Source organism: Malus sylvestris, chromosome 2 (assembly GCF_916048215.2).
Source record: "Malus sylvestris chromosome 2, drMalSylv7.2, whole genome shotgun sequence".
In the NCBI taxonomy this organism is placed as follows: Eukaryota; Viridiplantae; Streptophyta; class Magnoliopsida; order Rosales; family Rosaceae; genus Malus; species Malus sylvestris.
The window spans coordinates 19,890,493-20,034,671 of record NC_062261.1 but is presented as its reverse complement, the minus strand read 5'-3'; the positions used below and the strand labels follow the sequence as shown (position 1 = coordinate 20,034,671).

At 39.9% G+C, this 144,179-nt stretch overlaps 4 protein-coding genes, 1 long non-coding RNA gene and 2 pseudogenes across 9 annotated transcripts; 6 read left to right on the top strand and 1 right to left on the bottom strand.

Moving 5' to 3' along the window:
• The first annotated feature begins 11,974 nt into the window (after window positions 1-11,974).
• On the top strand, window positions 11,975-18,060 carry LOC126599824 (methionine aminopeptidase 1A-like). Its single transcript, XM_050266280.1, has 16 exons — window positions 11,975-12,183; window positions 12,636-12,686; window positions 12,922-13,086; window positions 13,343-13,418; window positions 13,530-13,577; window positions 13,729-13,773; window positions 14,945-15,044; window positions 15,165-15,216; window positions 15,309-15,350; window positions 15,827-15,888; window positions 15,974-16,072; window positions 16,565-16,638; window positions 16,725-16,794; window positions 16,881-16,946; window positions 17,030-17,118; window positions 17,623-18,060. Exons 1-16 carry the CDS (start codon window positions 12,110-12,112, stop codon window positions 17,698-17,700), a joined length of 1,191 nt encoding a protein of 396 aa, XP_050122237.1. The 5' UTR covers window positions 11,975-12,109; the 3' UTR covers window positions 17,701-18,060.
• A 29,726-nt stretch (window positions 18,061-47,786) lies between these two features.
• LOC126599811 (protein GRAVITROPIC IN THE LIGHT 1-like) lies at window positions 47,787-51,172 on the bottom strand. Of its 2 annotated transcripts, none has more exons than XM_050266269.1 (3): window positions 50,941-51,172; window positions 50,769-50,830; window positions 47,787-49,301 (listed from the first exon to the last, which is right to left on the bottom strand). In XM_050266269.1, the coding sequence occupies exon 3, from the start codon at window positions 49,229-49,231 to the stop codon at window positions 47,963-47,965; it is 1,269 nt and encodes a 422-aa protein (XP_050122226.1). In that variant the 5' UTR covers window positions 49,232-49,301; window positions 50,769-50,830; window positions 50,941-51,172; the 3' UTR covers window positions 47,787-47,962. The 2 variants fall into 2 exon arrangements, with proteins under 2 accessions (XP_050122226.1, XP_050122220.1); XM_050266263.1 differs by having other exon boundaries at window positions 47,787-49,294.
• Window positions 51,173-68,264: 17,092 nt separating this feature from the next.
• Window positions 68,265-68,894, top strand: LOC126599854 (uncharacterized). The gene is made up of 2 exons (XR_007615256.1): window positions 68,265-68,357; window positions 68,644-68,894. It is a non-coding gene; the product is annotated as an uncharacterized LOC126599854 (long non-coding RNA).
• A 15,228-nt stretch (window positions 68,895-84,122) lies between these two features.
• Window positions 84,123-95,493, top strand: LOC126602054 (arginase 1, mitochondrial-like; annotated as a pseudogene).
• On the top strand, window positions 94,725-98,505 carry LOC126599796 (uncharacterized). 2 transcript variants are annotated; one of them, XM_050266253.1, is made up of 2 exons: window positions 94,725-97,385; window positions 97,487-97,845. In XM_050266253.1, exons 1-2 carry the CDS (start codon window positions 96,563-96,565, stop codon window positions 97,561-97,563), a joined length of 900 nt encoding a protein of 299 aa, XP_050122210.1. In that variant the 5' UTR covers window positions 94,725-96,562; the 3' UTR covers window positions 97,564-97,845. The 2 variants fall into 2 exon arrangements, with proteins under 2 accessions (XP_050122210.1, XP_050122202.1); XM_050266245.1 differs by having other exon boundaries at window positions 94,726-95,369; window positions 96,553-98,505.
• Window positions 98,506-126,804: 28,299 nt separating this feature from the next.
• On the top strand, window positions 126,805-131,772 carry LOC126599778 (probable tRNA N6-adenosine threonylcarbamoyltransferase, mitochondrial). Of its 3 annotated transcripts, none has more exons than XM_050266236.1 (14): window positions 126,805-127,175; window positions 127,273-127,317; window positions 127,848-127,922; window positions 128,187-128,283; window positions 128,389-128,415; window positions 128,554-128,644; window positions 128,803-128,852; window positions 129,648-129,838; window positions 129,950-130,035; window positions 130,177-130,252; window positions 130,370-130,453; window positions 130,581-130,695; window positions 131,011-131,103; window positions 131,201-131,772. In XM_050266236.1, the coding sequence occupies exons 1-14, from the start codon at window positions 126,891-126,893 to the stop codon at window positions 131,242-131,244; spliced, it is 1,359 nt and encodes a 452-aa protein (XP_050122193.1). In that variant the 5' UTR covers window positions 126,805-126,890; the 3' UTR covers window positions 131,245-131,772. The 3 variants fall into 3 exon arrangements, with proteins under 3 accessions (XP_050122193.1, XP_050122178.1, XP_050122186.1); XM_050266221.1 differs by having other exon boundaries at window positions 126,809-127,175; window positions 131,011-131,099; XM_050266229.1 differs by lacking the exon at window positions 128,389-128,415 and having other exon boundaries at window positions 126,810-127,175; window positions 131,011-131,099.
• Window positions 131,773-142,429: 10,657 nt separating this feature from the next.
• LOC126599847 (DNA repair protein RAD51 homolog 3-like) overlaps window positions 142,430-144,179 on the top strand; it is a 15,405-nt pseudogene continuing 13,655 nt past the window's right edge.

The window sequence follows — 144,179 nt, the reverse complement described above, 5'->3', positions numbered from 1 at the left end:
ACAGAACCGGCACACTGCACACTGAGAGCCAGAGAATCCTTAACAGCCAACTTATCAGATCGTTTGGAAAATAGTCTATTATCTTTAGGAGTGACAAGGTTCTGGGCCACCACCGCAGCAGTTATGTCATTCTTCATCATCGAATCTCCAACGGTAAGAGGACCAGTAGGGGATATGAAGGATGGGCGCCATATGTTGTCTGGAGAAGGCATGGCAGCCTCTTCACCAAGGTTCAAGTCAAAACGACGGTCGGAAGGGCCAGACATTTTCAAAGGTGTTGAAAAAAGAAGAGGTCGGACAAGTCAAGATATTAGAAGTTCAAGAAGGGAGTTTCTACAAGCGCAAATTCAAGTATGCTTTAAAATGAACTGCCTACCTCTATAAAAATCAACACTCGACGGGATTTCAGATATCGAAGAGGCGAGCTCAGAATTCAAAGAGGCCAATTCAAAAATCGAAGAGGCGCTAGCTTTCTCAAAAGTTGGGCTTGCTCAGAAACCATGGGCCATCATTTGTTCCAAATTTGTCTGCACTCGTCACATGCAACCTCTACACTCGACGGAGCTCAGAACTTGAAGAGGCAAGCTCAAAAATCGAAGAGCCATCTGCTTTTCTAGACGTGTCAGCATCTTTCACATGCACGCTCAGCTTTGCGGAAATCACGGGCAATTTGTCGAAGCGCCGATTCCAGATATCGAAGAGGCATCTACTTTATCCAGACGTGTCAGCATCTGTCACATGCACGCCCAGCTTTGCGGAAATCATGGGCAATCTGTCGAAGATTTCTGGTGAAGTAGAAAACACGTGAAGTTTACTGTTCAATCATCCAACGGTTACCGACAAGAGTGAAAGAATAGTACCGATTATTATTTCCTATAAATGTCGACCGTCACCCTCCATAGCAAGGCATACATAACCTTTCGTCATCTCCGAGAATGCCTTCCCAACGAAGCCTCTTGAGTCACTTAATGTTCCTTATTCCTTAGGGTACCTCTGCAAACAACTCATCCAAAGCAAAAGTATTTCATATCATGAAGGTTGAAAGCAAGAGTATCTCATATCATGTTTTCTCCCTTTGCTTCTCCTTGTCGTTGTTTTCATCTGCGGGACAAGGAGAAAGAGAGCAATCAGCCAGCACTTGGTATCAATCTTCCGATTTGGAACCGACTGCCTGGAACCCTTTCCTGATTGCTTACCTAGCCCTGCTCTCGAGTACTCATCTTCAACATCTTATGTTTCTTCTTCGTCTACCACATCTGCCTAGGGAACAGATAAGGGAAGTGAAAATGATACCTTGAAGCATGTGGAGACAAGGTACTAATTCATCCTCAGCTAGGGACAAGGAGAAAGAAAGCAAGAGATGGGCACTTGGAAAGATTGAAGAAAGAAACAGACCATCACCTCTACCTCGTGCCTGCCTACCGTGCATAAGAAACAAACAGAGAAGAATGCAGACTGCACAATCAAATCAACCCAGCAGAAAGAGTCTGATTTGAAACCAAGGAACTCTCGCTCAGAATTCCGAACCAGTTTGAGATTAAAGCTGTGGAAAAACAACAAGATCACCTATCTCCAAAACCATATTTGCGTTCTTAAAGTCTACTCTGTCTGGTTTTTACTTTGTTATACTTGTCATGTTTATTCGTTGTTTGTTTGGTTGCTTGTTTTTGTGTGAGTTTATGCTTGAATCATTGAGGACAATGTTTGATCTAAGTGTGGGGGGGGTAACCATTGTTTTGCATGAAATTCGTAAGAGTTTATCACCCATTACTTCTAGTGTTGTTCCTTGTTGTTTTAAGTGTTTTTAAGCTGTTTTGGAGTGTTTTAGTGTGTTTTGACATAAAAATCCGAAAATCTCATAAAAATTTGAAAAATTGTTTTGAAAAAAAAAACCCAAAAAGAGTTGTTTTTGTATGTTTATTTGTGTCTTAGGGTATCTTCCAACATAATGATGAGGATTTGGTTTTTAATTGCATGACTGTTAAAGAGAGTTATAAACATGGATGAAAATTTGATTTACTCTTTGGTGTATGCTTGATTGTGGTTATAATTTATGAATTCACATGCAATCATAAAGGAAAAATCAGTTTTGTAACATGCTTGAAAAAAGGAACTCAAATGTACACTACAACCTTGTTAGACTTGAGCCTAAACGTTTATTTGGAGAGTTAATAATCTGTGCATCATTGTTTTCTAAAGTCGTTGCATGATCTCATTGTTCTTTGCTTGGTTGATACTTAGAAGGCGTTTCATTAGTTAGTTCCAAATGCTAGAACTCATGCCTATTTCATTCAAAGCATGTTATTGATTTGCATAATACATATTCAAGATGAAGTTGTGTAGTGACCACCACAGCCAAATTGTCGTGCCCTATTTCATTATGTGTTTAAGTTTAACCTCGTTGAGCCTTGTGTAGCCTATGTTCTTTGTTAACCCACATTATCCTCACCTAGCCTAGATTAGGACCATCCATACCCTTGTTCTTGAAGCATAGTAAAACATAATTTAGAATGAATTCCTTTTGTTGAACTTTTGCAGAAAAACAAGTATGGGAGAAGTGATTCTTGTGTGTGTGTATGTGTGCCAAAGTCCTTAATAAGGCACGGGTAGAAAAGAAAAAGGAAAAAAAAACATTTGTGGAAAATAGAATGAAAAGAAGAAAAGTTGTGAAAAAGAGCCTTAAGTGTTGCTTGAATCTTCCCGTTGTGTTTAAAAGTTAATTTCTGCATTATTAAGTGAATTCCAAGCGTCTATTTCATTACTTTGCTTGCTATTGCTTTCAAAACGTTTATTATCCCTATCCTTTCTTTGTTAGCCATTACCCCCAAGCCCCGTTACAACCCTTGACTTCTATCTTGAGTGTTATGTGTTTCAATTTGTGGAGTTTGAATTTGGTATGAGCATATGGTGTCACTGGTTCTCGCATCTAAGTAGTAGCATTCCATTCATGAGATCATATCTAAACATGCTTATTAATACCAGAAAATGCTTTCTTGTTATACATATATGTGAGTACTAGTTTTCATGTTTAAATCAATCTTCTCACTTGTACCTAGTGTAGGGTGTGTAGTCAGAAAATCTGAGTGAAAATTGAGTGCATATCTTGTAAGGAATTGAGCAAATTCTCTAAGGTATGTTACTACATTCAAAACATCATTTTAATTGGTTAAATGTGAACTAGTAAGTGGTGATTGTGATTAAGTATGTGCTCAAGTGTTAAGTTGACTAAAATCTATGGGAATGATGATTTTTAACTTGTCATGTGCGTTGGAAATCCCTGAGGCAAACGTTGGAAGGTTTAGGTTGTGTTTTGTTTTCTTTATTTTGCTTGAGGACTAGCAAAAGCTAAGTGTTGGGGTATTTGATAAGCTCATATTTATATATATTTTACATAAAATTCACTTGTCTTTTCTTAGTTAGTTCCTTACATTTTTGAGCTATTTACTATGTTTTTGTGTTTTGTGTGATTTATCAAGCAAGGAAAAGAAAAGTAGTACAAGTGAGATATTAAGTAACAAATTCGTCAAAACTGCATGTGCATATTAGCTGACTTTGGAAGCATGTTACGAACAGCTCAGAATGAATGAGAGAATGAGCCTCATATTCTTGGAAAGCTACGAATGTCTATTTTCTGGAGCAATTTACGGATTGTTAATATCCTTTTTCTAGAAGAAGTTATGGGCATTGTAACACTGAAAGGTTCAGAAAATGGCTAAGCAGATTTGGCTAATAAAATGAGAAAGTAAAGGCACTTGTTTTGTGTTTTGCTTTGTCATCAACACTCAACAGCAAATGGGGTTATGATTGCACTCATTTAGCTTTGGAGCAAGTGGAAATGCACAGCTAGAAAGAGAAGGCACGGCACATGCAAAAGAGAAACATGGACAGCTACACACATGCAAACTGCACAGGTTGAAGGGCATACACACACTCTACATGGACAGTTTGGAAAAATAAAGCAGGAAACATAGAATGAAGGCACATGGGCAGCAGGAAATGTAGAATGAAGAAGTGGAAACAATGATAACATGACAACAATGACACATGCAAAGAGGCCTTGAGCACCATGCTTCCCACTTGTGCAGCAACAACCCTTCATCATTACTTCACATTTCTGCCACAAGAACATGGAACAAATGCATGCAAAGGGAAAGAAAGACACACGGCATGGGCAGAAAGTGTAGTGATTTGTGGCTGAAATGATGAGTGCATGTGTGTGCAAATGTAGAAGGAAACATGGACAACACACACCCATGCAAACTGCACATGCAAAAGAAATTGAGTGGTCCTCATACTAGCCTATAAATGCATCCACCATTCCCATTCCTAAAAAAAGGATCTTTATCCATAATTTTGACATTCCACAAACACTTTCATTTCCTTTGCCGTGACCTCCATCATTCATCTAGCCATTCCCCATTCACCATACATTCAACCACATTCACTATACATTCATCCAACATATCTCAAAATACAAAGCATACATTGTCATCTTCCCTTGGCCGAGACATTCACCAATCCTAAATACATTCCTAACCTTTCCAAATATCCATACACATCCTAGACACTTGTGCTGCAACAAGGTGGTGAAAAGAAAGGTCCTTGGCGTTTCAAGCTTGGAACTTTGGAGCGTTTTAGGTGTACTTTGTTCTTGCTTTCAATGTCTACTTTGTTATTTTTTTATTTTGTTGCAATTATGAGTAGCTAAACCCCCCTTAGCTAGGGGGAATTCAAAGCCATGAACATATTTGCAATATGAATTGATTACCTTCAGTTGTGATTTCATAAGTTGTGAATTCAATTTTTTTAACTGCTTGTTTGATAACTTATTCGTGTATGTTTATTAAGAGTGCACACTTAGTTTGCATGCATGAATATGATGCTAAAGTATAAGGGAGTTTCACCTAATAGTTACAAACTTATATTCACAAGTAGTGGAGGTAGCTTATAAACGATCGTGTTAAATGAATTCTTGGCAGGAGTTTCGTGCTCATCATAGTAACGAATGCCTCGTCAACACTTATAGTTTTCATAATGCTTAATGATCTTTGATTGTATCTTTATTATGCTGTTCACAAAAAGGACTTTTGAAGAATGCTGGAGTTGTTGTATGCGTTTTCCCATCCAATTCAATAACTTAAGGAGAACTTAAAGGTTAATTTAAGCGGACTTAATTAACCTGGGGTGTTGAGTTGCATGATTTATCGAAAAAACAACTGAAAATTGGTTTATGTGCAAGTGTGTCATGTGTGGAGAAGAACCCTCTAGCTAACCCATCATCCATAGTTTACCCAAATTCGTCCAAAATCTGTTTTAGTTTACAATATGTTTGTTTTGTTTTCAAATTCATCAAAATCAAATCCCCCTTTACTTTAAAGTGTTTTATTAGTCAAAATATGTTTTGATTTGTGTTTTTAAGTGTCTTGAGTCAAGTTAGAACCTAATTTCATCCAAAACCATCACTAGAGTCAGTTTAGAGTCTAATTCATTGTTTTAAGCTGTTTTGAGTCTTTTAAACTAGTTTGAGTCTTTTTAGTTTGTATTGCATCTTTTGAGTCTAGTTTGGTGTTTTAAACTTCATTTTATGTTTTTAAGTCAGTTTAGAGGTTATTAGCAAGCCCTCCTAATCCCCGGTCCAGAACAATCCCTATTTACATTCTTTACTACAATTGATACAAGAGGGTTTAATTTGTGTGTTAAGTTAATTTTCGCATCAGTGTTTCACTACTTTTCAAAGTCTTTGTTGTTTATGGTGGAGGGGGTGTAGCTACCCTTGCCACCTACTCTGCTGATCTTCTACGAACATTTCTAGATGCGATCTAACTTTTTGGAGCCTTCTCTGCGGACAGTAATGAAGGCTTTTCTTAAGACTAGGTTTCTAGGCTGGAACTGCCAGATCTTTGCCCTTTTGTTGTAACTAGAGAGAAGCTGTTGCTGGTAGGCTGCAATGCGGGTGATGACCTTCTTGCATTCTTTCTCTGCCAGATCTTAGTTTGTGGCTATCTCCTTTCTGTTTTGCTTGATGCTTGGCAATAAAGTGCTGATACTCGGCATGATGACATTGGAAGGAATGATTACTTCTAAACCAAATGCCAAGAAGAAAGAAGTCTCATCGGTTTCTCGTCGTTTGGTTGTGCGATACACCTATAGAATCTGGGAAGTTTATCTGGCCATTTTCCCTTCTTGTTTGACAAGGACTTCTTTTATTGGATGTTTCGGCTTGCCCATTGCCTTGGGGATACCTTGGCATGGACATGTGTTACTTGATGCCATATTTTTGGAAGAACTTCGCTAAATCCTTGTCTACGAATTGTGAGCCGTTATCAGTGACGATGGACTCAGGGATGCCAAACCGACAGATGATGTTCCTTCATATGAAGCGCTCTATGTCTGTTTGAGTTATGGTTGGCATGGGCTATGTTTCTACCCACTTGGTGAAGTAGTCAGTTGCCAAGTTTGTTATGCCTTTGCCCCTAGTGGCGAACGACATTGACCCTACCAGGTTGATTGTCTACTACATGAACGGCCAAAGACTCGTTTACAGGTGTAGTTTGTTGGCAGATAGTGCTAGTACTGGCTTATAACATTGGTAGCTATCGCACTTTTGTACTAACTCATTTGCATCTTGATACATAGTAGGTCAGTAGTAGTGTCACATCCCTACCTGGGCCTCTACCACATCCCAAGCTCGACTCCGCTGTAGCACGATATTGTCCACTTTGGGCCCCAGCCACACCCTCAAGGTTTTGTTTCTAGGAACTCACACGAGAACTTCCCAGTGGGCCACCCATCATGGGATTACTTTCACGCAAACTCACTTAACTTCAAAGTTCCTACGGAACCCGAAACCAGTGAGCTCCTAAAAGGCCTCGTGCTAGGTAGAGATTGGAATATACATATAAGGCTTAGAAGATCCACTCCCATAAGAGATGTAGGATGTTACAATCCACCCTTCTTAGGGGCTCGACGTCTTCATCGACACACATTCGGCCAAGGATTAGCTCTGAGACCAAATTGTTACATCCCGGCCTAGAACCCCACCATATCCCAGGCTCGACTCCCCCGTAGCATGATATTGTGGCTTTGGACCTCGACCACACCTTCACGATTTTGTTTTTGGGAACTCACACGAGAATTTCCCAGTGGGTCACCCATCATGGGATTGCTCTTACGCGAACTAGCTAACTTCGGAGTTCCTACGGAACCTGAAGCCAGTGAGCTCCCAAAAGGCCTCGTGCTAGGTAGAGATGAGAATATACATATAAGGCTTAAAGGATTCACTCCCCTAAGCGATGTGGGATGTTACAAGTAGCATGTATTAAGAGTCTTATGTGCTAAAGATCAGCTTCCAAAGTGATTTCCATAAACGCACTCGTGGAGAACTTAGAACCTTCAGGTCGTCAGAAGGTGCTAGGCAGCGAAAATGTGGTTTGGTGTAAGATATTTGAACAATAATGTTGTTCCACATATAGTCGCGTGCTATCTTCATCTAGAGTTTTCTGGACTCCAATCTATCTACGGGGAGTGTTCCATTGACTAAGTAGTCTATGATAGGATCTTGCCATTTCAGAGTTGTACTAACCTATGACATCTCGGCTGTTGGCTTTGTCTCTATGCTTGGTTTTTCCAGATACTCCACCATATTAGATCGTTTGAGTTAAAGGTCAATGGCGAAGCGTATGCCACCTAGTGCATCCGCATGGGCGTTGTTTACCCGAAGAACTTAAGTAAGGGTGTAAGTCTAAAATACCTCAAGCTACTTTCACACATTCTCTAGATACTACGCCATCCTCGGTATTCCCCGGTAGTCTGGCTGGTGATTAGTTGAGAATAAGAATAAATTGCGAGCTTTTCATAGCCAAGTCTTTCGCCATTCAAATGCCTGCTAGTTGGGCTTCATACTCTACTTTGTTGTTGGATGCCTTGAAGCCTAAAGTGATCGCTTGCCTGAGCATCAAATCGTTTGGGGTGATGACGACCACGCCTGCTCCTAAGCCCTTGTAGTTGGATGCGCCATCAACATGCAAATTTCCGCTATTTCTTCCTTTAACGAAAATGCACATGCAAAATAGTAACACCTTTGATTATGGCCAAAAGCCTCATGCACCACAATGAATGGGGGGCTTTGACTGAAGAATCTCCGATGCCAAAGTTAGAATTCTGAAAAGAATGTATTTAGGAGTTTGTGGGTAGCAAATGGTTTAGCATTTTAGTGGGATAAAAGGGGTATTTATAGTAGAGTGGCCAACCCTAAAGGTGAGTAATGGTTGGCCCTTTATGGTGTATTTGGGTTATAATTGCAAGATATTATGTGAAATAATATCTTGCAATTAACATGACAATTATTTCTAATTTAAATAGGAAGTTTGGGAGTTACCTTTTGGATAGAATCAATAAGGGATTGATAAGGAGTGATGAGAGGAATATAAAATAAGTTCCATATTGATCACCTTTGACTCTTCCTTGATTGTGCCGTTATTGTTCGTTGCATGCGCGTGGAAATCCCGGTATGCCTCGAGAATATTCTCGTCTTTTTCACCTAATAGTCCACATGTCGCCTCCATGATTTTTTGAATTATTTTTTGCTCCACACCAGCCTCCGATGGGCCATTCTGGCCTAGAATATAAGGATATATATAGTCGGAGGCTTGGAGCCACACACCAAATATTGACAATAATTAATACAGATGGCTTTAATATTATGGCCAAAATTTAATAAAGGGCTACATATGAGATTAGTAGTTGTGTAATCTTATTACAAAACTACTTTCGCGGTTTACTTTAGGAAAATTTTAAGGTGGCCACATTCTATAGATGGTGAAACTTACTTGTATTATAGACCTTACCTTTCTCAAAAAATAATTTAAACGTAGTCTACGAAATATAATTTCTCTAACATTGCCGTTTATTTTATATGAATTTTTAAAAGTGCCATAGAAATTAGGGGTGGACAAAAAATCGTTTTAACTACTCAAAGCCAACCAAATTAGACCAATATGAACAAGTTAGGTTTAGTTTGTTTTTAAGTGTAAGCAAAATCACAATGCAATTAATTAATTTGGTTTGCGTTCACCTATTTGGAAATCGCTTGTTTATTAATTATTACCATTGACAATTATGTTTCATTTCACATATTAATTCCAACTCTTACTATAAATGGGGAGACTTTGGTTTAGATTATGGATGTTTTATTTGACAAATGTAACTGTATAATTTATTATTAGATTTTTCTTGTGAGAAATTAGGTTTCTAAATCATCTAGTTTTGACGAGTAGTTTCACTCACTTAATTTTTTACGACTCAATATAATATCAATACATAAAATATAGCATTTTTTTTAGTACAACAATGTAACAGCCCTTCCCTAATCTTACGATTTTATTAATTTTAAATGTTTGAATTGACCAAAATGCCCCTAGAGAAGAGATTGTTAACTTTCATTGACCGTCATTTCGTAACGCATATGAGCTATTATTTTATCATCTCGAAGTACTCGACGGTACGAACGCGTATGCATAAGTAGAATCGAATTTGCAGTTACAATGAGGATTTTACGGAGCTACAGAACTTGAGAGTGTCATATGAAATTTGAATTTTGAGTATTTTATTATTTTAATATTTTATGGCCAGATATTTTAAATTTTTTATAATTTTTCTAGCTCGTGGGACCCACACCAACACAAACTCTCCTTTCATCTCTTGCCATGTGTCACTCATCCCTAAAATATTTGGATCTCTCTCTCCTCCCTCTTGTCTCTTCTGGCTTTCTCTTCCACCTCTAACTCTCTCTTCTCTCTCTGCAACCACCGGTGCCGAGGCACATTGTCGCCAACTCGCAGCTCTGATGACAGCATTGAGTTCTACTCTTTCCCATGAACCTATGCCATCATATGACCTTCCCCATCTCAAACCCAAGCCACGACCATGGAATCTTGACAATGGTTAGACCACTGTTCATCGTCGTCCCCGATGGGTTCGTGGTGAACTCTATCTGTTCAAGGTAAGCCTCGAAACTGACGTGGGTGGTCCTAAATCACAATTTCGTGTTGTTTTGTAAACGTTAGACACAACGATTCTCCTTAGGAAATTATTTTCTAGTTTTCGGCGAGGGACTCAAGTTGCAGGCTTTTTCCGTCCACTGCTAAGAACCAAAATGATATAACTCGATTCCCTATCCTCCTAGCTCCATTTTGGTATTTAAATGGTGAGTTTTTGTTGAGTTTTGAAGCTAATCGGAGCCCTGGAATTTTTCCGACCAAAATTTTCAAAATCCAACCTTCTTCTTCATTGGGTTCGGCAAGTGCAAGCCTAATCAGGTTCGATCCGACCCAATACAAAAAAAAAAAAAAAAAAAAAAAAAGAAAAAGAGAAAGGCCCAAACTCGAATCCGGATTCGAACCTGGGATCCGGCCCGGCCCATTTCCGAAATAGATCTGGAATATTCTCTGAAATATACTTGGAATATTTCTAAAATATTCTTAGAATATTCCCTGAACTATTCTCTAGAATATTCTTTGTGTAGACTTTTTCAAAATTTTCTCGAAGACCATTCTAGACAAATTTCGATGTCTCGAGTCCCTTTTTTACATCCATTTAGTGAAATTCTGAAATTTGAATGTAGTAGACAACCGGGGCAGTTCGTTTGACTTATTACAAAATTTGTCATGGACCTTCTTAGCGTATTTTGATGCCCTAATTTCAAATCCGTGCTCTGTTTTCCCAAATTTAATCGTTTTAATTGAACTTTACTAGTGGTTCTCAATATTATGCTTATGTGTGATTACTATTAGAGACTCCGGTTTTCCTAGCTCAAATGGATGTGACAGCGCATAATTAAATTAATGTTTATAAGAAATGTCGTATTGTTGAGATTTATGAAATTATTATAAATCCTACAGGATGCATAGGTATATGTACTATTACGGGATGCTTTAATTATATTTATGACCATGAATATAATGATTAGAACTATTGAGTTTCTGTGGCATGACCATATTCACGTCATCTGCTCATCATGTGCTACACACGCCTGGGCCAAGGTAAGGCTTCACGTGTATGTTCACATCGCACCGCACCCTCACTTTGGATCCGTTGTAGGTGCCAATCATGTCCTAATTGCTACAGGCAATTAGGACTCGTATGTGATGCGCATAACGTCAATATTCACATGATTGTAGTACTAGAGCGTAAATCATTATTAAACTCAGGTATGTTCATGTCAGAATACCTCTGCATGAACTTGTGTGTCAACATATATCGATGAGTACTCGATATGATATGTTTGTTTATGCGATATTATTGATTACCAGACGTTAAATGCTTATTTACAAAATATGTGACGTATTGAATTCTTGAGATATTGCAACTACAGTAAGCATTTTCATACTATATGTAGTGTATATACTTTGGAAACTATACTTGTTTTACGGCGAGGGGTTATTATGTTTTCGAAAAAGTTTTTACAAAACTTTATCTTTAGGCTCACTCACCTTTGTTTTTCGCCCTTCCAAGTTTTAGTGGCAGAGCTTTTGTGTTGACGAGGATTCTTGACAAATCTTGATATTGGAGATTATCTTCGATGGTATAATTTTCATCCTACTTTTACTGTACTTTACTTATGCTCTGACATCATGTGTGAAATGGGTTCATTTCTGCTCACATGCGCACTCTTGTATTTATGCATTTTTAGGTTTAAATTTACTCATATTTTCCACATCACTACACTTTATGACTTCGGCACCCTCCTGGTGTCGGCCAGCACAACTCGACTCGAAATCCAAGTAAATATATCAGGTCAGAGTGTGTCAAATAATATATTTTACACTAAAAGAAGGAAAGTTCGACGAAACCCTACAAAAAAAAAAAAAAAAAAAACTCTTTGCATTTCAAAAATTTTAAATATGGGTACACGATGTTTTTTCCGAGGGCTAATGACAGCAAAATAACTTATTAGAAAAAAGTATAAATACAGAAATTCCCCTCTCAAGTATAACCCTAGCCCTTGCTGACCGTCTTCATCTCTCTGTGACCATTCTGATACCGAATAACCGAGCAATTGACCTCTCCGGTAATCTTTCGCGAGGTCATTGCTGTAACCATCGAATGCGATATGGCAGGTGGTTCAGGTGTCGCCGAACCAGCTAGTTTGTCCTGTGCCAGTTGCGGCAAGCCTGCCCATCTTCAGTATGGAAAAATTTCGCTTCCAACTTTTCAATTTCAGCTACTTCCTCCTGTATTCTGTTAGTTTATGTAAAAAAGTGAATTTTTTAGTATTCTTGTTTTTCTGGTGGGTCAAAGACTGATAACAAATTTTGGGTTCTTAGGAGAGCGATAGCGTTAGGGGGCAAGATAGTTGTTAGGGAGAAGGGGAATCAGTGGGAATCGAACCCTCACCAGGTGCATAGGCATAATTGCTTTCTGCCACTACAGTAACAAGTTTTGTATGGAAAATGTGAATATGTTGTTTTAAAAAATTTGGAAAGTTCGAGGGAGTGGAGAGTTTCCATTTCTATTGATAAAGCTAAAATCTTTGTGGTTCTAATTGTGTAATTGCTTTGATTATTAAACAAAAAAATTGGTACTTTTTGTGGGTGATTTATTACGTTCTTGAGTTAAACTTTATTTTTTGTATGCAGGTGTCCAAAATGTGTGCAATTAAAGCTCCCTCGTGAAGCTGCTGCTTTCTGGTTTGTAACAACCTCATTCTTTTGTATAAATGGTAATCCAATTTAGATACAATTTTAGTGGAAATTTTGGTTGTATGTTGTGATAGTCAGTGGTCGAGCATTTCAAGTGTTTAACCTCATTAAGGAGTTTGGAGACATGGACACTGAAATTTTACGCATTAGATTGGATATGTCAATAGAAGCTTGAAACTGATTTATCAGTTCATATTTGAGGAAATTTTGCATCTCTTAACAGCACTCAGGAGTGTTTTAAGGCTTCTTGGAACTTTCATAAACCCGTGCATCTAAAAGCCAAGTCGTCCGAATCTGGGACAGATACTCCAGATAATGAAGGCTGGCTATATTGCTTGAAGAAAGGACAAACTCGAACAGCTAAGCTTCCCTATTTTGATTGGACTGGGTATGGTTTTATTATTTTTGTTTGCCCCTTCATTAATGTTAATTGTTGTCAGATTCATAGGCTTTATGGTTCTGATGCTTGCCATTGTTTGTTTTATGATTGGAAAATTTTGTATCATGTTAATTACTGATGACATTGGATGAAACAAAGTTTTGTGTCAGTTTACTCAGTTTTAAGTTTTAACTCATTTCAGAGTCTTGTACACATGTATTTGGATTTCTTTGTTGAAGCTGTTGTTCATTCCTGTCTTGTGCAGGGCACTGAGGCCGTATCCTATATCTAGTAAGCGTATCGTACCTGCTCACATTGATCTACCTGACTGGGCAGCTGATGTAAGTTGATCTACTTGTACTTTAAATAGCCAATTTGAGTAGATATGGTGCTACATATTGTTGTAATTTCTGTCTGTTATAGTGTTGACCTCTTATAAAAAAATATTGTAGGGGATTCCAAAAGTTGAGCCCAATAGTGATCTGCAGCATGTTGTCGAGGTAAGCATTTACTTGAAACCCTTGTAAGTCATACATAAGGAGTAGATCTATGTGTTACTGAGTCACGTCCCTCCTTTTAAAATTGTACTTTCCTTTATATTCTATTGATTTTCTGATTTGGTAAATTGTGAATGATATATTCGTTTTGAAGATCAAGACAGTGGATCAAATTGAGAGAATGCGAGAAACTTGTCGGGTAAGTTCCAATTGCTTCTTTCTTTTTGTCCCCTTAATTTTGTGCTAATGAAGCATTTTAGCTTTTCTTGCTACCATTTTCATATTCCACACTAATGACCGGAGCAATCTAGCGAAGATCACAAACTTAATATTTAAGATGATATTCTTTGGTGTATGTTTTTCGCAAACGATATAGTGTTGATAGATGAAACGCAGGAAGGGGTAAACGCGAAGCTTAACCTTTGGAGAGAAGTGTTGGAATCTAAAGGTCTTCGCCTAAGCCGATCAAAGACAGAATATATGGAGTGCAAGTTCAGTGCAAACGGATGCCAAAATGAGTTAGGGGTGAGGATCGGAGATTAGGAAATACCAAAGAGCGACCGTTTTCGCTACCTAGGATCTATCTTGCAAAAGAACGGAGAATTTGATGGAGATCTCACCTATAGAATACAAGCTGGATGGATGAAGTGGAAGAGTGCATCCGGCGTGTTGTGTGACCGTCGTAGGCTATTGAAGCTCAAGGGAAAATTTTATAGGACAGCAATAAGGCCGGCGATGCTGTATGGCACAGAATGTTGGGCGGTGAAGCATTAACATGTAGGTGTAGTGGAGATGAGGATGCTTCGTTGGATGTGTGGGCATACGAGAAAGGATAAGATTAGGAATGAGGATATCCGAGGTAAAGTAGGAATAGCCAAAATTGAAGGAAAGAGGAGAGAATCGGTTACGGTGGTTTGGACATGTGCAAAGAAGGCCTACTGACGCTCCGGTTCGAAGATGTGACTACGGGACAGAGGTTCAGGGCCGAAGGGGTAGAGGAAGACCTAGGAAAACTTTGGAAGAGACCCTAAGAAAAGACTTAGAGTACTTGGATCTAATGGAGGACATGACACAAAACTGAGCGCAATGGCGTTCTAGGATTCATATAGCCGACCCCACTTAGTGGGAAAAGGCTTTGTTGTTGTTGTTGTTGTTGTTGCTACCATTTTCATATGTAATATCTGTTGTATGTTTTGAGCACTGCAAAAAATTAACATGATGCTATTTATCTGAATGTGAGACAATGTTATCATACAGTGTTGAATATTTTCAAGAAGGATTTTCTCTGTTTAGTTTTAATTAATCTTGCTATTACGTGTAACTTTTAATTTACCGATAGTCTGATGTTCTCGTCATACTTGTTTTGTTAGATTGCGAGGGAGGTTTTGGATGCAGCTGCTTCTGTAATACGGCCTGGTATCACAACGGATGAAATTGATCAGGTGGTCCATGAGGCTACTATAGCTGCTGGTACAAAAGGGGATTTTTATTTTATTTAGCATTTCAGTTACCATGTCAGTGTATGCATGTTTACATTGTTCAGAAAGGAAATTGTGGGTATAATGATGTTTTACTTTTAACGCAATGCAGGTGGATATCCATCTCCCCTAAATTATAATTTTTTCCCCAAGTCTTGCTGCACGTAGGTACTTTTTGAGTATATTTTTTTGTAAAGTTTCTTCAGACTGTGGTACTGACCTTGCAATCGTGTCTTGTTCTCTTTCTTCATTGCAGGTCAGTCAATGAAGTAATTTGCCATGGGATTCCTGATGCCAGGTTTGCGTTTGAGATTTTTGTTTTTATTTGGAGGATAGGATGGAAATGGAATATGGATGTACTGTTACTATTTGTATACATGTAACATGTCTAGCTTTTTCTTAAAAACATTTTATTGGTAAGCTGCCAATGTAATTTTAAATGTTTTTTTTATTGTTGTATATTGTAGTTTTGTTTCTGGCCAGTTCAGTTTTGGGTTCTGAAATATTGTTATTATGGAACAACACTTGGGTCACTTGATGGACTGTCATAAGTTTGTATTGCTTTGTATTGGGGGTACATAACCTTAGAAAATGCTTAATGTATTTGGTTAACCGCTAACACTTTTAGCCAGCACTTTTTCTTTCTTTTTAATTTTGTCTTTTATTTGGTTCCGAACTTGAACTTCATGTCTACTTCAGAATAGTTAAAAGCCCTCAGTTTCTAGCATTGTGACCTCTTTTATATTGCATCTGAATATGAAACTTTTGCTATAGGAAATTAGAGGATGGTGATATCGTCAATGTTGATGTGACTGTGTATTACAAAGGCGTCCATGGTAATTTGTATTCTAGACATCTAAACATGTAGTTCAATTTAGACAACGAACGTTCTATTCTTGAACTGCCAAACTCATAATGCAGGTGATCTAAATGAAACGTACTTTGTGGGAAATGTTGATGAAGAGTCTCAACGGCTAGTCAAATCTACTTACGAGTGCTTGGAGAAAGCAATTTCCATTGGTATGTGCACACTATATCAATTTTAAGACACATAAATTGCCCAAGAACTTAGAACTGACTTTAAGAACACAATCTCATCAGATCTTTAATGCATCCATCACTAATTCTTGCTTTAACAATCGTGCAACTCAATTATATCACTAAAAGTCATTACACCTTTTATCAGCTATCTAATATTCATGTATATGCTATAATAATCGTTTTATCTGATATTGCTTTTTAATACTTTCGGTGCCATGGAAGTTGTATCTTTTAAGTAATCATTGTTGAAATGTATTTGTGGTTGTGTTTGCTCAATTGTATCAGTAAATTGTGTGAAGATATTTTTAGTTATATGTGGAATGTTGTCACCTGACCTGATGGTAACTGAGATGTTGAAAAGACAACCTATGTAACCCCTATTTTGATAGTGCACACTAGTAATTTTAATTGTTGGGGACTAAAAGCATAAAAGGAAAATTGGTTTTCTGATTGTTTGTTGTTCAAGTGCAGTAAAACCTGGAATGCGATTTCGTGAAGTTGGTGAAGTCATTAATCGCCATGCAACTATGTCGGGGTTCTCTGTGGTAATTTGGAACTTGGGTTTTGACCTGTGATGCATTTTCAACTTTAACAAATCATGGAATTTATTCATTTTGTGTTGTACCAACAGGTGAAATCATATTGTGGTCATGGTATTGGAGAGCTTTTTCATTGTGCGCCAAATATTCCCCATTACGGAAGTATGTTCAATAAATAAGCTTCTTTATATACGAATCCCACATTTTCTTGCTTTGTCCTTTAACATACATTACCTTAACCTGAGCAGGAAATAAGGCAGTTGGTGTAATGAAAGCTGGACAGACCTTTTCAATTGAACCCATGATAAATGCAGGTAATGTTTTAAGTTTGTGAGCATGCAGGTGATGTTTCTTTATTGGCTTGCTACATCTTAATAAATAAATAAAAAATAAACAGGGGTATGGCGTGATCGTATGTGGCCCGATGCATGGACAGCTGTTACATCAGATGGAAAGCGCAGTGCACAGTTTGAGCACACACTTCTGGTAACTATGCAGTTTATATTCTACATGTATCACGTTCTCAACTTCTGAAACTGTGACTGCTTTTAATTATAGAAGGGCTTTTTCTTTATAGGTCCTTATGTGGTTTTAATACTAATGTTCCTCATGAAATCATTAGTGAGATTTGTTCTAATAAATCAGCTCGTGTGAAAAGAAAACGAATGTGTCAGCTACTCAATATAATAATGATGGATGTAGTATTATAACTTCGATTATTGAAGGTACAAGCATAGAAAAAGGTGTAATAGATATCTTTAGAGCGGGAGATCTACAGGTTGTCCTAGATATCAAATCCGCCCATCACTGAAATACAATGCCATCCATCTATTGACAAATACACCATTGTTATAGTTGGCGGTGTGATGTTAGTCTGAGTTTAAATCCTTGTTATTTGTATCTGTATGCTGAATGCCTCTATTTATATGATGACATATATATGATCTCATATCTCTAATCTCCTTGGTATTTCTTCTTTCACATGCATAGGTGACAGAGACTGGAGTTGAAGTTCTTACAGCTCGGTTGCCTTCATCACCCAAAGTGTTCCCTTGGTTAAATGTTTAATGACTGCGTACGTCTTGGTTTATTGAAAGGGGAGAACAGACACAAGGATGCCATTCATGGTAATCATACATTATAAACAGGAGAAGATTAAACATTTGATAATGTTAATTTCCATTGCCTCTTCTGCCGGGTCACGATAACATGTTTGTAATTGGTTAATGTAGTTATTAAAGATTGAGTTTTGGTTAAAGAGCGAGAGTTTGTTTTGGACGTTTTAGAAGAGTTGTATGAATCATTCATAAACTATGGTCATTGTAATAGAATCGGATCATGTAAGTCATGATGCCCAACAGCTACTGTGCTTTGATAGAGTTTTGAAAACCATGAACATTTAAATTTGATTAGAGTTTTTGCATGAAATTTGGGAAATATTTTTGCTCACCACCCTCAAGTGGTTGCCAATTTCAAACATGGTGCAATCAAAATGCGACGCAAATCGTGGCAAAGACCGCAACGAAAAGATTTTCTTTTCGTTGAGCCTTGCAAGGCAGAGCTCAACAAAAAAGAAAATATTGCTAGAATTAAGGGTTTCTATTCTAAAATGACTTCCTAAGTATGCATGAAACCTAATCGGAGTAGTAATAGCAATAGGAGTGGGATTTCTTGTTTGACAAGTTTCCAATTCCTCGCACAAGTTTTTCCCCGTTTATGAAGTCTACTTGCTATTCTCACGTAATATGGTTGGTTGGGACAAAGATGGGATAAAGTAAATGGGTTGAGTAAAATATTTGGCCTTGACTTTGTTTAACTTCATTTTAATGAAAGTAATCAGAAAAGCTATGAGAGGTTATTCTGATTTTAAGAAAAATGACGGTTTGAAATTTGTACGTGAAAATGCATTAATCACAAATGTATTAGTAGCTTGTAAACGTTAAATTTCTAATATCCTTGCCATTGTAAGCGTATAAATGCTTGTTAAAAGTATTAACTATCGTGCACTTTCCTTTTGTTGAGGCCCAAAAATGTCACATGCAAGTCTAATCCTCAAGGCCAATTGTTATACAAGCCTCAAGCCAAGTCCAAATACATGCAAAGGTGCATAATCGAGAAGAAGGTATGTTCATAATCATGCCATGCTACAATAATCAAGCCACACTTGTACAATCATGCATATTCATCACACCAAACTTTATCATGCTACTCACTATTCATGCTAAGATAAGCTCAAGTCACATGTTTGAGGCTTGTCAAGTGAATTATGGTGTGGATGGTTACGGAAGTTCATTGGGCCTACGTGAAGTCAAGATTGTGGAAGATTTTGGGTTACTTGGGAGCCCAAAAGTCCAAGCCCATAACCTTTGTATTCCATGTGGGTAAGTTCGAGATATCCCAAGACTTGTTACAAATCCGTACTAAGAGAGACAAGAGGACGTTCTCAAAGCCCAAGTCCACCTCGACCTAAAAGTCCCTAAACATAAATTGGTGACTCTGCTGGGGACATGTCGCCATCTTGATTCAATGGCTCCAAGAACCAAAAAGAACACTACCATGAAGGGTAATGCCTCAAACGTAGACAAGGTTGTTTCATGGCTCGAAAAGTCTTAACACGAAGGCCAACACCAAGGAAGCCAGGAAAACTTGGACGAATATGACATGCTAGATATCATCGCAGCCATTCATGCCTTGGGTGAAGCCCAAAAAGAAATTGCTGCATTTGTGAAGGAGTTGAAAAACTTAATCTCGAAGCCAAGAGAGAAAGCCAGTGACAAGGACTGCACGCCCAGTAAAAAGGCTTCCTAGGAAGAGTCAGCTATTACTGCTGGCAAAGGTCATGAGAAGGCGCCATCCTATGTCACTCAGGAAGACGTCATAGCCATGTTCGAAAAAGAGCTGAACATGAGTTCGGAGGACTGGAAATATGTTCCTAAGCCACCATATCCAACCAGTGTTCTCCACATGCCATATCCTAAGGGATACGAGACTCTCAACCTTGTTCTCTTTGACGGCAGGAAGAGTAGCCCCCTAAGGAACATATAAACCGTTTCATTGACGGTTTGGGTCTTCATGCCGGTGACTGCAACCTCTGTCTCAGGGAGTTCTTGAAAAGTCTAACTAACCGTGCCTATACTTAGTACACCACCCTTACACTAGGTTCCATCCGGACCTAGGAAGAGCTAGCAGGCAAGTTTTGTTAAAAATACTTCTAGCATGAGGAAAGAGTCACAACAACTCAACTCAACTACACACAAAAAAAGCATGGGGAAAATTTGGTGATTTTGTCAAACGTTTCCGAGACTTCGCCCTTGATTGCTATAATGAGAAGGATGAGAAAGCTCTTGTGGAAATCTATATCAGCAACATTGTCATTGACTACAGGGTATACTTAGAGAACATTGGTATCGGCCAGTTCTCGAGGCTCCTGGAAGTAGTAAAGAGGACCAGTTTTTCAGTTAAGCCTTCCATGATGAGATCTAAGAAAACTGACAAGAAGAAAGCTCATCATGCCTTAGTCGTGGATGACAGATCTGACTACAACCCACAGAAAAGGAAGGAAATGGAGAGTGATAGGGAAACCTATCCTCCGCTAGAGTACATCGATGAGGAATTCCAAGCCATCCTCGATATCATGCTCACAAATGGGGCCATCAAGCTACCTCGGCCATACAAAACCCATTCCAGGGAAGATTGAAAAAATCCTAGGTATTGTCGCTACCATCAGTATGTGGGACATCCCTCTATTGTATGCCAAACTTTGTGAAAAGTTCTCCATGCAGAAATTCGCAAGGGGACACTAGAGCTATCGTGCCAGATGTAAACCATAGACACTGGCCTTCTACAGAAAAAGCCAAGGGAAAGAAACAGCAGCTGCCATCACATACTCCGAAGATGACGATGCCTACCACCCGTGGATCAATGATCCCAAGCCCCCGAAAGCCATTTGGGAATCTTCCGGGGAACATGGAGAAGGCTTACTAGTGCAAATACTCCAAGTCGAAGAGCTATGATACATTATGGCCTCAAGTTGAGGGATGGGGAGATGAAGATACAAATCTCATAGATTTTGCCCCAAGCCTAAGTGATGAAGCCTTCACTATTGATATGCCACAAGAATACAATGAGGGAACCTCGGAAGAGCAACTGTTTAACCAGGAAATGATGGCTGTGACTTTGTACAACCTTTCCGACATGGAAGCCAACACAGTTGAGAGTTACCTTTACCCAAGGTAAGAGCCCACTGCAGCGCAGGTCCTCTAGGAAAACCAGAAGTTCAAATTTCTCTTCGACCAGCTCGAATATGGCCCGGAAGCAAGGACTGCTGTTGCTGAAGCTCTCATGTATGTTTTTTAGGACTATGGCCCTCAATGCTACGCTGCCCAGCCGTAAAGGGCTTTCCTTGAGAATAATAACGCCATTATCTTCACTGACGAAGATGTAGAAGTGGCTTTTCTTGATAACCAAATGCCATTGTACATGGAAGGGCAGATTAAATTACGTTTTCATTTAGCGAGCTTTGGTTGACTCTGGTTCCTCCGTCAACATTCTACCCTTAGCAGTACTCAGTGCAGCAGGTATCCCAACGTTAAAGGTGGTAAAATCTCAAATATTTATCAATGGATTTGAGAGCAGCAGTGAGGAAACTATGGGATATATTGAGATAGACTTGAAGATTGGCCCTATCAAGTCATTTACTAAGTTTTATGTGATGGACATTAATGTGGCTTACCACACTCTGCTCGTAAAACCAAGGATAAACAAGCACAGACTCGTGGCCTCCACCTACCACCATTATGTCAAGGGAAGGAGTGGTCTGAGACCTATTCGCATCCTAGGAAACCAGATGCCATTCAACCTAGACAAAGTTCATTATACCAATGTCGAGTTTTATAATGATTTCTCAAGTGCCAGAAGTAGGATATCACAAGCCTCAAGGATACCTTTACCCCCTGGGAAGAAGTCCGAGATCTCAATGACCAAGAATTCCTAGCCACTGTGGGAAAAGGAAAACTCATACAGCTAGAGGCTAATGTACTTGCCTACACTCCACCTCAATGCTCCAGGGTCATTCTTCCCGACGGCCGCATCGCCTACAGCTCATGACAGGTTGGGAGGCCTGACCACATTGTGTGGAAAACGCCGAGTATGGAGACACTGCATGATAAGCAAGTGAAGTTCCCAAGGTAACTGAAGACATGCCTACACCTGTTGCCGAAGACTGATCCCTACAGAAAATCATGTCTGTGCCAAAATGCATGCAAGATGGATCCACTGCAATGGTGAAAAAGCTTGAACAGGTAAGCCTAAGTGATGATTCGTCTGTGCAAAAGTTGATTTCTATTACTGTTTACTTAACTGTTGAGGAAAGGAAATAGCTTCTTAAAGGATTTGAAGGGCCTATTTCCCGGGAGTTATGAAGAGATGTTAGGCTTTAATCCGAAATTGGTGTGCCACATGCTAAATACACAACATAAGATCAAGCTTTTAGTGTAGCAAAAAAGGAATTTCCATCGTCTAAAATCAAAGTCGAAGTGGAAAAGCTATTGGTGGTCGGATTTATCAAGCCCATCAAGCACCTTCTTTGGCTAGCCAACATCGTCCCAGTAAGGAAGAAGTTACATAAGCAACTACTTAGCCTAGGCTACTGGCCAACCATGGGGGAAGACACGCATAACATGGTCAAGCGATGCCATGCATGTCAAGTTCATGAAAACTTAATCCACAAGCCTCTAACACTACTGTACAACATACACACCCCATAGCCATTCCATACTTGGGGACTCGATTTGATAAGAACCATCAACCTAGCTTTTGAAAGTCATATATGGATCCTAGTAACCACTTAGTACTTCACATTGTGGGTGGAAGCAATACCTCTTATGAAAGAAACAGGAGCAGCAGTATTTAATTTCATAGGGAATGCATCATTTGTCAATTTGGGATACCTTACAAGATAGTGAATGGCAATGGCACACCTTTTGTGAACAAACAAGTAAGTGCCACACTTGATGCTTACGAGATCAATCATCGTCACTCCATGCCATACTATCCTCAAGGAAACGGTCAAGCTGAAGCCAAAAACAAAACACTGGTAAGGATACTAAGCAAGATGGTACATAACTACGCTGGGGGCTGGAGCACGCATCTCCCAGATATCCTATGGGCTTATCACATATCTCCAAGGATCGTTACGAGCTTTTCTCCCTACTCTTTGGTGTATGGGTCTGAAGCTATTTCCCCTGTGGAAATGATGATGCATATGGCAAGAGTTTCAACATTCAATGATGTGGAATGGGATGTTGCAACATGTGTAGACTGGGGGTGGAAAGACCTTGAGTTACTGAAGGAAAAAAGAGCAGAACCAACTAGGAAAACAATCCTATACCACCAACAAGTTACCAAAGCTTATAACTGCACAGTCAAGTAGCATAACTTCAAGGAAGGAGATCTTTGTCCTTAGGACAGCTGCGCACATAAGGAGGTGAATCTCTGAACCTTCAAAGTTCGCCCCCCACTGGGAATGATCTTCTGTGGTCAAGGAAGCCTATCGAAGCGATTACTACTACTTGGCTTCAGTCAAGGAAAGTATGCTAATGGAACTTGTCAATGCCAAGTGGCTAAAGCTATGCAATGATTGATGTACCCCAAATTTTAATGAAATGAAGGAGCATTTTGTCAAAATCTTTGGTACATTCATTTATTTACATTGGCAAGAGTAACTAGAAGAATTTCTTCTAAACAAGCTGGAATAATAACCATGCCAAGGCTATAAGGCCCACGCCAAGCAAGCTGCCCTAAGGGGAAAATCATGCTAAAGCTAATACTCATGCAATATGCCAAGCCTATCAATGCCCTACAAGCTGCTTAACAGTTCAATGCTCATGTAACATGCCATGCCAACACGCTATGCAAAACCATTGAGTTAAGCAAATAAAGCTTTTTCAAATCTATACTTATGCAACATGCCAAGCCTTCAATTATGAATATGCATAACTAATTCCTTTCGCTAGGGCGAAACCTTGAGCCTTAGTATGAATATGTAATTTTTATTTAATTGCTTATGATTGATTGTATGCACACTTTGAATTATTGATCATTGTTTTAAACTACATAATTATCTTGATGATTGGGTACCATCAGGATTTTTAGACAAGTAATTGGATGCAATTCGGTCGGAATATCACCGGAGAATTGAGTATTGCTTCTTGTGATTGATAATTGTAATTTCATCTAAGGCGAATATCACACTCTTAGGGGTTGCATGGTTCTTCAAAAGGTTTTCATAAAACTTAATGAGTCTTGCATGTTCATATTTGATCTGAATATCACAGATGGATTGCATGTTAGATATACGTTCTTGCTTGAATATCACGAGGAGAATATATGTTAGGAAAACCTAACCTTCAAAGAGGCATGTGTAAATCGTAAGTAATTGGTAGAAATTCATATGATTGCTAGGTGATAGTGGAACCCTAGTGCCTTTATAAATTGGTATTTAAAACTCTTTTCTTCGCTTTTTTTTTCTGTTCAAAATTCGTTTTTAATATTACCGATTCTCAAACTCTCTTTTCTCAAGTTTTGATTCTAAGTATTTAATTAGGAATTGTTTCTACATAAATTATCCAAATAGTCCTTGAGGAAAATGACCTTGCATGAGCATTTATACTACAATAACCTTGTATTCTTGCAAGTATTTCATGTGATTTTGACCCTATTTGCATAGACGTTAAAAATCCTATCAAGAAATTGGCGCCGTTGCCGGGGTTGGGAGATGTCATTAGTTCTTGAGAGATGTCAATAAACAAATTTAGTGCTGAATTGGGAAAAGTGTACTTTATGGTGAAACAGGGAATTGTTTTGGGTCATTTAATTTCTAGCAAAGGCATTGAAGTTGACAAAGCTAAAATTGATATGATTGTAAATTTACCACCCTCTACATCAGTAAAAGATGTTATATCGTTTTTGGGACATGCAGGGTTTTATCATCAGTTCATCAAGGATTTCTCCAAGCTCAACCGACCTTTGTGCAATTATTGGCTAAAGACGCACCATTTAATTTCGATGAGGCTTGCTTCGAAGCGTTCAACAAGTTGAAATCACTCCTAACTTTGGCACCCATCATTGCTGCACTAGATTGGGGTTTACCATTTGAATTAATGTGTGATGCTTCAGATTATGTTGTTGGGGCAGTTTTAGGACAGCGGAAAGAAAAGCTTCCCCATGTCATTTATTATGCAAGTCGTACACTCAATTAACTATGCTACCACAGAGAAATATTGTTGGTAGTTGTATTTGCCTTAGACAAGTTTCGATCTTATTTGGAATTTCTTGATAGGATTTTTAACGTCTATGCAAATAGGGTCAAAATCACATGAAATACTTGCAAGAATACAAGGATATTGTAGTATAGATGCTCATACAAGGTCGTTTTCCTCAAGGACTATTTGGATAATTTTTGTAGAAACAATTCCTAATTAAATACTTATAATTAAAACCTGAGAAAAGAGAGTTTCAGAGTGGGTAATATTAAAAATGAACTTTAAACAAAAACTAAAATAATCGAAGTAAAGAGTTTTAAATACCAATTTATAAAGGCACTAGGGTTTCACCATCACCTAGCAATTCCATGTATTTTTACCAATTACTTATAATTTACACATGCCATTTCGAAGGTTAGGTTTTCCTAATATATATTCTCCTCGTGATATTCAAGAAGGAATGTATATCTAACATGCAATCTGTGATATTCAGATCAAATATGAACATGCAAGACTCATTAAGTTTTATGAAAACCTTTTGAAGAACCATGCAACCCTTAAGAACGTGATGTTCACCTTAGATGAAATTACAATTATCAATCACAAGAAGGAATACTCAATTCTCCGGTGATATTCCGACTGAATTGCATCCAATTACTTGTCTAAAAATCCTAATGGTGGCCAATCATCAAGATAATTAGATAGTTTAAAACAGTGATCAATAATTCAAAGTGTGCATGCAATCAATCATAAGCAATTAAATAAAAATTACATATTCATGCTAAGGCTCAAGGTTTGGCCCTAGCAAGAAGAATTAGTTATGCATATTCATAATTGAAATCATAGAAAATATCCTTAAAAATAAAAGGAATGAAAGCACGTTAAAGTATAAAATCTCCAAGAACCCTAGCCAAGTTCTTTGTGTCTGAAGTTGAATAATAATAAGTGTAGTGAAAAATTGTAGACGGGCCAAAAGCAATATATTTGCTCAGCCCTCACAAACCCTAAGACATAGGTTTCTTATTCCAACTAGGAAACTAAGAAAAATAATAAAATATCTTAGAAAATAAAACCCTAATTAAACTAGGAGAATCTGCCAATTACTTATCCAGCCACGTTTTAGCCTTAGATCTCCTCCAAATCCGGCCCAAGATAGCTTGTTTTAAAGATAAGGACGTTCCGAACACATCTCCAGAAGGCCGTGAAACTATCCGAGGTCATCTTGGGCTCTAAAAACGCAATTTAAGCCCAGAAACGTCATTTTCCAGCACCTCGCATCGCTCCTTTATTTTATCGCCAGAAAATAACCGCCGGATGGAAAAATCCCAAATTTTGACACGATCAAGCTAATTGACTCACGAACGTACTCCAACTGGAATTACTCCAAAATTCGTCCATTTGGTCACGTTTTGCTCCAGAAGAAGTCGAGAATCCTATATTGAAAATACAATTCAAAGTATCAAAATTCTTTCAAAATATGAACAAAAATATACCAAGAATAGGGTTAAATATATAATATAAAATTCACTTATCAAAATACCCCCAAACTTAGCTTTTGCTTGTCCTCAAGCAAAATAAAAACTAGAAAATAAAAATAAAAACTAATGAACTAGACACTTAACTAAAACTTAGCTAAAACAATCTTCTCACTTTCAAGTTGCAATCCATAGAAAATGTTAAAAATCAGAACGTCTTTTCAAAAGTTCCAACCAATCCCACCACAGAGTCTAAGCCATTTAGAATCAATTAGAAAAGAATTCACAAACTTCCTTTGGTGTAAAGTGAACCAACATAGTTAAAGATTCACACACTAACTTCACATATATATATATATATATTTTTTTTCTCTTTTTTTTTATTTTTTATGAAGTAACAGTAGTGGTCATGCAATGTCGGCTCCCTTAAGCCTTCTATCCAACCCATGTAGTGAGCTTTAGGTCAATGACTCCCAAACCACTAGGGCTTTCGGGCATTAGGTGTGGAACACCCCTAAGGACTTATTAACCCGAGCTGGAAAGGCTACGAAATCAACTAACCACCCTGCCTCATGCCAAAACTCTACCATTTGATACGAGAATCACTGTTGATTAGGCAGGATTGGCCCGGTTACTAGGCAAAACCTCGGGTGAGACAATTATTACTTTATAACACATACTAACTTTACTTTATTTAGAACAAAAATAAAAATACACTTGGAAAGAAAGCAAGTGTTTCAATCTCAGTCCCCACAAACCATGTTGGTGTGATGTGCAATTGTCAAAGTATAATTCGTGAATTAGTGTCTAAGTAATGCTAAATAGAAAAGACTCTACTGTGGGATTAATCTTTGTCATGTCCATTTGTTCTAACGTTTAAAATAATCTATGGATATTAACTTAAAAAGAATGAAAATTCTTAGCTGACACAAAACTGACAAAATAATAAAAAACAAACTAAAATGTTATATTTTCCCATCCCCAAACTTATTTCACAAATTGTCCTCAAGGTGTGGAAACTAAAAGAAAACTAAAACAACAATCAATTCATATTGCAAGTATGTTCATGGCTTTGAATTTCCCCTTAGCTAAGGGAGGTTTAGTTACTCATAATTGCAACAAAATCAGAAAATAACAAAGTAGATATTGATAGCAAGAACGAAGTACACCTAAAACGCTCCAAAGTTTCAAGCTTGCAACGCCAAGGACCTTCGTTTTCACCACCTTGTTGCAGCACAAGTATCTAAGGATGTGTATGGATTTATGGAAAGGTTATGAATGTATTTAGGTTGGATGGATGCCACGGCAAAGTTGAAGGGAATGTATGGATTTGTGTTCGATTTTTGGTTGGATGAGTGCCATGGCAAGGGAATGGATTTGTATGTGTTTGTGGGATGTGGGAATATATTGATGAATGTAAGGTGCTCACGGCTAGGGAATTGGAATTCTAGTTATGGTGAAGGGTGGATGTATTTATAGGCTAGGGAGAGGATGTAGTGGGTGGTGGTAATGAGTGGATGTAGTGGTAGGTGAATGTGTTGGGTGGTTGAAATGAGTGGATGTAGTGGTAGGTGAATGTGTTGGGTGGTTGTAATGAGTGGATGTGTTGGGTGAAATGAGTGGATGTAGTGGTAGGTATGTGTTGGGTGAAATGAGTGGATGTAGTGGTAGGTGAATGTGTTGGGTGGTTGTAATGAGTGGATGTGTTGGGTGAAATGAGTGGATGTAGTGGTAGGTATGTGTTGGGTGAAATGAGTGGATGTAGTGGTAGGTGAATGTGTTGGGTGGTTGTAATGAGTGGATATGTTGGGTGAAATGAGTGGATGTATTGGTAGGTGAATGTGTTGGGTGGTTGTAATGAGTGGACGTGTTGGGTGAAATGAGTGTGCTAAAATGGTTATTTATAGGGGGAGGATGATACACAAACTTCAAATTTCGTCCATTCCTTTTGCTCCAAGCATATGCTATCCATTACATGCCCAAAAATGCTCCAAAATGCACTTCTTTGCCACATTAACCCTTTGGACCTTCAAACACACGAAAATAGCTTAAAATACTAAAATAACTACTAACTAACAACATAAATGCCAAGAAACATGCTAACTAAGTCGCATAAATATGCTCCTATAAAGCACGAGGCTTTTTGGGAGCTTACTGGCTTCAGGTTCCATCAGAACTCTGAAGTTAAGCGAGTTTGGGCGAAAGCGGTCCTAGGATGGATGACCCACTAGGAAGTTGCTTGTGAGTTCCCAGAAACAAAATTGTGAGCGCGTGGCCCAAAGCGGACAATATCGTGCTATGGCGGAGTCGATCTGTGATGTGACAGAATGGTATCAGAGCCACTCTGCCATGTGGTGCGAGTGTGCCGACGAGGATGTTGGCCCCCTAAGGGGGGTAGATTGTAACATCCCACATCGACCAACAGAGAGGGGGTGATGTGCCTTATATGTATATGCCCACCTCCATATAGCACAAGGCCTTTTGGGAGCTCACTAGCTTCGGGTTCCATCGGAACTCCGAAGTTAAGCGAGTGCGGCCAAGAGGGGTCCTAGGATGGGTGACCCACTAGGAAGTTGCTCATGAGTTCCCAGAAACAAAACTGTGAGGGCATGGCCCAAAGCGGACAATATCGTGATATGGCGGAGCCGGTCTATGGTGTGACAGAATGGTATCAGAGCCACTATGCCGTGTGGTACAAGTGTTCCGACGAGGACGTCGGTCCCCTAAAGGGGGTAGATTGTAACATCCTACATCGTCCAACGGAGAGGGGGTGATGTGCCTTATATGTACATCTCCACCTCCATATAGCACGAGGCCTTTTGGGAGCTCACTGGCTTCAGGTTCCATCGGAACTCCAAGTTAAGTGAGTTCGGGCAAGAGCGGTCCTAGGATGTGTGACCCACTGGGAAGTTGCTTGTGAGTTCCCACAAACAAAACCACCGTAAGGGCGTGGCCCAAAGTAGACAATATCGTGCTACGACGGAGCCGATCTAGGATGTGACATGGTTAATCTCAGTTTACTACCTTAATATTTCATGGTTTTCAACATTTGGTACATGAAGTTTTTTTAATCCTAGAGTCATACCTCTAGGCCCAATAAAATAAACATTTGACACATCCATTGAAAAAGAAGAGGATTTAGCACTTGTATTCAATTTGTCACATCAGCCGTCAAGTAATATTTTGACATATCATATTTAACATCTCATTTGGAGATACTCTAAAAGACTCACCATGTTCTAAATGGACTTAACAAATTTCTAAATAATTAAAAGTACACTGCCATTATTATTCCAATTCCAATGCATGTGAGCAATTTCCAAGGTCGTATGCTTGCTCCCGCATCATTCCCCCAAATCCTCAAGTTCTCATTGTTTTCTTCTTCAACAAACCCCTCATATCCCAATTTTTGTTTGGTAATGGACGAAAACAATGAAAAGCCTAAGGTTGGTCTTATGGTTATGCCTAGTTTTTGGATTGGTGGAAGTATGATTCACTGTCGGGTTTATCTCTCTGGCATGAAGGTTGCTAAATGACGGACCAGTTCACGGTGACAATCAGTGTTCATATGGGTATGCAGTGTGCTTTCATACATGTCTGTTGTTTTCATCATATACTGTCGTTGTTTGTGTTTTTATTTTGTATAATTGTAAGATGAAATGAGCTATTAAACACTATTTCGAACTCTCTCTCTCTCTCTCTCACACACATTTTTTCTATCTGACTCATAAACAAGATTACAAAGTTGATCAACTTGCGACATTTTTCTAGTATGCACCGGAATCCGTGATTGTTAGATCTTTAGAGGGAAATGAAATCCTTTATTTTTTCCATTTTGCACACCCAAGAAGAATTTTTGAACTATTTTTTAAAATATTAATTTTTGAGAGGTTATGTTTAGCCCTTCATATGACTGGAGATACGTTAATCTTTGTCGTGTCTAACATGCATCTAGATAGAAAATAGGACCCGCATTTTGGGAGCAACAACCTCATTCACTGATTCATGGGAAAAGTGAAAGCATGTTCTACAGAAGTGTCAATTTTAAGGTTACTAATTTGCAGTAATTATTTTGTTGGATAAATCTCAGTTTACTACCCTCAAGTTTCGTGGTTTTCAACATTTAGTACATAAAGTTTTTTTCGTCCCAGCGTAGTACCTAAAATGTTAATTTTCGGACAGTCTCATACATCCGTTAGTCTGGCTGTTAAGTCTCCCGTTAACCGATGACATGGTGCCCATGTGGACAATGACTGGGCGCCACGTGTCATTAAGGGTCCACGTGGAAATTCAAAATTCAAAAAATTCAAAATTCAAAAACTTAGAAAATTAATAAATTAAAAAAAAATAGAAAAAGGTGGGGATAATTGCTTCCCCTCGCCCCATCCCTTTTTCTCTCTTCTGCAATTATTTCTTCTATGGATCTAGGTGCGACGGAGGTGCAACTTTGGTGGTTTTAGCAAGTTGCAGCGGGTGGTCAGCAAGCACGAGCTTGCCACGGTCGAGCAACAACAGGTACAGGTCCTGGTGGATCAGGGTTGGCTGGGTGGTTCAGGCAGAAAATAAATGGTTAGGATCTGGGCTAGTCAGTCTTACATGCCTTCGGCTTTGCCTAGCTCTGTCGCGGCTCAGATTAAAAAACAAGAGATGAAAACCCAATGAGTGGGATTTGGCTGTGGAGTGAAGAGAAGAGCGGGATTTCTCTAGCCTTCACCTTCATCCCCAAATTTCTGCAATTTTTTTTAAAGGCAAGAATAGGGAAAACACTGGAAATTCGAATTGGAAAAAATTTAATGGGCAAACTCCATGGACAAAGAATTCGAATTCTTGGGAGCAAATCGGATCGATAGGCTTATCATTGGGCATGCTCTATTTTCCCTTTCAATTCCTTCGTCGATGGCTGAATGGATATCCGCCCATCCATAGCCAATGGCAGCGAAAGGAAGGGCGACGGTTACGAGGTCCGCAAACCTCTGGTGAGGGTTACAAGGTCACGAGGGCAAGGCTTGCTAGGGATCTGAGATTTAAGGGAGAGCTATGAAGATGTCGCCAAGGTTATGGAACCCTCCTGGTTCAAAGAATCGGTTCCTAATTGTAAAGACAAAGCCAAGATCTGAAGTCGTCGTTTCATCCCAATCTGGTCGGGGTACTCGATCACAGACAGCCCACTCGTTGCCGCCACTAGATCTGAGTAATCGATCACTATCGTGGCCATATTTAACATGTCATGGAATCTTTCAAAAGGTCTTCAGATCTGGATCACTGTAATCGACGGCTATGGTAGCGAGAGAGGTTATGGGTTTGATGAAAGAGATGACTATGGCAGCAAGAGAGTCGAAGGATGAGATGAAGACGAGGAAAGTGGAGGATTTGGGTTCTGGGTGTGTGAAAAATGACGGCTTGGGAAGTTTAGGAGTGGGTTGTCAGATGAAATGTGGGGGTGGCTGGAGAAAGTGTAAGTGATAAAGACTTTGAGAAGATGGAGGTTATAATATATATATATATATATATTGTTTATTCGGTCTCCTCCTTACTCGAGAAAGGGCTAGGAAAAAAATATTATTTAAGTATTTAATTGTTTTATAGGTCTATGTGGGGCCCACAATGCCACATTTTGCATTGCCATTGCCTGATCAAGTGCCACATCATGTTTTAACAGAGTCCTTAACAGAAAGACTAACAGAAGTATGAGATTGTCCCAAAATTAAGACTTGAGGTATGACTCTAGGATGAAAAAAAACTTCATGTACAAAATGTTGAAAACCACGAAATATTAAGGTAGTAAACTAAGATTAACCCTTTTAGTTTTTATTCTATTGGTTGGTAATGGGACCCATACATTGAAAATTAAATTAAATATATTTGACTCATTTTTTGTTTGCTATTAAAAAAGGCAGCTAGAAAGCAAGGAGCCAAAGGACTCACATGCCACATCACATATGGCATATCCATTGGAGAACACCTGAATATCTTTTAATCCTGTTTGGCATATTTGACATCTACTTTGGAGATAGTCTTAGGAAGTTGTAATTCATTTATGCTTCCTTTAAATTATGATGTAATACAATTATTTGGAAGACTGGAATGAATTAAAAATATATTTGCCTTGTGCAGTTGAAGTGAGTGTTTCCTCATTCCAAAAACAAGTGTGAGACTTGGTTGTGTCAAGTCAATGCATGATTAGCAACGTGAGTGATTCCATTGCCCCTGGTTGAGTGATTCACATGTATCTATCCACCGTTCTTTCTATTTCTCTCGGTCCTTTGGTTCTCTATTGCATCAAAAAATATGTGAGGAAAAGGGAGAGTGAATCTGTGATTTTCGCGAGAAAATATTTGTTGCGCGAGATGTTGGCAACTAATTTCCCCTACCCATGTTTTTTCTCAGTCATTGCACGACGAACATATGGCATCATTGTGTAAATGCATCATGTGTGACGAAACTCTTGGTTGCATAAGGTTTTTAAATTTTTTTTTTTGTCAAGAGGTTTTTGCGCGACAATACTCTTATTTTGTCACACAATAGTTAATTGCACAACGAAATTACATGGGTCGCGTAAACTTTCATCGTGCAAATAGTTTTTTCTACTAGTGTATGTAAATTTGGCTGAAATGTGATTTTCTTAAATGATTAACTGTTTCTTTACTGAGTGAATTAAGTGTTACTTCTTTGTCCATACTACTAACTTCATGTTTACTGATGCTACTTACAATAATATTTCTATTTTCAAATAAACCTAATTGATACAAATTATTTATTTTTCTAGGTTCTCCCAAATTCTCTTCTCATAAATTCTTGTGGTTCTTCCTTATTGGGATAAATATCTTCTGCTATCACTATTTCTTTTCCTTTTCTCCTCAAGGGTTCCATTTTCTATTATCAATCTTCTAATATGATTATTTGTGCTCAAAGTTAAATTTCTAATTTTTGTAATAAAGATAATGACAGTGATGAAGATGTGTTATGTAAAACTTGATTAATTTATACTATTTTTTTTTCCAACTTGATCTAATTTTTTCGATAAATTTAAAACTAATTGGATGATTAAATTATTTTGTCTAATTGAAATATTACTACTAGCTACCTATGATGAGAATTCTATTAAGCCAACTGGTTCTTTATCTAACTTACTAATTTGTTTCAAAACTTGAATATATTTTCTTTAGTTCGGGAATCGGTCATTAAAATAATAATCTCGCTCTTTTATTATGTAATTTATCAACTTGCTTAGTAAACTCTTTTTGTACTAATTGAACTTTTCGAAGTTCTAAATTTAATTATTTAACTATTTCTAATGATTTAAGTTCTACTTGCTTAGGCTTACTATCTATAATATCAATGAGTTCTTTTATCTCTCTTTTGCTAGGAAACCTCTGAGTAATTGGGTTATTATCTTCTAACTGGAATGTTATATAATCTAAATTCTGCCTAATAATCTTTATGAAATTTTTCTGAAAATAGTCTAACAACTAGTTTAATAAATAATTATACTTATTGTTTTCTAATTTTATATTTTGTGCTTGGCTCGTGATAAGATCTACAATACTATTTGCTTGAGGATTTTCTTCACTATGTAAAATGTTTTGGTCTAGAGTGATTTTTCTCTTTTTGTTCACTAATTTCTATTAAGGTAATCAGTAACATCTTGTCCCAAAATTTTAAGTTTTATAAATTTTAAAGTAGTGATTTTACGAAAATGCTCTTAAAGGCGAGGATGTTTGACTTTCGATGACCGTTCGAAGTCACAATTAATGTTTCCAAATAGATCTTGAAGCTACCAACATGGGGGAAAACCATTTGTGAGTTCGGATTATAATGGTGTAGTTACAGACATTTGAAGTTGATTATTTAAAGTTAGTTAAATAATTTGAGCTTCCATTTTGTGGGAAGGAAGCCAATCAGCTTTTAGGAAGGGAATAAAGGACCAATCAATTTCAACGGAACTAAGGACCAATTAGACAGGGGGAGGAAAAGAAAAAAAAAACAAAAAGGGAGGAAAGCCTTCAGCCTTCCCCCGACCCGTGCAACCCACACACCTAACCTAACCAATTCTGGCGAATTTGGCCATTTCTTCCATTGAATCATCACCATACCACACATGCAACCTCCTACACAACCTTCCCTCTACCATTTTCACCCAAATTCGTGGGTTTTTAACTTCAAAATCACCAAGAACAATGCTGGAGCACTGGAGGTGTTCGAAGTCGATTTCACCATTTTGGTGAGTTTCACTACCCATCATCACCCTCAATCAATGATGCGACAATTACTTAACACACAAATTAAACCCTCTTGTATCAATTGTAGTAAAGGATGTAAGTAGGGATCGTTCTGGACCGGGGATTAGGAGGGCTTGCTAATAACCTCTAAACTGACTTAAAAACATAAAATTAAGTTTAAAACACCAAACTAGACTCAAAAGATGCAATAAAAACTAAAAAGACTCAAAACAGCTTAAAACAATGAATTAGACTCTAAACTGACTCTAGGGATGGTTTTGGACAAAATTAGGTTCTAACTTGACTCAAGACACTTAAAAACACAAATCAAAATAGATTTTGACTAATAAAACACTTTAAAGTAAAGGGGGATTTGATTTTGACTAATTTGAAAACAAAACAAACAGATTGTAAACTAAAACAGATTTTGGACGAATTTGGGTAAACTATGGATGATAGGCTAGCTAGAGGGTTCTTCTCCACACATGACACACTTGCACATAAACCAATTTTAAGTTGTTCTTTCGATAAATCATGAAACTCAACACCCCAGGTTAATTAAGTCCACTTAAATTAACCTTCAAGTTCTCCTTAAGTTATTGAATTGGATGGGAAAGCGCATACAACAATTCAAGCATTCTTCAAAAGTCCTTTTTGTGAACAGCACAATAAAGATACAATCAAAGATCATTAAGCATTATGAAAACTATAAGTATTGACGAGGCATTCGTTACTATGATGAGCATGCAACTCCTGCCAAGAATTCATTTAACGCGATCATTTATAAGCGACTTCCACTACTTGTGAATATAAGTTTGTAACTATTAGGTAAAACTCCCTTATACTCTAGCATCATATTCATGCATGCAAACTAAGTATGCACTCTTAATAAACATACACGAATAAGTTATTAATCAAGTAGTTAAACAAATTGAATTCACAACTTATGAAATCACAACTGAAAGTAATCAATTCATATTGCAAGTATGTTCATGGCTTTGGATTCCCCCTAGCTATAGGGGGTTTAGTTCCTCATACTCACAAAGCAAAGATAAACAAATTTAGACATTGAAAACAAAAGAATGAAAACACCTAAAAACGCTCCAACAATCTAACTTGAATGGCAAGGACGTCGAAGGGTCCTCCTTCTTCTCTTTGTTGCGGCACAAGGTGTGGTTTGATGGATGCATATGGATATATGGAAGGGAATGGCTGAATGTGTTTAGGTTGGAAGGAGGTCACGTCAAGGAAAAGGAAATGAAGGTGCATGGAATTGTGTTTTTGTTGTGGGAATGTGTAGAATGGTTAAGAAGAAAAGACTCTACCTTACGACAGAATGTGTCTTCCTCCCTTCTCCCTAAACTGTCCCCGTGAATGTGTCTTTGGATGGATATCCCCCCTTTTTGTTATGGTGAAGGGTGGATGTATTTATAGGCTAAGGAGAGGACCACCATCTAATTAAGGTGGTAGTGGTGTATGTTGTCGTAATGAGTGGATGTAATGGGTTTAGTGGGTGAATGTTGTGATAATGAGTGGATGTAATGAGTGTAGTGGGTGAGTGTTTGGTAATGAGTGGATGTAATGGGTGTAGTGGATGGATGTTTGGTAATGAGTGGATGTAATGGGTGTAGTGGATGGATGTTTGGTAATGAGTGGATGTAATGGGTATAGTGGATGAGTGTTTGGTAATGAGTGGATGTAATAGGTGTAGTGGATGGATGTTCGGTAATGAGTGGATGTAATGGGTGTAGTGGATGGATGTTTGTAGTTGTAGGTCAACACACTTGCACACACACATGCTGATTTCTAGTCTTCTAATCTTCAAAAACGTCCGTCCTCATGTCTCCATGCTTGCACTATCCAATCTTGGCCCAAAAATGCTCCAAAAGGCTCCAAATAGCACTTTGTTGCCAACTTTGTTATTTGAACCTACAAACACACGAAAATAGCTTAAACTACTAAAATAACTAGAATTAAACTAAGTAAATGCCAAGAAACAAGCTAACTAAGTTGCATAAATATGCTCCTATCAAATTCCCCCACACTTAGCTTTTGCTAGTCCTCGAGCAAAACAAAAGAAACAAAATGAAACAAAACAAACAAAACACAACCTAACCTTCCAACATTTGCCTTAGGGATTTCCAATGCACATGGCATGTTAAAAATCATCATTCCCACAGATTTTTGTTATCTTCACACTTGAGCACAAACTTAATCACAGTCACTACTTACTAGCTCACAATTAACCAATTAAAACAATGTTTTGAATGTAGTAACATGCCTTAGAGAATTTGCTCAATTCCTTACAAGATACTCTCTATTTTCACACACATTTTCTGATTACACACCCTACACTAGAGACTGGGACTCACATATGTTATAACAAAGGAAGCAATTTTATGGAGTTATTAAGCATGTTTAGATATGATCTCATGAATGGTATGCTACTACTTAGATGCGAGAACCAGTGACACCATATGTTCATACCAATTTCGAACTCCACAAATTGAAACGCACAACACTCAAGATTGAAGTTAAGGGTTGTAACAGGGCTTGGGGGTAATGGCTAACAAAGAAAGGATAGGAATAACAAATGTTCTTAAAGCGATAGCAAGCAAAGCAATGAAATAGACACTTGGAATTCACTTTAGAATGCAGAATCAACTTTTACATACAAAGGGAAGATTCATGCAACACTTAGGGCCGAATTCAATGTTTTGGACCCTTTTTTAACAAACAACACTTTAGAGCTCTTTTTCATACTTTTTCTTTTCTTTTCTCTACCCGTGCCTTATTAAGGACTTTGGTACACACACACACACACACACACACACACAAGAATCACTTCCCCCACACTTGCTTTCTGCATTCATTGGTAAAAAAGGAGTTCATTTTAGGTTATGCTTTACTATGCTTCAAGAACAAGGGTATGGATGATCCTAAAACTAGGCTAGGTAAGGATAGTGTGGGTTAACAAAGAACATAGGCTTAACAAGGCTCAACGGGGTTAAACTTAAACACATAATGAAATAGGGGCACGGCAATTTGGCTTTGGTGGTCACTACACAACTTCATCTTGAACATGTGTTATGCAAATCAATAGCATGCTTTGAATGAAATAGGCATGACTTCTAGCATTTGGAACTAAATGATGAAACGCCTTCTAAGTAGCAACCAAGCAAAAAATAATGAGATCATGCAACGACTTTAGAAAACAATGATGCACAGATTATTAACTCTCCAAATAAACGCTTAGGCTCAAGTCTCACAAGGTTGTAGCATTCATTCGAGTTCCTTCCTTCAAGCATGTTACAAAAACTGATTTTTTTCTTTATGATTGCATGTGAATTCATAAATTATAATCACAACAAAGCATACACCAAAGAGTAAATCAAATTTTTATCCATCTTTATAACTCTCTTTAACAGTCATGTAATTAAAACCACATCCTCATCATTGTGTTGGAAGGTACCCTAAGACACAAATAAACACACAAAAACAACTCTTTTTGGGTTTTTCAAATTTTTATGAGATTTTTGGATTTTTATGTCAAAACACACTAAAACACTCCAAAACAGCTTAAAAACACTTAAAAACAGCAAGGAACAACACTAGAAGTAATGGGTGATAAACTCTTACGAATTTCATGCAAAACAACTTGGTTACCCCCCACACTTAAATCAAACATTGTCCTCAATGTTTCAAGCATAAACTCACACAAAAACAAGCAAACAATTAAACAAACAACGAATAAACATGACAAGTATGGCAAAGTAAAAACCAGACAGAGTAGAGTTTAAGAACGCAAATCTGGTTTTGGAGATAGATGATCTTGTTATCTTTCCACAGCTTTGATCTTGAACTGGTTCGAAATTCTGAGCGAAAGTTCCTTGGTTTCAAATCAGACTCCTTCTGCTGGGTTGATTTGATTGTGCAGGTCTGCATTCTCCTCTGCTTGTTTCTTCTGCACGGCAGGCAGGCAAGAGGTAGAGGTGATGGTCTGTTTCTTTCTTCAATCTTTCCAAGTGCCCACCTCTTGCTTTCTGTCTTTCTCCTTGTCCCTAGCTGAGGATGAATTAGCACATTGTCTCCACATGCTTCGAGGTATCATTTTCACTTCCCTTATATGTTCCCCAGGCAGATGTGGTAGACGAAGAGGAAGTATAAGATGTTGAAGATGAGTACTCGAGAGCAGGGCTAGGTAAGCAATCAGGAAAGGGTTCCAGGCAGTCGATTCCAAATCGGAAGATTGATACCAAGTGATGGCTGATTGCTCTCTTTCTCCTTGTCCCGCAGATGAAAACTACGATAAGGAGAAGGACAGGGACAAAGCATGATACGAGATACTCTTGCTTTCAACCTTCATGATATGAAATACTTTTACTTTGGATGAGTTGTTTGCAGAGGTACCCCAAGGAATAAGGAACACTGAGTGACTCGAGAGGCTTCGTTGGGAAGGCATTCTCGGAGATGACGGAAGGTGATGTATGTCTGCCTTGCTATAGAGGGTGAAGGTCGACATTTATAGGAAATAATAACCGGTACTATTCTTTCACTCTTGTCGGCAACCGTTGGATGATTGAACAGTAAACTTCACGTGCTTTCTACTTCACCAGAAATCTTCGACAGATTGCCCGTAATTTTCGCAAGGCTAAGTGTGTATGTGACAGATGCTGACACGTTTGGATAAAGCTGATGCCTCTTTGATATCTGGAATCGGCGCTTCAACAAACTGCTCGTGATTTTTGCAAAGCTGAGTGTGTATGTGACAGATGCTGACACGTCTGGAAAAAGCAGATGCCTCTCTAATTTCTGAGCTTGCCTATTCAAGTTCTGAGCTCGCCTCTTCGAGTTCTGAGCTCCGTCGAGTGCAGAGGTTGCATGTGACAAGTGCGAAAAATCTGGAAAAGAAGATTGGCCCATGGTTTCTGAGCAAGCCCAGCTTTTGAGAAAGCTAGCGCCTCTTCGATTTTTGAATTGGCCTTTTCGATTTCTGAGCTCGCCTCTTCGAGCTCTGAAATCTCGTCGAGTGCTGATTTTTATAGAGGTATGTTGTACGTTTCAAAGAACACTTGAATTTCAGCTTGTAGAAACTCCCTTCTTGCACTTCTACGATCTTGACTTGTCCGACCTCTTCTTTCTTCAACACCTTTGAAAATGTCTGGCCCTTCCGACCGTCATTTTGACTTAAACCTTGGTGAAGAGGCATCCATGCCTTCTCCAGACAACATATGGCGCCCATCCTTCATATCCCCTACTGGTCATCTTACCGTTGGGGATTAGGTGATGAAGAATGATATGACCGCTGCAGTGGTGGCCCGAAACCTTGTCACTCCCAAAGATAACAAACTACTTTCCAAACAATCTGATGAGTTGGCTGTTAAAGATTCTCTGGCTCTCAGTGTGCAGTGTGCAGGTTCTGTGTCCAATATGGCCCAACGCCTATTTGCTTGAACCCGTCAAGTTGAATTATTGGCGGCTGAAGTGATGAGTGTCAAATAGGAGATTAGAGGGCTCAAGCATGAGAATAAACAGTTGCATAGGCTCGCACATAACTATGCTACAAACATGAAGAGGAAGATTGACCAGATGCAGGAATCTGATGGTCAGATTTTACTTGATCATCAGAGGTTTGTGGGTTTGTTCCAACAGCATTTGCCTTCGTCTTCTGAGGCTGTACCGTGTAATGAAGCTCCAAATGATCAACCTCCGATGCTTCCTCCTTCTGGGGCTCCGTCAACTGCTAAGGCTCTGCCGACTACTGAGACTTCTCCTAAGCAGCCTTTGTGAAGGCTCTTTCTTGTATTTTTCTGCTTAATGTTCCTTTTTTTTATGAAAATGAATGTAAAATACCTTGCATATCTGTCAATGTTTCAAAAATAAACCCACACCAAAAACAATTAAACAAGCAACAAATAAAAATGACAATCATGGGAAAATAAAACTGCAGAAAAGGGAAGGTTTTTAGGAACGCAAAACAAATCGTGGAGCAATTCAAAAATCTTCCTTATTTGAATACATGGGTTGCCTCCCAAGAAGCGCTTGCTTTAACGTCTTCCAGCCGAACGAAACTTCCTTCTAAACTTGGATAGGGCTATAGCATGGAATTGATCCTTGAATGGAAGGTGATATTTGACGTGATCCAGCAATGGTTTAAATTCTAGTGTAGGTGCCTGAATCATCAAAATCAGCAAGTTAGTATATAATAAAATCGAAGTTAGAGAAGATGGCTTAGTTGCTTGCTCCAGCACAAACTCAATTACGAACACCACATCAGGGATATGGGACTTGGCCAGATTTGGTGTTTTGAGAGTTATGACTTTTCCCATGTCATAAAATCCAACTTCTTTGGGAATTTTCGTCTCAAGTGTATCTTCTTTGATGAATTCTAGACATTCCCCATCCACTTCTTGCTCTTGATTCTTTGGAAAGGTTTCGAATATGCCTTTCTCACCCTCTTCTTCCTTGGATTGCATGATCCTGTAAGGAATAAGGACATTTGGTGAAACGGGGTCAGGACAAATTGAATTTAGGCTTACCTTGGTTGTAGTGGATGGCATAGAAGGCATATGGGGCTGCAGCAAGGGTGGTTCTTCCCTTGCCGTGGCCTTGTTATTCTCCTCTTCTTCGAACAGCAGCTGTTCATCCATGTTTTGGCTTGGTTTGGATGTCTTGGGTTCACCTCTAACCTCCATAGCACTTCCCAAAGTGATAGCATCATGGATTTCAAAATCTTCCTTCAAATTCAATAGTTGAGTTGGAGAGTTCACTTTGCTCTTGAATTTGTGCCATGAACTTCATAATCTGCCCAATTTGCTTCTCCAATTCACATGTCTTCTTGGCTTGATTTTGCATCTCTTTGTTTCGATTTTCTACTTCATGGTTCAAAGAGATGAGTAACTTATTAAACATATCATTATCCAAAGATGTACCTGAATTGAATTGGGCAGATTGTTGTGGTGGCTGTGATGGTTCATATGGCCAGTGATAGAACTCATCCGATGGTGGCAAATATTCTTCTTGTTGTGAGCCCTGCGTCAACGAGGTTAGTACATCAAGAATTTCATCATAACTCGTAGGCATACTTGAATTTGATTGGAATTGTTGTGGAGGAGGTTGTGGTGGCTGCATAGGTCTTGAATAGAACTCCTCTTCTTGGTACCAATATCCACCTTGTTGGAATTGTTGAGGTTCTCCCCACATGTAATCTGAATAATCTCTCCAATCCGAATTGCAAGCGTTGGAAAACATGTTGTCCCATGATTGGCTATGGCCTTGATAACCCCAAGCATCTTCATTCGCAGCGAATTAAGAACATTGATGAGTTAGATATCCTTACCCATAGGACACACCATATGTAAGGACACTTTGCATTGTGGTCCTTTCGGGATATTGTGACAATTGAGAAGTAAGTTTAGCCAATTGAGCTTGAATGGTAGCAAAATCCATGTCTTACTTCTCTAGTACCTGAAATCAAGGAAACAAAACTAAATCAAATATCAATAGTAAAACAAAAAAAAAAAAAAAAAAAAAAAAAAAAAAACAAACAGAAACAAAGTCAGTAACTAAAAACAATGCTAATCCCAGGCAACAGCGCCAAAAATTTGATGCGACAATTACTTAACACACAAATTAAACCCTCTTGTATCAATTGTAGTAAAGGATGTAAGGAGGGATTGTTCTGGACCAGGGATTATGAGGGCTTGCTAATAACCTCTAAACTGACTTTAAAACATAAAATTAAGTTTAAAACACCAAACTAGACTCAAAAGATGCAATACAAACTAAAAAGACTCAAAACTAGTTTAAAAGACTCAAAACAGCTTAAAACAATGAATTAGACTCTAAACTGACTCTAGGGATGGTTTTGGACAAAATTAGGTTCTAACTTGACTCAAGACACTTAAAAACACAAATCAAAACAGATTTTGACTAATAAAACACTTTAAAGTAAAGGGGGATTTGATTTTGACGAATTTGAAAACAAAACAAACAGATTGTAAACTAAAACAGATTTTGGACGAATTTGGGTAAACTATGGATGATGGGCTAGCTAGAGGGTTCTTCTCCACACATGACATACTTGCACATAAACCAATTTTCAGTTGTTCCTTCGATAAATCATGAAACTCAACACCCCAGGTTAATTAAGTCCGCTTAAATTAACCTTCAAGTTCTCCTTAAGTTATTGAATTGGATGGGAAAGCGCATACAACAATTCAAGCATTCTTCAAAAGTCCTTTTCGTGAACAGCACAATAAAGATACAATCAAAGATCATTAAGCATTATGAAAACTATAAGTATTGACGAGGCATTCGTTACTATGATGAGCATGAAACTCCTGCCAAGAATTCATTTAACGCGATCGTTTATAAGCGACCTCCACTACTTGTGAATATAAGTTTGTAACTATTAGGTGAAACTCCCTTATACTCTAGCATCATATTCATGCATGCAAACTAAGTATGCACTCTTAATAAACATACACGAATAAGTTATTAATCAAGTAGTTAAACAAATTGAATTCACAACTTATGAAATCACAACTGAAGGTAATCAATTCATATTGCAAGTATGTTCATGGCTTTGGATTCCCCCTAGCTATAGGGGGTTTAGTTCCTCATACTCACAAAGCAAAGATAAACAAATTTAGACATTGAAAACAAAAGAATGAAAACACCTAAAAACGCTCCAACAATCTAACTTGAATGGCAAGGACGTCGAAGGGTCCTCCTTCTTCTCTTTGTTGCGGCACAAGGTGTGGTTTGATGGATGCATATGGATATATGGAAGGGAATGGCTGAATGTGTTTAGGTTGGAAGGAGGTCACGTCAAGGAAAAGGAAATGAAGGTGCATGGAATTGTGTTTTTGTTGTGGGAATGTGTAGAATGGTTAAGAAGAAAATACTCTACCTTGCGACAGAATGTGTCTTCCTCCCTTCTCCCTAAACTGTCCCCGTGAATGTGTCTTTGGATGGATCTCCCCCCTTTTTGTTATGGTGAAGGGTGGATGTATTTATAGGCTAAGGAGAGGACCACCATCTAATTAAGGTGGTAGTGGTGTATGTTATGGTAATGAGTGAATGTAATGGGTGTAGTGGGTGAATGTTATGGTAATGAGTGGATGTAATGGGTGTAGTGGGTGAGTGTTTGGTAATGAGTGGATGTAATAGGTGTAGTGGTAGGTGTAGTGGATGGATGTTTGGTAATGAGTGGATGTAATGGGTGTAGTGGGTGAATGTTTGGTAATGAGTGGATGTAATGGGTGTAGTGGATGGATGTTTGTAGTTGTAGGTCAACACACTTGCACACACACACATGCTGATTTCTAGCCTTCTAATCTTCAAAAATGTCCATCCTCATGTCTCCATGCTTGCACTATCCAATCTTGGCCCAAAAATGCTCCAAATAGCACTTTGTTGCCAACTTTGTTATTTGAACCTACAAACACACAAAAATAGCTTAAAGTACTAAAATAACTAGAATTAAACTAAGTAAATGCCAAGAAACAAGCTAACTAAGTTGCATAAATATGCTCCTATCAATCAATTCCCTTTGGACCCAGGAACATGACACAACCAATGGTAGAGACATTGGAACACCGAGGTAGGAGAATTGAAGTTCACCCATTTTAAGGTTCCGGCGGGTTTGAGTGAAATTGAAGCCTTTCCCGACCAAATTGGACTTGGCCACAGGTATGAAACTTGCTATACTCTTGGAGATCTTCATTTTTGTAAAATTTGAGAATTTTTGGAGATAGTTGAATTTTCCGGCGAATCGGGAAAGCCGACCGCTGTGTGCGGCGGCACGTGGCGGTGGCGCGTAATCCGAGTCATCCCCTGACCTTCCTAAGCTATGTTTGACACCCCAATTCCATAGGTGAAGTCCGATTGATGAAATCTCATCGTTTGAACATAGTTTTGATAAAGACCGCTACTTGAACATTATGTGAATTGACGATCCGACCATTGGATCGTCACCAAACTTTAATAAAATATAGTATGTAATATTTGAGGATATTAGAAACTTACGGATTGGGAATCTAGTGTACGGATCTTCCCGAATTAGATTTGTAAGTTCATAAAATAAAACATTGACCGCCACTTGAATTGGCAATTGGTTGAGATCCAACCGTTAGATCCTAATGAAGCTTTAGTATGATGTTTTAGAAGCACAATGTGTATCTTTGGAAGTTACGGAACGGAAATCCGAGATGAGGATCTTTCGGATTGAGTTACGTAGGGTTGTGGACCCTACCATTGATCTTTGACAGACGGTTGACTTTTGGTCAATGGGCCTCAAATCATTCTAGAACGTCCTTGGGATGTGTTTTATGTAAGTTACGTGTTCTATTGATAAGAGTTCTGAGACGTGACTGAATAATTGTTCTAGGTGAGAATCGTTCGTGATGTCTCGATATTGTTGCTAGGGAGTCGTAGAGCGGACCTTAGGTGAGTGGGTCTTTTCCTTTTATCGTATGTATATAATTGATAGTTCCACAAACGCTTCTAAATTGATTTATGCACTTTATGCCATGTCATATATATATATATATAAGGTGAACGCGGGACGTACAGGTAAGTTCAGGTGAGTTTATGGTGTTATTTGAAATGATTGAGTTATGGCATGACTATATTAGTGTTTTAGGCAACTTCGACACTGTCATACAGGTTGCATTAGGCAACTCTGACACTGTCGTACAGGTTGCAATAATAGGCAACTCCAACACTGTCGTATAGGTTGCAATAGGCAACTTCGACACTGTCGTACAGGTTGTCTATGAGTCGTACATGTTGCATTAGGCAACTCCAACTCTTGTGTTATCATAGATTGATTTATGAGTCATACAGGTTGCATTAAGCAACTCCGACTCTTGTGTTATCATAGATTGATTTATGAGTCGTACAGGTTGCGTTAGGCAACTCCGACTCGTGGGTTATCATAGATTGATGAGCACCTGATTTTATTATGTTGTTGCTGATATGTAGTGATTTTGGATTATTCTTGGATTTAATGTTGATTTACATTTGACTTCATACTTATATGTAATATGATTTCCTAGAAACTATATAGGTATTACAGTGGGGGGGGATATATCATTTAGAAGGTCTTTATTAAGGCTTTATATCCTGGCCCACTCACTCTTGTTTTTATCCCTCCAGGTTCTAGTAGCAGAGTTTTCGTATCGACGAGGATTCATGGCAAGTCTTGTTATTGGAGATTACCTTCGACGGTATAATTTTCAATCCACTATACTGTATTTTACTAATGCTCTGACGTCACGTGTGAAATGGGTTCATTCCCGCTCACAACGCATTCTCATGTTTAGGAACTTTTAGGTTTAAATTTATTCACATATTCCACATCACCACACTTTATGGCTTCATCACCTTTCAAGTGTCGGCCAGCACAACTCGATTTAGAGTCCTAGTGGACAATCCGGGTCGGGATGTGTCATAATCTATCATGACCTACAGTCTACCTTTCTCTAGAGTTATTACTGGTTGATTTCTTAAAAACTCTCTTTCTTCTCTCAAAGTCTCTAAAGTATGATTAGTTGCTCTTTTTACTGCTAATACGTTATAATGCACTTCTTTACTTAACTAGTAAAAGTATATCCAAGATAAAACTTTTGCTTCTTCATAGTCTTGTTAATTCTCATATAAATATATGTTAAATATTTTTTTTATGCTAGTTATAGTTAGATGTCTATGACAATAGATTCCTGATGGTTGTGGTTGATAATGTCTACAAAGACAATAATAGACAGTATTCATGCAAAATTAAATGAGTGTGTGATATCAATTATGTTGATGACTTCCATCCTCGAGGTACTTTACTATTATAATTATACTATTAAAGTGCTAAACTTGACTCTGATACCATATTCGAGGCACAAGCAGGTTAAATAATTGGATGACCATTATAACAACTAGACATAAAACCTAGCACATGGAACTCAATATATTTCAGCATAGTGACCACTCACAATGCAAGTATAAGGCCACAAAGGCTAAACTCAGAGCTGCTAAGAACTAAGAGATACCCTGATTAATGTCCAGTTATTTGTATGGTAAACATTCAACTATACAGAGTGCTTGAACAAAGTATGATAGTTAGTTTAGCAAGCTAATAATATAATTACAATAGTATTTTCCTGTTTTAGACTAAAAGTCGAATTAAACAAACACACTAAAAGAAAGAAAAAATTACTTAAGACTAGAGAATTGTTTGAATATGTACACTTGCTCTTTTATTGATATACAAAATATTACAAAAGAAAGTGTTTACAAGAAATGTTTACAAGAGGGCTGGAAAGCTTTGGGAGTTTGGTTGCTCTATATAGGCATGAGTTCTTCTGAGTTGTGTTCCATGTGTATACAACGAAGGAAAGCCCCTCTTATATATATGAATGAGGGTGCTACTTCACAAAAAAAAAAAAAAAAAAAACCTTTTCAGATAGATATACAATTATTTACAACAATGTTGTAAAAATTGGCCTAGGCGGTTTGGTTTTTTTTTTTTTTTTTTTTTTTTTTTTTGTTGTTAATTGTGTGCTTTTTTCATTTTTTTATCATCCATACAAGTATATGTTTTTTTTATAAATGTAAATAGACACTCATTTACAAGATATACAATAAATTTACATAAATCTTCCTAGGCGCTTGCCTAGGCACTAAGCCCCTACCCGCCGCCCGACTAGCGTCTAGCGTTTTTTAGAACCTTAATTTACAAAATATCTTTCTTCACTTTATTGTTGTTCCTGTTTCTGAAAACATGGATTGTTTCTGGACTTTTCTCCCAACAGAATGTGAAATTTCCACCGCTTTTTCATGGACCATACTTGCATCTTGTCTTTTGGAACTTGTTTCCGAGACCACTTTCTTTAGGGAACATAATCCTTGCATTATGGCTAAGACATTATAGAATAATAATGTAATAAGGAAGCTTTCACATCTCCTCGTTCAAATGACCACATCAATCACGTGGGTGGGCTTTTAAGTGGTTTTTCGGACAATTAATGAACAAAAAGACCAACCTTTATGTTGGTTGCAATCTTGGAATATATTAAATGCTCTTGCGTTGAGGGGAAATTTGTATTATAAAAGTCCTTGCTTTATAAACACAACATAATAATTACTGCAAATTAGTAACCTTAAAATTGACACTTGTGTAAAACTTGCTTTCACTTCTCCGATGCATCAATGAACAAGGTTATATTGTGAGAGAGAGAGTTTGAAATAGTGTTTAATAGCTCACGTCATCTTACAATTATACAAAATAGAAAACACAAACAACGATGAAAGCAACAGACATGTATGAAAGCACACCGCATACCAATATGAACACTGATTGTCACCGTGAACTGGCCCGTCATTCAGCAACCTTCATGCCAGAGAGATAAACCCGACTTTGAATCACACTACCTCCAATCCAAAAACCAGGCATAACCATCAGACCAACCTTAGGCTTTTCATCGTTTTCATCCATTATCAAATTCTTCACCACACTGTCCATATAAACCTCTGAGAACTCACTCCCCCTCTTGACCTGAAAGACTTCAGCCCGAGCATCATAAGAATGAGCCAGCCTATGCAAAAGCCATATTGACTTGGCTAGTTTTAGGAAAGCCTGGTAAAATGGAGTTCTTGGATGCCCTCCACCCATAACATAATTTTGCTGATCTAAATTCCCAAAAAACGAAGTCTCCATTTTCGGGTGAACCACTACCAGGTACTTGCTCCTGCAGAATCTCCCAAAAATAGAATCTGGATTTTGGCCAAGCACGTCCAATGGATCCATGTCCCGTAATGTAACATATTGGTGGAAGAAACCCTCCTTAGTCACTGTAAGATTGTCTACTTGAAGGGAAAAACTTTCCTGCTGAAAGCCGCTAAACATTCTTTGGCATATATGCGACTCAAAGGCATACTTCTTGTGAGGTCTCTTAGCATAAATAACACTGGGTTCAATTGAATTGGCTGCAGCATCGAGGTCCCACCCAGCCGCTTTCATCATGTTAATCAACGGTTTAGAAAAGTCATGAATAGCTTTATATGCAGCTTCAACAACCGATATGAAGAGATCGGGAGTTAGATCTGCAGGCAAAAAACCATTCTCATCAGTAGAACCTTCTGATTCTTTTGTAGACATGCCTCTGAGCTTTAGATTCTTTTCTAACTTTGCTTGCTTCTGTTTTGCCTCTTCAATATGCTGCTGGAGCTGAAGGATTTCAGAATCTTTATTTTGAATTTCAGACTGGAATTTCTTAACCATAACCCCATATGTTTTCAAAAGAATTTGTTGTTCTTGAATCTCTGCAGCTAGGCGAGAGTCCTGTGGAGAAACACAAACTGGGCTGGGATTGTTCTCCCTGTAGAAATGCTTAAGTTCAGAGAGGTTTTTTAGCTCAGAAATTACAAGTCTATCGGCAGCTTGAATTTTTTCAGGGTCATAGGGAGTATGAGCAGCTTGGAGCTGAATGTATGCTGATTTCAGAGAAGAGATGTTCGTGAAAACCTTAGATATCAAGGCTTCCACAGCTTCTGGATTCTGATTCATGGCCTCTTCCATGGGTTGTGGGTGAACCTTCTGGCTATTGCTCTCGCGAAGTTGAGTATCTCTTGCTCCAGTGGGTAGCATAGCTACTTCCAACAGGAGTGGTTAAGTTGACTTTCTTCAGAATAAGCACCAACACTACAGTACCTGCAAACTTTGGCTAAGTGTTAATGGGTGGTGATAAAATAATGTAGTACCCAAAATGGTGACAGCAATGATGTGTGCTTCAATCCAGCATACATAAAGATTAAAAAAATTAAGTACATAGACATTCAGGGCCGTTGATAACCATTTGTTTTTTATGTTTTTATTTTTAGTTTTCAATTTTTGTGCTTGACACATGGAGAAAGTAAACACGGGAAGAAGAAGAGAAAGTAAACACGGGAAGAAGAAGGGTGGTGAGAGGTAGGGAAATAAACAAAGAAGAATGAATGAAATCAAAATCTTGAAAGTTAACATCTATCATGTTCGGATCTGTTCTAGATTACAGTTTTATATTCCAGAATTTGGACACTTTTACGAGGCATTGACACGGATAAGGTAGTACAGAAAACAAATTCTTCCCAGAAAGAACATCAAATAGACATAGCACCTTAGCTGAAGTACTAATGGTCCCTAGAAAGCAGTTCTTGTATGACTCCATGAAAGTATTTCTACTCAATTATTGTTTTGTTTTGTTTTCAGAAACTGACGGGACAGTGTCGTGGGGAGTTCCCTCGAGTCAAAACATGAGATTTTCTGTGACCATATGCACTCGGTTTAACTTTTCTTGCTCATGTTCTAACTTTTGAAGGAATTAGCACACCTATAACTTTAGATATAGGAACTAGATAAACATGCTAATATCTCCACACTCTAAACACTAAAGGTCTCAATTCAAGATTGTGCTCATATGTGAACACAGGGAATCTGCTCAATTTATCTTGGAAAATGCATGGAAATTGTTGTCCAAGAAACTTTACTCAAAATACTAGCTTCATGAACATGTAACACATGTGCAAGTACAATATAAGCACAAAAGATTCAAAATTGCAGCTACGACTCTTCTACAAAGGTCAATTGACGGCTTGAAGAATGCTAACTAATATAAGGTAAGGAGTGTGATCTTTTTAATGCAGGAATCTAGTTGAGGCTATTTTTTCCACACGGGAACTAGTTAAGGCTCACACCTCAATAGTCTTAATCTTTATGTAAATAAATCTATATGCACTATCTGCACTTTCAGATGCTCACCCATATTGTCCGTTACACTTAAGATTATGATCAACAAACAAACAGCCTATGATACAATTAATGTGAATCTACAGTATTATTCTGTAAATCAACAAAATACAAATTATATGATCAACCAAAATGAAAACCTAGAACTAGAAGGCTAGAACATTAGGGGCAAATTACAAGCAGCACTCCTCGAAAAGTCGGATTATTTACATGGTTCACACCAAAAAGCATTGTGCAACTCTCAGTGACTATGGGTATTAACAACAATCAAAGAACAAAATTGGAAATTGGCTGGATAAGTATTAAAAATTGCAAAATATAGAGAACCCAAAACATAAATTAAAAAAAAAAGAATAATAATAAATAAATAAAAAAGAGAAATGGGGCATGAGCTGCTTACCTATCAGGACCACATCTCTGCCAGAGACTGCATCTATCAAACATAATCCCACCCCCTTCAACCTAAAACAGAACACAAATCCCAAATTAACAACACTAATCCCTCTAATAACCCTAAATTCCTGTTTTTTTACTCAGATTTTCAGCTTATCGCCATAACGAGATTTACTTACCTGATTCAAGAATCCTCCTTCTGACCTCGACGGAGATCGGAAGCCTGAGGCCTCTCAAAGCCCTAACTCTAATTTTCCGATTGCTGCGATTCGAATCGTTGTCTCTCTCACTGGAAGTTGCTGTGCTGGTAGCTAGTGTATGGGATCAGGGGGTCTGCAAGCCCTAATTGAAAACTTCGGGATCGTGCCACCAAACTGTCTTGCCGTTTCGGTGTCTATAAAACGCAATTTTGTCACTGTATGATACAAAGTGTTGGGTTTTGTTATCTTTTGGGTAACAAAATTAACATGGGACCAACTCCAATAGTTAGGTTAAAAGCTAAATTTTTTAACCCGGAAAATTTAACTTTTAGTTCAGAAACAGTTTTTTTCTCCAACCGTTCTGGACTAAAATTTTAGCTCGGAATTATTAAAGAATGAACTTAGCTACTTTTTTTTTCTTAAATTAAATTTAAAAATATATATATATGTAGACTATCGTAAATTAATTTTATGAACATTTTAATCTAAAAATATTTAAATTCCGATAAATATTGAAAATCACTAAATTTTCCACAAAGCAAGCCTTCAACTTTCACCAATCTTTCAACCCTGGGCTAACATCTTCCTCACATGTCCAATTACGACCTCTAATATGTTCTCTTACCATGTTGAACAATTTGGAAATGGAAAGAAATGATAGAAAGATAAATTGGAAGAATTGTAGGAGAAAATTGAGTTTTGTGTGAATGTTTGAACAAATACATAGGTATTTATAGAGTTTTTTGGTGAATTTTGAGTTAAATAATTTTTTTTAATTATTTTAGCCGTTGGATTTAAATTTGGGCCGTTAGATCTTTTTTTTTTTTTTTACTTTTAGATTTGATTATATTCAATCTCAGCAGTTGGATTCAATGTATTTAAAAATAACATATTCTAAAATAATAAATTTGAATATGGACTGTTGGATGTCAATGAAATTTGATCCAACGGTCCTTAAACCCCAGCCATTGGATGTCAATTATAGCAGTTAGGATGATGATGCTGGCGACAAGCAACTAACTGCGGGGCCCACCCCTGTAGGGAAAGCATTGCAGGCCCAGTGCGTGGGGCGCGTACACATGTGGGCAGGCCGAGAGTAGCCCAAGTTCCAGCGAGTCCACTCGCATGGGGGAATTTGGAGGGGTATTTGGCCCAGCTTTGGCATTTGGCTTTTAGCCCAAAGATTTGGCTTAGGTTGGAGTGGGTTTATGGGGGGAATAGGTGGAAATTTGGCATTTAGCCCATTCTTGGAGATGGTTTGAGCCAGGTAAAACTCCAACCATACAACCCATTTTTCTTTAATATTATTGCACCCAAGAGAAAATTCCATTGTAATTAAAATAGTAAATTCAATTGAAAACCGTTTTACTAGATGTTTTGTTCTTTAATAATATTTTCTTTTTCATCCAAAAAAAAAAGAGAAAACTCAACTGTAATACAGAAGGGTAAATTACATTTTGCACACTCAAGTTTAAGTGCAATTGTAACATCATACAACATCTTTAATACATTTCAATCTTATACATTTGTTATCATTTCATTGCAATTTCATACATCCGTTAATTAATGCGTTAATTTGACCGTTAAGTGGTGATGTGGACGACGTAGGACCCTTATTTATGCTGACGTAGAAGTCATAATATGCCACAAGCTAAAAACAAAAATAAAATTCCTTTAGTATAAAATAAAATAAAAATAAAATTTAAACCATTGTATTAGGGCACCGTGGGCCCCACCCCCAACCAATCGTTCTTCCTCACCCTTCTTGCTCACTATGTTCAGAGTCGAGATTATTTTGCGACAGTATAAAATAATGGTGATGGTGGTGCCGCGAGGAGATTAGGTGAGAAAACTATCTGTCGATGTAAATTTTCATCGTCTCTAGTTTTGACTAAAACACACCTGCAAAACAATCAACACCTTTAATCAAGGACCTAAGCCTCACGCGCCCACGAGGTGAGGGGGGGTTAGGCCAATGGGTCTCCGATGCCTAAGTTAGTTTCTTTGAAAAAAGAGTTAAGTGTTTAGGGCTTTTAAGGGTAGCAAAAGTTTACCGAAATTTGGTAGAATTGAGGATATATATATATATATATATATATATATATAGGGGAGTGGCCAACCATGGTGTTAGAGTTTTACCGTACATTTGGTGGCATCCTATTGGCCAAGGTTTTACGGAGAAATATTCTCAAGATATTAAATAGGACATAATATATTGAGATAATGGAGTAAATATCCCTAATTGACTTAAATAGGGATTACTTACTTGAATAGAGTCAATCTTCAATTGGGAATATATTAAAGATAAAATTTGGGTAATTAATCCTTATCTTTAATGCTTTGACTTTTCCTTGCTAAAGGCAGGTGAACTGTGGGCAGTCGTATTCAGTTGTAAGGACCTTCAGGAGTTTGAGCTACACGTGGGAGTGTATGAGGAGCATGCCCATTTAATGAGGGCAATCTTGTCTTTCTTGAGCAAAAGTCTACGTGTTGACTCTAGAATTTTTGGGATTATTTTAGGATCCACAAATGCCCACACAGTTGTTGGATTGCACGTAGGAAATGGCAGTAGGTCTAGAAATCCCAAGCTGCATGGGCTTGTAGAGTTATTTCCAGATTTGAACTAGATCCCCTTTCTTGATTTGGAGATAGACTTCTTTTAGAAAAAGGAAACCAGTTGCCCCCAATACCTATTTAATTCTGCCTTAAGCAGGGGATTAAATAAATTTGGAGAATAATCATCATTCCAACAAGGAAGAGAGAAGCCAAAGGAAATTTGTTCCCTCTCCCCTAGCTTTCTTCTTCTCTTGCCCTTGCAAAGAGTCTCTCTCATTGTTGTTCTTTTTCTCCATGTCGCACCAATGTAAGAAAAATTTGAATTTTCTTCTTCTTAATTTTTTGGGAGCCTTGGGGCTTGAAAAATTGGCTCGGCAAGGCCGAGGTGGCGTGAAGGATGTGGCAAAGGTGCCATGGGGCTACTATATACGCAAGGGGTGCAACGATGTAGCTCGAATAGTGTGGGCCAGGGGCTCGGCTCGATTGGGCCAAGGTGACGTGTGGCAGGAGCCACAATTTGGAGCACAGAGGCGTGGAGCTAGGCAAGCCATGAGGCTCTAGCCCATCTAGGTTAGAGCTTGGCACGGCCAAGCATGGAAGAGCAGGCTCAGGCTTGCTATGGAGGTCGGAAGGGAGAGAGAGACCGGCATGGGTCGGGTCTTTCGTGCTGGTAGGTTGCGTTGAGAGGCCTTAGGCCTTATTGGGCTCGCTGGGCGTGAGAGAGAGGTGGCAAGGGTCCGAGCCATAGGGCCTAGCGTGTAGCTAGGCTTCTATGGTTTGGGCCTACGATGGAGAAATTTTGAGATGTTTTCCTCCAATTGCAAAAGTGACGAATATCCTCCAACTTTGTATCGTCAAGGTGGTTCTTCTGGCAAGGTGGGCTACTTCAAGGCTACACATGTCAAGATCAATTCCGATAAGCTGTTTTGAGATTTTCTTGAGACGTACAAGCATGCAATTCTATCAGGGGTTCGCGTCAAGCAGGTGAAGGATGATAGCGGCCATAAACCATGATGCGAATGCGACGCTACTAGGAAGAAGGCTGTCAAATTCCATCCGTATTACTTTGTGTTGGGATTTACTTTTCCTATGCCGTATCTTTTCCAGGAAATGATCTGCTCCATGAAATGCTTGCTTACTTAGTGTTCCCAGAATGCAGTTCATGCGATGGTGAGGTTTTCAAACTTGAGCAGGTTCTTTGATCTTGGCTTTACTATAAATGAGTTTTGGTACTTCTTCGAAATTAGCCACAAGGAAGGCATGAGGCAGCTAAGGTCTTGTCATAGGATGTTTGATGTTTCCTGCAACGGTGATCATGAGTGGGCGAGAGATACCATGGAGGTAAGTGGAAAGTGGGAGTTTGACTCCTCTCCTGAGCTACGTGTTTCGACTGTCTTTATTAATGGTAAGTGACCTGCTTCATTCCTGGCCTGTTTTGAATTTTTGTTGAGCTGCTCCATGACTTCAATTTATTAATCGTTCTTCTTACTTTATGTAGATTCAGAATTAGCTCAACTCCAAGAACTTTGACGGATATGAAGAAAGTGAATATCGCCTTGGGCGTTCTTACTGAGTACCTTGAGTGGCGCTGATGCTCAGTCCTCTTCATCGGGAGAGAGGCAGGCTGCCTCTGAAGGAATAGATAAAACGGATCAAAGAGGAGGTGTTTGCTCATCGGATCGCTGTTGTAGAGCCTACTGCCAATGAAGGTGGAAAAAAAAAAATTTCTCACCTGCCAATGAGCCTTCGACTGAGAAAAAGCCAAGGACTTCCTTTGCTGCTCGCGGGGGCTCAAAAAAGTTTATCATTGATTTGACTTCTCCAAGGGGATGAAAATGATTGTTGAATCTGAGCTTGTGAAACCTGTTACTCCAAAGGTGGCCATGACCATTGCTGAGAAAATTGTCCAACTGAAAAGTTTGGTGGTGCCCTTGGTGTCTAGGTTTGTGTCGAAGCACCTATCGAGAGCTAAGTCTGGTTCGGCTTCTAAGAGGTTCACCGTTATAAAGAGTGGGAAGGTGGATTATGCTTCTAAGGTGGTGCCTAGGCCTATTCCTTCTTCTGCTGCGACTGATTCGTCTGTTGAGAAAGGGAAGTCTACTTACACGGGTAGTAGTGAGAGATCCATCGAGTCTGGAGTTAGGAGTTTCCCTAGGTTTAAGCGTTGTGTTCTGCCTACTAAAAGAGGTCATTCTTGCTTGCTACAATGCATAAGACTTTGATCTTGGCAGATGAGTCTATATGTGTTGTTCAGGATGCTGTCAAGTGTGCTAAGAATGCCAAAGTGGTGTTGACGGTTTAGCTTCGCTCAGTTTGAAAAGATCAAAAAGCTCAAATCTGAACTCACTGTTTTTGAATGGGTCTGAGGTCTATGCCCTCACCTCTATGTAGTTGGAGATCGTTCATCAGTAAGTCATCGATTTAAAGGCTAAGCTTAGTGTACTCAGGCAATGTTGGAAGCTGCAGAGAAGAAAGTCAGTCATGTTGCACTAGTGGTCAAGGACCTTAAGTGTGTCAATTCGGAGCTACGATTTGCTTGTTTTTCCAAGGACGAAGAGCTTGTCTTCATGCATGCTAAAGTGTTTCTTCTTAAGGATGTTACCAGTAAGCTTGAGTCCAAGAAAATGAACCTAAAGAAGGAATTGGTAAAGTTGCAGGATGCTCACACTGAGCTTGTTAAAAAGAATGTGCAGTTAAAGAATGAGAAGGTCTGTCATGAACTGGCGCTTGCTTCTTGTCAGATCGATTTCTACAAGCTTGGCTATGTAAACCATCTTCAGGATAGACCGTCAAATTATAAGTTTTCCGAGAAGGATTTCGAGACTTTCTCCATTTCTCCAGTTGATCTGCTTGACTTCTCGTTTGAGACTGCCTTTGGTGGAGTAATTAAGGATTAGGCAGTCCAAGCAAGGGCAATTAAGGATGAGTTGATGGAAGCATTGGCTGCTGAGAGTGGTGTGGCTGCTAAAGGCGTGGCAGTCAAGAAACCAGTGGCTGCGCAAGCTACCGATAAGTAGTCTTTTTGTTTAGACTTAGGAATTTTCTTCTTTTCCTTTTTGTTATGCCTTATTTGAACTTTGTTGGCCTTCGAGCCAGTTTATCAATTTGTTAGAAATTTAATAAACAATTTTCCTTGCTTTGCTTCATCCTTGCTATTTCACCATGTTTTTTTTTTTTTGCAAAACATTACTGTTAGACGGGCGAGCTACTTCGAGGAAGCAGTCGATCCCACATAATCATTTAGGTTTTAGTTCCAGCTTCAGGGCTTCGGAAGCGTTGCCTGCTTGAGGCGACTTGCAAAACTTTACCGTAAGACGAGCGGTTGGGTTGACTACTTCGATGAAGCAATCGATCCCACATCATCACTTTAGGTTTTAGTCTTGGCTTTGATGCTCAATGAGCTTTACCTGCACGAGAAAAAAAATGCAAAATTTTAACTTACAAAGCTAGAGGCCAACTCGTAGCCTCTATAAGAAGCAGGGGAATCCATGTAGTTGCTATATCCATGAATCTCAGCTTTAGCGGCTTCACGAGCCTTGGGCTTCCAGGGGCATGTTACAAAATTTCTAACTTATAAAGCTAACGGTCGGACACATACTTCTTGTAGAAAGCAGAGGAGTTCGCGTAGCTACTATAGTCATGAATCTCGGGTTTAACAGCTTCACGAGCCTTGGCCTTCTAGGGGCATGTTGTGAAATTTCTAACTTGTAGAGTAGGGAACCAAACATGTGCTTCTTGTAGAAATCAAAGGAGTCCGCGTAGTTGCTATAGTTGTGAATCTTGGGTTTAGTAGCTTCGCAAGCCTTGGCCCTACCAAGGCATCTTGTGAAATTTCAAAGTTATAGAGTCTTCGGGCCGAACAAGTGCTTCTCGTAGAAAGTAGAGAAGTCTATGTAGTTGTTATAGTCGTGAATCTCGACTTTAATGGCTTCACGATCCTTGGCCCTCCCAAGGCATGTTGCCAAATTTCGAACTTATAGAGTCTATGGCCAGACATATGTTTTTCGTAGAAAGCAGAGGATTCCGCGTAGATACTATAGTTGTACATTTTAGCTTTAGCTCTTGCAAAACTTGAATCGTAGACTGTGGGCTAGAAGCGTTACTTTTCAATAAGCAGACGGGTTCACTTTGTCATAGTACGTGTAAGTCTCGGCTTACAGATTGCCCAGGGTTACCAGTCTTTGGGTCGTCAACCGGGCGTCTTACTTACAAAAGCAGACGAGTTACGTAACCACTTTAGGCGTTGACCCTGGCTCTCGGAGGTGTTTTAGGCTTAAGTTGTATGTGAAATTACGACTCAGTGGCCATATCCTTTCAAGTTGCTAGTCCTTTGATCTTCTAAGCTACACGTAACTCGATACGGATCGCTTGGGCAACAATTGTAATTGATTTTGTAGGTTGCTTAACTAGTATTGCAACACTTTAGAGACGAGTTACATTCATGAAGCTTACACGTTGAGGACGGACCATCTAGTCACCTGAATTCTTTCATGGGCAAGGATCCTACATTTAGCGTTTCTTTCGGTTAGAGACACTTGCTTCGGCGGAATTAAATCCTTCAGTCGGCAAAGGTTTTTAGGAAAATGTCTATTATGGCCAATTCTAGGAGTTATCGAGCGCAGGTAGTCGATGCATTCAAAGGGACTGAGCAGTCGAACAACCCATCCACGTCTGGATATCCCGAATCAGTTTACTCTCTTCTGATGGGAGAACACACGCCATGTTTGCAAGGGCAATGATGTCTTCTTCTTTAGAAGATGTGGTCAGTTGGTTGTTTATGCATTCAACCCAGGTTTGTGAATAATGTAGTATCCCACATCGGCGGGGTAAGGGTTGGTTCCTAGACTTATTTGTACATGCCCCACTCTTTCTAGCATGACACGTTTTGGGTAATGAGGTTCTCTTGCCCAGGAACAAATCCGTGAGGGCATGGCCTAAAGCGGACAATATCGTGCTAAGGTGGAGTCTGGATGTGACAATTTGGTATCAAAACCACTCCCCAGGCAGAAATGTGCTGACGAAGGCGTCGGGCCCCTAAAGGGGGTGGATTGTAAGATTCTACATCCCCCGGGGGAGGGGAGGTGATGTGCCTTATATGTACATGCCCACCTCCCTATAGTGAGATACGTTTTGGGTGGAAGCCCAAGAACAAATCTATGAGGGCGTTGCCCAAAGCTGACAATATCTTACTATGTGGATTGGGATGTGACATGGGTCGCCCAGGGGAGGGGAGGTGATGTGCCTTATATGTACATGCCCACCTCCATATAGTGAGACACATTTTAGGTCGAAGCCCAAGAAAAAATCTGTGAGTGCGTGGCCCAAGATGGACAATATCTTACTATGCGAACTAGGGTGTGACATGGATCGTCTTGGGGAGGGGAGGTGATGTGCCTTATATGTACATGCCCACCTCCCTATAGTGAGACGCATTTTGAGTGGAAGCCCAAGAACAAATCCATGAGGGTGTGGTCCAAAGCAGACAATATCTTACTATATGGACTGGGATGTGACAATTTGGTATTAGAGCCAAACTCACCGTCCGTTCGGATGTGCCAACAAGGACGTCGGTCTTCCTAAGGGCGGTGGATTGTAGCATCTCACATCGACGGGGTGAAGGTTGGTCCCTGGCCTTATTTGTACATGGCCATCTCTTTCTAGCATGACGCGTTTTGGGTAGTGGGGTTCTCTTGCCTAGGAACAAATTCGTGAGGACGTGGCCTAAAGCGGACAATATCATACTACAACGAAGTTGGAATGTGACAAATAATTCCTTTAATCTTCATTGAAAATAGAGAAATGTATTAACTTTGCTTGTAGGCAGAAATAGCATAACAACTAATAATCCTTAGCATGCGAGGTTTTGTTCGTCGAGCTACTTGAGTCTTCGAACTTTATTTGTCTTGAGTAGGGTCTAAGGAATGGTGGGAGGTCACATATAAGACTTTTCAAGTTGTAGGCATTCCACTGTTTTTCGATTTCTTTGTCGCTCATAGTGGTGAGAGTATAGTTGCCATTCCCACCTACTCGACTGATTTAGTATGGACTTTCCCAGATAGGAGCCATCTTTTTAAAGCCTTCTCGACGGGTGGTTATGAAGGCTTTTCTAATGACTAAGTCTTTTAGCTGTAACTGCCAAATCTTCACCCTCTTGTTGTAGCTAGAGATGAGCTGCTGCCTATAGGCAGCAATGCGGGTGATAACCTTTTCGTGTTCTTCCTCTGCCAAGTCTAAGTTTGTGGCCATCTCATTCTCGTTATACTAGAAATTCGGCAGTATAGTGCTTAATGATAACCTCATAGCCAAACGACAAGAAGAATAGAGTTGCATCGGTTACTCGTCTCTTGGTGGTGCGATATGCCCACAGAACACCGTGGAGCTCGTCTAGCCACTTGCCTTTCTTTTCTAAGAGGTAATTCTTAAGGAAGTCGAGAATGGTTTTGTTGGATGGCTTGGCCTGCCCATTGCCCTGCAGATATGGGGGCGTGGATATGTGTTGTTTGAAGCCATATTTTTCAAAGAACTTCGCCAACTCTTTACCCTGGAACTGTGGACCATTATCTATGATGATGAAGTGAAGGATGTCGAAGTGGCAAATGATGTTCTTTCATATAAAGTGTTCTATGTCCATCTGGGTAATTATAGTCACGAGTTCAGCTTCAACCTATTTCATGAAATAGTCGGTTGCTACGATCATCATGAATCTACCTCTAGTGGCAAGCAGCATCGGTCCCACCAGGTCAATCGCCCACTGCATGAATAGCCAATGGCTAATATGCGGGTGGAGTTCACTGGCAAGCGGTGCAAGCACAGGCTGGCAACTGTTGCACCTTTGTACATACTTCTTATGCATCTTGATGCATGGTTGGCCAGTAGTAGCATACGTTAAGAGCTTTTTACACCAGGGAGAGACCTCCAGAGTGGTTTCCACAGATGTCTTCGTGGAGTGAGGTAAAAACCTTCAGGTCGCCCGGAGGCGATAGGCAATAAAGATGTGGTCCTAAGAAGGATTTATGAACGAGCATGCCATTCCACATGTAATGGCGCACTGCCTTCTTTTGGAGCTTCCTGGACTTCAGTCTATCTGTGAGGTCTGTGATGAGCGTTCCATTGACTATGTAGTCAATGATGGGATCTTGCCAACTCAGAGTTGTGTTGATTTACACCTCCTCGACAACTAGTTTTGCATCTATGCTCAGCTTCTCTAAGTACTTGACTGGGATGAAGCATTTGAGCTGATGGTCTAAGGCAAAGCCTAGGCCTGCTAGTGTGTCTGCGTGGGCATTTTCTGCTCGTGGAACCTGAGTGAGTGTGTACGCCTGGAACGTCGCTACTACATACTTAGATGCTTTACTACATACTCCCCCGAGGTTTAGTTGGTGATCACCTAGGAATCGGAATAGATCACGAGCTTCTTCACTGCTAGGTCTTTTGCCAATCAGAGACTTACTAATAGGGTTTCATAGTCCATTTCATTTTTTGATGCTTTGAAGCTTAGGTGATTGCCTACTCAAGCATCGAACCGTTCGGGGTAGTTAAACTAGGTCTACTCTCGATCCTTGGTAGTTGGATGATCCATCAACGTGTAAATGCCAGAAATCTTCTATAGGTGGGGTTGGTGCGGCTACGGTGTGCTCGGCTACCTTTAAGGCATTTTTAGGCTTAGTTGCTACATCATTCAGGCTTGGGGTGAATTTTGCTACAAAATCCACCAATGTATGAGCCTTTATCGTCATGCAGGTTTGGTATGATAAGCCATGCTGGCAACGTTCCAACACCCATTTCATCACTCGTTCAGAAGTATCTGGACTAAGCAAAATTGATCGCGGTGGGTACTTGGTTATGACGATGAACGGATGTCATTGAAAGTAAGGTCTAAGCTTCCGAGCTATAACAACTAGCATCAAAATTTGCTTTTCAATATTCGTGTATCTAGTTTCAGCATTGAGAAGAGCTTTGGATATGTAGAATACAAGTAGTTAAGCCCCTAGCTCTTCTCATATGAAGGAAGAGCTTATTGCTACCTTTGATGCCGCCAGATAGATGTATAGGTTCTCCGCTGGTTTTGGCTTGGATAGTAGTGGAGGTGACGTCAAGTACTACTTCAGGTCCTGAAATGCTTTTTCGCACTCGTCCTCCTATTTATCTCTCTACACCCTCTTGATCGCCTTGAAGAAGGGCTTACATTTGTCAATGGATCGCGAGAGAAAATATTTGAGTGTAGCTGCTTGTCTGGTCAAACTTTGGATCTGACGTGGGAGACTTCATATCCAGGATTACTCTGATTTACCTTGGATGAGCTTCGATTCCTCCCTAGGTTACAAGGTACCCTAAGAATCGGCCTAATGAGACTTCAAATGTGCACTTAGCTGGGTTAAGCTTCATTTTGTACTTTCGGAAGATGTCAAAAGTCTCTGCCAAGTTGCCAATATGGTTGGACCACTACTTGCGTTTCACCATGATATCGTCGACGTAGACCTTTATGGTTACTTTGATCTGCTTCTTAAACATCGTGTTAATAAGTCGTTGGTAGGTAACTCCCGCATTCTTAAGGCCAAAGAGCATGACCTTGAAGCAGTATGTGCCTCGCTTGATCACAAGTGTAGTTTTCTCCTTATCAGGCTTGTGCATGGTAATCTGATTATAGCCTAAGTATGCGTCCAAGAAGCTAAGCAGCTAGTTTTCGGATGTTGAGTCAACGAGCAGGTCGATTTGAAGAACCAGATAGTTATTTTTAGGGCACACTTTGTTAATGTCGGTGTAATCCATGTATACTCTCTATTTTTCCTTCTCTTTTTCATCACCAGCACGATGTTAGAAAGCCATGATGAGTGCGCTACTTCCTTAATAAAACCAGCCTCCAGTAGCTTATCGATCTCCGCCTCAATAATCGTTACTCGCTAAGGTGTGAAATGTCGCCTTTTTGGATCATAAGTTTAGCAGTGGGGTCGACATTCAGCTTGTGGCAAGCTATCGCTGGATCAATGTTGGGCATGTTAGAGGGTGACCATGTGAAAACCATGAATTCCTCTTTCTTCGTCGGGCTCAAACGTGAGCCAATCCTAGCCGTCTTTTATGGCTGATGAGGGTCAATAATGATGTGCTCTGCGTCTTTTTGGAGTTTCCATCTTGATTTATTTGCCAGGGCATTGTTAACCTTAACGTCATCTTCTTGACCCGTCTGCAATGATTCTTATTTGGTGGAGGTAGAATCATCTTTCTGCACTTCAGTTGCTACTGCTAGGGCGAAAGACTTCTTCTTCGAATCCTTGAGAACTTGTACAGTCCATCACGGTGACATGGCCTGGTCTCCTTTGATCTCTCTGACTGCTCCTCCTAGGATGCAAAATTGAATTTTTTGATACTTGGTCGAGGTCACAGTTCCATTCTTCACTAGCTAATGTCAGCCTATAATCTCGTTATAAGGGGATGGGTCACTGACAATCATGAAGATTTGGGATGAGGCAATTAAAAGGCTGGTTATGTCGAGCATGATTGTGCAAATGGCAGTTGAGTTAAGTTTGTTGAATCCGGTCAAGGCCTCTACTTTGTGTTTTATTGTGCTTTCTAGGCCCATCTTCTAGATGATTGATAGTTATAGAATATTGACTGAGCTGCCGTTGTGCACCATAATTCTGTCAACGATTGCGTGGGCTAGTTGAACAGAAATCACCAATACATCGTCATGGGGAAAGTTTACTCCCTCAGCTTCCTGTTCAGTGAAGCAAACGATCGGTCCAGGTATAGCATCTATGGCTTGAACTTGAAAGGCTGATATCGCCTGCTGGATATTCCACTTCTTGGAACTGTTAGTGGCCCCTAGACGCTCAAATTCAGCAAAGATGTTGTTGATTCGGATCATATTGGTTGAGGGTTCGACATCGACGTCGTATTCTCGCCTTAGCTGAGTAGCTAGCCTATCGACATACTGGTCGCACTTACTTTCCTTCATGAGCCCCTCAAGGTACTTCATCTATGTGGTGCAGTCATTGGTTGCGTGCCCTCGACCTCTATGGAATGCACAATATTTCATCTAGTCCATCTTGGAAGTATCTTCCTTCATGAGTTGCGTTATCTTGAACCATAGCTTGTTCGTGAGGTCGCAAAAGATCTGGTTGATTGGGACTGAGCATTTAGTGTACACATTAGGTGTCAAGCCTCATTTCGCCAATGATCGGTCCCTATGTCTGTTTATTGGCTTATTTTTGTCATTGAGTGGTTTATCGCCTGCCTTTTTCTAAGTTGGCTCCGTGTCTTTACACGGCTGCTTAGGTGACTTCTGGAAGTGTTTAGCCTCATCATAGAGAAATAGTGCTTTTCTGCCAAAGCATAAGAATTTGCCATGGTTAAGTTCTCGCCCATGATTAGCTCTTTAAAAAGTGGGTGATCTGATGGGATCCCTTTTCAGAAAGTTGAGCTTGCAATGCTATCATCGCATCCGACGATCTTTGCTTTCTCCACCTTGAACCTCTTGACGTACGTGCGGAGTGACTCCTTCAAGTCTTTTTTCATGTTGAAGAGGTGATCAGACTTCTTCTTGATCGAGCGTTAAGATAAATATTCCTTAGTGAAAACCAAGGAAAGTTCGTCAAAATTTCAGATTAAGCATGGCGGTAGGGTGTGAAACCAGTTTTGCACCTCACCTTAGAGCGTTGTGGCAAAGATTTTGCACATAAGATCGTAGAGGATCATGGCTTTTCAGTAATGCATCAAGTACATGTTCGAATCTTCATCTTCTTTGAACAAGGGGAAATGTGGCGGGCTAAACTTCCGTGGTGGCTCCGTCTGCTCGATCTCGTTTGTAAACGGTGACCTACTCATGTTGGCCACGTCTGGATGAAGAACATCATTGGTAGTCTCAATACGCTAGAATTCGCGCATCTGCTCTACTACGAGCCTTTGTACTTCCTCATGGATTTGAGCCTAGTAGGGCAGTGGAGCCTCCGGCTGCCTCTAATGTTGACCTGCTGGTTTATAGTGATCTTCTGCATGTCATGCCTGTCCGTGCTGCTGTCACGATGCACGTGGTTTATTATGTGCTGCTCGCGGTCACTTTTGGTGGAAACTGCTAGTGGAACTGGTGCTAGGCTGCTCTCATGCTTTCCTCGATCTATCATGTGGCTGCCTACTCTAGTGCCTCGCAGGAAGATCTCTTTATGGGCCTAGCCTTGTGTGGACAATTCGTTTGGAATGTCTGGAGTACTCGTTAGAGTGTGGATCCAACCACGAATGCACACTAACTCGTGAGCCGAGTAAGGAATGAACGTTTCTCTGCGCACAGGAGAAGATGTTTTCTCGATGGCTCAAATGAGAAGGCACACTACTCGAACGAACTGTTCATGGCAAACTGAGCGGCTGTTTGCCTGGACGTCGTTAGAACAAGTCACGATCATCTGTCCTTGTTCTACTGCGGGACACCTCGTCTGGGGTGTGTTGTGTCTCGATGTGCTCAAAGAGCTGGTTCACCAGAGTGGTCTACTGCGCCAGGGCGCTGGTTAAATTGGTGACCTGCTGAGACATGTGATGTTTTCCATTTGGGTTGGAAAAGTCCGGATGATGGGTATCTCTATGTGTGGTGGAAATGTAGTGGATGCAAGTATAAAGCTTGAGCTCAGAGCAGTATTCCTATAGAAAAGTGGGGTGAAAATAACTTTAGGTTGATCATGGGACAGGTGGTTGGAATCGGAATCGCCGAAGGTGGCCTCATATTAGATTGGGCTTTGCGTCGGGTCTCTGGAGCACGTCGCAGGGCGGGCCAACCCGACTGGGTGGACAGAGCACATGCGGAGGTGCGTTGGGCTATCGCGTGAAACAGCTGGCCTAGGGTCAATACCTATTCCTCGAGGGCTTAGGCCTAGTTGGCAGCTGCTGCTGCAGCTTGGGCTTTGTTTTGGGCCTTCTGCTGTAGTGGGCTGGGCCTCTTGCCCTAGGCCTGTTGTGGCAGCTGCAGTGGGTTGGGCTTCCTGCCTGTAACCTGTTGTTGCCATTGCAGTGAGGTGGGCAGCTGCAACCCATGCTTGGGCCTCAGCTTGGGCCGCTGCTGTTGCGGTGGTCCTTGCCATGGGCTGCAAAGTGGTGGCCGCAAGGGTGGTGGGGCTCCTCTCGCCGTCGCATTGAGTCTTAAGGGATCGTCGTCGTGGAGCTACGTCCTCATCTCTGCTATCCAGTCCAAATCCTTGTACATACGAGGTTTCATTCAAGAAACCAAATGCAAGAGACTTATTCAAGTAATTGAATCAGCTCTAAATGAAAGCACCAATTTGTTGATGCAAATTTCCACCGTCTCTAGCTTTGACAAAACACACCTGCAAAACAATCAACACCTTTGATTAATGACCTAAGCCTTATGCGCCCACGAGGTAGGGGGGGTTAGGCCAATGGATCTTTGATGCTTAAGTTAGTTTCTCTGAATAAGAGTAAGTGTTTAGGGCTTTTAAGGGTAGCAAAAACTTACCAAAATTTGGTCGAATTTGGGGTATATATAAGGAAGTGGCCGGCCATGGTGTTAGAGTTTTACTCTACACATGGCAACATCCTATTGGCCAAAGTTTTATGGAGAAATATTCTCAAGATATTAAATAGGAGATAATTTCTTGAGATAATGGAGTAAATATCCCTAATTGACTTAAATAGGGATTACTTACTTGAATGGAGTCACTCTTCAATTGGGAATGTATTAAAGATAGAATTTGGGTAATTAATCCTTATCTTTAATGCTTTGACTTTTCCTTGTCAAGGGCAAGTGAGCTATGGGCAATCGTATTTAGCTGCAAGGACCTTCGGGGGTGTGAGCTGCGTGTGGGAGTATTTGAGTAGCATGCCCATTTAATAAAGGCAATCTTGTCTTTCTTGAGCAAAGGTCCACGTGTCACCTCTAGAATTTTTGGGATTATTTTAGGGCGTTTGGAATAAGGGTTTTCTTGTTGATGGGCTTCTTTTTCTTCAATTTAGGTCATTGTCACATTTGGAATTTTACCTACTTCCTCATTGCCACCCGGACCTGATTTGCTTCAACTCACCCACACTTCTCCATCTTTACATCCCTGGTCCTTTTTAGGCAACATCGTCCACATAGAGGATATTTCTAATCTCGCAGCCAATGGTGGGGTTTCAATGAATATCACCCACTCCGATTCGAAACCACTCGCTTTGTTTAGTTCATAAACCTCGAGGGCTTCACTCAATCTCTTTTCAAAACCAACCTATTAATCAAAATGCAAAATATATGAGGAGTGGCCTAACATTTGTCACCTTCATCTCGTCAACTCAATCGCTTCAACAACGACCCCCCCTCGCCTTTTAGGGTTTTTGATTTAGATCAATAGTCAAGGCAGTCAAGGTTAATAGCAGAGTTGTTAGAAAGAAGTATGCTCCTTCTATGTCATCCACAATCGGGTTTGGATTCTCAATTCAGGTCTGATGTCAGATTGGGTGAAAGGCGGCAATGGGGGAGTGGTGGAATGGGTTGTGCCTTTGGTAGTGAAGAGAGAGGGGACCGACAGAGAGGTATGTATGTGAGGATGGATGGGTTAGTTGGCCGACTGTGGTTAGTTATTAATTAATTTTTTTTATTCACATGGTGCAAAGTTGGTAGCCACATCAACACAAATATAGACCTTATATGTGTCATGTCATCGCTTAACAATTAATTTAACAAATTTTTTAACGGATGTATGATATTGAAAAGAATGAGAAGTAAATTTATGTGATTGAAATATTTTAAAGATGTTGCATGAGGTTGCAATTTCACCCAAACTCGAGGGACAAACTGTAATTTACCCTCTAATTAAATAAAAAAAAATCAATTATGATAAAACAAAAGGAAAAAAAAATATCAATTTGTGCCTATGAATCTATGAGGCATTGGTGATGAAAGAATACTAAAAATAAAAGGAATTTTTTAGGATTATGCTAGGTAAACCAAAATTTTAAACCAAATTTGTAAATTAAATTATGTGTCACATAAAGAAAATAAGCACGTCAATTAACACTTAAGTAATATGTCAATCATCAACAATGTGTTTCAAGCTTCCTATCACTCTATTCTTGGAAATCAATATGGAGCTAGCTAAATTTTAGTGGGGTTCGAACTTCTACAGAAAATGGGAACAAAATACATTGGAAAAGTTAGGTGACGAGAGGTCGTGGCTTTCGAGATCTCACTAGCTTTACCAAACCTCTGCTTGCCAATCAGCGTTGGTGAATTCTCGATAACGAGTCTTAGGAGCTTATATTTTCCAAACTGTGGCTTCATGGAAGTCCCAAAAGAGGGCAAGGCCTCTTGGGCTTGGTCGAGTTTGCTGGAGGGTAGGGACGTTCTCTTGAACAGGGCTAGATGGCAAGTTGTGTTAGGGGTAAGTTAGATTGATATTTAGACAGATGCTAGGATCCATTCGTCTACTTATGGGGTACTTGGCCTTCTCTGCTTGTTCCATCAACTGGTCTGAGCAAAGTTGTTGGTATTATTAAGGGCTAATTTGGTATTGCCGTGTTTTTTTAAAAAAAAATTGCTAACAGCTGTAAAATAAAGCATTTAAGTGTTTGGTAATCCTTTTTTAAAAAAGTGTTTTAACAATAAAAAAAGCAGTATTCAAGTGTTTGATAACTTTTATATAAAACTGATGTATAGATCTTAAATGACTAAAAATTGTATAATATTAAATGTTATAATAATTTATTTTTTTTCTTTTATCATTTTTTTATTTATAATCTCTCCTACATTCACACTCTGTCCTCTCCCTTATTTTCTCTGTTGCTCATCCTCCCTCATCTCAACTTCACTGGATCTTCGAGCGTTAACGTCTCTGACCACACCTTCGAGGACGGACAAATTTGCTGAGGTATAAAATTAAATAAATAAATGGTTTGTTTATTGGGTTTTAAATTAGGGTTTTGTTATTGAATTTGATGAATTTCTTTGTGTCGTGCGAATAAGATTGGTTGGCATCTTATTAATTTATTGGGTGTTAATTTGGTGAATTCCTTGCGGATGAGAATCATTATTCTTGCTACCGTAGAAATCATCGGTCCTTTTATCACCCTAAGCATTTCCATCAATTAAATTAATTTCTTGGTTATTTTTTAAGTTTATTTTACTATTTAATCATCGCATTTGATCGTGTGTAGGATCTGAAAGGAGGAGAGGGATAATCGTTGGTGCAGTGGTGGTCGGTGTCGAGTGGGAAAGGGAGGGACGAGGCTGTCCTAGGGATCTAATGTGGGGGAGAACGAGGGAATAGGAAAGAGATTCTTCCAGTTGTTTTAGGGACAAGGATTGTCATTTTATAAAACTAACGAGGGTGTTATTGGAATTTAGAAAGTTTCATTAACATTGCACTGTAGCTCCGCATGTTTTGAAAAAAAACTGTTTTTTCAAAGCTAAGATTTGCTGCTTTAGGATTTTGGCTTTTTTTCACCCTCAACGGTGAAAAAAAGTTGGTTTTAGTGTGTTTACCAAACACTAAAAAGACCCAACTTTTTTTCATATATGCTTTTTTTAATAATTTCAGTTGTGCCAAACTGGTACTAATTGGGATTCTTATAGTTGGGATTTGTCACAAATTCAGAGGCTAATCAGTCAAGAAGAAGCACAAGCCATTTGGCAGATGCCTATTGAAGAGAGGGACGCCCTATATCGCATGGTTTGGCCCTAGACCAATAATGGCACATATACAGTTAAGTCAGGGTATCATTAGATAGTGGGGAAGAGTTTAGTCACTCAAATAGCATGGCAAGTTTGTCTCATCAGATTTGGGAATGTCATACTCTTCCTAAAAGAAAACTTTTTCTTTAGAGAGTTGTGTCTGGCCTTCTCCCCTCCTTTGAATCTCTGTACAAGAGAAAGTTAAGTAGAACTCCTATGTGTCCTATATGTAATGAGTTACTTGAGAGCATTGAGCACATCCTCTTCTTATGCCCTTGGTCCATGATGGCTTGACATGCAAGCAACAACGCTTTCAGGCCTAATCTGCAAGCTTTCTCCTTCCTGAATGCTTTGCTTGAGAGGATTATAGACGCTAAGGTTTTCACAAAGAATGAGAAGCAATGGACTTTTACTACTTACCGTTTACTTGTTGGCAAATATGGAAGGCTAGGTGCTCTTTTATTCATGAAACAGGCAAGTCTATCCCCCATCTCTTCTTGAGATCTCAAATTTGGCATCTCGCTACAATAATGAGTTTGTACAGACTCTTCAAACCCCTTAAGTGAGCCAAATTACTCCTTAAACAGCTCCAACCCCCCTTCTCTCGACATGGTTAGCTCATCTGGAGAACTTTGTGAAAGTTAATTGTGATGGAGCTTGGTCCAAAGATCCGGGTGATGCTGGGCTTGGTGTAGTGGTGATAGACTTCAATGGGGATCTGGTTGATGGTTTAGCGAATTATTGTCAGGCATCATCATCTGTGCAATTAAAATTTCAGGCTGTAGTAGAAGGATTAAGGTTAGTAAAAGCTAAGATTTCAAAAATATCGTCATTGAGAGTGACTCGAAAGAGTGCTGTTTGGATCAAAACTTGAACTTTGGGCTCAAGAAAAGAGTTGGCCCAAAAGGAGGCCCTAAAGGGAAGATAACCGAAGCCTAGTCGAAGCCCAGAAGGCAGGGAAAGACCTTTTCTGACTTGGTGCAGCTCATGAAGACCACTTGCTTACCTACCCAAAGGCCAAGTGGTGTAGACTGATCAGCTACAGAGCCCATAAAGCACTTTATGATGGCATTACATGTAAAATAGCTGATGAGTCATCACCCTCAAACCGTATTCGGGCAAAGCTGTTGCTACCAAAGGCCAAGCCGAGTTGTCTATATAAGAAGAAAGAAAATCCAGGATTAAGGACACTCAATCAAACAAATAAATGCAAGCACAAACTCTGCTCAAAGCCAGATTTGCCTTTAAAACAAAGCTGTAGTCAGCCTTTATCCATTTCGGGACAAACCTTCATCCCTCTCGGGATAACCCTCTCTTCAACCCTTTGTAATAGCTATGCTACCTTGTTCAACCTTGCTGTAGTATCGATTCATATTTTGAAATCTCTCTCTACCCCTTCAAGCTTTCAGACCTTTGACAAAACTACAAAGATAGGAACCTGCAAGACGAGCAACCTTACCCGATAAGGTTTAACCTTGCCCAACCTTCTTTGCTTTGGTTTTGTCTTTTCAATATGTTGTATACTTCCAGTTATATGCAAGTTATTTCTAGCAACATGACTATTAATGGGTTTTCTCAGTACTTGAATCCGATTTGAAAATATCGTCAGTGTTCAAACCAGATCCAAGTTCTAAGCCCTCGGGCCTGTAAATCTGATCAGTTAAAAGTCCTTGGCCTCAAGGCATAAAAAAGAACTTTATGTGGACTTAACCCATCCACGACAGTCATTGATAAACGAGAAGTCCGAAGTTACTTGGGGCGCAAGTAATCAACCTACCTTCTAGTTTTCTTTCTATTATATCATGATTACCATAGAGCGCTTGAGCATGGAATGAATTCTAATGGAAAGCCTCAAGGCCTACATCTAAGGCCCCACAAAGGCATCCATTTGGATTCATTCCATTCATCGATCTAAAGAGTCTAAGTGTAAGAATGAACTCTAATGGGAAGCCTCAAGGCCTACACCTAAGGCCCCACAAAGGCACCTATTAGGGTTCATTCTACTTCTTGGATTCGGGTAATCAGAAGTTTAATAGTTAGAAAACTCCTGCAATCACGAGAACAAATATGATGTGTTCGAGCACTGGTTTAGTTATTTATGGGAAGCCTCAAGGCCTACACCTAAGGCCCCACGAAGGCACCTGTTATAACTAACACGGTTTCTTGGATACATATATATATATATACAACTAAAGCACGACAACCATTTTACATCTGCCATGCTAAAAATGGCAGTGGCACGCCTGAGCACTTAAATGTTAACCTTGATTGGAAGCCTCAAGGCCTACACCTAAGGCCCCACAAAGGCACCTCTCAAAGTTAACGTTGTCCTTCTCTTTCAGCCTTGCCCGAAGAGTCTTGCCCGAAGAGTATTGCCCGACGAGACTTGCCCGACAACGCCGGATAGTGAAACAGAAGCCTGACAGCAGCCCTCAACCGGCGCCAACCTCCAGATGAGCTGTGTGCTCGTCGGCCAGGAAACATCCCCGACGGAAATTCCTGACACGAACATAGTTTTGGCACGCCCGGTGGGACTTCCCCGATCAGAAGATATATGTCAAAATGCCAGAAGGTTTACAAACCACGTTACTACAAATGTTGCAAAGGTTGGAGAAAGCTTCCACAGGCTTTAGAGAAGAAACAGACCTAGTTCCTCCCGAGGGAAAGAGACTTAAAACCAGCCCGCCTGAAGAGCTGGTGGTAGACAAACCTGCAGTTCCCTTTTCAGAAGTCCTTGTAAATATGATCAATATGACATGGGCTGAGAAGGGAAAAGAAAGAATTACAAAGGAACCAGAAGAGAAGAGATTGGCTGAAAAACTTACAGGAAGGGTGATTAAAACACCCGAATATCCAAAAGCAGCCATAATTAAGGGGATGGTTATGTGCAGTAAGTGCCAATGCGAGTGTGAGCTTGAAATTCCCCCGGCTGGAGTACTTATTGACCGTGAACTAATCAGGAGAAAGGAGGAAAACGTCAGAAGAGAAGCCCGCGAAAAGATTAAGCAGGCGACAAAAAAGGACACTTCCCGAAGCGTCTTTCAACGACTAGGAGGTGATTCCCAACCCAAAGCTTTGTCAGAAGTATTTCGAAACCATGAAGTTTCTAATGAAGCGGAAGACATGGAAGCCAAAATACGAAGGGGTGCAGATCATCCTCAATGTGGCCAGATGGGGAGGGAAATCAAGAAGATTGATAGCATGACCAATCCTGGTAGAAAAGGAAATCCTACCCACCTCGGGCGAAAATGGTATGTAGTCGGGAAGAACGGACAGCCTACTAAACCGATGGGAGCCTCTATGGTCAGGAGGGTTCAAAGGCAGCATAAAGCCTACATGAATTCCTTAAAGACCCCCACAACATCTTAAGCCTCCAAAAATCAAAAGTTGGAGAAAACAACATCTGGAAGAAGTAGTCAGCTCCGATGGAGAAGTAAGAAAGAGGTGGAAAAAGCCAACAGCAAGACAGAAGGCGAGGGAAATCACGTGCCGCAGAGCCAACACCCCGGGAAGTACAGGATCTTGAGGAGAGCTCAAGAAGATCTAATCATGATGCTAACTCCTCGGTGGAAGCCAGGTCCTACCCATGCTGAAACTATTTCATCTGAAAGGAGACCATCTTCTCTGCCATTGGTGGATCCTTTTGGTGAAGTTCCAAAACAAACACTGTATGCGGGCATGAATCAACAGCAACAGGAGGGGGCACCAAAACCATTACTTCCAGCTGATGCGATGGCCTGGTTGGATGAATTTATGGACCAGATTGGGGACAATAAAGAAGGTCCGCCCGAGCCTAATAATTTCCATATCAACATGACATATGTGTTGTCTGCCACGTTTGGTGCCAGACCTGATCAACCCGCTACTATAGAGGGTGATTACTTGACAACTGAGCCAATGATGGCACATGTTAATATAGAGGTAGTTGAAGAAGAAAGCTCGGGCAAGGTTGAATCCTCAGAAGCATCCAAAGGCGGTCCTCTAAGGATTTACACAGACGAGATGGTGTTTAGCCGCCCGAACAGCTCGTTGGCCAATCATCTGAAACCCATATACGTTACAGCCCACTTAGAAAGTGTGCCCTTCAAAAGAATTCTAATTGATGGAGGAACAACTGTTAATGTGTTACCAGCCAAGCAGATGAAGAAAATGGGAAGAGGTACGGAGGATCTTATTCCCACAGACCTCACAGTCTCTAGCTTCTCAGGCGCTATCACTAAGACTCATGGAATATTGCCTCTAGAAGTGGATCTGGGATCTAAAAAGATAATGCTGGCATTCTTTGTGGTAGACTGCACCTCCACTTATGGGGCCTTACTCGGAAGATATTGGATCCACCAAGGTTTGGCCATACCCTCTACTCTTCATCAACAAGTGGCTATTTATCATGAAGCGGGCACAGAAGGACCAGGCTTTTGGGAGATGATAGAGGCCGAATCACGATCATTTCTCCCCACAGCCAATATTGCGGAAGCAAGTTTCTACAACCCCAATGTAGGAATCTTGAAATGTTCAGGAGCTGACGAGAACGGCCGCCCTACCAAGGTGACGGCCCAAAAGCTTTTGGAATAAGGAATGCTCCTTACTAGAGAGGAGTGGGATAGACCTTGTATCCTCCCAAATCCCCTACACCATCAATGACTGGACAAAAGAAGATGGATCAGGTAATGGCAGTTAGATCCCTGATTAAAAGACTGCTGGTATACGGGAAGGGAAGAAGACAAGAAATGGAGTTCTTGGACAGAGAAGAGCATGAATGGCAGGGGGAAGCTTCAACCAGCCAGAATGAAAGCAAGGATTGCAGGGAAGAACTGGATAGGGCCATTCAAATGGCCGAGTGCATCTATGATCTAGATGGGCCAGACGACTTGCCCGAGAGCCCAGAGCTGGTCGAATTTTTGTGTACAGAGCCGGATAAGCCACCACCAGAAGTCCAGGATCCTCTGGAAGTTATTAATTTAGGAACAGAAGAGGACCCGAGACCAATACAGATCAGTGGTTTATTGGGGGTTGATGATCGGGCAAGGATTGTTTTGTCTTTTGCAAGAATTCAAAGACTGTTTTGCTTGGCATTATACCGAGATGCCAGGGTTAGATCCAACCTTGGTAGAACATAGAATGCCCATCAAAGAGGGATATAAACCTGTCAAGCAAGCACCACGGAGGATGTCAAAGGAGATAGAAGAAAAGGTCAAAGAAGAGATTGAAAGGCTAGTGAAAGCTGGCTTTATCAGACCAGCTAAATATGTAGAGTGGTTGGCCAACATCGTACCTGTTTTAAAAGCTGTAACAAAAGCGGTACGATGTTGTGTGGATTACAGAAATATTAATGGCGCTACACCAAATGATGAGTATCCCATGCCCATGGCCGATTTATCCATAGATGCAGTAGCAAAACATAAAGTCCTATCTTTTATGGATGGGAATGCCGGGTATAACCAGATAAAGATGGCTCTAGAAGATATACATAAAATAGCTTTTAGATGTCCCGGTCATGTGGGGGCATATGAATATCTGGTCATGCCATTCGGGCTCAAAAACGCTGGTGCAACTTACCAGAGGGCAATGAATGCCATCTTTCATGATCTAATTGGCCAGAGCATGGAGGTATACATCGATGACATAGTGGTAAAGTCCAAGACAGAAGAACAGCATCTGGAAGATCTCAGACAGACATTAGCAAGGATGAGGATCCACAAATTGAAGATGAATCCAAAGAAGTGTGCGTTTGGAGTAAGAGCAGGCAACTTCTTGGGATTCCTAGTGCATCAAAGAGGTGTAGAAGTGGATAAGAACAAATCTCGGGCAATAATGGAGTCACCTTCACCTACCAACAAGGTGCAACTCCAGAGGTTACTGGGCAAAATTAACTTTTTGAGGAGATTCATTGCTAATTTAGCAGGCAAGATCCAGCCCCTGACTCCTTTACTAAGGTTGAAAGATAAAGAGAAATTTGAATGGGGACCACCGCACCAACAGGCCTTTGACAGCATCAAGGCCTATTTAACTTCTGCACCAGTATTGGTGCCACCTCAAAGGGGAAAACCCTTGAAGCTGTATATCTCTGCCTCTGAAAAGTCAATCGGGAGCTTGCTAGCCCAAAATAATGAAGGCGGAAAGGAGCAGGCAGTGTACTATCTCAGTAGAATTCTGACCGAGGTAGAAACAAGGTATTCCCCGGTAGAGAGATTATGCTTGGCTTTATATTTCACTGCCAGTAAATTAAGGCATTACATGTTACCTTGTCACGTGCACATCATCGCCAAGACAGATGTGATAAAGTACATGTTGTTAAAGCCAATACTCACAGGAAGGATTGGGAAATGGATTCTAGCTTTATCGGAATTCAGTTTTCAGTATGTACCCCAAAGGGCAGTCAAAGGCTAAGCAATTGCCGACTTCCTGACCGAGCATCAAGAATCTTCAAGTGAGGTGATCAATATCCCTGGAAGCTTAGAAGTTACTAGCATTTGGATCCCGCCGGGAAAAGATATTTCGGGCAAAGAAGACTGGGTCCAGCAAGAGATAAAAAGAGTGGCTGGTCTCTGGATCACTCCTTGGAAGTTATATTTTGATGGATCCCACACTCAGAATGCTTCAGGAGCAGGAATTGTAATTGTAAACCCTCAGGGAGTTTATCATTATTATTCATTTCTCTTGGACTACCAAGGGAATACTAATAATCAGGCAGAGTATGAGGCCTTAATTATCGGTCTGGAAATCTTGATGGATCTGGGGGCAGAGGAGGTAGAGGTCTATGGGGATGCAGAGTTAGTAATAAACCAGTTAAATGGGGAGTTCAAATGCAGACATATTACCATGGCAGGATATTACTTGGCAGCCACGCAATTATTGAGTTTCTGGGATTCTGAGATCTCGGTCAATCATGTTCCCAGAGGATCCAACTTAGCGGCTAACGAGATGGCACAACTAGCCTCAGGAGTGCCAATACAGGAGAGGAAATATGGGGTAGATGTCGAGATCCAAAGAAGAAACCTTCCTTCCATCTTAGAAAGGGGATTCAGTCTAGATATAATGGTATTTGAGGCCGAAATAGAAGATTGGAGGTCACCTATCGTTCATCATTTGAGAGATCCTTCTTCACCTACAAGCAAGAAGGATAGACAGCAAGCAACCAAGTATGTCTTGTGGGCGAAAAACTTGCTAAGAAAAACTCCAGATGGGTTACTATTGAAATGCTTGGGCCAAGAAGAGTCCATGAGGGTAATGGCCGAAGTACATGAAGGAGTATGTGGAGCACACCAGGCTAGAACGAAGATGAGATGGTTGCTTAGGAGGTATGGTTATTTCTGGCCCGACATGGAAAAAGATTGCAAGTCTTATGCCCGAGGTTGTGAAGAATGTCAGAGGCACGGACCTTTCCAGCATGTGCCCTCGGTGCCTTTAAATCCAGTGGTCAAGCCTTGGCCCTTCAGAGGATGGGCGATGGACTTCATCGGGCAAATTTATCCAGCTTCTAGTAAAGGGCATACCTTCATAATTGTAGCAACAGATTACTTCACCAAGTGGGTGGAAGCATCAGCAGTAAAAACCATAAACTCAGCCACAGTCAAGAATTTTATCGAGACCAAGATTCTGCACAGATATGGGGTGCCCGAGACCATAGTAACGGATCGTGGGCCATCTTTTATTTCAAAAGAAGTTGAGGAATTTGCAAGCAAGTACAATATAAAGATGATCCAGTCCAGTCCGTACTATCCTCAATCAAATGGTCAGGCAGAAGCTAGCAACAAGATCCTGGTCAACATTATCAAAAGGATGGTGATGGATAGTCCAGAAAGATGGCATGAAAATCTAGGGAACACTTTGTGGGCGTACAGAACTTCTAAGAGAGCAGGAACAGGAACAACTCCTTATGCTTTAACTTTCGGGCAAGATGCAGTGCTCCTTGTGGAAATCAACGTAAGTTCTGTAAGAATTCAAAATCAGTTTGGGTTGCATAGTGAAGAGTATATCGAAGCCATGTGTCAAGGGATTGAGGACTTGGATGCCGCCCGAATTGAAGCTTTGAACCAGATCCGAGAAGGAAAGCGAGCTGTTGCCCGAGCTTACAACAAGAAGGTGAAGATAAAATCTTTCAAGGAAGGGGATTTAGTATGGAAGACAATCCTCCCTCTAGGAGCTCAGCTCAGGGGCTTTGGAAAATGGAGCCCGACATGGGAAGGTCCTTTCATTATTAGCCATGTTCTAGATAGAGGGGGCTACTACCTGGCGGACCTTGAAGGAAACAAACATAAACATCCCATTAACATTAAATTCTTAAAGAAATATTGTCCTACGTTGTGGGATGTCAGAGATTGTTATATCGAAGAGGATGCGAAGTAAAGCAAAGCTTCGGGATATCATTATGCAATGCGTATTTATCAAACATTCAAGAAGATAGAAAGACAAGAGTTGCTGAGATAATGTATATTTCATTTCGACAAATTGATGAAATTTACAAAAGATTCAAAGCCAATGTATTACAATCAATTCTCCTCCTGGATGCAATGATATCTTCAGCTGATTTTCCGATGTCTTCATGGATGGAACCCGATCAAGTGATCGGGTTGTGCGGCCAACATGGGCCTGGTAGAGGATCCTCAGACAGGACCATCGCCGTATGTGATGGTCAAGCCCGATTTATCATCGCAACAAGCGGGACGACGAGCCTGCGAGAGGAAACCATCTGACCAAGGGTGTTGGAGATAGTGAGGTGTTCGACCAAGGATGTTGGAGACATCAGTCTTTTGAGGAAAGCCCTTTTTTTCACGAAAAGGGAGTTTGAGGAAACCCCACTCAAAGCCTAAGGAACCCATTTCTCAATTTCTGAACGCTCGAGGGAGATGAAAAGAGTGAAGAAGATTTGATGGCTTGACAGAAGACTTCCAAACCAGAATTTATAGAAAAAGCCAGAGGGTAGTTCAGACGTCGTGAGAAGCGCAAGAGGCACGGGGTTGCCTCCATCCTGTCTAGGAAACACGAAGTTCCAAAAGATTGAGATACACGCATGCAGATATTCAATCAATATTGGCGCCTGGAATTCCAGGCTAAATATTGATTGAAGGGGGCACTGTTTGGATCAAAACTTGAACTTTGGGCTCAAGAAAGGAGTTGGCCCAAAAGGAGGCCCGAAAGGGAAGATAGCCGAAGCCCAGTGGAAGCCCAGAAGGCAGGGAAAGACCTTTTCTGACTTGGTGCAGCTCATGAAGACCACTTGCTTACCTACCCAAAGGCCAAGTGGTGTAGACTGATCAGCTACAGAGCCCATAAAGCACTTTATGATGGCATTACATGTAAAATAGCTGATGAGTCATCACCCTCAAACCGCATTCGGGCAAAGCTGTTGCTACCAAGGGCCAAGCCGAGTTGTCTATATAAGAAGAAAGAAAATCCAGGGTTAAGGACACTCAATCAAACAAACAAATGCAAGCACAAACTCTGCTCAAAGCCAGATTTGCCTTCAAAACAAAGCTGTAGTCAGCCTTTATCCCTTTCGGGACAAACCTTCATCCCTCTCAGGATAACCCTCTCTTCAACCCTTTGTAATAGCTCTGCTACCTTGTTCAACCTTGCTGTAGTATCGATTCATCTTTTGTATTCTCTCTCTCTCTACCCCTCCAAGCTTTCAGACCTTTGACAAATATACAAAGATAAGAACCTGCAAGACGAGCAACCTTACCCGATAAGGTTTAACCTTGCCCAACCTTCTTTGCTTTGGTTTTTTCTTTTCAATATGTTGTATACTTCCAGTTATATGCAAGTTATTTCTAGCAACATGACTATTAATGGGTTTTCTCAGTACTTGAATCCGATTTGAAAATATCGTTAGTGTTCAAACCAGATCCAAGTCCTAAGCCCTCGGGCATGTAAATCTGATCAGTTAAAAGTCCTTGGCCTCAAGGCATAAAAAAGAACTTTATGTGGACTTAACCCATCCACGACAGTCCTTGATAAACGAGAAGTCCGAAGTTACTTGGGGCGCAAGTAATCAACCTACCTTCTAGTTTTCTTTCTATTATATCATGATTACCATAGAGCGCTTGAGCATGGAATGAATTCTAATGGAAAGCCTCAAGGCCTACATCTAAGGCCCCACAAAGGCATCCATTTGGATTCATTCCGTTCATCGATCTAAAGAGTCTAAGTGTAAGACTGAACTCTAATGGGAAGCCTCAAGGCCTACACCTAAGGCCCCACAAAGGCACCTATTTGGGTCCATTCTACTTCTTGGATTCGGGTAATCAGAAGTATAATAGTTAGAAAACTCCTGCAATCACGAGAACAAATATGATGTGTTCGAGCACTGGTTTAGTTATTTATGGGAAGCCTCAAGGCCTACACCTAAGGCCCCACGAAGGCACCTGTTATAACTAACACGGTTTATTGGATACATATATATATATATACAACTAAAGCACGACAACCATTTTACATCTGCCATGCTAAAGATGGCAGTGGCACGCCTGAGCACTTAAATGTTAACCTTGATTGGAAGCCTCAAGGCCTACACCTAAGGCCCCACAAAGGCACCTCTCAAAGTTAACGCTGTCCTTCTCTTTCAGCCTTGCCCGAAGAGTATTGCCCGACAACGCCCGATAGTGAAACAGAAGCCCGACAGCAGCCCTCAACCAGCGCCAACCTCCAGGGGAGCTGTGTGCTCGTCGGCCAGGAAACATCCCCGACGAAAATTCCTGACACGAACAAGTGCATAGTAGTGACTAGTGAGAAGCATTCTACTCACTGGTCAATCTTCCTTATACTACAAGAAATCAGAGCCCTAAAAGCTTATTTTGACCGTCTCCTCTGATCGTGGGTGAATCGAGATGCAAATGATGCGAAATAGATAAGCACACAAATTAAACCCTCTTTTGTCAAATTGTAGTAGAGATGTAAGTAGGGATCGTTCTAGACCGGGGATTAGGAGGGATTGCTAAACACTTGGAAACTGACTTAAAAACTCAAAAACAAAGTTTAAAACACTAAACTAGACTCAAAGGATGCAAAACTAAAGGTTAAAACACTTAAACAAACCTAAAACTCAAAACAGCAACCTAATGACTCAAAACTGCCTAAAAACCACTTTCTGGGCAGTTTTGAGAACCTAACAAGAACTTGGACGAATTTGAGTGAAAACTTGAATCAAAACACTTAGAAACACAAATCAAAACACTTTATAACTAATCTAAGACTTCAAAATAAAGGGGGATTTGTTTTGGACGAAAATTGAAAACAAAACAGAAACTTAAAACTAAACAGATTGTAAAACGTTTTTGGATGGAAAGGATGGATAAAATGCTAGTTAGGAGGTTCTTCTCCACACATGTTACACTTGCAAACGAAACGATTTTCAGTTGTTCTTCCAATAAATTATAAATACTCAACGCCCCAAATTAACCGTGAATTGCACTAATTAACCCTCAGTTTTTCCACAAGTTATTAAGTTGGATGATTGCATACGACAACCCAAAACATTCCCTACAAGTTCCCTACATGAATTGCATAATAGAGATACAAGCAAGAATCATTATGTTCTATGAAAAACATAAGCATTGACGAAGCATTTGTTACTATGAATTGCATGAAACTTATGCTAAGAATTCATTCAACGCGATCGTTTTCAAGCAACCTTCACTACTTGCGATTATAAGATTGTAACTATTAGGTGAAACTCCCTCATAATCTAGCATCATATTTATGCATGAAAACTAAGCGTGTACTCTCAATCAACATACACAAATAAGTTATCAATCAAATAGATGAACGAATTGAATCCACAATTTATGAAATAACAACTGAATGTAATCAAATCATATTGCAAGCATGTACATGGTTTCGAATTACCCCCCAACTAAGGGGGTTTAGTTCCTCATATTCACAACACAAAGTTTATTGAATTGAAACATCGAAGACATAAGAAAGATTACACCTAAAACGCCCAACAATTCCACTTTGAATTTCTGCACGTCAAGCTCCTCTTTTCTTCTTCTCCTTGCTGCGGCAGAGAAGGTTTAGGGGATTTTTTGGATGTGATTTTGGTTTAGGAAGGGAGTTAGGATGCTATGGTGGTGCGGCAAGAGGTATGGGTAGTGTATGGAGGTGTAGAATGGTGTATGGAGGTGTAGAGTGGTGGCTGGATTAGAGGAATGGCTGCGGCAAGGAGGGGGAAGTGGCTGGTGTGATGGAGAAGTGGCGGCTAAGAGGTATTAGGGTGATGGTGGCTGCGGCAAGGTGGGGAAATAGGGTTGGATGAATTTCTGAATTGTGTATGCATGCTCCCTGCGGCAAGGTGTGTGGAAATATATATATAGGCACTTAAAAACCCTAGCAAATCAGATTAGGGTTTCTAGAAACCCAAATCCACCAGAAAAATAGGTTAAACAATCAGAATTTTAGTGAGAAAAGGGCCTAGGGTGCGGCAATTAAGTGGGCTAGGGTTAGGGCTTCTAGAAAGCCTTGCAAGGCAAGGAAATAGGTGTTCTAGAAGGGGAAAGGTGCGGCTGGATAGTGGGAATGTGGATAGGGCTTCTAAAAAGCCCAAAACCAAGAGAAACTAAGCCCTAACCCACGACAAGGATGAGAAAATATTCTAACACCTTTCTTTGTGTCTTCCAACGCTTCGGAACCTTCTAATGTTGCTCAAACGCAAGGCCATTCCGGTTTAGGAAAGATCAACCCAAAATGGAAACTTTTAGGCTTAGCTTTCCTACTTCAAGTAGGAAACCTCAAATCTTCAACTCGTCAATTTCATCCCAACCTTGTGTTCCAAGCATGTCCTTTTCAATCCAAGCTCACTTTTTGCTCCAATAGCTCCAAATTGCATCATTTCATGTAATATGTCCTTTAAACCTGAAAACACATGAAAGTAGCTTAAAAGACTACTTTAACGAAGAAAACATAACGAAAATGCATAAGAACTAGCTAACTAAGGCGCATAAATATGCTCCTATCAGCAAACCGTGCATCGGAGTGTCTTGCAGCGCTTACTAGGACCCTTCTTAGATAATTGCTAACATCCCTGGTCTTCATCCTTTCTGGCAACGGATAACCATGAAGTGTAGATATGACCAAGGGTTTGGCCGCTAGTGTGGGACTGTTCTTTGTTTTGTAGTCTCCATTTTGTTTTAATATTCTGTTTGTTTTGATATTTGTTGTTTATTTACTTTTGGCTTTTTGCATCAAGTTATTCTTTTTTCCAAAAGGAAAAAAAAATTAAAAGAAAATGCTTTATAATCCACAACAGTAACGCTCTCATCCAAGACAAGTTTCAAGATTTAGACCGGAGATATTTGAACCCTGAACCTAGAAAAATGATGCTAATCCAATAGTAGCCAATAAACGTACGTTCGAACAATAAGATTGGAAAAAAGAAATTAAAAAAAAGGAGACATTTGGGCTAAATGCAAAGGTTGGTAGTGAATCTGATTGGGTGAGGCACCGGTACTGCGCATTTCAACAAGAAATTTTTAGTTGTGACGGAAACACAAGTGGTACACCACGTGTCATCAAACAAATGGTTAGAAATTTTATTTTTTAAGTTATTAACTTTTTAGCACACATATCCCACCATTTGTTTAGTGACACATAGTGTGCTATCCCATGTGCCGGTCAATTTCAATAGGGGAAAAGAATCCTCTCCGAATCATTTTCTTAGGATCTTAGGAATCTCATGATCTCACTCGTTCATCATATATCTTACAGTCAGTTTTCGTTAGAAACTATTCATATTTAATTTTAAATTTTAAATTTTGAAATGATTTATGATCTTACAATGTACGATAAACGAATAAGATCACAAGATCTCTAGAATCTTTAGGAAAATGATCCAACGATGATCATTTTCCTTCAACATAGGTACACATCAGGAAAAAAAAACATGCCTCGAAATGCGTGACGTCAGTTTTCATTTCTTAGGGATTTGTTTTGTTTGTCCGACAAAAGACTACTTGACATGTGACTCGGCAAAATACCACGTTCAGTTGTTGACGTCATCATATTCCCAGTTGTTTTTGAATTGGCACCCACCACAAGCTTCTCAAACAAGGACAAGGATTGTCTGCCCTCCTTGTTCCCATGTCCTCCCATGCCCTCCCATGCTCTCCTATTTGTGTTGTTACGGTTAAGCCACGTCAACATTTTATATTACTATTCATTTTTGTCTTATTATCTCTATAAAAAAACAATATAAAATGTTGACGTGGTTTAACCGTGACCACACAAAACAGGAGGGCACGGAAACAAGGAGGGCAGACAATCCTTGTCCCTCCAACAATTGGACAACCTTTTAATTATATTTTGTAACAAAATGCCCTAAAATTGGCAGCTTTTAAGACAATCTAATCTCCACAAAGCTCCACTAATCCCAATTATTTTTTATTTTTCATTTAACATGAAAAGCTTGTCAAATAAAAAAAAATGCAAAAGTGTTATATATATTAAGTGGGTGGGAGACTGAGTTAAGTTTTACAATAGGCTAATAATAATGTGGTTCAAATTCACCTTTGACGATAATCGAATGTAAAACCTCTCATTTATAGATGAAAAAGAATATTACTAAACCGTAATACTAAATGACTGCAAAATGGTTAAGTAGTTTATAATGACTATTTTGAATTGTCAATAAACATCTCGAAAGCAAAAGAAATGTTGGATTAGGGACAATAATGTCTTTGTGAGATGTTAATCAGAAAGAAAAGGGAGTGGCTATATCAAATGAGAAATGACCCGTCATTAGACCTGGCATTTTGGACCCAACCCGTTAACCCGACCCATTAATATTAGTATTTGAGTAGATGCTTAACAGGCCGAGTCACTAACAGATGAACCCGTTAACAACTCGTTAAATAACGGGTCACTTTGGGTCAACCCGCTAGATCCGTTAGCACCTGTTAGTTGATGATGTTTGAATAATTTTAATAAAGCCTTAAAAACAAAAAATAAACTCTTAGCTGCTGGTTGCACCATGGTCACCAAGCCTACTGAGCAAACACCTCTATCTATATTATACCGTGCTCATCTGGCTAAGTTGGTAAGCTCAGTCATTCTTTGCGTTTGTTCGTGTTTATTGCCAATGCGGCTCGCCATTTTTGACCCCTTCTTGTAAATTCTTATGAAGGCTAGTGTTCCTGACGGAGTGTTCAATGTCATAATCATATTTGGAAAGACTGCTGGTGCTGCCATCAGCCATCATATGGACATTGACAAAGTAAATTCTCTTTCTTTCGTTCAAATTTGAATCCTTTATGTGAAAAATTGTTACGAAATTCAATGACAATACTAGAACGTGATTTGTAATGTTGACGCTTGTTCTTGAAATAATGCAGGCTGCAGCAAAAAACAATCTGAAACAAGTTTCACTTGAACTAGGAGGCAAATCACCCCCTGTGATTTTTGATGATGCTGATATAAATGTGGCTGCTGATCTCGCTCTCTTGGGAATCCTTTTCAACCAGGTGAAGTTCATAATTTCCGTAGTTAATATGTGTAAGTATTGATTAACAGGTTGGGTTCGGATAACCTGTTATATTAATGAGTTTGGTTCGGATGACCCGTTAGCTTAATTGGTTGGATTGAAACCGACCCAAATTCGATAAACTCGACCCATTTACAGGTCTACCCGTCATCATGTTCATACCTGCTAAATCAAATCTTAATTTGGATTACGTCATTAATCCAGCTTAATTAGTTGTAATCTTTGTTAATTAGTTTCCCACTGTTTGTATTCTGCGTCATTCTTCATTGGTCACTGAACCACTGCAATTCTTGGTTTCCGTTTCTTCTCTCTGGATTTTCTCTGCTTATTGGTATTCAGCTGATCATTCTCAAGCTCCCTCTCACTCCTCAGCTTTCTTTCTCTACCTCTCGCCTCAGCAACTCGATACCACCTTCAAATTCTTCCTCAAAGGTATCAACTTTCTCTAATTTTTCAACCCCAAAACGATTATAATTACATGGGTTTTTCTTTTTTCTGGTGACTTGTGAGAGAATCAAGTGTTTGGTTGGGGAAGCTATCTTGGATTTTGCAATGGCATATGATCTCTTCTTAGCCAACACCTTCTTTAAGAAGAGAGAAGAACATGTGATCACCTACAAGAGTGGGTCGTCAAAAACACAAATAGATTTTCTTCTAATGAGGAAAGGGGATCGTATAACTTGTAAGGATTGCAAAGTTATACCAGGAGAGAGCGTGGCTAATCAACATCGCTTGTTGGTGATGGATGTACATATCAAAAGAGAGAAAAAAGAACAAGACTTGGAAGTGCCCAAGGACTAGATGGTGGAATCTAAAAGAAGAAAAACAAGTCATTTTCAAAGAGAAAGTAATCACCCAGTGTGTGTGGGATAGAGAGGGGGAAGCTAGCCAAATGTGGGATTCCATGGCTAGCTGTATCCGAAAAGTAGCAAAAGAGGTATTAGGAGAGTCCAAGGGCTTTGCCCCACACCAAAAGGAATCTTGGTGGTGGAATGAGGAGGTACAAACAAAGGTGAAGGCTAAGAAGGAATGTTGTAAAACCTTATACAAGGATATGACCGATGAAAATGGTGAAAGGTATAGAAAAGCGAAGCAAGAGGCGAAGAAAGCTGTGAGAGAAGCTAAGTTAGCGGCTTATGACGATATGTATAAGCGACTAGATACTAAAGAAGGAGAGTTGGATATCTATAAACTAGCTAGAGCAAGGGAAAAGAAGACAAGGAACCTAAACCAAGTGAGGTGCATCAAGGATGAGGATGGAAAGGTTCTTGCTACAGAGAACGCGGTTAAAGATAGATGGAGAGGTTATTTTCATAATTTTTTCAATGAAGGACATGAAATGAGTGCTTCTTTAGGGGAGTTGAGTAACTCAGAAGAGTGTAGAAACTACTCTTTTTATCGTCGAATCCGGAAGGAAGAAGTGGTTGTAGCTTTGAAGAAGATGAAGCATAGAAAAGCAGTAGGCCCAGACGATATACCAATCGAAGTGTGGAAAGTTTTGGGAGAGACAAGTATAACATGGCTCACTGACCTTTTCAATAGGATTTTGAAAACGAAGAAGATGCCAAATGAGTGGCGAACGAGCACTTTGGTGCCTATCTACAAGAATAAGGGTGACGTACAAAATTGCATGAACTATAGGGGTATTAAGCTAATGAGTCATGCAATGAAGCTCTGGGAGAGAGTCATTGAGCATAGATTGAGGCAAGAGACACGGGTTTCAGACAACCAATTCGGGTTCATGCCAGGGCGCTCAACCATGGAGGCAATCTATCTCTTACGAAGATTGATGGAAAGATATAGAGATGGGAAAAAGGATTTACACATGGTCTTTATAGATTTGGAAAAAGCGTATGATAGGGTCCCAAGAGACATTCTTTGGAGGATTTTAGAGAAGAAAGGAGTACGAGTAGCATATATCCAAGCTATAAAGGATATGTATGAAGGAGCAAAGACTGCCGTAAGAACTCATGAAGGACAAACCAAAAGCTTTCCCATAAATGTAGGATTACATCAAGGCTCATCCTTAAGTCATTACCTTTTTGCGTTGGTAATGGATGAGTTAACAGGACATATTCAAGATGATATTCCTTGGTGTATGCTTTTCGCAGACGATATAGTGTTGATAGATGAAACTCAGGAAGGGGTAAATGCAAAACTTAACCTTTGGAGAGAAGTGTTGGAATCTAAAGGTCTTCGCCTAAGCCGATCAAAGACAGAATATATGGAGTGCAAGTTCAGTGCAAATGGAGGCCAAAACGAGTTAGGGGTGAGGATCAGAGATCAAGAAATACCAAAGAGCGATCGTTTTCGTTACCTAGGATCTATCTTGCAAAAGAACGGAGAATTAGATAGAGATCTCAACCATAGAATACAAGCTGGATGGATGAAGTGGAAGAGTGCATCCGGCGTGTTGTATGACCGCCGTATGCCACTGAAGCTCAAGGGAAAATTTTATAGGACGGTAATAAGGCCGGCGATGCTGTATGGCACATAATGTTGGGCGGTGAAGCATCAACACGTACACAAAATGGGTGTAGCGGAGATGAGGATGCTTCGTTGGATGTGTGGGCACACAAGAAAGGATAAGATTAGGAATGAGGATATCTGGGGTAAAGTAGGAGTAGCCGAAATTGAAGGAAAGATGAGAGAAAATCGATTACGGTGGTTTGGACATGTGCAAAGAAGGCCTACTGACGCTCCGATTAGAAGATGCGACTATGGGACAGAGGTTCAGGGTCGAAGGGGTAGAAGAAGACCTAGGAAAACTTTGGAAGAGACTCTAAGAAAAGACTTAGAGTACTTGGATCTAACGGAGGACATGACACATGACCGAGCACAATGGCGTTCAAAGATTCATATAGCCGATCCCACTCAGTGACTTGGATTTTCCAAGTTTCCAACCGAGAAGTTTTCCTCACTCAGGAAATTAAGGGAATACTACCTCAACCTACATGCTCCACTCACAAAGCTTCAACATACAAGCTTCAACAAAAGAAAATTCAGAGAACTTAGCGAAGAAGGCTTTGGTGTATTTAACACAATACGTTGAAATGAAGGAAAGCTATTTATTGATATCCCCGATAAGTCACAAATATGTACATATACATGAGTCAAAATAAACAAACAAGAGGGAGCCTTCACAAAGGTTGCTTAGGAGAAGTCTCAGCAGTCGGTAGAGCCCCAAAAATAGCAGGCACTGGAGGGGGATCATTTGGAGCCTCAGTACTGGACAGAACCCTAGAAGGAGGATGCAGCAGAGGTTGATCATTTGGAGCTTCATTACGCGGTACAGCCCCAGAAGATGAAGGCAATAAATGCCTTTGGAACAAACCCACAAATCTCTGATGATCAAGTAAAACCTGACCATCAGATTCCTTCATCTGGTCAAGCTTCCTCTTCATGTTTGTAGCATAGTCATGTGCGAGCCGGTGCAACTGTTTATTCTCATGCTTGAGCCCTCTAATCTCCTGTTTGAGACTCATCACTTCAGCCGCCAATGATTCAACTTGGCGGGTTCGAGCAAATAGGCGTTGGGCCATGTTAGACACAGAACCTGCACACTGAACACTGAGAGCCAGATAATCCTTAACAGCCAACTCATCAGACCGTTTGGAAAGTAGTCTGTTATCTTTGGGAGTGAGAAGGTTCCTGGCCACTACCACAGCGGTCATATCATTCTTCATCACGGAATCCCCAACGGTAAGAGGACCAGTAGGGGAGACGAAGGATGGGCGCCATATGTTGTCTGGAGAAGGCGTGGCTGCCTCTTCAACAAGGTTCAAGTCAAAACAACGATCGGAGGGGCCAGACATTTTCAAAGGTGTTAAAGAGAGAAGAGGTCGGACAAATCAAGATCTTAGAAGTGCAAGAATGGAGCTTCTACTGGTGGAGATTCAAGTGTGCTTTGGAACTTAATGCCAGCCTCTATAAAAATCTGCACTCGACGGAGCTTCAGAAATCGAAGAGGCGTTTGCTTTCTCAAAAGCTGGGCTGCTCAAAGACCACGAGACGTTTGCTTTCTCAAAAGTTGGGCTGCTCAAAGACCACGAAGGCCGATCTCAGAAATCGAAGAGGCGCTTGCTTTCTCAAAAGCTGGGCTGCTCAGAGACCACGAGGGCCGATCTCAGAAATTGAAGAGGCACCTACTTTTCCAGCCTTGTCAGCACCTGTCAGCTTTGCAGAAATTATGGGCATTATGTCGAAGATTTCTGGTGAAGTAGAAAGCACATGAATCTTACTGTTCAATCACCCACTTCCCACACGCAACATTAGCTCATGGGTACCACAGATAACTTTGCCAAAGTTCTCTGACAAAGTTGAGACACGTGAAGCTTGCAGCTCCCACTACACCGCTCTGACCAAGAAGGGTAAAAGAATAGCAAAGAAACAGCACTAACAAAGTTTAGACACATAAATTTTGAAGGTCTAGCTACCATATTATTACCCACAAGGGTAAAGGAACAGTACCACTGCTGGATAATTGGAAAGTCCCTGTGTGTCAACCTCTGTGCTTCGTGGCAAGATAGACTAGCAAACATGCCCAACCTTTTCTCACATTCGAGAAAACATTCCCAACAAGATTGCTTGCTCCAAAATCGAAGAGGCACCGCCCTCCGAATCTCGAGAGCCAGACTCCCAACATGATTAATTTCTCCAAAATCGAAGAGACACCGCTCTCCGAATCTCGAGAGCCAGACCCCTAGCAGGATTGCTTTCTCAAAAATCGAAAAGGCATCGTTCTCTGAATCTCGAGAGCCAGATCTCCGACAGGATTGCTTGTTCGAAAATCGAAGAGGCACCACTTTCCCAACTTCAAGAGCCGGATCTCCTTGGATAAAGCTTGTCTGTAATCTTTACACGCAACATCAGCTTTCCAGATACCACAGACCACTTTTTCAAAGTGCTCTGACAGAGTTAAAACATGTGAAGCTGGCAGCTCCCACTACCGTGTCATGACCAAGCAGGGTAAAGGAATAGCATTACTACTTGTTGTTAGGGAGACTCCTATATATGTTGACCTCCATCCCCAACAGACAGGCAGACCTGCAAAAATGCTCAACCCTTCCTCATATCTGAGAGGGCACTCCCAAAGAAGCTTTTCGAAATATTCAGCTTTCTTTCCCCCCGATAATACCTCTGCAAACAAGCTATACTAGATCAAGAATATCTCATATCATCAGGGTTAAAAGCAAGAGTATCCCATATCATGTTTTTTCCCTGTCTTTTCCTTTGGCCTTGTTCTTACCTGCAAGACAAGGAGAAAGAGAGCAATCAGTCAGCACTTGGAATCAAGCTTCCAGTCAGGAACTGACTGCCTGGAACCCCTTACTTGATTACTTACCTGGCATTGCTCTCGAGTACTCATCTTCAACATCTTATGCTTCCAGGGAAGATACAGCATCTGCCTGAGGAACAGATAGGGCAAGTGAGAATGATACAAGGAAGCATGTGGAGACAAGCGTAACAGCACACGTGCCGATACATCCACTACTCTGTCAAAAGCAAAAGTATCCCATATCAGCAGGGTCGAACGTACTATAGATTTGATGGACTTGTTTTGACCCTCAAATTCTTCAGTCGGCCTTATACTCTTGAGGAAACCAGAAAACCCTACAGCCCAGTTTAAGAATAAGCCTGTGGAAAGTTACTTCTTCAAAAGCAAAAGTATTCCATATCATCTCTTCTCATTTTTCTTCTCTTTATCCTTCATGTTGCCTGCAAGATAGGGAGAATGTGAACAATCAGCCGGAACTCGAAATCAAAGTTCTGATCTGGGACTGATTGCTTGGAGCTCTGATTGCTTACCTTGTCTGTCACCTCTTTCAGCAGATCCCCTAGCTCGGCGACTTGGAGGACTCCTACTACATTCTTTGTATCGCGCTTGACCAAGCCTGAAACTACAAGTAAGCTTCAAGTGAAATTGATACATTACCTTGTGCATCTCCACCAGTTAAAGATACCACCCCTGGATGGAGGAAGAGTACTTCCAGAGAAGATGCCACATCTACCTACGAGACAGATAAGGCAAGTCAAGACGATACCACACTCCGGAACTTAGAAGTTTCGTGATTACGAGATCATTCTCCCACAATATTTCCTAATGTCATTTGTACTAAATCATTCACTTGTACTCACTAAAAGAGAGCTTGAACCTATGTACTTGTGTAAACCCTTCACAATTAATGAGAACTCCTCTATTTCGTGGACGTAGCCAATATGGGTGAACCACGTACATCTGGTGTTTGCTTTCCTATCTCTATCCATTTATATACTTATCCACACTAATGACCGGAGCAATCTAGCGAAGATCACAAAAAGCGACCGTTTCCGCTACCTAGGATCTATCTTGCAAGAGAACGGAGAATTAGATGGAGATCTCAACCATAGAATACAAGCTGGATGGATGAAGTGTAAGAGTGCATCCGGCGTGTTGTGTGACCGTCGTAGGTCACTGAAGCTCAAGGGAAAATTTTATAGGACGGCAATAAGGCCAGCGATGTTGTATGGCACAGAATGTTGGGCGGTGAAGCATCAACACGCATACAAAATGGGTGTAACGGAGATAAGGATGCTTCGTGGGATGTGTGGGCACACGAGAAAGGATAAGATTGTGAATGAGGATATCCGAGGTAAAGTAGGAGTAGCCGAAGTTGAAGGAAAGATGAGAGAAAATCGGTTACGGTGGTTTGGACATGTGCAAAGAAGGCCTACTGACGCTCCGGTTCGAAGATATGACTACGGAACAGAGGTTCGGGGCCGAAGGGGTAGAGGAAGACCTAGGAAAACTTTGGAAGAGACCCTAAGAAAAGACTTAGAGTACTTGGATCTAACGGAGGACATGACACAAAACCGAGCGCAATGGCGTTCTAGGGTTCATATAGCCAACCCCAGTTAGTGGGAAAAGGCTTTGTTGTTGTTGTTGTTGGGTTTTTCTTTTATTTTTTTTCAATTTTCTAAGTTGAATCCCACTCCACGTTGTTTAGACTAGATTAAAAAGAATATCGCTCGAATAAAAAAATGGTTTGTTTTTGTGATTGTAAAATTAAATTCTTGGACTTTGAATTGGTTTTGGCGAATTGGGTTTCTTTTTCTATTTCAATTGTTTAAGTTTGAATCCCACTCCCGGAGGTTTAGATTAGATTAATAAGCTGGAATTAAAAATTGGGTTTTTTTAGTTTATGGGATTGTGTAGGGAGATTCTTGGACATTGGATTGGTTTTGGTGAATTGGGTTTTATTTGGTTTTGTGCAGGGAGAGCTTGTGCGTGCTTTAGGAGGAGCTGTGGCATCCACATCTCTTCTTGGAGTTCCTCTTGGACATAACTCGTCATTTCTTCAAGGGCCCGCCTTTGGTCCTCCAAGGATTAGAGAGGCTATCTGGTGTGGGAGCACCAACTCAACAACTGAAGAAGGTGTCTAATTATATAAATTAGTACTAAACTTTTGCTTCTCAAAACCGTCAATGTTTAGCTCTCTACCCATCAAGTGGTGCCACTTGAGAATTCAAAGTATACCATTGGCCGTTGTTTCTCATATTTAGAATTGCATTTAGCAGTTTATGCTATTAGTGCAACCAACTAATCTCAGAACTATCATGTGTATGTGCATGTACTCAGATTGTCCGAGAATGGCATCAATTCATGAAACATCTGCAATTTTGTGAATTGGAGATATCTGAACCTTCTTTTTTGGCAAAAGTGAATTCCCGGATAGGAAAGAATAATGCTTGTGGTTGTTGATGATTTCTTGTCCTTTCAATTTTTCTCTATATATATCATTTGATGGTGTGCGAAATCATTATAATATGTTGCTGGCAATGCAGGGAAAGAACTAAATGACCCGCGGGTGCTAACTGATGTTGGTGATGTTCCTGTCCAAGAAATTTGAGACTGGAGTAGATGACGACAGACTGATGAACGTCATAAGTGAGTCTGTCAAGCTTGTAATGGAACAGGTTGGTTGTAATTTCTATAAATTCAAAAAAAGTATTGCAATGATTTGTTTTGAGGAAAAAAACTGCAACTGTGGAAAGATTTAAATGGAAAAACTACATCAACCTATTGTTCTGTCAAAATTCTGCTTCTTGTTCCATGGGTAGCTTGATAACTCTGGCACCAGCTTTGCCATTTGTGTTAGGTTGTGTTGCAGAAGTTAGTTGCACAAGTTGAAATTTTGAACCTTATGCACCAAAATTTAATACATCTGTACTTTTTTCCTTGTTGGTACTTGGTAGCGTAACCTGCTGTGCTTAAAATGCTTTACTTTATTAGGGCTAGTTTGGTATTGCTGTGCTTTGAAAAAAAGCTGCTGTGAGAATAAGCGGCTGTGCTGTGAGAATAAGCGGCTGTGAAATAAAGCCAGTAGAGTGTTTGGTAAACTTTTTTGTGAAAGTGCTTTTGGAAAAAAAAAGCAGGATGATAGTGTGTCTTTTCATTAAATGAGCACTGTAGCTCCGTGTGCTTTGAAAAAACTGGCTTTTTTTCAAAGCAGCAAATAACAGCTTCAGCTTTTCCTTTGATTTTCAGCTTATTCTCACAGCAGCTTCCAAAATAAGCCCTTTTTTTTCAGTTTACCAAACACAAAAATGACCCTCAGCTTTTTTTCACAGTGGCTTTTTTTAAAATCACCTCAATCCCAAACGGGGCCTTAATCTGGACTATGGTTAGCAGCAATTAATTGAACTACAAATGTTCGCTGTTCAGTTGCCTAGTCATATTCATTTCATAACCTTCTATAGCAGTTTTTTTTTTTTTTTTTTTGCCTAGTAGCACTGAATTCTGCCAGTACGGCAAAATTGCTTGCAATGTGCTTATACCTTTTTTTTTTTTTGGTTATACAATATGCTTATAAATTGAAACTGAGCCTTTTGAGAAGTATATTTTGAAGCTGAGCCAGTGCAGTTCATATTTTACGTGCTTAGATATCAAGTACCCTGCGTGCAGTATAATGCCATTTTCAGGCCCTCAGGTGCTATGAACTCCTCTGAACACTTGAGGGATCAGGGTACATTTACCATTGAGTGTCTATATTTCCTTTTTAATTGGAGACTTTACTAGTATAGTGTGAACCAATCATGATCTTTTTCAGAAAAATTTGGTGAAAACTTTATGACTCTTCAGGCCAGACAATGAAGATTAGAAAATTCAGATGCCATCAGTGGGCAGCGCAAGTGTTCTGATATCCTGAGCTCATTCTGGAAATAACCAGGGCATGTTTGCATGTTCTTACTCGGAAATTTGTTTCCGGGAAAGCTTCAAACATATTGAGAGCGCTCTTTCATGAAAATGTTATCCTTTTTTGACTGAGACTTTTCATTCCAATGACTTTATGTATATTCTAGCTACCTTTTGGCTTTAATAGACGAAGTTTACATTGCGTCCATTCACTTTCAGGATCCACTGCGCCCATTAGTGTTAGGTGGTGATCACTCAATTTCTTATCCTGTTGTAAGAGCTGTCTCTGAGAAGCTTGGGGGACCTGTGGATATTCTTCATCTTGATGCCCATCCTGATATCTATTATGCCTTTGAAGGTAATAAATATTCACATGCATCTTCTTTTGCTCGAATTATGGAAGGGGGTTATGCTCGGCGACTATTGCAGGTAAATTTTTCTCTATTACTGCTCTGCATCTGCTCACTTTATGGCTTGCATTCACACTTATTTAAGAAATGTGCATTGATCCAAATAAGAAAATGACGTATATGTTTTATAGATTCACCTGGCCTTGCTTTCTAGGTGTGTCATTACTGGTTTTCGGTAAAGCATCTTATAGGATTTTGACATTGCTTGTGGGAACTTTGTAGATATACACGGTTGATAACATTTGCACTTTTGTCGCACTAGAAAAAAGATTCAAAGATTAGAATCTTTGGAGTGGGAGGCAAAATGTGATAGGAGCATATTTATGCGACTTAGTTAGTTTATTTTCTTGCATTTTCATAGTTTGTTTGTGTTTATTATAATGTTTTAAGCTATTTTCGTGTATTTGTAGGTCTATATGACAATGTTGGAAAAAAAGTGCAATTTGGAGCATTTTGAGGCAGTTTTGGACATCAAATGGATAGCTTATGAATAGAGCAAGATGGGTGGACGAATTTGAAGTTCAAGAGGCTAGGAATGTGCCAAAAAGAGTGAAAAAATAAATCCAAGTCAAGGAATATAAGAAATCAGCTCAAAAGAAGGAACATTATCCAAACCTTATCTTATCTTATCCTATCCTAATCCTATCCTAACTTAATTCCAGCTGCATGGGGGATTTATTTTCAGATTATGACACATTAAAATAGGTTTCTAGAAGCCCTTATCCACTCCTACAATGACGCCGCACCTTATCCCTTGTTTTTCTAGGAATCAGTCACAAAACAACCTTTCTAGAAGGCCTTATCCCTTGTCCTACAAATCTGGCGCCTGGACCCTTTCTAGAAGCCCTAGAACCTGCAATCTTTTTCCCTTAGGATTGTGCAATCCTTTTCCTTTTAGATTTGGGTGAACCCTAGTCCTTTTCCTTCATGAATTGTGCCAAATACACACTCCTTTCCTTCAGAAATTCGTGGGTTTCCCTAACCCTATAAATACAAACATTTGTGCAGCAATTAATCCACCACCCTCTACCACAATTCACTACATCATTCACCATACATCTCTTTTGTGCCGTGAGTATTGCAAGGAGAAAGAAGAGGAGCCTTTGTGCCGTGCCTATGCCCAAGTCTTTGGGAGTGCTGGAGCGTTCTTAGGTGTTTTCCATCTTTTACTTTCAATGTTTAATTTAAGTTGTCTTTGTTTATTTATGAACATGAAGAACTAATTTCCTTATAGTTAGAGGTGAATTCGAAGCCATGATCATATGTTTTATATGAATTGATTTCCTCCAGTTATTGTTTCATGAATCGTGGATGTGGTTCACTTATCTGTTTTATTAAAAACTTGTTCTTGTATGTTGATTGAGGTGGCCAACTTAGTTTGCATGCATGAATTTGATGCTAGAGTATAAGGGAATTTCACCTAATCGTTATGAACTTATATTCATGAGTAGTAAAAGTCGCTAGTCACGATTGTGTTAAGTAAATCCTAGGCAAAAGTAACATGTTTTTCATAGTTATGAATGCCTCGTCAATGCTTATGGTTTCCATTGAACTTAATGATCTTCGTTAAGTGTTTCTATCATACGTATTCCATAGTTAGGGAACTTGATAAAGAATAATTTGGTTGTGATGCGTTTTCCATTTAATTCAATGAATCTAGGGAAATCTGAGAATTAATTAGTTCAATACAATTAATTTGGGGCATTGTCATTCATGGTTTGTAGAAAGAATAATTGGAAATCAATTTGTATGCATATGTCATGTGTGGAGAAGGAACCCTCTAACTAGCCTTTCACCATTCTATTTCATCAATTTCGTGTCTTCTTAAGTTTGTTTTACAAATTTCTGTTTTTAAGTTTTAATTTCGTCAAAACACAATCCCTTTTTCTTAAGTCTTGTTTTTAGAGTCAAAATCTGTTTTCTTTTAATCTTTTGAGTCAAGTTAAATCTTATTTTCGTCCAATTCACTTGTTAGGTCTAGAATTGAGTCTTTTTGGTTGTTTCTTGCTGTTTTTAGTGTTTTAAGTCAGTTTTGAGTCTATAGAGTCTAGTTTAGTGTTTTTGAGTCTTATTAGTGTTGATTAGCATCCCTAGTTAATTCCCGGTCTAGAACGATCCCTACTTGCTTAATACTACAATTGTCATCAATAGGGTTTAATTTATGTGTCAAGTTAATTTTCACATCAAATTTTAGCGCCGTTGCCGGGGATTAGCAAAGTGTCGTGTCTTTTGTATTTTCTTTTAAGTTTATCCGTGAGTTTGTGTGTGTGTTTTTTTTGTGTTTCTGCCTTGCCTTAATACTTGGTTGCTGATTGTGTTTGTTTCTTCGTTTCAGGTACTAGTTTATGACTCATAGTTCTCAACACATTAGTGCAAACATCTTGGAGTTCGACGACGATTTTGAAAGAACTTTGAGAAGAAAAAGGAAGCAACCAGAACCCAATCCACCTAGTTCCAGCTCAGAGGCCGAATCTAAGTTTGAAAAGCAAGAAGAAGAGGAAGTCATGGCAACAGATAATCGTACAATAAAAGAACTTTCAGCCTCGAGGTTGGACAATGCCGTACCCCTTTGCATTCAATATCCCGTGGCTGCCCAAGGAAAGACCGATGAGTTCGAATTGAAGTCAAGCTTGCTGCACCATATTCCTAAGTACCATGGGCTATCCATGGAAGATCCAAACAAGCACTTGAAAGAGTTTGAGGTGGTGTGCTCAAGCATGACGCCCATCAATGTTGATGGGAGTATTCTGAAGATGAAGGCCTTTCCATTGAAGGCCTTTCCATTCTCTCTAATGGATAAGGTTAAAGATTGGCTATACGAACTAGCATCCGGAACGGTCACATCTTGGGAGAGTATGAAAAGAGCGTTCTTGGAGAAATTCTTCCCAACTTCAAGGGTTATTCTTTTGAGGAAGAAAATCAGTGGTATTCAACAAAACCAAAACGAATCATTCCCAACATATTATGAGTGTTTTAAAGGTCTAGTTGCATCTTGCCCTCAACATCAAATGAAAGAGGAGCTGTTACTTCAATATTTCTACGAGGGACTCCTCCCAATTGAAAGACAAATGCTTGATGCCTCAGCGGGAGGTGCTTTGGTGGATAAAACACCGATATCTGCCAAGGTTCTAATTGCCAACCGAGCGTTGAATGCACAACAATATGAAGGTGTTGCGCAAAGAAACACCTCATGGCAACACTTGAATGAGGTAAGTTCCGTTTCTGATTTGCAATCTCAAATAACTAACCTTACTTCTATGTTTGCACAGTTTATGGAAGGATGCAAAGTGCAAGGAAATACACCAAGTGTGTGTGGCGTATGTTCTATGCAAGGGCACCTCAATGATCAATGTCCACAATTGATTGAGAATGGAGGATGGGAAAGTGTACATGCCGTGGGATATCAAGGACCAAATCAGCCACGAAGTGATCCATACTCTAATGCTTACAATTCGCGGTGGAGAGATCATTCAAATTTTAAATGGAGAGAGCCACAACAACATGCCCAACAAGGGGGATTTCGGCAAACACCACCTGGGGTGTTTCAAAGGCCGTATGTATCACTACAAGTCCCACCACAATCTGCCCAACAAAATTCAGGTTCGAATTTAGATAATGATACACTTCAGGTTCAAAGGCCATTGTTTCTTGCTGTTTTTAGTGTTTTAAGTCAGTTTTGAGTCTATAGAGTCTAGTTTATTGTTTTTTAGTCTTATTTGTGTTGATTAGCATCCCTAGTTAATCCTTGGTCTAGAACGATCCCTACTTGCTTAATACTACAATTGTCATCAATAGGGTTTAATTTGTGTATCAAGTTAATTTTCACATCAAAATGCCTCCTGGAAAGTATTCAAATCAACATAGTGACTAGTCCCTTCCCGTGCTTTATGGATAACGCGTTACTTCTGATCTTGGAATCAAGAATGGCTTAATCACCTTATGTGACTTTCCATATAGTTACTGCATCTCTGATTCTTAAATTAAGTAGTTAGCAAAAGTAGCGTTTCATTGTTGGGCATCTGTCTGCAATATCAATGAATTCTACTTCATTAAGAGTGTTTTGTACTTGCTATAAGAAGTTTCCCTACCTATGCCAATTCTTTTTCTGCTTAGCAATTAACCTAAAGTAATCGTGTATGCTCTTGCGCTCTCAGATTAAGTTGAATGCCCTGTTTTAGTTGCCATCAAGCATTTGCAGTTAACGTAATAAACTTAGTTTCTGACTTTTCAAGTCGGTATTAGATCAATTAACAATGAAGGGTGTGAACAAGGAAAACAATTTGGTGTTGAGCAAATCTGGTCTCTCTCTCTCTATCTCTGTTCTTCTCTCCCTCCCTACCTCATGTGTCTTTGTGTTCACATTTATGAGCTTCTGAGCGTCTCTCGCTCTTTTTTTCTTTTGTTCCTCTTCACTAGCTTGCCTATGCATATCAATTACTGTGTTCTGTATCTTTATGTGGTTCTGTAGATTCCTGGTTAGATATTTGAGGAAATTATCTTCAGGAATCTCAACCTGTGATATATAAATGGCATACCGTTTTGTGGATGCAAATTTTCTCCTCCTCGATCTTGGACGATTTTGCACCTACAAAACAACTAGCACCTTAGGTTATGGCCAAAAGCCTCACGCGCCCACGATGAATGGGGGGGGCTTTGGCTGAAGAACCTCCGATGCCAAAGTTAGAATTTTAGAGAGAAATAGTGTTTCGAGTATTTGAGATTTTTTGTAAGAGAATTGGAATGATCTTTTGGTGAAAATGGGAATCTATTTATAGGGATAGGGGTGGCCGGCCTAGCTAGGGTTTTTGTGTTTGATTTAGGTTTAATTAGCCCATTTATTTGGCTATTAAACATAAAATGAATGTTTTGGTGGTTTTTGGAATTAATTGGCTAGTTAATTAGGGTAATTAAAAATGGAAAATAGTGGAAAAGGTGGAGAATAAGATGGTTTACTTTTCTTGATGGGATTGGCCGGCCACTTTAGTAGTTTTAGGTTTGGATGGGTGTTTCAATTGATAATTAAAGGATTGATTAGGTAATTAATCCCTTAATTAGTCAATTATTATGATTTTAGGAAATATGAAAGGAATAAGTATATTATTTAGCTAATTGATTAGCTAAATAATGAAATGGGAAATATATGAATAAATTAGGTTTTAAGTTGATACCTATTTTGGGCACTTTTGACTTGGTTGAGGGATAATTGTCTGCTGCTTGCGCGTAGGAATCCCAGTATGCCTCAAGGGTAGTTTTGTCTTCTTTTGTCAAAAATCCACGTGTTGTCTTGTGATTATTTTTGGCTCCACAAATGCCCCCACACCTGTTGGGCTGCTTGTAGGAAAGGGCAACATGTGTAGAGATTTTCTTGCTTTAGGAAACTTAAGACTGCTTCCTATTTTGATGTTGATTCTCTCTTTAAATGGAAATTAGATCCTTCTAGGAAAGGGAAATAAATTTCTCTCAAAGCCTATTTAAGTCCACCTTAAGTGGGTTATTAAATCAACTTTGGAAAGCGATTTATTCTACCCAACAAGAGAGAAAAAGTTAGAGGATATTTGTTCCCCCTCCTCTAGCAATCTTCTACATCTTGCCCGTGAAAAGGATCGTCTTTCGTTGATTTCTTCGTCTTCTCCATGCCGCACCGATGTAAGAAAAATTTAATTTTTCTTGCCTTCTTCTTGGATAGTGCTATTGCAGGGCAGCCGTCGGGGTGGTGCGGCACGTCTGCTGGCAGGGGCCAGGAGTTGGCTCGGCATAGGCCGAGGAGATGTCATGGCAGGGACCACTGCTTAGGCAGCTTGGATTGGCTTGAGCCAATGGCAGCTTGTGCGGCTGAGATCGCGGATTGTGGTGTTGGGGCGCAGTGCTAGGCGAGCCGCATGGCTCATGTCATTTGGGCTCTTGGACCTGACTCGGACCAGGCTGGCAATTGAGAGAAATAAGGAGATTGTGGGTCTCATGGGCTGCTGGAATGTTGGGTTGAACTTCCCTGCTGGGTACCACGAATGGCGTTGGCTACTTTAACTCTCTTCGTCAGGAGAAACGTAGGTTGCTCCCAAAATAAGATGTGAATAGGGTCAAGGCGGATGCATTGGTTCGTCCAATCACCGTTATGGATCCTGCTGCAAGTGGGGTGGGAAAAAAGATCTTCCCTACCTGCTCAAGAGATGCCGGCTGAGAAAAAACCAAAGACTTCTTTCGCTGCTTATGCAAAGGATGAAAAGTTGATTGCTGCTTATAATCAAGTGATCCATTTCAAGAGAATCGTCGATAGGCTTGAACCCCAAGTATTGGAACTTCAAGGTGTACTGAAGATCAACGAAAGTTTGAAGAAAGAAGTGGATGAGCTGCAGCGCGTCCATGTTGGTATTGGTGAAGTAGTTGGAGAAGTTGGTGCCTAGGCTGGAGCAGTCGGGGGTGATGCCGTTGCTAAGAGCTTCGCGGCTGCTGAAGGTGTGGCGACCGAATAGTCGTGGGATGTCCAGGCTGCTAAAGTGTGGTCATCTAGGTAGCCTTTAAGATTTTCTTTGTTTTTCCTTGTAGCTCTTGTTTTGCTTGAACTTCTTCGGCCTTTGCTAGTTGTTTATAAACATGTTTTCCTTAGCTTTTCTTCATTTTTGCTTCTTTTGTTCATGCCCTAACCTTTAGACTTGATATACCAGTGGCAAGCATGCTACTTTTTTATAAGCAGACAAGCTCGCGTAGCCTATGTAGCCGTAGGTGTTGGTGTAGAACTTTGCAAAGTTGTTAGCCATTAGGTTGGCAGCTGGATGCCTTACTTACAGAAGTAGACAAGTCCGCGTAACCACTAGGTTGTTAACCTTGACTTTCTCCAATTCCGTAGGTTGCGTAGCAAGTATCACAATACTTTAAGATTTGGTGTAGGTTGTTCCGCGCTTGGCAGAGGTGAAGCTTATCGACTACGTAGCATGTCGGCAGTGGATAAAACTTCGTATATGCGTGCTAGCTTGTTTAACCTTTCACAAGAATGTGCGGTTGTATAAGTGTAGTGCGGCTTTACTGCTCGAAGGGCAAGCCGTAGGCAATCTTTCGGAATCCGTAGGCTACCTTAGTGCACTCGGTAGCAACTTTAAGATTCCAGGGCAGCCGTCCATCGGATGTACTGCGTAATGTGCCCTCTCCGTCTCTAGGGCCCGGTTCCCCACGGATTAGGCCAAGAGACCCAAAATCCTTCAGTTAGCTAAGCCTTGAAAAAGACCATTGCGGCTACTTCTAGGAATCCTGGCGCAAGCCATCGTGCATCTAGTTACACTAGGGCAGCCCGGCTCATCCACGTCTGGATATTCGGAGTGTAGAGTTTATCTTCCCGCTCTTGGAGAGCTGACCCATGTGGGTGTTAGGGAATTGGTTTACCCTCTCGCATTGGAGAGCAATTAGTTTACCCTCTCGCACTAAAGAGCATGGTTGGTCCATCGAAGGGCGCAATTCCTGCGGTAAGTCCCTAAGAAGGGCGCGGTCTTCTTTTGAAGTGCAGGAGTGATCAGTTGTTGTAAGCATGCAGCCAAGCCAAGTCGTGATTACTTCTGAATTCCTCATTGAAAAACGTGTTAAACGAACGATAACTTAGATGTAAGGTAAAAACTGCATAACAACTGGATAATCCTCGGCTTGTGAGGTAGTGTCCGTCGAGCTGCTTGAGTATTCGGGCTTTATGTAGCGAGAGGTCACACATGGTACTTCCTCAGATTGTAGGCGTTCCACTGTTTTTTCAATCTTTTTGTCGTTTTATGGTGGTGAGGGTATAATTATTCTTGCCACCTACTCTGCTGATCTTGTACGGACTTTCCAGATGGGATCCATATTTTTGGAGCTTTTTCTGCTGGCAGTGATGAAGGTTTTTCTTATGACCAGATCTTTAGGTTGGAACTACCGGATCTTGGCCCTTTTGTTGTAGCTGGAGAGGAGCTGATGTTGCCGGATCTTGCAACCTACTCTGCTGATCTTGTACAGACTTTCCCAGATGAGATCCATATTTTTGGAGCCTTTTCTGCTGGCAGTGATGAAGGTTTTTCTTATGACCAGATCTCCAGGCTGGAACTGCTGGATCTTGGCCCTTTTGTTGTAGTTGGAGAGGAGCTGATGCTGGTAGGCTGCGATGCGAGTGATAGTTTGTTCGTGCCTCTCTTCTGCCAGATCTAAACTTGTGGCCATCTCCTTTCGGTTGCTCGTCTTTTGGTTGTGCGATATGCCCATAAACATCCTTGGAGTTCGTCTGGCCATTTTCTTTTCTTATTGGTGAAGTAGTCGGTTGCCACGATCATCATGCCTTTGCCCTTAGTAGTCTGGCTGGTGATTAACTAGGACTTGGAATGAATTGAAAACTTTTTCACCACCAAGTCTTTTGTCATTCGAAGGCCTGCTAGTGGGGCTTCATACTCTGCTTCGTTGTTAGATGCTTTGAAGCTTAGAGTGATCGCGTGCTTAAGCATTGAAACATCTGGGGTAGCAAGAACCACGGCTGCTCACAAGCCTTCGTAGTTGGATGAGCCGTCGACATGCAAACGCTAGAAATCTCCACTGAGGGAGCAGGTGTGGCTAAAGTGTGCTCGGCTGCCTTCAGGGCGTCGTTGGGCGGAGTTGTTGCGTTCGTCAAAAAACTTGCATCTGCCAAGGTCTACGCCTTTATCGTCGCTGGTTTGGATACGGCAGAATAGTGCATCATGCTGATGACTGCTTGCGTTTGAAGGTAAAACTTAAGGTTTTGGGTTACAACAATTATCGCCAAAGTTAGCTTTTGAATTTTTAATAGCATCGAGGAGAGCTTTTGAATTGTAGAATACAGGTAGTCGGGCCCCCAGCTCTTCTCGCATGATGGTAGAGCTTATTGCTACTTTAGATACCGTCAAACATGCGAATAAGTCCTCCGCTGCTTCTAGGGAGGTGATGTCGGATACTTTTTCAAGTCCTTGAATATGCATTGGCGAGCCTCATCCCAAAGTGCATGCTTCTCTGCCAAAGCAAAAGAGTCTGCCAGAGTTAGATCTTCTTTCATGATCAATTTTCCGAATAGCGATTCGGGTGGTCTGCTGGAAGTCCTTTTTGGAATGCTGCTCTAGCTATTGAGTCATTGCATCCGACTATTTTTGCCTTTTCTACTTTGAACCTCCTCACATAGTCGCAAAGCGACTCCTTTGGGTTCTTGACGTCAAACAAATGGTCAGACTTCTTTTTGATCGAGCGATAGGATGAATATTCTTTGGTGAAAACTAAAGAAAGTTCGTAGAAATTTCGGATGGATTGTGGCGGTAGGGTGTAGAACCAATCTTGCGCCTCGCCTTGTAGAGTGGTGGCGAATATCCTGCACATGAGATCATCGTTGTTTCGATAAAGGATCATTGCGCTTCGGTAGCGCTTTAAGTGTCTCTCCGGGTCTTTATCCCCTTTGAAAGATGTGAAATATGGCATGTTGAACTCGCGTGGAGGCTCTGCCTGCTCGATCTCGTCTGTGAAGGGTGACCTACTTATGTTGGTCATGTTCCGTCGTAGTGCCTCGTTGGTGACCTCGTTGCGTTGGAAATCATGCAATCGCTTGGTCAAGAGTCTCTCTACTTCTTCTTGAATTTGCCTTTGTTGGGGTAGCGGAGCTCTCGGCTGCCCCAGCCATGACTTGCTGGTCTAGGCTGCTATTCCATGTGTGTAGCTCGTCTATGCCGCAGATGCAGTGCATGTGGTGCGTTCCTAGCAGGCGAGCGAGTTCTTCGCAGGCTGCTGGTTGAACTTGAGCTGGATTGAGTGATTGCTTCTTTCCGTCCGTCGTGCTGCCTACTCTGATGTGAGGTGAATGATGCTCCTTGTGGGCTTAGCCGCGAATGGACACTTTGCCCGAAAGGTTGCTCATGTTGACTATCGGAGTATAACCCCAACCGTGAATGTATGCTCATCCATGAGCCTAGTCGAGAGTGCATGCTCCTCCGCGCGCTAAAACGGGAATGTACACTGCCCAAACGTTCGACTCGTGGCTGGTCGAGTGGCTGCTTGCCGGGACACTGCTGGAAAGGTCCGTCTGCCCTTGTCCTACTTCAAGATACCTCGTCCGGGGCACGTTGGATCCCGATGCGTTGCAAAAGTTGATTCATCAAAGTTGTCTATTGTGCAAGGGCGCTCGTTAACTCTATGACTTGTCGAGACAAGTGTTGTTTGCCATTTGGATTGGAAGAGCTTGGAATGAATGCGCCTCCTTGGGCAGTGGAAGGGTGGTAGACTCCAGGCGCGAGATTTGAGTTGGGAAATGTTAAATCCGCGAAAAAATGTGGTAAGAATGCCCTCAGCTCGATGGTAGGTCCCGATGGTTGAGATAGTCTTGGGCTGACTTGGGCTGCTTGGAAAGCCATAGAAGCAGTCTAGGCCACGAGAGCAGGCTGGGCCATGAGAGTGGGCTGCTCGACTGGAGCTGGCTAGGCCACGGGAGTGGGCTGCTCGTTTGGAGCAAGCTGGGTCACGAGAGCAGGTTAGGCCATGAGAGTGGGTTGCTCGACGGGAGCAGGCTGGGCCACGGGAGTGGGCTGCTCGACTGAAGCAGGCTAGACCACGGGAGTGGGCTGCTCGTCGGGAGCAGGCTGGGTCACGAGAGCAGGCTGCTTGGCAAGAGCAGGCTGGGTGATAGGAGCATATTTATGCGCCTTAGTTAGCTAGTTCTTATGCATTTTCGTTATGTTTTCTTCGTTAAAGTGGTTTTTTAAGCTACTTTCATGTGTTTTCAGGTTTAAAGGACATATTACATGAAATGATGCAATTTGGAGCTTTTTGGAGCAAAAAGTGAGCTTGGATTGAAAAGTACATGCTTGGAACACAAGGTTGGGATGAAATTGAAGATTTGAAGATTTAAGGATTCCTAGTCCGAGGAGGAGTCCTAACTGAAGAAGGATTCCTAATCAACGAGGGATTCCTAGTTGAAGATGGATTCCGAGAAGAGGAAGATTCCTACTCAAACGAGGTTTCCTACTTGAAGTAGGAAAGCTAAGCCTAAAAGTTTCCATTTTGGGTTGATCTTTCCTAGACCTAAATGGCCTTGCGTTTGAGCAACATTAGAAGGTTCCGAAGCGTTGGAAGACACAAAGAAAGGTGTTAGAATATTTTCTCATCCTTGTCGTGGGTTAGGGCTTATTTTCTCTTGGTTTTGGGCTTTCTAGAAGCCCTATCCACACTCCCACTAATCAGCCGCACCTTTCCCTTCTAGAACACCTATTTGCCTTGCCTTGCAAGGCATTCTAGAAGCCCTAACCCTAGCCCATTAAACCTGCCGCACCCTAGGCCCTTTTCCCACTAAAATTCTGATTGTTTTAACCTATTTTCTGGTGGATTTGGGTTTCTAGAAACCCTAATCTGATTTGCTAGGGTTTTTAAGTGCCTATATATACTCATTAAACCCTTTTGCCGCAAAAAACCACCCCCCATATTCATTCTACACGCCCAAAAACCCTAGTTCTAATTCTTGCCGCAGCTTCCACCCCCAAAATCCCAACTTTCTGCCAAAATTCAACCATAGCCGCACCTTTCCATCACCATAACCACCTTGTGCAGCCACCATTGAAGGAGGAGAGGAGTAGTGCCGTGCAAACCAAAGGAAGGAAGAGACCTTGCACATGCAATCTGCAACTAGTGGAGTGTTTGGAGTTCTTTCTTCTCTTGTTTCTGTTTTCATGTTTAATTTAACTTGCTGTTCAATTATGTTAAACATGTGGAACTAATTTCTTTTTAGTTAGAGGCGAATTTGAAGCCATGGACATATGTTGGTTATGATTTGATTTACTCTAGTTATGAATTCATGAACTTTAGATGTGGTTTACTTTTCTGTTTTGATTGATAACATGCTTATGTATGTGGGTTGAGGGTCGACACTTAATTTGCATGCTTAAACTTGATGCTAGGATATAAGGGAATTTCACCTAATCGTTATTAACTTATATTCATAAGTATTAAAAGTCGCTAGTCACGATTGTGTTAAGTAAACCCTAGGCTGGATTAACATGCGTATTCCATAGTTATGAATGCCTAGTCGATGTTTATGATTTCCGTTGAACTTAATGATCTTTGTTGAATGTCTCTATCATGCGTATTCCATAGTTAGGGACTTTGATGAGGAATAATTTGGTTGTAATGCGTATTCCATTCAATCCAATGAATCTAGGGAAATCGGAAAGTTAATTTAAGCGGACCTAATTAACTTGGAGCATTGTCATTCATCGTTTGTTGAAGTCATAACTGGGAATCAAATTATATGCATATGTTCATGTGTGGATAAGGATCCTCTAACTAGCTTTTCACCCTTGAATTCATCTCAATTTCGTTTTAGTTTGCTTGATTTGCAATTTGTTTAGTTTTAATTCAATCTTGTCAACAAATCAAACACCCTTTTCTGTTTTATGTTATTAGGTCAAAATCTGTCCTAATTAGGTTCTTTAGAGTGTTTTGAGTCAAAATAGGTTAGGTTTAGTCCATAAACATTGTTTGAGTCTTAGTTTAGTCTTAAATTCGTCCAATTTCATCTCTAGAATCTGTTTTGAGTCTAATTGTTAGTAGTGTGCTGTTTTGAGTCTTTTAAGTGTTTTCTGAGTTAGTTAAGTTACAATCTGTTTTCTTTTAATCTTTTAAGTCAAAGTAAGAGTTAATTTCGTCTAAATCACTTGTTAGGTTTAGAATTGAGTCAATTTCACTAAGTTTTGCAGATTTGAGTGTCTTAGGTCAGATTAGAGTTTATAGAGTCTATTCTTGTGTTTTTAAGTCTAGTTTAGTGTTTTAAAGTTTAATTTGAGTAGATTAGCAGCCCTAGTTAATCCCCGGTTTAGAACGATCCCTATTTGCTCATATACTACAATTGTCATACATAGGGTTTAATTTGTGTGTCAAGTTAATTTTCACATCACTGGGCCGCAAGAGCAGGTTGCTTGGCGGGAGCAGGTTGGGCCGCGAGAGCAGGTTGTTTGGCGGGAGCAAGCTGCTTAGTATGTGATGCATACGAATGCGAGGCTTGGGCCCGTGCCCATGCAAACTTGGATGGTACGACTTGGGCCGTGGTGAATGCACCATGGACCTCGCCACGGGTGGCTACCGAGGTGGTTCCCATGGTGGAAACTCGTGGTGATGGTGCTGCTCCACTTATTGTCGCATTTAGCCTCACGGATCTCCGCAATCCCATTTCTTGAACATTAGAATTTTCACTTGTGGAATTTTCTAAATTTCTAGCCATTATATTTTGCTTATACGTTTTATCAAAGAACCTTTGCAAGTAAAAAATTCTAACAATAAGAATGTATGAAAAATATTCAAATGGACTAGAAAATAAAGAAAAAAACATTTTTGTGCGAGAGTCTTCTACGAGTATGGATTTCAACTCTCAATGAAAGCACCAATTTGTGGATGCAAATTTTCTCCTCCTCGATCTTGGACGATTTTGCACCTACAAAACAACTAGCACCTTAGGTTAAGGCGAAAAGCCTCACGCGCCCACGATGAATGGGGGGGCTTTGGCCGAAGAACCTCCGATGCCAAAATTAGAATTTTAGAGAGAAATAGTGTTTAGAGTATATGAGATTTTTTGTAAGAGAATTGGAATGATCTTTTGGTGAAAATGGGAATCTATTTATAGGGATAGGGGTGGCCGGCCTAGCTAGGGTTTTTGTGTTTGATTTAGGTTTAATTAGCCCATTTATTTGGCTATTAAACATAAAATGAATGTTTTGGTGGTTTTTGGAATTAATTGGCTAGTTAATTAGGGTAATTAAAAAGGGAAAATAGTGGAAAAGGTGGAGAATAAGATGATTTACTTTTCTTGATGGGATTGGCGGGCCACTTTAGTAGTTTTAGGTTTGGATGGGTGTTTCAATTGATAATTAAAGGATTGATTAGGTAATTAATTCCTTAATTAGTCAATTATTATGATTTTAGGAAATATGAAAGGAATAAGTATATTATTTAGCTAATTGATTAGCTAAATAATGAAATGGGAAATATATGAATAAATTAGGTTTTAAGTTGATACTTATTTTGGGCACTTTTGACTTGGTTGAGGGATAATTGCCTGCTGCTTGCGCGTAGGAATCCCGGTATTCCTCAAGGGTAGTTTTGTCTTCTTTTTTTCAAAAATCCACGTGTCGCCTTGTGATTATTTTTGGCTCCACACGTTTCACATATATTTTGAAGGTAGCTCATAACAAAAACTTTCTTTGACAGAAATTAGGAGAAGGTGTGAAGGGCGTGTATATCTCGATAGATGTAGATTGCCTGGATCCGGCGTTTGCTCCCGGAGTGTCACACATTGAGCCAGGTGCTCTCTCCTTCCGTGGCATACTCAACATACTCCATAACCTGCAAGGTGATGTTGTTGCTGCAGATGTCGTTGAATTCAACCCACAGCGCGATACTGTTGATGGGATGACTGCAATGGTTGCCGCGAAACTGGTGAGAGAATTGACTGCGAAGATTTAGAAATGATACTTATGTTTTTGGAACAGTAAGCCTGAAGACCAAAAGCTTTCAGCATAACACGGATTTTTGCCGTTTCATTAGAGCTTAACTGAAAATATAAAACATACATCTGCAGTATTTGGATGATGACTATTTATTTTCAGCAATAATATTTCGGGGGGACATCGTTGTGCTTAATCCAATACAAATATGATATTAGCAAACATTTTCGAAGCTCAGACGCAATTTCGAATATTCACCTTACTACTTAAAAAGTATCAAAACTTTAACGATTCAAGTTATTTTTGTGTATAATGAAAAAACGTGCCAGAAAAAGAACACTGTTATGAGCACTGTTTAGTTACGCTATTTAGACATTATTTTTGTGGAAAGTCAAAATCTAGCCAAACTGACCATTCCATGGTTCACAACCGGTTTGGTCAGATCGGCTCAAGCCGGTTGGTCAAGATTGATTTTGATTCCTGGCTCTCCCACTACTCACATGGGTGTTGGAATCACATTTCTTCCAAAGATGTTACAGCAAATGTGGTCAGGTGAGGTGTTTTACAAATAGTGGCTAGTAGTCAAGTGAAATAAGACATGCATTTGAACTTTCAATTGGACGCTTTGAAATTGGACATTTCTAGTGTTCTTTAAAGTGCATTTCTTGTGTTTTTGTAGGTTGTAGTGAGTCTAGTTCATTGATAGTGTTCTTGTAATACATTTTTAGTAATGGTACTAATGGAGTACTAAGAGCATTTTTAATGGAAAATACAAAATATATTAAAATGGAAATTTTACATTTTTGGTTGACCGCAAAGCTTTTCAATATGGCTAAGATGTAAAACTAAAACACCCATCTTGGTCGGAAAATGTAAACATTTTTGAAGTTCAATGTATCATCTTTTTAAGTGAGAATAGTAAACATTTCATACTAACACACCCTGACTTGAATGTCCATTTGGATCTCGAATCGAGCTGTATGGCCGACACCTAGAAGGTGGCGAAGTCATAAAGTGTATTGATGTGGAAAAATGTGATAAACTAAAACCTAAAAGTTACTATGACAAGAGTGCGCATGTGAGGGAGATTGAACCTATTTCACATGTAATGTCAAAGCATAAGTAAAATTACATTATAAGTAAATAATGTTTATACCATCAGGAGTAACCTCCTACATGTCAGCGTTTGCCAAAAGTCCTCATCGTTGCCAGAATACTTAACTAAGTCCTAAAGCGGCGAAAAACAAAGGTGAGCGGACCGAAAAACAAAGTTTTGTAAACATTTTTTAAAATGTGTAACCACTTGTTGTAAAACAAGTATTAGTTTCAACATAACATACTACGTATAATATTAAAACAATTACCGTAAGAACCAAATTTCTACGAATACGTTAAACACAATATCTTGAGGGAATTGTTATTGGCACTCCAAAAATCTCTTTTTGCACTCCAAATTTCTATAATTAGAAAGAAAAAAACACTTGTGAGGAGTGTAGAATGAGATTTGTGAAGTGCTAATAACAGTTCCTTATCTCGAAATCAAATTAAAATATCAGATGCTAATCGACATATGCTGACACATGAGCTCAAGCACAATTATTCTGACATGAAACAGGACTAGGTGTAATAGTAATTTACGCTCTAGTATGAAGATTGATGCTATGTGCATCACATACGAGTCCTAATTGCCTATTGTGATCTAGGACAGGGTTGTCACCTACAATGGATCCAAGGTGAGTGTATCGGTGCGAGGTGAACATACACGTGAAGACTGGTCTTGGTCTGAGACGAGTACAAACACCAGTGTAAGCATGCATGATGAGCAAATAATATATGTATGATCATGTCATGATAATTCATAATTCTCAACAATATAATAGTACTTGTAAACATAAATATAGTCATGGCAACTGCTTAAACTATGAATGGTGGGGTCATCGATAATAGTTTCACCTAAGCATATATAGGGACCCATTAGTAAAACTCCAATAAAACGATGAATTTGGAGAAACGGGATATGAAATTGGAATTAGTGCGTCAAAATACCCTAGGAGGTGTCTTGGGGGAAATTTTGAAAAAGTCAACGGTCCAAGCCTAACGAAATATTCCGTCGACAAGGGCCAGAATCTTCTAGATTCCAGTCATCGGAGAGAATATTCTGATAGAACAAAGAATATGCTAGTAACGGAATATACTTTTAGAGTTAGAAATATTCTGACACCATTAGGAATATAATGTCCGTCGATACAAATTTCCACCGTCTCTAGCTTTGACGAAAATGCACCTACAAAAAAATCAATACATTTAATCAAGGACATAAGCCCCACGCGCCCACGATTAGTTTCTTTGAGAAGAGTAAAGTGTTTAGGGCATTTTTAGGATAGCAAAAGTGTACCGAAATTTAATAAAACAAGGGGTATTTATAGGGGAGTGGCAGGCCATGGTGTTAGGGTTTTAACCTACACATGGCGGCATCCTATTGGCCAAAGTTTGATGGAGAAATATTCTCAAGGTATTAAATAGGAAATAATATTTTGAGATAATGGAGTAATTATCCCTAATTGATTTAAATAGGGATTACTTGAATGAGTCAATCTTCAATTGGGAATGTATTAAAGATAGGATTTGGGCAATTAATCCTTATCTTTAATGCTTTGAATTTTCCTTACCAAAGGCAGGTGAGTTGTGGGCAGTCATATTCAGCTGCAGGGACCTTCAGTTGTGTGTGCTGCACGTGGGAGTATCTGAAAAGCTTGCCCATTTAATGAGGGCAATCTTGTCTTTCTTTGGCAAAAGTCCACGTGTTGCCTCCAGAATATTTGGGATTATTTTAGGCTCCACAAATACCCCCACACCTGCTGGGCTAAACGTGGGAAAAATCCAAGTTGTATTGGCTTGTAGAGTTGTTTCCCAATTTGAACTTAATCTCCTTCCTTAATTTGGAGATAGACTTCTTCTAGGAAAAGGAAACAAATCCCCTAATACCTACTTAATTCTGCCTTAAGCAGGGGATTAAATAAATTTGGAGAACAATCATCATTCCAACAAGGAAGAGAAAAGCCAGAGGAAATTTGTTCCATATCCCCTAACTTTCTTCTTCTCTTGCCCTTGCAAAGAGTCGTCTCTCATTGTTGTTTTTCTTCTTCGTGCCGCACCAAGGTAAGAAAAATTTGAATTTTCTTCTTCTTAAATTTTTGGGAGCCTCGGGGCTCGAAAATATTGGCTTGGCAAGGCCGTGGTGGCATGAGGGACATGGCAAGGGTGCCACAGGGCTGTTGTGCATAGGTGGTGCGGCGGCGAAGCTCGTCTGGCGTGGGCTAGGTGCTCGGCTCGGTTCGGCTCTGGCCAAGGTGACAGGCACATTGGGGCACTGGGAGGCCAGCTTAGGCTGGGCCTCCAAGGTTGCTGGGCATCGGCCCTTGTAGGCGAAAGGAGATAGAGAGGGAGAGACCGACGTGGGCTGGCTCTTCGATTCCTGTGACCTAGGCCGAGAGGCCTAAGCCTACTTAAAACGAGTTGGGAAACATGGATTACGTAGGTTACTGATAAGTAGTCTTTTTGCTTAGACTTAGGAATTTTCTTATTTCCTTTTTCATTATACTTTATTTGAACTTTGTTGGCCTTCGAGCCGGTTTATCAATTTGCTAGAAATTTAATAAATAGTTTTCCTTGCTTTGCTTCATCCTTGTATTTCACCATGTCTTTTGCACAACTTTACCGTAGGATAGACTGCCGTAAGATTTCTAACTTATAAAGCTGGCGGCTAAACTTGTAGCCTCAGTAGGATGCAAGTGAGTCTATGTAGCTATTATAGTCATGAATCTCGGCTTTAGTGGCTTTACGCGCCTTGGCCATCTCGGGGCATGTTGTGAAAATTTTAACTTATAGAGCTGGTGGCTGGTCATGTACTTCTTGTAGAAAACAGAAGAGTCCGTGTAGCTGTTATAGTTGTGAATCACAACTTTAGCGGCTGCATGAGCCTTGGCCCTCCTGGACATATTGCGAACTTTTTTATTTATAGAGCTGGCGGCCGGACACATGCTTCTTATAGAAAGCAGATAAGTCCGCGTAGCTGCTATGGTCATAAATCTTAACTTTAGCGGTTGCACGAGCCTTAGCCCTCCCAGGGCATATTGCAAAATTTTTAACTTACAAAGCCGACAGCCAGACACTTGTTTCTCGTAGAAATCAAAAGAGTCCGTGTAGCTATTATAGTTGTACATTTTTGCTTTAGCTCTTGCAAGACTTAAACCGTAGACCATCGATTGAAGGTGCTGCTTTTAAATAGACAAACAGGTACTCGTAGTCATAGCAAGTGTAAGTCTCCGTTTATAGATTGCCTAGGGTTGTCAACCATTGGGTCGTCGGTCAGGCATCTTACTTACAGAAGTAAACGACCTGTGTGACCACTTTAAGAGTTAACCCTAGCTCTCGGAGGCATTTTAGGATTAAGTTGTAGGTGAAATCGCGACTCAGAGGCCATATCCTTTCGAGCTACTGGTTTATTAATCTTCTAAGCTGGACGTAGTTCGATACAGACCTCTTAGGTAGCAATTGTAACTTGATTCCGCAGGTCGCTTAACTAGTATTGCAACACTTAAGAGTCGAGTTACGTTTATGAAGACTTGCATGTTGAGGACAGACCATCTAGCCACGCAAATCTTTCATGGGCATGGATCCTGCACTTAGCGTCTCTTCCGATTAAAGAATCAGGTTCCCACATAATAGAATCCTTCAGTCAGCTAAGTCTTTTTAGGAAAAAGTCTATTGTGGCCAATTCTCGGAGCAATCCAGCGCAAGTAGTCGATGTATTCAGGGGAAACTGAGCAGTCGTAAAACCCATCCACGTTTGGATATCTTGGATCAGTTTACCCTTTCTTGATGGGAGAGCTCACACCATGTCTGCAAGGGCAGCTGCACAAGGGTGGTCAGTTTGTTTATGCATTCGTTCCAGGCTTGTGAATAATTCCTTCAATCTTCATTGAAAATAGAGAAATATATTAACTTTGCTTATAAGCAGTAATAACATATCAACTGATAGTTCTCGACATGCAAGGTCTTGTTTGTCGAGCTGCTTGAGCCTTCAAACTTTATTTATCTTGGACAGGGTCGAAGGAATGGTGGGAGGTCACACATAGTACTTTCTCAAGTTGTAGGCATTCCACTACTTTTCGATCTGTTTATCGCTCATAGTGGTGAGGGTCTAGCTGCCCTTCCTGCCTACTCGGCTAATTCTATACGGACCTTCCCAGATATGAGCCATCTTTTTGGAGCCTTCCCGGCAAACGATTATGAAGGCCTTTCTGATGACTAAGTCTTCTGGCTGGAACTGCCGGATCTTCGCCCTCTTGTTGTAGTTGGAGAAGATTTGCTACTGATAGACCACAATGCAAGTGATAACCTTTTCACACTCTTCCTCTACCAAGTCTAAGTTTATAACCATCTCCTTCTCATTCTACTTAAAATTTGGCAATACAATGCTGATGCTCGACACCATGATGTTGGGAGGAATGATCGCCTAAGAGCCAAATGCTAGAGAGAATGGAGTTTTACCAGTTGCTTGTCTTTTGGTGGTGCGATACGCCCACAGAACACCAGGAAGCTCATCTGGCCACTTGCATTTCTTGTCTGAGAAGGACTTCTTAAGGCAATCGAGAATGGTCTTGTTGGACATCTCAGCCTGCCAATTGCCCTGTGAATACCGGGGCATGGACATGTACTGCTTGATGCCATATTTTTTAAAGAACTTTGCCAAGTCTTTGCCCACGAACTACGGACCATTGTCTATGACGATAGAGTAAGGGATGCCGAAGCAGCAGATGAGGTTCTTCCATATGAAACGCTATATGTCTGTTTGGGTAGTTATAATCATGGGTTTGGCTTTAACCCATTCCATGAAGTAATCGGTCTCTACAATCATCATGCCTCAACCCCTAGTGGTAGGTGGCATTGGTCCCAACAGGTCATTCGCCCACTGCATGAATGGCCAAGGGCTCATCTATGGGTGGAGTTCGCTGGCAGGTAGTTTAGGTGAAGTTTGCTAGCTTGAAGCGTTAGCAGCTGTCCTTTGTACATACTCATTAGCATCTTGATGCATGGTCAGCCAATAGTAGCTTGTGTTAATAGCCTTTTGCGCCAAGAATCAGCCTCTGGAGTGGTTTCCATAGACACATTCGTGGATTAAGCTAAGAATCTTCAGGTTATTAGTAGGTGATAGGCAGCGAAGATGTGGTCTTGAGAAGGTTCTGCAAACGAGCATGTCGTTCCACATGTAATAGCATGCTGCCTTTGTTTGGAGCTTCCTAGACTCCAGTCTGTCTATAGGGAACATTTCGTTAACTATGTAGTCGATGATAAGATCCTGCCAACTTAAAGTTGTGTTGATCTGCGCCACTTTAACTATTGGTTCCTCATCTATGCTTGGTTTCTCCTAGTACTCAACCGAGATGGAGCACTTGAGCTGATTGTCTAAGGTAGAGCCTATGCCTGCTAGTGCGTCTGCGTGGGTATTTTCTTTTCATGGAACCTGAATGAGTGTGTACGCTTAGAATGTCACTAGCTACTTTCGTACCTTCTCGAGGTATTGGGTTATCCTTGGAGGTTTTGCTACGTAGTCCCCTAAGGTTTGGTTGGTAATCAACTAAGAATCAGAATAGATCGCAAGCTTCTTCACTACTAGGTCTTTCGCCAATCAGAGACTTGTTAGTAGGGCTTCATACTCTACTTCATTGTTTGATGCTTTGAAGCTTAGAATGATCGCCTGCTCGAGCATCGAACCGTATGGGATAGTGAGAACTAGGCCTGCTCCTAATCCCTAGTAGTTGGATGATCTGTCGACTTCCAAGCTCAAAAAATCTCCTATAGGTGGGGCTTGTGCGACTACAGTGTGCTTGGTTGCCTCTAGGCATTTTTGGGCTGAGTTGCTACATCTTTAAGACTTAGGGTGAATTCTACAACTAAGTCTGTCTATGCTGCCTAGGCCTTTATCACCGTGCGAGGTTGGTATGCTAAGCCATATTAGCCAAGTTCTAATGCCCACTTCATCACTTGTTAAGAAGTGTCCGGATTATGCAAAACTAATCACAGTTATCAAAAGTCTTTACCAAGTTGCCAATGTGGTCTGACAGTTGCTTGCCTTTCACCATGATATTGTCGACGTAGACCTCCATGGTTACTCCGATTTACTTATTGAACATTGTGTTCACGAGTCGTTAGTAGGTTGCTCCTACGTTCTTGAGGCCATAGAGTATAACCTTGTAGCAGTATGTGCCTCGTTCGATCACGAATGCGGTTTTCTCCTTATTAGGCTTGTGCATGGCAATCTGATTGTAGCCTAAGTATGCGCCCAAGAAGTTGAGCAATTGGTTCCCAGATGTTGAGTCAACGAGAAAATCAATTTGGGGAACATGGTAATTGTCTTTAGGGAACACCTTGTTAAGGTCTATGTAATCCATTCATACTCTCTATTTGCCCTTATTTTTTTCATCACCAGCATGACGTTGGCCAGCCATGCTGAGTGCACCACTTCCTTAATGAATTTAGCCTCCAGTAACTTTTCGATCTCTACTTCAATAATCGATACTTGCTCGGGTGTGAAATGTCACCTTTTTGGATCACAGGTTTGGAAGTGGGGTCGACATGCAGCTTGTAACAAGCTATCGCTGGATCAATACCAAGCATGTTAGAGGGTGACCATGTGAAAACGTCACGATTTTCCCAAAGGAAAACCATGAGTTCCTCCTTCTCCGTCGGGCTTAGACGTGAGCTAATCCTAGCCATCTTCTCCGACTAGTGGGGGTCAAGAATGATGTGCTCGATGTCCTTCTTGGGTTTCTATCCTGATTCATCTTCCAGGGCATTGTCGACCTTAACGCTTTCTTCATGCCCTACATGTTGTGATTGCTATTTGGTGGAGGTAGAATTGTCTTTCTGCACTTCAGTTGCTACTGTTGAGGCGAAAGACTTCTTTTTCGACTCCTAAAAAACTTGTACTGTTTATCACTAAGACATGGCCTGGTCGCCTTTAATCTCTCTAACTGGTCCTCCCGAGATGCGAAATTGGATATTTTAATATTAGATCGAGGTCACAGCTCTAATTTTCACTAACCAGGGCCAGCCCAATATCCCGTTATGGGGAGATGGGTCGCTGACGATCATAAAGGTCTGCGATGAGGCAATGGGAGGGCTGGTTACGTTGAGCGTGATTGTGCCAATGGCAGTTGAGGTAAGTCCATTGAATCTGGTCAAGATCTTTGCATTGCATTTGATCGTGCTTTCCAGACCCATATTCTGGATGATTGATAGTTGTAGGGTCCACCATAACTCTGTCAACGATGGCGTGGGCTAGTTGAGCAAAAATCACCCAGGCGTTATCGTAGGGAAAGTCTACTCCCTCGGCGTCCTGCTTGGTGAAGTCGACGATTGGTCCAGGTACAACATCTATGGCTTGAACCTAAAAAATTGATCTCACTTACTAGGTCTTCCCCTTTTTGGAACTATTGGTGGCCCCACATGCTTGGATTCGAAAAAGACATCATTGATTCGAATCGTCTTGGCTGGGGGTTCGACATCGGCATTTGCTTCTCACCTTAGCCAGGCAGCTGGTTTTTCGACATACTGGTCGTATTTGCCTTCTTTTACAAACTTCTCAAGGTACTTCATCCATGTGATGCAGTCATTAGTTGCGTGCCCTAGGCTTTTGTGGAATGCACAATATTTTCTCTAGTCCATCTTAGAAGTGTCTCCTCTCATGGGTTGCAGCATCTTGAACCACGGCTTGTCCTTAAGATTGCAAAAGATTTGGTTGATCGGGATTGAGAACTTGGTGTACACCTTGGGTGTCGTGCCTTCTTTCATCAGGGATTAGTCCTTGCATCTGCTTTTTGGCTTATCTTTGTCATTTAGCCGTTTATCGTCCGCCTTCTTCAAAGATGACTTTACGTCTTTGCGTGGCTGCTCAGGCAACTTCTGGGAGCGTTTAGCCTCATTTCTAAAGGAATGTTTTTCTACCAAAGCATAAGAATCTGCCAGGGTTAAGTTCTCGCCCATGATCACCTCTCCGAAAAGTAGGTAATCTGCTAGGAGCCCCTTTCGAAAGGCTAAGCTTGCAATGCTATCATTTATCCGACAATCTTCACCTTCTCTGCCTTGAACCTCTTGACATATGTACGAAGTGACTCATTCGGATCCTTCTTCATATTGAAGAGGTGGTCAAACTTCTTCTTGATCGAGCGGTATGATAAATATTCCTTAGTGAAAACCAAGGAAAGTTCACTTAAGTTCAGGATTGAACGTGGCTACAGGGTGTGGAACCAATCTTACGCCTTGCCTTGGAGCGTCGTGGCAAAGATTTTGCACATGAGAGTGTTATTGTTGTCGTAGAGAGTCATGGGGTTTCGGTAGTGCATCAAGTGTCTGTTCGGATCTTTATCTCCTTTGAACAAGGTGAAATGTGGCTGGTTAAACTTTTGTAGTGGCTCCGTTTGCTCGATCTCGTTTGTAAACGATAACCTGCTTATGTTGGTCATGTCTTTACAAAGGGTAGCGTCGGTAGTCTCAATGCGCTGGAATCCACATAGTTGCTCTGCTAAGAGTACTTCCTCATATATTTACACCTGGTGGGGAAATGGAGCATCCAGCTGCCCTCAATGTTGACTTACTGGCCTATGTTGCTCTTCGGCATGTTTTGCTAGTCTGTGCCACGGACGTGGTACACGTGGTTCACTCTATGCTACTCGCCGTCACACTTAGCGGGGACTGCTGACAAAACTTAAATTTGACTGCTCTTGAGCTTTCCTAGATCCGTCATGTGGCTGCCTACTCTAGTGCCTCGTAGGAAGATATCCTTGTAGGCCTAGTCTCGTGTGGATGTTTCGCTTGGAATGTCTTAAGTGCTTATCTGAGTGTGGACCCAACCTCGAATGCACATTGACTCGCAAGTTGAGTTAGAAATTAACGCTTCTCTACGCACCGAGGCAGAATAAGAAGTTTTCCCAAGGGCCCAAACGAAAGTGTACACTACCCGAATTCACAATTCGTGACGAGCTGAACGGCTCTTTGCCAGAACATCGCTGGAATGAGTCATGTTTTTTCATCCATGTCTAACTTTGGAACACCTTGTTTGGGGCGCGTTGAGTCTCGATGCGCTCAAGGAACTAGCTCACCAAAGTAGTATGTTGCGTGAAGGCGCTTGTCAAACTGGCAACCTGCTCGGGCAGGTGTTGCTCACCATTTGGATTGGAAAAGTCTGGATAATAGGTATATTCATGTGTGGTAGAAGTGTAGTGGACTGCAGGTACAAAGCTTGGGCCCAGAGTAGGCATTCTTGTAAAAAAAAGTAGGGTAAAAATAACCCTGAGTCAATCACAAAACTAGTGGCCGGAATTTGGATCATCGAATGTGGCCTCATATTGGATTAGGCCGCAGGCCGAGTCGTGGGGCGAGCTAACCCAGCTGGATGGCTGGGTCGACACCTACTCTCTTTGGGCTTACACGAGATTAGGTTCTTCTGGCTATTGGGCTACCACGCCATGGCCTGCTGGCTAAGTAGCTTGGGCATGGGCCCGTTGGGCTGTCTGGCTGGCAGCAACTGCTGTGGTTTGGGCTCGGGTTTGGGCCTGCTACTGCAGTGGGATGGGCCTTCTATTTGTAGCTCGTTGGTGCCCTAGCAGCGTGGTGGGTCACTGCAACGCGTGCCTCGGCTTGGGCTGCTGCTGCTACGATGGTCATTGTCATGGGCTGCAAGGTGGTGGTCGTGGCGGTGGGGCTCCTCTCGCTGTCGCATAGAGACATGAGGACTACCATCATGGGGTTATATCCTTGTCTCGCTCTCCAGTCCAAATCCTTGTACATATGGGGTCCCATTTATTATGGTTTAAGAATTTCCTACCATTGTATCCTTTCTCCAGGGATTGTTCAAGAAACTTTTCTAGGAAAAATTAATTGATACGATGTGTGAGAAATTCAACGTAATGGAAAATTCAAGAAACAAAATGCAAGAGGCTTCTTTTAGTATTTGAATCAGCACTCAATGAAGGCACCAATTTGTCGATGCAAATTTCCACCGTCTCTAACTTTGATGGAAATGCACCTGCAAAACAATCAACACCTTTGGTCAATGACCTAAGCCTCACGCGCCCACAAGGTAGAGGGGATTAAGCCAATGGATCTCTGATGTCTCAATTAGTTTCTCTGAGAAGAGTAAAGTGTTTAAGGCTTTTTTAGGGTAGCAAAAACTTACCGAAATTTGGTAGCATAAGGGGAATATATAGGGGAGTGGCCGACCATGGTGTTAGGGTTTTACCCTACACATGGTGGCATCCTATTAGCCAAGGTTTTATGGAGAAATATTCTCAAGATATTAAATAGGAAATAATATCTTGAGAAAATGGAGTAATTATCCCTAATTGATTTAAATAGGGATTACTTACTTGAATGAAGTCAATCTTTAATTGAGAATGTATTAAAGATAGGATTTGGGTAAATTAATCCTTAACTTTAATGCTTTGACTTTTCCTTGCCAAGGGTAAGTGAGCTATGAGCTGTCGTATTTAGCTATAGGGACCTTCAGGGGTGTGAGCTGGGCATGGGAATATCTGAGAAGCCTGCCCATTTAATGAGGGCAATCTTGTCTTTCTTGGGAAAAATTCCACGTGTTGCCTCCAGAATATTTGGGATTATTTTAGGCTCCATACTGTCAACTTTGATGGAATATTATGTCTCCTTCTTCCTCCTGCCGGTTGTTAGCTGGAGTTTCGCAATAATTAAAATTCATGGGAAAACTTTAAAATAACATATCTAGCTTAAAACTCAACCATTTTTTACTGATAACATATCAAAACAAAGCTGGAAAGAAAGGAATCAAATTATACCTATTTCGAGGTCGAAAGTTGGCTAGAGACAACAGGAAAGCCACATCTCATATTGAGGTTCTTGGATTTCATCGATTTTTGGTGGATTGGAGCATGAAATGCTCGAATCTAGGTCTTTGGATGATGTGAGTCGATTGCACACCTCAAACTTTCCCAAATGAATGTATTTAGGCAGGATTTTTATCGGGGATTTCGAAACTCTCTAGAGTTCCCCCTCTATGCCAGAGCTATTTATTTGTAGGTTTTCCCATTCTAAAAACAAGAACCATGACCTAGGTGAAACTATAGGGATGAAAGGGTGTTGGTTTGGGTAGTTGAAAGTGGTAGCCTTGCTGGTGGGCGAGTGAATGTGATAGTGCTGCTATTTCTCTGTGCTTGATTGAGGGGAGAGGGAAGAAAGAGTTCGAGCATCCCTAATGTGAGCTTTATCCTCCATGAAGCCACTATATTTGAAGCCCTAGTGAGAACTTTCATCTCTAATAAGCCAGAAAATGGAGCTATATCCACCAGTTAGGCTAACAACTTTCTTCATTGGATAACAAAAAATTAGGCTACATCTAGCCCCAAAAAAGCAATGGGTCCATGAGAAAAGTAGCTACCCATGTGAGTCAAATACTGCCACTCTTCCCCCACTTGCGAATACACTTATACTCTCTTTTTATTTTATTTTTTTAATTCTTTTTCTTTACATATTTTTGTTCCAAAGATCCCCTTCCATTTTATTTGTATGTTTAATGCTTAAGACATAAAATGATAGAAGATGTTCCACTAAAAGGGTTTGCTTTTATTAATTTCCAAATAAAAACACACTACATCTTAAAATGACATTGGAAGTTTAGGGACCTAACTGAAAACATAATCCAATGGTTCATAAGTGATAAAAGAGCCTAATCCAATAGTTCATAAGTGACGAAATAAAACTTTGTCACAATTTGAATTTTTTTATATTGAAATGTTCCTAATTTTTTTTTTGAGATAACACGTCCAAAAATCAACTTAAGAAAAGTCAACACAAAGAAAAAAAAAATTATCGCATAATCAAATTACTACATAATAAATATATATATATATATATATATATATATATATATATAGCCCGAAAGTAAATAGCCTTTCATTGAGGGAAATCCTATTTTAAAGCCCCAAAGATTCCCCTGATCACCACTTTTTCAGCCACAGATGGAGACCCTCACTGGGATGCTTTTAGAGAGCCAATAAGAGGGATAGGGGGAAAATGAGAGACAAGAGAGGGAGGGAGCCGAGAGAATGGGAGACGGAGACAGATTTGAGGGAATAGGGTGTGGGCCCCACTTAGCACACACTCTAAAGCCATAAAGGATAAAATAGAAAATATCTCCCACGACGTGAAATTACCAAATTACCCTTAACATTCCATGTTCATATTCATTCATTAATGTAATACCCTGAAAATTTTAAATATATAAATTAATTATTTATGTTTATGAATATGTGAAGGAAATAGGAAAATAAATCAATAAATGGTTAAGGAAATTTCAGTGGAAAAATGTGAAAATCAGTTCCAGGATTTGCATATTAAAATAAGTATTTTGTAGTCATATTCATAATTACAATGTATTTATAGTTACGGCGGATATTTGTATTGATAAGTTAAAAAGATGAAAATGCCCTAGTTGGCTTAACGGAATTATACGAAGACGTATTTTATCCTCATATATTTTAAACAATTTCTTGCCATATTTGAATAGAGCTCAGTCCCACGAGCGTGTAGGCGAAAACTGTTCGCCAAATGGAGTTATAACGAATGAAATAGAAACGAACGAATAAAGGGGCAAAATGGTCCTTTTGCCGTGAATCTGGAATGCTCTAGATTTGCTGGAGTTTTGCCTTGGTGTAGAAAAGCCATGTTGTGGTTATGGTTAGAAAAGGGGAAAGAGACCAATCGGGAAGAAGAAGAAACAAAAAAGAAAAAAAAAAGAAAATGAGGAAAAAAAGAGGGAGGTTGGCTAAATGGGAAGAGGAGAGAGGAAGAAGGCTGCCCAATGGGAAGGGGAGATCAGGGAGGGAAAGGAGAAAGGTGCACCCAACCAAAAACTCCATCCCCTTGACCCATTTCTTTCACCCCGACCCGGTTCGGCCGGCATCCATTTCTGACGCCCAGCTCCCCACCACCGCCAAATCATTTCTCCACCACTTTCCCTTCAATTTCCAACCAAACTCGACGAGATTTAAACCTCGATTATGCGGTGGAACATCGATGGGTCCGAGGGTGGCTAGGCGTTGATCCTCCAATTGTGAACGTTTTCTTCCATTTATCACCACCATTAGACTTCTCTTAAGCCCTGGAACAAAGCCCAACCAGTTGTAGGGGCAGCGAAGCACCGAAGAAGTCGAATCGAATACACCCAAATTCTAGGGTTTCAGCGGGTTTAAGGCAAATCCGAGCACTTCCCGACCAAATTGGACTTCGGCTCAGGTATAAAAGTTGTTTCTCTTGACTTGCTCTACATTTCTGTAAAATTTGAGAATTTTTAGATATAGTGAAATTTTCCAGCAAGTCAAGGCGATTGACCGCCACATGCGGCAGTGCGTATGGCGGCGCAGGGCCGGTGAGCCGACATTGCGTTTTATGTGAATTTCTTTATTTCCAATTATGTTTTTGGTATCGAATTGACATGTTTTGAGTAATAACACGAATGTTGGATATTTTGGATTAATTGAATATTTTTGAAATTGGTTTGAAATTGAATTGTTAACCACGAAAGGTTTGATCCTTCTCAAGGATACGTAGGCAGTCTAACAAGGTTAGATGCAGCCCTAATAATCGAGAATAAATTCTTTAGTTGAAATTTTTTATCTAAGAGATAAATGGTGATAATTTGAAAATAAAATCATATGTGTGGATAAAAGAATTATGGTTATAGATCATGTGTGGGATTAAGGAATTTAATTAAAGAATCAAAATCAATGGTAGTTAAATAAACAAGAGTTTAGTTTGGGCATATCATCGATATTATTATTTTTTCGAAATAAATATTTCGGGGCAGGGTGTTACAACTAAGTTCATAAATTTTCAAATAAAGTCATACCTCTCAGCTTTACATTCATTCACAAAGTTCATAAATTTTCAAATAAAGTCATACCTCTAAGCTCTCAATTATGTACATCTACAAATACTCATGGATCGTCTACTTCTTCGTTGTCGACCAACGGAGAATTCTTAGGTTGGTTGTCGGATTAGTCATCTTGCAATAGCTTAATGGCTTATCCAATTGGGGAATTATTTCATATGCCTACACCTACATGCATACTAAATTAGTACTCAATCACAATAATTTAACTATTATTACTGCTCAATCAAAGCAACAAATAGTATTTGAAAAACATAGTTAAACCATTTCCAGCCCTATCCGAATCTTTGCATCCTCTTACTTCCCCTGCCTTCTTCCTTTTCCTCCTTCACATCTCCTTCCACAATATCATCCACTCTTCATCTCCCTCTCCTAAAAGCAGCAAAAGAGAGGATGTCATGTAGTTGTTCAAAAGATATCGTACCTTATGAATAACTATTGAACCTATACATGTCATCTACGAGCTCGAAGTAGTCTAGGTTCACAGCCACATTACTCATTGCCCCTATCAAGACACCCTTGGTGAAGTATACCAGCACCATCTTTAACGCATCATCCTCATTTTTGCATTCTTTAAAAGGAAAACTAATGAAAATGGCTTGAAAACTTTGAGTTTTAACGATAAGGATAAAATAAAGGGTAAAGTGAATTGTAGCAGGTTTGACTTTTTAGTGTAAAAATGTGGTTTTTCATTAAAGTGAACAGTACCGTGAGCTTTTCGTTAAAACTCCCTTCTTTAAAAGCTTTTTCGAGCTCGGCACAAGTCACCGAACCTTTTTGCTACCTTTCTTGGGAACGGTCTGCGTCTTACCTTTGCCCTTGCAACCCTTTCCCTTGCTACTTTCTCCAACAAAACCAATTTTCTCAGGAAAATACTTAGTCAAAAGCCTAATGTTGGAAGGCTCAACCTTTATATTATAGGGTTTGCCACAACGGAGCCCTGTAATGAGGCAAAAATCATTCTTCATGAACTAGGTCACTTCGTAGCCTATTAAATACGTGAGTCTCTCTAAATCTTTCACCCTTTAATTACCTTCTTTATAGAGCAATAGTTCATACACCAATTGGCTACTAAAGGATAGGCTATCGACACTCTCTAAGTGTCCAAAGCATGATGCCCTAAAACCAGCAAGCCATGCGTCATTAAACTTTTGATGCATGACTCCTAGCACATGACTTGCTTGAGAAAGGTTGTTAACCCTTCCCCCTATACAATTCTTCCTCCTTTGTTGCTAGTTGAACCCCCTGAGTTGTCATCTCCTGTACACATAACAATACAAGCATTCAACACAACCAAATTGATATATATATATATATATATGTATGTAAAACATAAACGCAACATGTCAACAAGTTTTCATAACAATATATCTACAATGGACAAACCTTCATGACTTAAATAATATCAACATAATTCATAAGATTAACAAAGATTTCATCAACACAAATCATTCCCAACTCAACAATATAACTTTAACAAAACAAAACCGAACGACCTATCCCTTATACACAACTTGCCAACAACATTTCAAAAACTCACATCCCACCGAAATTTCTCAAAAATTCCACAAATATCCACCAATTTCAACTAATTTCATCAACCATGAACCCAATTTCAACTAATTTCATCAACCAACTTCCATAATTAATCAAATTAACATAAATAACTAAATTTATTTCTAGGTTCCATATTTCCAAACTCACCAAATTTCAAATTTACTTTGGAGAATGAAGTATGGCATCGACTATTAGGGAAGCAACGATTCTGAACCAGGGTCCTGAGATTTTGGAGGCCCTATGTCAAACTCAAACAGAGGCCCTTACATGGTCTAAAATTTTGGTTGCTATATTTTCTTTTATATTTTATATTTTTTTATTGTGTATAAATTAATATAACGCCAAATAAATAAATAAATAAAAATGAAGTATAGTATGGTGTTTATGTAACTATATGGATTCTCTATGTTTTTTGTTCTCATCTCAAGAAACTTTTATGTGTTAAACAAATCAATGGTTATGATATTAGTAACATCTTATAATGAATTTTTTATTGCATTTTTGCTCATGCCCTAAAGTGAGGATGATTCTCACTCCCCCTCTCCCATTGATTGTCGTTAGAATAATTCAAATTTTGAGATTCATGTCTTAAACAATTAAACCAAATTAATATAACGGAGGAGTGTACTCTAATTTCTTTTGATATAGGGATAACTAAATGGAATGAAAATTAGATGTTCTTTAAATAGTAACCAAAAGAATAAACAATTCTGATTATGACATGTATTATATTAAATGATGTCATATAAGAAGGGAGCTTATAAAGATTATATTAGACTTTTAAGAATTTTAATTTATTATGAAAGAAATTAAACTACAAATATTTAAAAGAAAAAAAAATAGTGTAGTTCAAAAAGGTTGCCGCACAAAAATTAACAAATATGTGCAAGTAGGGAGTCGAACTCATGCATCATGCCTGAAAACTCCACTATGAAGATAATGTGAATTATTTCCAATCTTTTTTTATATATAGTATATTGTATGTTTTTAGAATTGGTGGCCCCAAAGAATTTGGGGTCCTAGGCAGTCGCACACCATCAAGGTCGGCCCTGCTCTGAACCTAACTCAAATCAAGCAAGCACCATGTATTTTTGTGGAACTGACTGCTCACTCTCGAAGCCAAACTCACTTGAATTTCTAAACTTCTGTTTGAAATTGTAGTGAGGGCGGTGACAACAAGCACAACAAAACTTTGACATGGTTTCAAACAACTACTAATTTTTCGAATAGTGAGAAACTTTTCAACAGGAATGATGTTTGAGGGCTGGTGGGAGATGGAAAGTTTTAGAGGAGAAGGAAAATTTAAGATGGTAACTATTTATGTTGGGTACTATTTTCAATAAGTGACGGGTCATTTTTAACCTAGTTTCACCCTAAGCTTATTTTAATAGATTAGTTTTCAATCATTCAAATTTCATCCAACGACTCACATTCAATCCGTACGGTCCACAAAGCTCGATCCGCACCTTAGAAATCGCGATAGAATAATTGCGACTATTTTTTAGCTTTCGAGCTTTAACCCTCTCCATTGTCCCAATCCAAAAGGGAAAAAAAAGCTTGACCCAATCTTGGTGGCCCCAACCAAGAAAAAAACGTTTTTCCAAAGAAAAAAAAAAAGGTCTTGAGAAATGAAAAATACGTTGCCTTCTTTCAAGTTTGAATCCTCCACCATTCACTCACCATTCTCCATCCCCGTATCTCTCTCTGTGAATGGCGCTCTCTTCCAGATTTTGGCGCCTAAATCTCTTCCCAAAACCTTCACTTTCCCCCTTACAAACCACTCTCAAATCCCTAAAACCCCTCCGACAAAAACTTTGTCCAATCCTTTCACTTCCCATTTCTTCTTCTTCTTCTTCATTGAACTCCTCCAATTCCCTTTTCTCGACATCGAAAAATTCTGCCTTTTCGGAACCTCACAGTCGAACTCCATCTCCCCAAGATGATCTTATTGTTCTGGGAATCGAAACCAGCTGCGACGACACCGCTGCCGCCATCGTATGACTCTGATTTTGCTTCCTTTGGTGCTTTTTGTACTTGGTATTTGTTAATTTTGTGGGTTTTGTTTTGTATTTTGTGGGTTTTATGAGTACAGGTGAGAGGCAATGGTGAAATCCTCAGCCAAGTTGTGTCTTCTCAGGTATGAACATTTTGTTCCTTGGATTTGGTTTGGGTAGTAAAATTGCAGAGTTCTGATGAACCATTAAAAGAAGAAGAATTTGGCACAAATTAGTTTTGCACGTTTAGAGAATGAGGAACCTAGTTACGCTTCGAATTTTTCCGTACTGTAGGTCGTGAATAATGTTCGAAAAGGGCAATTGAGTTATCTAATTTTTCCAGAGAAACCACAATGGAGATTTATGTAATGCAATAAAATGTCCTTAAGGATTCATAATTTCATGACAAACAATCTGCAACTCGTAAATCATCCACAATGGAGATTTATGGTGAATTTGGCAGAGAAAGAATGGTCGTCTATTGTGCTGCTTTTCATATACCTACTTGTTAGAAAAAAAGTGTGTTGTGGAAGAAATATGGTTCTAGGACAGTGCCACATACTACGTTCTTTTAATTACCAATATTCAATAATGACGATTCATTTTTAGTTTTTCTTTGTGGTACTTATAATTATTACGTTCATCTAATCTTGAGCCTTGGCCACATATCAAGGCAGATTTGCTTGCTCAATATGGAGGTGTTGCTCCAAAAATGGCAGAGGAAGCACATTTGCAAGTGATTGATAAGGTATAGCATCCTCTGTACTATCACCTTTAAACGCAGTATGATGTTAATATCTTATTTACATCTTCTACTTGAATGAGATTTTGTTATTTATGTTGAGTACCCACGTAAAACACAAATAGGCTCGATATTTTGCAAACTTGCTGTGTCATTTGGATTGCTTATGCCATTTCAAAGTGTCAGTTGTAATCTAGTCAAATGGTTCAAGGCTATCTCCTTTTTTTCTCGGTGATAATATGGGCCTGAATTTGTGATTGTTGATTGTAGGTTGTGCAAGAAGCACTTGACAAAGCTAAGTTAACTGAGACGAATTTATCTGCAGTGGCGGTTACTATTGGTCCCGGTTTAGGCCTTTGTCTTCGTGGTAAATTGCATAGCAGCACTTTCTTTCTTTCGTCTTTTGCTTGGTGTTGCAAAATTTTCGTACTACTGATGCCTTATGGTTGGGTTTGTGCTATGGAATTTCCAGGGCATAGGTTCGAGGAAAGTAGTAAATGTAATTTTTCTATTTGGCAGCGATTTACCATTCAAAACTGGAAATGGGTTACATTGTCTTTATTATGCTCAGAAATGACCAGACTTGAATTCTTTCGTATCCTCAGAGCATATTAGCACTAATTTTGTATTCATGCAGTTGGTGTGCGGAAAGCTCGTGAAATTGCTGGTAGCTGTAACTTACCAATTATTGGTGTACATCACATGGAGGCTCATGCTCTTGTAGCCAGGTACGGAAATTTTGACTATCTATGCAATGTAAACTGGAATGTACAAACTCTCTCCCTCTCTCATTTTTAGGGGCATAAAGTATGTGGTTGTTATATGCACTTAAAATATTGATCTGAGTTGCTCTTGTGCATACAATGAATTTCCTTTTCTGATCTAGGTTAACGGAAAGAGAGTTGCAATTTCCTTTCGTGGCCTTGCTTATTTCAGGTAAGAAAATATACACCTATCCCGCATTAGGTCTTTTTACTAATTCACTGGACTTTGCATCTACATTTTTAGACTACATGACTGTACCCTTTTCTTTTTTGAAAAATAAAATAAACATAAGAAACCGCATGAAAACACTCATATCCATCAGTTACTTCTGTGGTGTTTGCTGCCATACGTGCAAACTTAGTTTCCACAGGTTGCTAAATACCATTTATTAGTTGTTTTTTGTTCATTTAAAATCTAAAAGTTCTATATTGTTTGTTTTTGACAAAACTTTTTTGGTGGTTTAGCTATGTCTTATTGTCTTATTGATTAAGTTGAAGAAAATTTATTTGAGTGTTTTCTTTGGAGGGGAGGTTTTGAGTTTCGGTGTTGTGGATAAGTTCAGAAGTCAGCATTGCAAAAAAGTGAGTGAGTGAGACAACTACAAGAAAAATTATGAAAAAGTGAGTGAGACTACAAGAAAAAAATGAAACACTGTATTTGTATTTTAGGGAACATTTGTATTTTTTGGAAGCATTAGTGTGGTTTCGGTAAAACTTGAATTGTCATTAGTTTATAAATAAATGAATTGTTTTGTAATTTCTTCACACTGCAGTTTGGCTATTAATCTAGTATGTTGCTTTTATTTCTTGTATTTCTATCTAAATTTGGATTTCTGCTTTGATAAGAGATGACACTTATGACTTCCCAGACAATCTAAAGTTGTAGACTCAATCAAAGTTTTTGGTGCTGTATGACATTTGATTTGGGATGTCATAATTGTTTAACAATCTTGTTGTCTGTCTTTAGGAGGACATAATCTACTCATCCTTGCTCGTGATCTTGGTCAGTATGTACAACTTGGCACCACAATAGACGATGCAGTTGGCGAGGCATATGACAAGACTGCAAAATGGCTTGGCCTTGACTTGAGGAGAAGTGGCGGGCCAGCTATTGAAGAGCTTGCTCGTGAGGGTGATGCCAAATCAGTCAAATTCTCGGTAAGTTTATTTCAAGGCATATACTGGTTCTACTTAAGAAGTCTATTACAGATGACTGAGATTTTTGCGATGTGAAATTGTATTCTAAGCCTGGTACTCATTTGTTTCTAGACCCCAATGAAACAACACAAAGATTGCAACTTCTCGTACGCTGGTCTGAAGACTCAAGTGAGATTGGCAATTGAATCTAAAAATATGTATGTATAATCTGTAGATATACATTATTATCATTGATTCTTGGTTGCTGCCAGTACTAACTGTACTTTTTTGTGCTGTGATTTATGGTCTGCTATCTTAGCTATTAACTTTTACCCACCCAACTTTCCTATGTTATGCAGTAATACTACAATTCCTCTTTCCTCAGCAAGTAGCGAAGATAGAAGGATTCGAGCTGATATTGCTGCTTCTTTTCAGGTGACTGGATGTATATTTGTCAGTCTTTATCTTATTTTGATCAAATACTGCATTATTCAGTTGTCGGTTTATCTCTCCTATTTCTTTCTTCACATTAAGATTGTCTGATGCATGCAGCGAGTTGCAGTGTTACATCTAGAGGAAAGGTGTGAGCGAGCAATTGAATGGGCCCTGAAAATTGAACCTTCTGTAAAACATTTGGTGAGTAAACTGCAGCCTTTGATTTTGTATTCTTGAACCCACCACATGATAATGAGCACCTCCTCTTTATGATGGTATTCCTGAATATTGCTGATCATGGATCCCTCCTTATGTTCTTCCTATGCAGGTTGTCTCTGGAGGCGTTGCATCAAATCAATATGTTCGGTCTCGCCTTGATCAGGTTGTCAAGAAAAATAGCTTACAACTAGTCTGTCCTCCTCCCTGCCTTTGTACTGACAACGGTAATTCCTTTTCTCTAGTTTCGGCTCAACTTATGGATGAAGCTAACTTTCCTTTGATAAAAGAGGATCATAGCATTTTAACCATCAGTAACTGACATGACGTTATTTTGAGTATTAAAAGAAATTGTACCTGTAGTTGGCCATCACGAAATTAATGTGGAAAAAATCTCTAGTTTTCCGTCTTTCCAAATAATTTTTCTTTTGGAGCGTTTCCTATGTTGCTTGTCAGACAAGGTGGTCGTTGCCCGTCAATTAAGACCGATACCTGAAACTTCAGCTAAAAAAAGACTGATACCTGAGTTTTAACCTTGGCAGGTGTAATGGTGGCTTGGACTGGCATTGAGAACTTTTGTATGGGAAGATTTGATCCACCACCACCTGCAGATGAACCTGAAGATATTGTGGTTTGTATGAAAACTTTTATTACATATTATTGCTTTTCAATCAATTTTTTTATTTTCATGTTTATTGTAAGCGTTATTAATTATTTTGCATTATGAATCAGTACGAATTGCGGCCAAGGTGGCCATTGGGGGAGGAATATGCTGAGGGAAGAAGTGAAGCTCGCTCAATGAGAACGGCCCGCATGCATCCTTCTCTGACGTCTATGATCCAAGAATCTTTGCAACAGCAACCGTAGTCTTCATGTCATGAATCTGCAGCCACTTCATGGTGCTCAACAGTTCGACCCATCCTACAGCTCAAATTTATGTTTAGATTATGGTATGGTTGACTCGAACTGAACCACCTATCTAACAGTGAACGGAAGATTGATCTCAAGTGTGGCTCTAGCTAAACGACTGGCCATTGACATCAAGAAAATGTCCTGTAATGTTCGTGATACCCCTTAAATGTGGTTCCAAAATCCTTGCAGGAGAGGAGCTTCTTACATTGCCCATGTAATATAACATTGGTTGTGTTAAAACTACTGAGCTAGGTCCGCCATTTTGCAAGTGAGATTTTTCTCTGAAGAGTTATGCCGTACCTGTATAGTTTGTGACTCTGGAAGCAGAATACGATTATTTTGTTTTGTTCATTCACTTGAATAATATTTGATATCAGAATCACTTTGGCCAATGACCATACTTGGAGAAGAAGACAAAGATAAAGATGTGAAGGAGAAATAAGAATGAATATCAGTGTTTTAAAATACTCGCCTCGGGGTGCACCTAGGCTGCCTCGGAGACTGGGCAGGTGGCTTGTCGCTTTTGTTTTGTGGGAGCCGATGAAGGACTCGACTAGGCTCGTTGGGGCGTGCTTAGTTGCTTGAGCCCCGTCTTAGGGTGTTTTGAGGTGGTCAAAATCTTGCCTGAAATTTGTTGGGGACCCCAAAGTTGAAGGTTGGCTCTGTTGCAGCAGTTGCCCTTTGGTTTTTCTTTAATTGCAGTGGCAGCATCCACACGAAGAAGATGACCACACAAAAAAGAAAAGGATTTTAGTTTTTATTTTGTGTAGACTTGGCTGAAAACGATGTCGTTTTGGCCAAGTCTTTTAATTTTTTTTAATGACTTGGCCCAATCGTTTTGAGCCAAGTCTTCTAATTTTTTTTAATGACTTGGCCCAAACAACTTTGTTTTGGCCAAGTTTAATTTTATTTAAAAAAAAAAATTATAACCCCAACCCTCTTCTTCCCCATACCAATACCCGATTCCCATCTTCCCATTCACAGTTCACCCAATCACATCACCAATTCCCCAATTCCCCAATTCCTCAAACCCTAACTTCTCAATCCCAAGAAGGTTCCATTAGTCGAACCCTGCTAGATGTATCTATCATCATCAGAATAAATAAGTCCAGCAAGGATCCCAATAATCTCTTTCACAATATCATTAGGTAGCACCTCTCTCAGCTTGTAAACATTCTTGGAAAGTTAAAATAAAATTTCAAACCGAAAGTGAGAAGGAAAATAGAAGTCTTTGTTGGAAGATTACTCACATGTGGAGTAAGATTGATACTTGAAGACAAAAAGACGGGGTTTCATGCATGTTGCACTATTGAAATGGACGTCTAAGAAGGAAAAAGTAATGTAGGCCAAAAATCCCGACAAAGACAGATAATAGGAGGAATGCTTATCGATTAGTTGGCATTTGCCAGCCACTAGAGCAAGTAAGAGAACCTACAGTGAATGCACTTAAAGAATCTCAGAGTTTGACCGGATTGATCCCATATTTCAATTTTACCCCAATCTCATACTTCAATTTGTTTCAAAATTCTCCACACCACCACATTTTGTTTCAAAATTCAAGTAAGATTTGCAGTATTCTAATCTCAATTTGGTCTTGAGTGCTTGTTTGATTGTTGATTAATTGTTTTACAAAGTATTATATGATATAATTATATATACATTCTATATTAAAATATTTAGGTCTCATGAGTGAGGCTTCGCCTCACGCTTAGCCGAGACTATTCATGGAACGCCTCGTTTGCCTCTGCCCTTTAAAACATTGATGAATATACAACGTGTTTTTTGAAACAAGAGCTAAAACTTACGGTAGAAAAAGTATTATATCTCACAATTGATATGCACTAATTCACTTGTTTGAATTAATAAACGTAGAAATTCAAAACTACTATGTGTGGAACAAAACATAGGGAATTTACACGCCCACCACCACCATCCCACAACCACCTTGAACTCGCAACCACCAATGTCGCTATTGCCGCTACAACCTTGCCATCATTATCATCGCCACCTTCTGCATCATAACAACCAGTACTTTGCTTATCGTTGCCACCTCCACACACTATCATCATCACTAGAACCAGCACCATCACCCTACCATTTTGCTAAGTGAAAAAAAAAATCATTTTCAATTAAAAGTATTTCTTTAGTGTCTTTTATCGTCGAAATAGTTACCTTTTTCTTACCATTTTTAATATAACTATCTATTTATACCAAAAGTTAAGAAAATATATTGTTGCGAACAAGGTCTAAAATATCAATGATATCGGAAATATTGGTAGTCCAAAAACACGGAAATTTTTATGGAAATGTCGGGATATTATTGATATCGATAAAAATTGAATAAAAACCACGGAAATTGTAAGAAAAACTTGGAAATTTTTATTGAAACTTTGCAGGATGTTTATATAGTCAATTATCTATTAGTTTATCACAAAAAATTGGAAGGAAATGCATTGCATGATGGATTTAACTGATTTAAGTTAATTATATAGCGAGCTGGCAAACATTGTGAGCATAGAAAATATGTAGTAATTAATGAAATAAGTTTAAACACACCATAATCATTTATATATAATGAATTAGTACAATATTTTACACTTTATACATTGCATGGTAAGATACATGAGTGACTTAGTACCACATAGAGTTCCTATGAGGTTTGTTTGTACCATACTTAGGGCCTCCGTATTTAGACCTTGTTTAAATACTCGGGGGGCCTCCGTATTTAGACCTTGTTTAAATACTCTGGGGACTTAAATGTAATTATGTAATAAATGGAGGGGCAAATATGTAAAAAGGGGAGGAGCCCTTATTCTATAAAAGGGCCTCCTCACCTGCACAAACGACAAGTCCCCTCACCCTCTCAAAGCCTTTGATATTCAGAGCAAAGCTCTCAAGCTCCCTCTCCCTCTCATCCTTTCACAAACAAAGAAATACAATATCAATGTGGACGTAGCCCAAACCTTGGGGGTGAACCACGATACATCTTGTGTTATTTACTTTCTTGCAAATTCACAGTCGGATTTACGTTATTCCAAGACCCTTCCACTTTTGTGCATCAACATTTGGCGCCGTATGTGGGAATTGACACGAAAAGCTATGTCAGTTCTCTTTCATTTTTTTCATCTCACCACCGTGAATCTGCACAACCTAGGAACCCAGAACCTCCCTCCTTGGGCTTTTCCAAAAAACCTTCGCAGACCTCAAAACTCTCTCGGCCTCTCTCTTGCTTCTGACCTCTTTCACTTCTTCAAACAAAACACCAATCTCTCTCTCCCTTACGAAAACACTCTAGAACCATATCACAACTTCATCCGCCATCACCATGGCCGTTTCTTCAACAACCTTCGTTTTCATCCTCCTCCTCTTCACCTTCTTCCCTCTGACCCACCAAACTGTTTCACTCACTCTCTCTCTCTCTCCCCAACCTCCCTCTCCAAATCGGGCAACTCCGTCCTAATCCAATGGTCCGGCATCGACTCGCCCCCCCGACTCGACTGGCTCAGCATCTACTCGCCGTCTTCCTCCTACCACAACAAAGGATACAAGTTTCCTCTCCTCCGCCCCCACATGGAAATCTGGGTCGGGCTCCATGTCCCTCCCTCTGGTCAATCTTCGATTTAACTACTCCTTCCGGATTTTTCGCTGAAACGAGTTCGAGGTCGACCCCAGACACGTCGACCAGGACCACAACCCCCTCTCCAGCACCACCCATCTGCTTGCCACCTCAGATGACGAACTTAGCTTCGAATCAGGTCGGGTTCCGAAACAGATCCACCTCGCTTACATGGACGGAGATGACAAAATACGGGTCATGTTTGTGACACCAGACGACGGGGAGAGGAAGGTTCAATACGGTCAGAGGGAGGACTCACTTGATGATGTGGCGATGGTACGTGTGGGGAGGTATGAAAGGGAGCACATGTGCGATACACCCGCCAACAACAGTATCGGGTGGAGAGATCCCGGGTTTATCCACGATGCGGTCATGACTCGACTGGGAAAAGGCGTCAGATATTATTACAAGGTCGGAAGTGATTATGAAGGATGAAGCAAAACGCACAGCTTTGTCTCACGAAAGGAAGACTCAGACGAAACTACGACCTTTATGTTTGGTGACATGAGGACTACAACACCTTATGCAACGTTTCTTCGGACACAAGACGAGAGCATAGCCACTGTGAAATGGATTTTCTGGCCGTCGTCAACGACCCAGCTAGAAATTACCCACGCTTCGTCGGCAACCTCTGTAATCAGAAGATCCAAGGGTCACAAAGCATTGTGGCCAAGCTTACCAGCCTCCATTTCCAGCAGTGCCAGCACATCCTCCCTTTCCAGCAGTGCTAGCACAGCATCACCATCGTGGCCAACCTACAGATTCAAGGGTGCACATGCATGACAGCTCAGAGACAGAAAGAGAGGAAAGTGAAAAGAAGAAAGCAAAAGTAAAAGCAAAGCAAAAGCGAAGATAAGATTCTTTTCTTATTATTAAATCTATTATCATTCCTTGTCTGCCATATTCATCAGGGTCAAGAAACAGAAAAAAAAATAAAAAAGAAAAGCAAAAAGCAAAAAGCAAAAAGCAAAAGAAGATAAAAAGAAACAGACATAATTGCGGTGGTGATAACATGCAGAAAAGGGAATTATGGGCGTGACCCATTGAGCAGAGGGTTGGATTTATTTTTGAATGATGTAATTTATTTTTCTTATCTTTCGGAGACATCTGTATAAACCCCATCAAAGGGTAATAAAAAAAACGGCAAGCCCAAAATAATGGGCTGCAATGTCAGGTGGATGGCGAAGGCCCATATGCCCAAAAGAGTTAGGCCCTATGACTCCAAATTTATTCGGCACCCTGCCGCTATTATCACTAACCAGACGATCAAAAGTACGCCCAGTACTCCAAAATTATTTGGTAGCCTGCCGCTATTATCACCAACTAGGTGATCAAAAGTACGTCCAATACTCCAAAATTATACATGAGCATCACTCATGTCAATCATACATAAACATTCATGACCATCATTCATGTCAACATTCATGAGCATCACTCATGTTAACATTCATGACCATCACTCAAGTCAACATCCATGAGCATCACTCATGTCAATCAACATAAACATTCATGAGCATCACTCATGTTAATCTAGCTTTGAAAGCTTCATTTACAGAGCTCTAGCTTCAAAAGTTTCATTTACACAAGCTCTAGCTTCAAAAGCTTCATTCACAGAGCTCTAGCTTCAAAAGCTTCATTTACAAAAGCTCTATCTTCAAAAGCTTCATTTATAGAGCTTTAGCTTCAAAAGCTTCATTTACAAAAGCTATAGCTTCAAAAGCTTCATTTACAGAGCTCTAGCTTCAAAAGTTTTATTTACAAAAGCTTTAACTTCAAAAGCTTTATTTAGAAAAGCTCTAGCTTCAAAAGCTTCATTTACAAAAGCTACAGCTTCAAAAGCTTCACTTGCAAAGTTTTACCTACAAAGCTTCAGTGCAGGGTATACAAATACCGCCTCCAAACAACTGCCACTTCGGCCCATACATGGATTCAATTTGAAGTCTCCAGCCAACAGACTCTATTGACTGAAGACTTGGGGGACTACACTATGTACTATATATTGGGCCTCATAAAAAAATACTTAGGGGACTTAGCCCATTATTCATGTACTGAGGAGCGAGCCCTTATTTTATAAAAGGGACTCCCTCATCTTCATTAGAGAGCATCGCCGCCAGCTAAGCAACCGCCTCGCCACGAGCATCACTCCTAACCCATTATTCATGTACTGTGGAGCGAGCCTTTATTTTATAAAAGGGACTCCCTCACCTTTATTAGAGAGCATCGCCGCCAACTGAGCAACCGCATCGCCGCAAGCATCACTCTAAGCCCATCACTTATGTATTGAGGAGCGAGCCCTTATTCTATAAAAGGGACTCCCTCACCTTCAAACGCTACAAGCCGAGCCAACTAAGGTAATATAAGCCACAAGCAGAGCAGCCTCGCAACATGTGCTACTTGTAGTTGAGCATCACTTCAGATTGATCACCACCTCATATCAAGCATCAGTTCAAGACAACATCTAGTTACTTCGGCCCACACATGGACTAAATTTCAAGTCTCCAGCCAAAAGACTCTCTTGACTGAAGACTTGGGGGACTACTGTTTGTACCATACTTAGGGCCTCTGTATTTAGACCTCGTATAAATACTCGGGGGACTCAAATGTAATTATGTAATAAATGGAGGGACAAATATGTAAAAAGAGGAGGAGCCCTTATTCTATAAAAAGGTCTCATCACCCTCACAAACGACAAGTCCCCTCACCCTCTTAAAGCCTATGATATAAAAAGGTCAGATTTATGTTGTTCCAAGACCCCTCCGATTTTGTGCATCAACATTTGGCGCCGTCTGTGAGAATCGACACGAAAAGCTATGTCGGTTCTCTTTCATTTTTTTCATCAACAAGGTTCAAAATTTTCACTATCTTCATCATCTCTATGTGTAAAGTAAGTATATTGTGAAGAGTAGTCATCAAATGATAAATCTCCAAAATAGTTTTGCATGTAATTGTTAACATGCCACCCATATGGATCCGAGATTGGTTGACGTTGTCTATAAGCAAAATCATTTGAAGATTGAGTCTCAGATTCTTTCCATGAATCGCTCGATTCCATCCCAACAGGAATGAGATATGAAGGGTAGGGAAATGGTTGGTTATGAGTATAACCATAGTTACTACTTCTCACTCCAACAGAGTCCGAAGTTATAGATAACAAGTCATTTTCTTGACTTGACAAAGTCCCCTTGCCTCTTTCTCTATGAGTATAGTCATTCCCTATGGCACCAATTCCTGGTCCTGCCCGCCTATTGCCATGGTCCTCATCCTGTGTTACATGTGTGAAGTTTACCTCACCAGTGAAGGGGCTCATAAATCCGGAAGGTGGTCCAACATAGTTTCTATATCCACCACTACCTCCAGCTCCACTATATCCTTCATCATTCCCACCTCCAGTGGTAGGTGAGTCTCCTGATCTTGTACTAGAGCTATCATTAGGATCAGCATGATCTTGTGGTTATGTAGGATTGGAAGAAAGTGGAATTCCAGTGTTTCTTGGTCTTGGGCACAAAAGTTCTTCGAAAGAGTTAGCATTGCTAGATCCCACCTCCTCCTCTAATACTCTTTCTACATTTATCCCTTCATTACGTGCTTATTCAGCAACTCTTAGAGCTGGGTTACCTTCATCATCATCTAAATGAAGAGGTCTAATCCATTGATAAAGTTGGTTACCCTCTGTATCATCATTTTCAACAACAATATCAACCACATATAGTGTGTCACCACAGTCGACATGATCTATTTCTGCTTCCTTATCTCGAATTTGAAGCTTCATGTTGTAGTAGCAATAAACTAATTTTTCCAACCTACTATGAGCCAACCTATTTCTTTGTTTTGTGTGTATGAGTGTAAATGTACTCCAATTTCTTTCACAAGCAGATGAGGAAGCTGTTTGTGATAATATTTTGATTGCTAACTTTTTCACAGTTGGTGCATCAGTCTCATACATGATCCACCATTCAGTTATAATGAAAAACAATGTTGATAAGCCTAATAACTCCAACAAATTCTATTATAAACTGATAGTGAAATATGTTTACACTTACTAGGAGACATTTTTGTTTGAGCAACAACTAAAGTTGGTTCTCCAAAAGTTCTTCTTGCATCTTTAAACCATGTTAGTTGAATTCAATAAATCGTGTTAGTTTAATCCAACAATGTAATTATTATAATTTAAGTAATTGTGTACCTCATTTCCAAATTAGCCAACTGCTGGTGATGCAGGTTCTAATTTAGAGTATACATTATGTACAGCACGTATAAGGGTACCATCATCTCCAACACCGGGTCTGTATTGGTATCGAGGATTCAAATAATATGCTATTCCAAGAAACACATACTCTAATAAGAGAAATAATACTTATGCAACTAAAGAAATGAATTGCAAATTATGACATAATTTATACCTGCTGCATGCAAATCGTGGTATGATGTTTTATACCATCGGTCATCAATTATCTTTATGACTCACCTTGCACCATGTTTTCTTTCCAAGTCCTCCTTCACTACACGCATCAACTTATATATTGCCCCCATAGTAGGATACACTTCTGTGTCAACGATCCGTAAAACTTTGTAAAGAGGTTCAAACAGTTGGCACACATGTTCTGATTGAGTCCAAAAAGCATGATCAAGCACTATACTTTCCACCATACGACCTGCATTTGAGTGGCTAAAGTTGTGGTTGGCCCAATCGTCACTAGTGAATAGTTACTTCAACCCTGCTTTCTTCTTAATTAGGTTGTCTAATGCAATATAGTTGGTGGCGAATCGAGTGGTAGCTGGACGAATAATTTCTCCTTTGCAAAATTCACGCATCTTTGCCAACAATCAACCGTGATTGTGAATATAATTTGTGATCGTTCTAGCTCTTTTTACGACATTAGCAATATTCTCTCTCTTCCCCATTGCCTCAAACATGAGATCAATACAATGTGCTGCATATGATGTCCAAAACACATTATGATGCTTCATTAACTTTTTCTAGCTTTGACAAATGCAGAACCGTTGTCGGTCACGACTTGGACAACATTATGCTCTCCCACCTCCATGATTACATCTCTCAATAATTTGTAAATATACTTGTAGTTCTTTATATGGTCTGAAGCATCAATGGACTTCAAAAAAATTGTCTTTCCCTTGGAGTATACCATGAAGCTTATGATAGACAATCTGGTCGGGCCAGTCCATTCGTCACACATGATTGTGCAACCATTAGTTTCCCACTTTGACCTCAACTTGTTAACATACTCGCCAATGTCTTTATACTCCATTTCCAAATATTTGTTTCTTACCTCATAGGGAGTGGGAGGTTGTACTCCAACACCGACATGTTGACATCCCAATACCATATTTTTGAAATGATGTGATGATGCCTTCTCAGTAGAGACATTTTCATAGATAAAGAACTTGCTAATTAGACGCCCCATTCCCTCCTTCACATTACCCTCAGTGAAATAACTCCAAACACTCTTTTGACGTGCTTTGGATGACTTATATAAACTTGGGCCTATTGGTGATGTTGGTTGTGATTCTCTAACACTTGCTCCCCGTCTCATTTGTGCACCACCACTTGTCCCGGAACCTTGTGCTCTATTAGGAATTTTATGAAGGTGTTCTCTTTCCCATGCTGACTGTTTGAAGGCACGTAATACTTGTTTGAAATTGCGTCGTTCTTCAGATCCTATGTCATCATCACATTCGTCCTCATCGTCATCATCATCACTGTCAACCGCTTGACCAATGACTTTTCCTTGTAGCCCAACTCGAATATTTTCCATTCCATGTGTTTTCTTTTCCTTCTGGTGTTTTTTATTTTTTTAATAATGTGGTGATGAATGCCTTCACTTCTGGGGGACATTATCACATCATTGGACATCATTTCCTGAATCTAATCCACTAAGATGGTACTTAAGTCGTGTCACTCCGCCACTCATCATTACCCGACCACAATATTTGTAAATTGTGCCATGTTTGTTTCCGTCTATTGGGTCTCCATATTCCCAAGCTGGATCACGTTTAGTAACTCCACTAAACATCTTAAACGTACCTATATTTATTTTTCATGGAAATTAGGCAATAATTTTTTGGCCAAAAAATATAGTAGTGATGACGGTTATATAAGAGAACCTAAATAATAAAATTATTCTACAGAAGAATTAAATACGAAGTTAAGAAAATGATTGTAAGAATTTAAGTAATTATAAAAATAATATGGAATAATAAAACATAATATTAATGAATAATAATCCAATTTGATAATAAAATAATAACATATTAATGAATAATAATCCAATTTGATAATAATCCAATTTAATAATAATCCAATTTAATGAATAATCCAATTTGATAATAATCCAATTTGATGAATAATAATCCAATTTGATACTAAAAAAACCTAATATTAATGAATAATAATCCAATTTGATAATAAAAAAAACCTAATATTAATGAATAATAATCCAATTTGATAATAAAACCTAATATTAATAAAATAATAAAATAACAAATAACATTAAACATATTAAAATTATCCTAGGGATAATTATACAACATTACTTAATTACTTCAAAAAATTAACATGCAAGTATTATTTGGTTCTTAGATCACATGTACGGGTTCACACAACTTTTTTTGTTGTTGTATAAATTACAATAATTTAAATATAAGTTTGTAAACTTACCTTAAATATGGAACCCTTTGTGTTGAAGCTCTGAAAGGGCTCTGGAAAGGCTCTGAAAGGGCTAAGGGAAGAAGAAGAAATGAAAAGGTGTAATAGAGGTGTGATGATTTGATACTCCGAATGTGAAAGAGTTAGAAGTGGCACACGATTTTGAGTATGAAACCAACCACCACTACTTTTTGTCTTGTCAAAAGTTGGCCCGTTTGGGGGATTTATATTATATATATTATATATTATATTATGTAACTTATCATAACACACACACTGACACACACACACACACACACACACCGACACACACACACTGAATTATTATGTTTATTTTATCGATATTATCTCGATATTACTGATATTATCCCGATATTACCAATATTATCGATATTATCCCGATATATTGACGAAAATAAAGTAGATACGTGTGAAAATATCCCCCTCTTAAAAAAACGATATTATCGGCGAAATATCGTCGATAATATCGATATTTAAGACCTTGGTTGCGACCACAATTCATAAAATTCGATCCTAAAGTCACGCACTTTTTTTTTTTAACAAACGATATTAGGATGGGGAGTGGGTTAAGCCTCACAATTTGCTAGCAATAATGTAGTTTAAATTCATAGTTGGTGAGAATCGAACATAAAATCTCTCAGTTACAAATGAAAGGAAATACCTTTAAACTGTAATAATAAGTGATAAAAAATAATCCTAAAATCACGCACTTACGGGTGATGATAAATATTATTAGAACACATACATATGAATGCGTAGAGTGAATTAGCAGTCACCCAAATTTCCCTCCACTTTACCACCGTAAAAACACATTGAAAACTCCTCCCTTCCTGTTTCTACGTTTACAGAATGGAAGTGGGAAGGTTACCAATCTCAGCATCACAGAGAGTAAACTGATATCAGCAAGTTACACCACTCTCGTTGCCCTCTCTTCTCTCTCCCCCTCCGACCTTGCTAGAGGTAATCCTCTCTCCGCCGTCAAATTTCTCTTAACTTTTTCAGTTGTGTTCTGCGTCAAATCAACAGCTTATGGGCGTGCCCGCCAACTGTTCGACGTAAATACTGTTTGAGCTCTGACCGCAATATTGCGTCATACTTTTGAGAGATTTTTCCAAGTACTGGATATTCAAGCGATACTATGTCATAATACAAGTGGAGAAATTATATATTTTTAGGTATACCACAGGGCCGGCCCTGAGGGTAGCCCGAGTAGGCGGCCGCCTAGGGCCCCCAAATTTTTTTTTATATAGGGAAGTGTTATTGACACTCTAAAAATCTCATCCTACACTCTTCACAAGTGTATTTTTCTTTCCAAAAATAGAAAGTTTGAAATGTGGAATGAGAATTTTAGAGTGCTAATTATAATTTTCTATATATATATATATATATATATATATATATATTTATATATATAATTTTGTAGTTTGAGTAAAATATCTAAATATTAAATTATAAAAAAAATTTGGAACCAGCCGTGTGTTTTGGGTGGGGAGGGGGCCCCAAAATATATCCTTTTAAATATGTGTGTATATATATAATATATATAAATATATTTTTAAAGTTTGAATTTAATAAAATATTTAAATATAAAATTATATAGTTGTCTTGAAAGTTGAAACTTGGCTGCAAAATATCTTGGTTTGGGTGAAACATAAACTTCAGCAACACTTCACCTTTTTTTTGGGAATTTAACGCACATAGCAAACTGAGCATTGAGCAAGTTTGTGCTAGACCCATTTGCAATACTTATCAGATCTTGAAGGGGCTTCCGTGGTGTCCAGAGACTAATAAAAGTGATGGTAAGTTGGGTTTTTTTTCACTGGATTTTGTAGCTTCCAATTGGGTGTTTGTTGTAATTAACTGGGTGTTCTAATCAGTGACAATTTTTTTTTTACAGTGGAAGTGATTTTGGAGGTGAGTCACTCGTGCTAAAGAGTAACCAAGAGAGTGAAGTTTGGGAAGGGTGGTCTGGAATCCATTGCTGGTTATGCTGTCATTACTGTATTGTAAGTTATTTGTTTTCATTTTCTTATAAGTTCTGCAAATGGCTTTCATGGAATCATGAGAATATGGTAGTTGGTGATTTAATAAATTGTTATCCAACTCCAGCCATGAAATACTAACATTTGGAATATTTATTAATGAAAGAGATTGGTCTAAAAATTGCGAACAACTTGTATTGTTTCAGTAAAATCATTTGAGGTCACGGTGTGATGTATAGGAAAGGCCTCCATATGTTACCTACTACCGTTACTTACTGCCATTGTATAATCCCTAAATCTGTATGAAAGTGTCCTTTTCTTTTATGGATCAATTGTGGCATACCTGTGTCGGGCATGCTTAGGAAGATAACATCCCGGATATTGTGCTGATACTAAATTTACAAGGACATTCACACATTTCCAATTTGTATACTTGCATGAAAACATACCATGTGAAATTCTAAAATATCTACTAAAATAGAAGTTGAAAAATTGTAGTTATTTTCGATTCTAAGG

What these genes read in the sequence shown, in the direction of transcription:
- LOC126599811 (XM_050266269.1), bottom strand. Translation starts at nt 49,231, where the DNA reads ATGCTACCCACTGGAGCAAGAGATACTCAACTTCGCGAGAGCAATAGC.
- LOC126599824 (XM_050266280.1), top strand. Translation starts at nt 12,110, where the DNA reads ATGGCAGGTGGTTCAGGTGTCGCCGAACCAGCTAGTTTGTCCTGTGCC. An exon ending in GGCAAGCCTGCCCATCTTCA is followed by an intron (nt 12,184 to 12,635) that starts GTATGGAAAAAT and finishes TTTTGTATGCAG; the next exon opens with GTGTCCAAAATGTGTGCAAT. An exon ending in TTCCCCAAGTCTTGCTGCAC is followed by an intron (nt 15,217 to 15,308) that starts GTAGGTACTTTT and finishes TCTTCATTGCAG; the next exon opens with GTCAGTCAATGAAGTAATTT.
- LOC126599778 (XM_050266221.1), top strand. Translation starts at nt 126,891, where the DNA reads ATGGCGCTCTCTTCCAGATTTTGGCGCCTAAATCTCTTCCCAAAACCT. An exon ending in GCCAAGTTGTGTCTTCTCAG is followed by an intron (nt 127,318 to 127,847) that starts GTATGAACATTT and finishes CCACATATCAAG; the next exon opens with GCAGATTTGCTTGCTCAATA. An exon ending in ATATTGCTGCTTCTTTTCAG is followed by an intron (nt 130,253 to 130,369) that starts GTGACTGGATGT and finishes TGATGCATGCAG; the next exon opens with CGAGTTGCAGTGTTACATCT.
- LOC126599796 (XM_050266245.1), top strand. Translation starts at nt 96,563, where the DNA reads ATGACTCATAGTTCTCAACACATTAGTGCAAACATCTTGGAGTTCGAC.